Genomic DNA, 139,573 nt, shown 5'->3' with positions numbered 1-139,573 from the left:
GAAAGTTAAACAGCGTTATTATATGGCCCAGCAATTCCTCTCCCAAGTAGATAGCAAATCAAAGAGAATTTGAAACTTATGTTCATACAAAAGTTTTCCCACAAATGTTTATAGCAGGGTTATTATAATAGCTAAAGAAGTGGGAACAACCCAATGTCCAACTGACATTTGATAAACCAAACGCGGTCTATCTGTACAATAGAACATAATTCAGTCATAAAAGAGCTGAAGTGCTGTTAAATGCCACAATACGGATGATCCTTGAATACTTTATGCTAAGTGGAATAAGACGGACACAAAGGACAAACATGATTTCACTTATGTGAGATACCAAGAATAGGCAAATTCACAGAAACACCAGGGACTAGGGGAGGAAGGGATGGGAAGTTATTGTTCAGTGGGTGCAGAGCTACTGTTAGGGATGATGAAAAAGTTCTGGAAATGAATATTGGTGATGGTTGCACAACATGGTGAAATGCTAAAACCCACTTACTTGCACAGTTTAAAAGCATGCATGTTATGGTATGTAATATTTCAACTTAAAAAAGGAAAAATAAATTTATTTTAAAAGGAAACTTTCTATTACCACCATAAATAGAAACCCAGTGATTTTTCAAATACATGTTATATAAATACAGAAATATTAGAATTTAAAATGTCTGTCAGCAGGCCACCCAGCTTGAGGACCCCCGGCAGGACAATCACCTCTCAGTCACCCCCTTTTGTTTGCTGACAGATCCCAGTAGAGGGTCAGGCGGAACAAGGCCAGGACGCTCACAGTCGTTGGGAATTAGACAGGTGAGAGGAGCATGGAAAATGGAGTTAATCACGCGATAATATACGTATTGAAGATGACGTGCTACGTACTTGGACACCCCAAGAACAGTACCCACTCCACTCCAGGAGCGCACCGAATAAGCACAATGCTTACCTAACCCTCATCATATTCTTGGTAAATAATATGACAGTTTGGGGAAACTAAGGCAGGAAACTGGTCATGACAGAGGCGGGTCCAGTGTGAGAGCAGGTGATCAGATTCGGAAGCTTACAATTTTAGCCAAGATGCTGCATTACCTCTATTTGGCCCTAATATTGAAGTTCAGCATAATTTACTACACACACACACACACCTTACCATATGTTACCATCATCTGAATTTTTTTTCTTTTATGGGCAATAATTGTACTTCGGATAAACCTCATTGGCTACGACGCTTCCAATGTGCAAAGCTCATCTGAAATTTTAATCGAAAAACAGATCCAACCATGATACAGAATAACAGTTCTAAGAACGTCATAAATGTGCATAACTTGTATAAGAGAAGTCCTCAGTCTAAATTGCCTGATGAAAATCATCCTATCTTGAATGCACAGGGAGGCCAGTTTCTAAATGGGAAGTCTCAGTATTGTAGTATGTTTATACTGATAATGCAATTCCAATAAAAGCTATTTTATTATGAAGCTAAAATAATTCAAACATTGGGTTGGCCCACAGAAAGACAGGTCAGTGGAACAGACTAGAAAGCTCAGAAACAGAACTTAATAATGAAGTAGTGGCGTTTCAAATTGATAGAGAAAGAATTACTCAGTAAATGGTGCTGGGAACTGTGGTTGGCCATTTTGAAAGAACGGAATTAGATTCTTACCTCATACTGTACAGCAAATGAACTTCTAGACAGATTAAAGAGTTAAATGTCAAAGCTGAAACCACAAGGGAACCAGAAGAAAATAAGCATAATACCCAAGTATGAAACCATAGTAAGAAAATAGATTTGATTACAAAACCTAAAACCGTCAGCAAGATCCAACATGCAAATTTAAAAGGCAAACTTCAAACCTGAAAACTTTTTGTGGTATGTGAGGGGAGGCGTCCTCAACAGAGGTCCTGGGAAGTGGAAGTTTAAATGAAGCGCAAAGCAGATGGTCAGCTAACAAACACAAAATGTGAACACAGCCTCACACCATCAGACGTGCAAATGAAAACGCCGACACCCTGCTTTGCCTTCCAATCAGCAAAGATGAAAACAAACCGGCACGAGCAGGGCTGGGGGGCTGCTGCTGTGGTGGGCTGGGAGAGCCGAGCTGTGCCACCTTAGGGGGCACCTGGCAACCCGAGTCCAAAGCCTTCATGCTGGTCACACCCTGAGCCAGCGGCGTCACTGCTAAGGAATCCTCTTAAGGAAATAATCAATTCTTGCGCAGCAACGTCTTAGAAAACAGGAAAAGCATCCCATCCAATTTCAACAGGAGGTCAGATAAAAAGCATCACCAGAACGCAGAGCAGTGCTTGACGGAAACCAGCCCCGGGCGTGCCTTCTGAAGCGGGCTCGGGCCTGCCTTCTGTGCAGAAAAGGAATCACCGACGGAAAGGCTTGGCGGTCTGGCTCCCAGGCCCCTTCAGTTCTCCGCTGCTGCACCATGAGCCCAGGAAAGGGGGGGCGGGCTGACCCTGACTTGGCCCCTAACCAGAAGGCAGTCAGTGAGGGGACGAGCTAGCCCCACCTGGTAGCCCCCCAAGAACCACCGTGTCCCAGACAGGACAGGGTGTTCACGACGGCGGCCTCGAGAACCTGGAGCCAGCAGATCCTGGTCTGCGTGACCTCTGACACGGAGGAGGGCAGGCAATGCATCTGTCAGCAGTTCCAGAAGGCGTGCACAGGAGAGGCGGGTCAGGGTTGAGCAGGGGTCAGGCGCTGGGCGCCAGAACAGGCCTCTGTTCAGACATCCGGGCACACAGAACTTCCCACAACAGGAGTCAGCCACATGGCAGAGGATCAGCATGCAAACCCTGCTCATCAGTCACATCTCAATAAAACTGGGGGAAATGCAAGCATCCTAGAACAGGCCCAATCCATTCCCCAGCTGGGCAAACATGGCGGCATGGTGACAGGACAGTGTGTTCAGAAGCATTTCATCAGCAAGTCCACTGAACTGGACACTGCCAGTTCAACAGCAACAAGTAACTCTGAGGCTAGCGAAACCCAGAAAAGTCTTCTGTGACGGCGACGGTCACTAGGACAGGAGGCCCAGACACCGTAACGGACCAAGGCCACTGCCCACACCCTCCCATCAAGTGCAAAGCCAAGGCGATCATCCTTGAGTAAATGCAAAGACATACCTGATTCTTGCACAGGAAGACAGTAGCACGAAGACATCTTAAGGAGAAGTAAAATACCGAGGCATGGCTATGCGTACGTACCACATGCTGAAGCACAGAACCGCAGGATTTGAAACTGAAGCCGGCACAGGAACAGACAGATCAATGGTCACAGAGGTATTAGTCAGTAAACAGTGTGCAGACAACAGGCTAACCGTCCGTCCGTCACTCATTACACCAGATTCAGTCCAGACGATCCCAGATTCCGATTTTAAAACAGGATGAAACATGGGGTTTAACAAGAAGTAATCTTGAGAGATTAGCCTTTCTGAACTCATAAAATCCCGAAGCCATAAAAGAAAACATTGATTAGTATTTGTATATTTAAAATTCTGAACAGCAAAATTTTAGCATAACATTTAAAAGTCAAGACCAACAGGAAAGTATTTGACAGGGCTAATCTATTTAATATATAAAGAGCTCTTTAAAGTAAGGAAGTACACAATCCAACAGAAATGCAAAAAACGATGAAATGTATTTTCACTTCTCACACTGACAAACTGTCTAGTCCAAGAGCACGTGTCGGTGTCCGTAAGACGTAGGGAGATGTCAACGCCAACCACTTCCCTGAAGTGATGCAGCCTGGGCGACCCGCGTACTTAGGAAGGCACGGGGGCTGCGAATGCCGACAGGAAGCTGCCTCCCGCAGCTATGGTTGCCCCTGTACATGAAAACACATACCGACAGCCCTGGCCGGTTTGGCTCAGTGGATAGAGCATCAGCCTGGGGACTGAGGGGTCCTGGGTTCGAGTCCGGTCAGGGGCACATGCCCGGGTTGTGGGCCTGATCCCCAATATGGGTGTGCAGGAGGCAGCCAATCAATGATTCTCTCTTATCATTGATGTTTCTATCTCTTTCTCCCTCTCTGAAATCAATAAAAATATATTTTAAAAAACACACATACAAATACCCAGTAGAGCCTTATATACAGTAAAAATTGCTGGAAACAACCTAATTGCTCACCAAAAGAGAAATGGATAATTAAAACATGGGTTACAACACAAACGTGGAAAAGCCTAAGGCCAACCATAAATACAGATATGCTGTGAGCACCTAGATACGCGTTAACGGGGTAATTCAAAGTGCAAGACAGGGTATGTGGCATAGCGGAGCCACTATGGGTTTAAACATGCACACAGTTCTCTAGAGAGACTCCAGCAACAGCTGCCTCTGGGAAGGGGGTCCAGGGTGAGAGAGAGATGACCCTGTACCTCCACAGGCTTTGAATTTAACAGGTGTAGGTGTTCCTTTGAACACGTTCTACGCCTTTAAGTTAAATAAGTTGCACGAAAATCAGCCGAGCCTCTGCCCTGGGGTCAGCATGAGGCAGAGACAGGCCCTTGCTTTGACACAGACGGTGGGTCCCCAGTTGTCACACCGACAGAAGAGTAAGGGGACAGTACACCGAGCACCCAGAGGCTGAGGGGAGAGGACTTGGGGGCGGATCCTCGGCCCTGGCGTTAAGCTCCCGTGACCCTATGAGCTGAGTAAGAGACAGTGGGGCTCACACTGTGCCCGGCATTTGGTGGCCTCTGGGAGGAGGGAGCGGCACTGAAGGCAGAAAGCAGCCGGGCTGTGCTGAGAAGGGCAGGCAGGGGCAGACTGCGCCCCCCCCCCCCGCCCCCCATCCGCCGCCCCGCACGCTTCCACTCAGGACTAGACATGCTTACGCGGATACCGGGTGAGATTTCAACAGACCAAACACAAGATCTAATTATGGCACTTCGCTGCAAATGTTACAACCGCTTTCCTAGAATAGTTTGTTTTCCAACCTTCTTAGGGGAAGGAACACCAGGAAGTAGACTCTGAGGCTTGCTTTGTCCCGAGACTGAGCCCAAGACCCCAAGAGCACGAGGGAGGCGGGGAGGGAAGGAAGGAGGGCGGGCAGCTGAGGAGCAGGGACAGAGCAGGAGAGGATGCGGGCAGCTTCTCACTCCTCGCCAGGTGTTGCTTAATGACAATGACGAGGGGGACGCATTCTGCGAACGGAGCGGTGAGGGGACTTCCTGGTTGTGAGAACATCGGAGGGCATCACACAACCCAGACGGTCTAGCCTACTGCACAGCGAGGCTCCACGGCCTGGCCTGCTGCTCCCAGGCCCCAAACCTGTGCACGTTACGGTACTGAATCCTGTAGGCAACTGCAACACCGTGGTAAACATTTGTAGATGTAAACGTAGAAAAGATCCAGTAAATACGGCATAAAAGGTAAAAAACGGGGCGCCTCTACAGGGCTCTTACCGGGAAGGGAGCCTGCAGGACGAAGTTGCTCTGGGCGAGTCGGTGAGTGAGGGGGTGGATGTGAAGACCTAGGGCCTTCTGCCCACCACTGTGGACTTTACACACACTGCACACTCAGGCTACACTCAGTTTATAAAACAAGAGATTGAAAGCAGAGAACATGATGCAATCAAGAGATGTGGTAAACACAGATGTGTGAGGCTGCCGCTGGTATACCATGACATGCTCTTTTACAGCAAACTTAGTAAGTACAGAGTCACTCTAAAATAATGATAAAAGTATAGTACGTATACCATGTGCAAGATTAAGCATTCCGGAGCCAGGAAAATAATAAAGTAGTTGTATGGTTCCATTTTAGAGCAGATAATAACAGGGTACAGTGTAGTATGTCCATGGAGGAAAGACGTCTGAGGGAATATAAATTGTCATCAGCAGTTACCTTGGGAGAGAAAGTATAGAGGGACTTGCATCTTCTGCGCTGTGTCTTTCTGTAGTGCTTGACTTTTAAATACAAGACCAGTCATTTATAAAGGGATTAAAATAAATTATGCCACACACTCACCACATCCCCATCCATACAACAGTACACAATACGGTAACATTAGCCACGGCCTTACCTAAAACTGCAAAATTTTGGTCCCTTCAGAAGAGTTGCTGAAATGCAAAGATAAGCAGAGAACAGAGCCACAGTGTGACATGGACACGGAGTTAAGGTCGGGTGTCCTCAGCCTGACACGAGTAACTGAAAACATTACACTTCAAGAAAAGTATAGTGTCCTGGACCTGGTGACTCCCATCAGCATTTAGCCCACAAATGTTCAGCTCGCAGACGCCAAGAATCCATTGTACCCATTACAGTCTCCGAGTCACTGCGAATACATGACAAATCAAAGAAGGCAACTGGCAGAAATTGCGGTTTGCTCTACAGGGTGTTGAGCATATGAGCAGATAATCGCATACTCGGGTGTGGGAATTGGTACATTTCTCTGGAGGGCAGGACAGGGCAGAACAGTACACTGTCACCCACGTCCTAGGACCCAGGAATTCCACCTCCTCGTACCCGCCCTGAGAAGCACTCAAGCCTGTGCACTCGCGGGTGTGGATGGTGGTGACAGCACAGTATTGTTTGAAACATCAAGAGATTGAAAATGTCCGTCAGTATCAGAATGGCTAAATAACTCATAGTAGTCAATGTTAAAAAATACTACACAGCAGATCAAGTGAGTCTCCCTACTGTTAAATGGAAAAAATAAGTCAATAATTATATACAATACACAATATTTTCCCCACTTATATAAAAAAGAACACTATCTCATTTAGATGTGGATCGAAATGATTAAAGGTGTGGCAGAAAACACAGCCAATGGGTGACACTGGTCACTGTTGGGAGTGGGTAGTGCCTACCTTGTTGGTCAAGTTTTAATTCTGTATACAGCAACCACCTATCACTTGTATAATTGTGCTCAATGGAATCAGAGAAGCAATGGGAAAGTCAACAATTAACTGTGGTAGAGTCACATGATGGATTCTATCCAGCGAACAAACCGAATGAACTACATACACACAGGGCAAGGTATGAACCTTATATTAAATGGGAAAAAGTCCAGAAGATTATGTACAACATTAATACCTTTTCTATAAAGTTAAAAACAACTACAATTAAAATATGTACTTTACAAAACGCATTTAGATAAGAATTTTCTTAAAGTCAAGTGAAAAGAAGCAAGTAAAAGGAACCAGTATTGAGGAGGAGGATGGCCTTGGCCAGAGGGAGGCAGGGAGGAAGGTAGAGGAATTTACTGTCAAAAGTTCTAGTTTTTATATTGAATATTAGGCTCAGAAATGCTTACCACACTAGTACAAACATCAAGGAAGCAAATAAAAGAGAGCATGTTATATCATCAACCAAAAATTAACCCAGTTCTATGTACTCAAGTTCCAACAAGGAGAGAATATTCTTGCCTTGAGAAGAGTATCATAGCTTCAACTTACTAGATTTTAAAACATAATGGACAATGACCGTCATTAAAATTCACTGCATTTGATTGAAAATAACAAAAACTATAGACTAAAAATTCCAGAAATAGATTAAGGCAGATAATTTTGAAGACCTGGAGTAAAAGAGCAAAAAACAGTATTTACTCAGTAAAACTCTGATATTTCAACTTTATGAGTATAAATAACTTAGATCCACTCCTGGGTTAGATTCACATTACTCCTTAAATGGATGAGAGTATTGACTGTGGTAGTATATACATGCTTAGCTACTAAAGAAAGTAATCAAAACCCAACACATTTATTGTTATTAGATTAATTTCTTAAAAGTCCTTGTATAATAGATACCTTTTGCTCCAGCAATAAAAAGAAAAAATGAGAATAAGTTTGACAATCTCACTGGCAAACACCTTCCCAACTCTATGAAAAATATATGATCATTATAAAAAATCAATATGGAAATTTCATGTGGTAAGTGGTTAAAGAGGCAAAATCAAGTAGCAAAATCAAGATTGTAAATCAAGTAGTAAAATCAGACTAGCCAATAATTACAGAAATGCAAATTATGATTACTCAAGTACTTTTAAAAGTAGCAACAAATACTCATAACATCAAATTTGGCAAAGAGTTCTTGAACATGACACCAAAAGCATAGGTAACAAAAGTAAAAATAGATAAACTGGACATGAAAAGTAAAAACTTCTGGGCATCAAATCAACAGAGTGAAAAGGGAACATACAGAATGAGAGGAAATATTTGTAAATTGTGCATCTGATAAGAGGTTAACATCCAGAATATATAAAGAATTCCAATCAACAAAACACACAAATAACTCTATTTAAAACATGGTCAAAGGATTTGAAAAGACATTTCTCCAAAAATATACAAATGGCCAACAAGCATATGAAAAGATGCGTAAATCACAAATCATTAGGGAAATGCAAATAAAAACCACAATGAAATATCACCTCACTCCCTTTAGCATGGCTGATATTAAAAAAGCAACAGAAAATAACAAGTATTGGTGAGGATGTAGAGAATCAGAACCCCTGAAAACTGTTGGCAGTATACAATGGCGCAGTTGCTATGGAAAACAGTGTGACAAGTCCTCAAAACTTAAACATAGAACACCACGTGACCCAGCATTCCACTTCCGGGTACACATCCAGAATAACTGAGAGCAGAGTCTCAGTAAGGTGTTTGTAGACCCATGGCCATAGCAGCATTAGGCACAATAACCAAGAGGCGGAAGCAACCCAAGCATTCAATGACGAGTGAATCAAGTGATCAATGACAAACGAGTGGTATAGATACACAATGGATTAGTCAGCTCTTTTAAAAGTAAGAAATCTGACAGGCTACAACATAGATGAACATGAGGACATTATACTAAGATAAGCCAGTCACAAAGGGCAAACGCTGTATGATTTCACTTTAATGTGAGGTACCTGGAGAAGTCAAACTCAGAAACAAAGGAGAATGGTGTGCACCAGTGGCGGGGGGGTGAGGGGGTGGGCGAAGGGAATGGGGTTTAATGGGCACTGAATTTCAGTTTTACCAGGAAAAAGTTCTGGAGCTTGGTTATATCCACAACAATGAAAATATACTTGACACACTGAACTGTACACTTACAATAGTTAATGGTACATTTTACTGTCTTTTACCACAAACTTCCTGCTTACAGCCTAACACTGACAGACACTGTGCACAAGCTCAGTGGGATGGAGCGATGCAGCCATCCACGCAGGACCTCTCTCGGGGTCACGGGCCCTTCAGTGAGATTGCGCTTCCCACAGGAGAACATGGTTTCAGAGCATTCACAGGCCGCTAGAAACCAGCCATGGAATTCTCGTGTAAGACCTAACCCGGAGAAAAGGCCACTTGCGACGTGTTTGTGGACTCCGCTGCTACAGGGAAATGTTAATCGAAACAAAATTAAATCTAAAACCCTATGAATAGGCCAGAATGTGCACCCTGATTACCACTAAAGGCTCGGAGCAAGGCGGCGGGGGAGGACGGAAGAGGGAACCAGGAGGAGGGCCCAGATCTGAGGCTGGGCAATCACTGGGAGGGAGTCACTATAAGCCAGTGAGGAGTGGCTGTGCCCACGCACATTCATGACCCCACATTGCAGACCAGGAAAACAGGCTCGGAGAGGTAAGTACTTGCTCCATCTTAAAGCTGCAAGTGGCAATTAGGGAGTAGAACCAGTTCGTGTCTGTACCTGTTTTTGACACCTCCCATCCCAGTTGCCACAGGTCCAAACCAGTTAGGGGAGTAGGGAGCCATGGAGGAGAAACAACCAGGACCCCACTAGGAGAGAACACCCACCTGCCCAGAGGTCTCCAGTGAACTGTCCCGCTGTGACAGCCTCGTGGCTGCCGGGACTCTGCCACTCCATCTAGCCACAGGGAGGGAGACGTGGGAGGGAGAAGCTCTGGGGGCTCTGAGAGGGTGGCAGGCCTGCTGACCCCACACCCAACACACGAACAGACTTAACTCCAATTGGATCACACGTTCAAATGTAAACATGAAACCATGAGTGCCGCAGAAATTATAGTTCGGTTCCTAGGTGTTACGCCAAGTGAAGAAACCAGAAAGAATGACATATTAACCTCAGAAAAAACTAATTTTTGTGTCTGAGACACATTGAAAAGGCAATATACATACTAGGAAAAATATTTGCATCGATATAACAGGATTATTAATATTCTTAATGTAATTGCTTTTGCTGAACAATGAAGAAACGAGCGATGAAGAGGTGGAGTCACGTACACACACAATTGCCAATGGCCAATCGAAGCGCAGATGTTCAGCCTCATTGGCAGCAAAGCAGTGCTCACACCCACTCTATTGAAACCTAGACGCACAATGAGCAGAGGTTTTGTCTTTTTCAATATTTTCTTATTGATTTTTAGAGAAATGAAGGGAGAGGGATATAGAAACATTGACCAGCTGCCTCCAGGGCACGAGACTGAAACCTGGGCATATGCCCTGACGGGGATCAAACCAGTGATCTCTTGGTGCACAAGTCCACACTCAACCACGGAACTATACCGGCCAGGCAGAGTGAAGGGTTTAATATGATACATGTTCTGAGAAAAACAGGTACCTCACTGGTGAGATGACTAATTTAGAAAATCCCTCCCTAGATGGTGAACCAGCAACAGGAACCTAAAGCCTGACATGACACAGGCATTTCACAGGCAGGAATGCATTCATGTCACCCAAGGAAATAACATTGAATGTAGTTAAGTTTGAGCTACAGGGAAGGTCAATCACAGCATAACTCCCTGAGAAAAAAACTCTGAAAGATGCCATGCATGTCCTCCAAAGGAGAGTGTTTAAATTGATAGCCATACAATAGAACCTTCTGTCACCGTTACAAAAGATGCTTCAAAATGACCAAAGTCCACTTATATTACATGGCAAAGGCAGCAGAACAGAACTTACAGCATACCCTTCTGTAGGAAAATGAATATATTCTAGCATAGGAAAAACTAGAAGCAAATATGTCAATGCCAATTGTTAATGGAAGATTACTGCTTTTCAATCTTCTTACTTGTAAACCTTACAATAAACTATTTCTACCCACGAGAACTGAATTAAGAGTTACTTAAAAGAAAGTGAAGGCGGTGCAGAGCTGTGGAGTGGAGGCCCCGTAGGCAGCAGGGGAGAGGTAAGGGGGTGGGTCCAGGGCACCTTCCCCGTGCCTTTCCAGGCTGCAGCAGGGCATTCTTGTCATGAAATATAAACACTCAACACACACCGCACGTATCTGTAAGCCTGTCTGGCATTTCGTTTGCAATGACAAGCACTGCTCAAGCCAGGGGCCAGCACTCCCTCCAGAGACAGGTGCAGAGGTTCGCCGCCAGCACGAAGTCCCTTAACGGCGTGGTCAGTAAGAAAAACCAAGGGCGCCCCCAGGGTGGGTGGGGGCAGTGATGACCCGACGTCTTTCCTGTAACACATACCATTCCTGCGGTTTAGTGTCCAACCTGGGCACAGAGGAGCCTCAAACAACTTAGGCTGTTTCCCTTTTGAGAACTTCCAAGTTCAACTTTTGCTATGCTGAGGCCCCATTACTCCTAATCCGTTCCAGGTCACCATTTTCTTCTACCCACCGCCTCTGGGCGCTCAGAGGCAAGGCTGGAATCAGACCTATGCACAGGATGCAACACTGTCCACACCTGTGCCCCTCCCGCCTGAGCCGAGGGAAACCGAGGGCAAAACAGGTAGGAAGCTTGAGTCCAAACCCCCTGGGTTGGGGGGAGGCCAGAGGACATCAGCACAGCCGCCCCACTTCAAACCTCTCCCAAGGCCAAACATTTATACCCGATGGAGATATCAGCCCGCCAGTTGCTAAGTAACAGCACTATTTACACAGAGGTATTTATAGCAGTTACCCTTTAAGGTTGGAAGCAAGTTTTGTAATCATCCTATAAAATACAAGAGGACAAACGTATTCTGGAAAGAGGGCAGAGCAGGTGGAGGAGGGCTAGGGTAAAGGACAACAAAGGGGAGAGGGGGAAAGGAGGCCTAGACTGTCCTGGGGTAACAGGAATGGATGGGGTGGTGAGCAGGGAAAGGACCCTTGAACCTGCCCACTATGGGGTAACTCTTGACAGAGCGGAGCCTTGGATAGGTGGGCACAGTGGCATACCCAGGAGGGGTCACAAGGACAGAGGAGGCAGGCAAACACACACTGAGCGGGGACAGCAGCCAGTCCCATTGCTGCTCTGGAATCCCGCCACCTGTTTTGGTCACAGCACAGCAGTACAAGGAATTCGCTCCCAAGATGAAATGCTGCTGCCACTCCCCACCCAGGATCCACCATCAGCTTCTAACCACACCTTGTGTAGTCAGCTGTCAGTGACAGCACTTACACAACTCAGCCCAAACTCTTGTCATTCACCAAGAGAAAAAAATATAAGCCAAAGCCAAACTCTTCAGTAGAATGAGAAGAATGTATGTGCTTAGATCCAAATCCCAGATGCAATCCAGTCTCCCAAAGACCCAAATATGGAAAACACATAGTACACGTCCATTCTATTCTTAGACCGTTTCCCGTAAGCAAATGGAAAAATAGGCCCTCTTGCTGACCACAGCATTGGGAAATCCAACCAGGTAAAATGCCAGGGTATTACCAAGTACTCCCCCCGACCCTGACACTGACCTTCATTGAGTGGTTGGCACGTTTTTTCAAAACCATTCCATTACACACCCCCAAGTGAGCAGAGCCCCGCCCCGCCCCGCCCCGCCCACCAGGCTGCAGACCCACCCATCAGGACACAGTTCTATTGAGGTTACCATACTCTATCGAATGACCCCAATTACTTGGAGCTGTTGAAAAGTGAATTTAAGCCTAAATCTACAATATGAAGATACATTCAAATTTATTGTGAAGGCAACTTGATTTACAGAAAAGATAAAGGTAAAAAAATATATAGCAATACAACGATTCTAATGAGTTTAGAGCTCAAACCTTTATTTGTGCTGAAATGGGGAAGAAAAATGATTAGTCACATACATGAGGCAACAGTACTAGATCTTACCCAACTCATTTCCCCATACATGCATAATACTCTTTAAATTCCAAGGACAGTCAGTAACGGGGTCATGCCCAAGTCTCTGGTTAAGAACGCAACTATCATGCCAACATATTTTTAAACATTGTTTTAAATCCAGAAGACACAGAATCCCAAAGGCAAAAGTACTGGGGATTTAAAATTTCTAAGGTGAAATTTAAGGGGAAGAGAGACATAACAAAAAGCCACTGGTATACTTCACCAACAGATGCATCTCAAACAATGATGTACCACACCCAGCAAAGCCTCCCGCCTCCTTTTTGTTCTTGCTCCCCAAACTGATTTTCGCTGATCATTTCCCCGGTAGTACTGGGTCATTTAAAAAGCACCAACTTTCAAACTAAAGATATGATAACCTTGGTACATGAATTATTACCAAAAATTACAGTAATTTTACAGTGACCACAAAAGGTTATTTGGTTCTCATTACAATGACTATGTAAAGATAATAGTAAGCAAAAACTTTTTTTGTTTATAAGGTACAACGTTAACATACGAAATTCCTTTAGAAATCATTTTTCACTTTGCTCAGAATTTTCTATCAGAAAATTGAGTTACAAACCCAGAAGAGTAACCCCAAAAGCGTACATCTAATCTCAAGTGTACACCAAAATCTCAAGAATTTTTTTTCCAAATTTAAATACTTTAAAAAGCCCACAATCTGAGCACTGGAAGTCTTTTCTCAGACTCACTCTCACAGCTCCGGAGAAACCACTTAGTGACGGAGGTAATACCCCGCTGCAAGGTGCTGACACCCACCTTTGAGTGACTGACCCGGGTCTTGCCCACCTTGCAGCAATGCAAAACAATTTTGCTTTTTCCTCTGCACTGAGTTCTAAGTACTTTAGAAAGTTCCCAATGAACTTTTGTGCTTTCCAAGCAACAATTCAACCAACGTGAACAATTTACTAATATTAAGTAGTATTTTCTTTACCCATGAGCTATTAAGTTCTCCAGAGCCCTCCCCACTGATGTTTTCTCCAGAAAATCCCCCTCAACCCACATTCCCTACCACCCTCACCCTCTGCAATATACCCACCCCTCTCCCTTTTTTCCAGCCCACCCCTCGCAGTACCAAGCCTGCCCTCCCTTACCCCAGAGAATTCCCTTCCCCCATATTCCCTACAGCCAGCCCCACCCTCTGCCACAGAGCTAATAACCCCTCTTCCCTTTCTTCACCCCCCCCCCCCGCCCCCATACCAGTGTCAAGCTGTGCCCTTTCCCTTACAACCCTCTCCTCAGGCTCCTCCCATTTGAATACCAAGATTATTTTGAAATCCAATCAAGTAGAATTCAAGTTAAAAAACATCAAGATGAACCAAAAACCACCACCAGTACCCGCCCATTCCCCTTTGCACCCTGAGATGCAATGGAAATGCCCAAACTACACCTGCCAGTTCTAACAGAATTTGGGCATGACCAACTGTACCCCACCAGACGGCAGCACACTCCAATCATCCCCACCCCAACTTGCTTCATCCCAGCCTTTGCCTAAGGCACTTCAAACTTGAACATTTCCCACAGTTCCAGCATCACACTCAGAATTCCTCCGACCAAAGCACAGGCAGGCAGGCGGGTGGGTAGGTGAGAGGATCACTGGGCTCCATCTGCAAGTTCCATCTACAAGGCATCACTCTGCGTTGCGACATCAACGTTAAAATGTTCTACAGCTTAAGAATCTTCTGGAAGCAAGGTTCGTAGCACAGAACTAGCATGACAAGGAGGCTCAATATAGAAGATGCAGCATCTGAAAACCTCCACCCCCAAAAAAGGAGGGTGCCTGCTGGCATTCACGTGCCCGGAGATTGGTGCTCCAAGATCAAAATTCAAATAAACACATCTGCTGGTGGCCCGGATGCATCTGACTCGGACTTTAAGATTCCCCCCTCAGAAGCTCATCTGAAAACCTTTAAGGATGGGCTCCTGCACACGGGGCTTCCTGAGAGAGCCCTGGAAACACGCCACTGGAGAATTCCTCCTCCCAAGACTGGAAATTCAATCTGCAGCCATCAACTTAGGCGCGCTCTCTCCTCCAGGGTCTCCCTGCTGCTCTGCTACGCCTCACACTGGCCAGGGCTCCATGTCTGCTGGTGCCATCTGGTCGCCGTGACGAACACTATGGTAACAAACCACGGTCCATGAGGCCCTTTGGTGACCTTCAGCCGGCACCATCGCTGCGGGCCCAGCCAAGGGTGCCCGTTCAATCCCACCCTCTCCACCGGCAAGCAACGCCCCCCCGCCGCCCCCCGAGCCTCTCCGTCAAGGTTACCAGCAATACCGACTCCAACAGGGACGTGAGCGCCTTCCCGGGCTTACCAGGTTACCAGAAGCAAGGTTTAAGTGAAGGGATAACCTCGAGAGTTAAAGGGGGAGGAGGGGCAGAGTGAGCTCACAGGAGGCTAGCCCCGAACCTAGAGGGCAAGTCCAGAGGGGAGACTGCCACCTGGAAAACAAAGCGGGGTCAGTGTGGTCCGCACACCCTGCCTCTGCTCAGCAGCCCAGTAACCTGAGGGCGGCACCTTACCGCCTCCACCTCTCACTCCTCACGCCACCCTCACTGCCGACCAGGGGTCTGGGCTCTGCCAGCCGGGCCGGGCCCTCTCCCGGGCCGAGCCCCAATTACATACCACCCTGGGCCCGAGCCGTCAGCCCCGCGAAGCTAAGTTCAATTTCCACCAGACCAGGCCTCATCTCCTCCCCTGGCGAGTTCACACCCCTTGGTCTGGAAGAAAAGGGGCTGCTGGTGTGACGAGGTCAAGGTCAGCCCTCCCGGCCCGGCCCCCACTGCCTTCCTTCCTTCCTCATCACTCAGGGCCTCCACTACCCAACTGCCCCGGGCCTCCAGCGGGGTGGCAGCACCCCGTCTCCTCCACCCTCCGTCTGCCTCCTCCCAGCCAGGCCCTGCGGCTCTCAGCCCACGCGGGAGCATCTCCCTCCCGGAGGCCGGGCCCCTCCGCCCACAGGCAGCAGCGAGGCCTGGACGGGGCGCTGCCGGCCTCCTCGGTGGCTGCGGCTCCTTTCAACGAAGCTTTCCCCAAGATCTACTCTCCCCCTCAACCTTCCTCCTCCTGGGACCCCCAGGTCCCCAGCCTCGTCTAACTCTGCCATCGCCCTCATCTGCCCCCGAGGCTCCCCTGAGGCCCTAAGCTGGCCGCTCCGCCCGCACCACTAGCCCAGCGCGGCCCTGCCTGCGGCTACCTCCTGCCGGACAGGCCACAACTTTTGTGCTTTTATAGCCCGGCCGCGTCACCGAGCACCGCGCAGCGGGACGATTCCTCCACCGCCACCCGGAAAAAAGTCCGCCCCCGGCCCCCCCGCCCCGCCCTGCCCGCGTGCTCGGCCTCCGGGCGGCCACCGCCCTCTGCCGTGACCAGCAGATGTCAAGGTCACACCCGGGGGGCGGGTTCCATGGGGGTGAGTCCCCTTTTCCCCAGAGGTGGTGGGGGTCCCAGCCACCGTCCCCTGAGAGAGGAGGGGGGTGAGAGGCGCGGGGTGGGGGGTGTCTGCTCTCCCGGGTCGCCTCAGGTCACCCCGCCCCGAAGAAGCCCGAAAGAAGGGCCGGCAAAGCGTCTGGAAAATTCCAGGAGGCGGCGGAGGGATCTCTGCAGAGGACGCATCACTCGGAGGCGGCAGCGCGTGACTCCGCGGGCGGCGGCCGGGCCTCGTGAGCGCCGCTGACGTCAGCGCTGCGGCTGGGTGGGGGCGGGGCGGGGCCCTCCGGGAGAGGTGGGGGTGCTGGCAGCCAGCCACCCCTTGGAGAGCCGCACCCATAGCCGTGCTAACTGGTGTCCCCGGTTAAGAAACCCAGTTGTGATTTTATTTTTTAAATGGTTAGGCTACATTTAATTAAAAAAGAAACAAGGAAAAAGAAATGGTTGGGAGCAAGTAGGTCTGGAAGTTCAGCCCCGAGTTGCCGCAGGAGCTCGAGAGGCGTGCGTCATGGTTTTGCTATGCTGTTACCAGGGGCCTGGAAGTTTGGAGTGTTTCATAAGACAAGCTCTTCCTGCCTGGGTAGAATACTTATTATGTTTTAAGTGGAAAATGCCAGGTGCAAAGGAATAAAAAGTAAGATCTCGTTGGGGCACAAAGCAGTATCTGTAGTAATTGCGTGGCAACAAGACCAAAAGGTAATTCAACCCATTTTATTTCTGGATTGGGAGGTGGGAGAAAAGGAAAATTTAAAAAAACACAAAAATCCCTAATGTGTCCAGGGCAGTTTACAGCCTGTGGTGGACCTCAGGGAGCCGGTTTGGTGCCCACCTGGGACTGCCCGCTGGCCGCCCACATGGAGCAGGCCCCCAGCCTGGGTCTCCTAAAGCAGAGGCACAAAGAAAGGGGGTGAGCTCTGCCCCCTCCCCGAGGCTAGGCAGGTCCTGAGGGAGTGGTGAGGATTTTGGAAAGGGTAGTTGGCACCTCCTGAGCGCCAGCTACCCCTGTGGGGCCAAAGTGAGGAGGAGGAACCACAGCCTGGGACCCCCATGTGGCCCAGGTCTGGCCCCCTGAAGTATAGGGTGGAAAAAGGACAGCGATCAGAATAACCAGAACTGAGAATGTCCTCTGGGCCAACTGCCAGGAAGTTTCCTCCAGAGGAACCAGCCACACCCCAAACAAAACCGCCTCTGACAACAAGCCCCTTGGCAACCAGGAGGAATCTGGGGCAGATTCCCACCCCCACCCCCACCCCTTGTCTCTGCAAAATGGCATCTGCAGGCAGGGCTGGGCCCCGCTGCTGCGCCCGCCCAGTGGTTCTCGGAAAACTGATGACTATCCTGTGACCTCGGCCCAGAGGGTTGAGTGCAGCAAGCCCAGGCCTGCTCTCCCTGCTCTCAGCCAGGCTCTCTGCCAGGGAGATTCCGGCAGTTCACCCTTCGCCAAGGTCTTGTCCTGGCAGCATGTTCACGGGTGGGCTGGGGAGACGGGGCTTGAAAGAACAGTGTGGAAGGAGGGAATTGCCTGTCAGAATGTTCTGGAAAGCTGGGAGGTATGTGTAATGCCAAGCAAGTGCCTGCCTTCCCTGCTGTGTCACAGTCCCAGGCTGGGGAGTCAGCCCTTTATTTATCTACCAGGCGCCGGAGAGGCGGTAGTCACTGCTGTGGCAGCTGCCTGGGCCCCACCGGATGCCTCAGCTGTTCACCTCTGCTCTAAAAATCCCCCACTTCATTCCCAAGTCCCGGAAACCATCTTAGGTTTTATTTTTCAAAAGAGCAGGAGGAGCCCTAACCGGTTGGTCAAGGGCATGTACCTTGGTTGTGGGCACATCCCAGTAGGGAGTGTGCAGGAGGCAGCTGATCGATGTTTCTCTCTCATCGATGTTTCTCTCTCCCTCTCCCTTCCTCTCTGTAAAAAATCAATAAAATATATGTTTTTTAAAAAGAGCAGGAGGAGGTGGAATTAGCCTCACACAAAGCATTAGCATTCGACAGCTCTTAGAACTCCATCTTAAAGGGACAGGACCCTCCTTTGTGCCGGTGCTGGAGCCGCCCCGCCACCCGTTTCCAAGGACAAATCGGCGGCTTCAGAGGACCCTGTGGAGACGCTCCCCTGGCCGCCCAGTTGGGCAAGGCCGGCCTTCTTCCGGGAAAGGAATGTGTCTGAGACGAAATGAGGATGGAACCGCCCAGGGACTCTCTGTGCTGCCCTGGGGGGAGGGCGGCAGGCAGGCAGCTCCCAGGTGCTGGACACGCTTCAAACCTCGGCCCCTTTCTCTACAAATAAGGCCAAAGGTCCCTCCGCCCCTGGGGGGGGGGGGCAGGGCGGGAGTGTGTCAGCAGATTTCTCTAGATCAAAACAAGCTGTTCCCGGAAACCGCAGTAAACAGGCCTTGGGTGCGGTGGGGCTGGGGGGAGGTGCCCGCCCTAGCCATCAGGGCAAAGGCCGCGCCTTCCTGGCAACCCACTTAGGGGCTCAGGCTGGAAGGGAAAGAGCAGGGAGGGGCCCCTTGGGCAACGTCCGATTTCGGGGTCAGCGCTCAGGCTCCGTCCCCCCTCACGGCCACGGCCGCCTCCCCTCCCCATTTTGTTCTGAAATCAGCCCAGCGCTGTTGTTTCCAAGCACACACCAGCCCAGGAAAGGGCCCAGAGTTCCTAGGCGGCCCTGGAAAAGGAGAGGAGAGGGTGGGAGAGGGTGGTACTGCCGCTTCACACCAAGGGCAGGACAAGGACAGTGCAGAACCCTGCCCCGCCCCCCGTGGGTCCAGTCCCGGCGCTGTGGCCTAGCCCCTGGCGCTCTCCTCACAGGGACCCTCAGCTGGGCTGCCTCCTCTGAGCCGTGAGGCCCCTCTGAGCCGGAGGCCCCTCCGAGTCCCAGGCCCTGAGGGAGGAAACTGCACAGTCACCCCTGCTGGCTGCCGGCCGAGCCCTTCCTGCCTGCTTGCCTCACAGCAGCTCAGGCAGAACAGCCACCTGCGCCCCACACCAGCCCCCAGCGCCTCTCCTGCCCGACAGGGAGCTGGGCTCCGGCCAGTTGGCCCCCACCTCCCGGCAGCCTGACCCTGAGCACACCCTCCACCCCTGCTTTCCTCCCTCTTGCCCTCTTCCTCATCCTGAGTGTGTTCTGCCTGGAGGCTCTTCACTCGGGGCTTGGCCCAGCCCTCTCTCCGCTCCTTCAGGCCTCGGCCCGAGGTCACCTTCCGGGGCGCCCCCCCACCGGACCTGGGCTCCTTCAGGAAGGGTTTTTGTCCTCCTGGATCTCGGGGCCCCGGAGGCCCCGGTGTGTTCCCGGCACCAAGTGGACCTTGGTAACTGTGTTGAGCAAGCAGTCTGTTTTGTAAAGGCCACTCTGCCCCCCGTGAGGCTGTCAGTGAGCATTTGTGGTATTTGTGGCCTGACTGAGCATCAGCCCCACAAACGCCTGGGGTCTGTCCAGCACTGGGCTCCCAGGTCAGCAGACAAGGACACAGGGTGGGGCGCTCCCTGTGGGCCGGCCAGGAGCTCACAGGAATGCCTGGGGTGGGCAAGGGAACCGAAGCCGGGAGAAGCTTGAGGGAGAGGGTGTGGGGGGCTGACCTCCCCAGACCCTGGCTTACTAGGCAGAGGAGGAGGCAGCCAGCCCACCTGCATGCCATGCTTCCATTGTCTTGTCCCCCGTGGGCCAGACACGGGCAGGGGAGGCTGGGAGGGCATCCTCAGTGAGGAGAGGACTTCTCACACATTTGACCCATGTCTCCTCTGGGGGTCACAGGGCCTGTGGGGTCACTGCCGGGGCAGATCCAATCGGGGTCCACTCCCCTCCTAAGGCCAGGCCTCCAGGAAAAGGGATGGTGTCAGTCCCCCGCATCCAGATCTCCAGATTCCCTGCCACATACACCCCCCAACTCCTGTGCGTCGGCCTTCAGTGCCCCAGCCCTCCTGACCCTCCTCCCTCCACTTCCCTGAGCCCTGCCCACGCTGGCCACCTGCCTGGAGCCAGCTCTGCCCTTCCCCTGCCAGCTCCTCCACGGGCTCCGGGTCACCTCCCTGTGTCCTGCAGCCCTGCTCCTACCTGCTCACCAGACCCCCTGGCCCCAAGCCAAGCACCCGTGTCCTTGCTCCCCAGCCTCCAGCCGAGGGAAGGCGGTGGAAGAGGAAGCTGGTTCCCCAAGCCTGGCCTCCCTCCACCTCTGCGGTGTTCCTCCAGTGGCCCCCAGCCTCCTAGGTCCCCTGGTGCCAACTAAGCAAGGCCCAGCTTTGGGCCTGTGCCCACCTTGCCAGCCTCTCCCCAAGCCGTGCCCACCAGGACCCCTGGCGACAGCTCCTCTGGGCAGGGAGCTGCACGGGTGCTGACAACCCACCATCTTCCACCCCTAGGTCCGCACAGCCCCCAGAAGCCCCTGCCTTCTCCGGCGCCCGCCTGCAGCCCCCACTGCCAGGGCCTCCCGCCTCTGCTGGGCCGGTCTCAGGTCTGAGCCTTGGCTCACACTATCCTTGAACCTCGGAAGGAGGTTCTGCTCGGGTCCCCTTGGCCCACCTGAGGGGCATTGGTGGGTGAGGTGTGCGTGGTGCCAGGCCTTTCACGGGGAGAGCGAAACCCTCTGGAAGGTTCCCCTGAGGCTGCTGACCTTGACACGGAGGGAGCCCTGTGCTCTCACTGGCCCAGAAAATCAACAGTCACCACCACCCCCTCCGCCAAATGCCAAGGTCAAGTGGGCAGGAGACAGAAGTCCTAGGGAAGAGCTGGGACTCATTGCTTGTGACGAGTAGTTTAAAATAGCTCGAGGGTTCAGTATGGGTGGGGGAGGGCGGCGCTGAGAGCCCGTCCTGGACAGCTGGGAAGGGGGAGGACCTGGGTGGTCAGCTCCTGTGGGCACAGGGTGAAGCAGGAGGGAGATGAGTAGTCTCAGGGTGTGCCCACCCACACCCTGGACTCCCCCAAATAACCCTAGTTTTAAATAGGAAAATCTCGTAGGAAAATTTTAAAAATTCCAAAGCAGAGTCTGTTTTCAGGACATGGATCCTGATCTTTGAATAATGTGGGTCCCCTCACCAATGAGGAACCTAGGGGAACCCCCTGTATCTGGTACTCTTGGAGGTCAGGGGTCAGGGACTCCCCCATCATGGATGGGAAGAAGGTGGTGGCGTCAGGACCCAGGGCCCAGGGCGCCTGTTCAGCGAGGATGTGGGCAGCAAGCCGGGCCAGACCAAAGCCCCCCAGGTTCGGCCCCGGGTTTTTCCAGCTGCGTAGGTCCGGTAGACGGTGCCACCTCGCAGCCTCTGCAGCCGAACTGGAGGAAAGGACGGGCTCAGCTGCCCCCTGCTGGTCAAAGTGGGAGAAGCAACCTGCAGGCAAGGACTGTGGCGGACCCGCGGGGCCAGCCCCCACCCGGACCCGGTGCGGCTGGGTCAGGGCACCAAAAGCAGCCAACCATGGGGCACCAGACTTTTATTATTATTATTATTATTATTATTATTATTATTATTATTTTAAATATATATTTATTGATTTCAGAGAGGACGGACGAGGGAGAGATAGAAACATCAATGATGAGAATCATTGATTGGCTGCCTCCTGCACACCCCCTATTGGGGATTAAGCCCGCAACCCAGACATGTGCCCTTGACGGGAATTGAACCCGGGACTCTTCAGTTCGAAGGCCGACACTCTATCCACTGAGCCAAACTGGGTAGGGCGGGGCACTGGACTTTTATAAATTGAAGTTGTGACCCCGGCCTGCCCTGCCACCTGTTCAGGATGAGGCTGGGTAATCTGCCTGCCTCCTCTGGAACGTGGGGCTGGTTTGGACAGGGAGCAAGTGCCAGGCGGCTCCCAGGTGCTGTGAGTGGTGGAGAATGCCCCAGAAATGCCCGGCCTCAGGAGACAGTGGGGCTGCCTGTGTTGATTGTTCAGTGACCTGTTACCTGAGGAGCTAAGGGGTGTCTGGGAGCCACGAAGACCCTGTCCCCCTGCCCCGACCCCATCGGCAATCTCTAGGCGCCTCCTCTGCTCTAGGGGCCTCCAGAGCCAGGTGCTGGCCGAGCCAGGCCGAGCTGCCAGGCTAGTGGGGGTAACCACGCCTGCTTCTCCAGGCAACAAGGCAGCTGGTATTTTAAAACCACCTTAGATGCATTTTGCATTTACTTATTTTACTTTTTTAAAGATTTCTTTTTAATCCTCACCTGAGGATATGTTTTATTATTATTATTGATTTTAGAGAGAGAGGAAGGGAGAGGGAAGAGGAAGAGACAGAAGCACTGATGTGAGAAACATTGATTGGTTGCCTCCCACACAAGCCCCAACCAGGTATTGAACCCACAACCTAGGTCTGTGTCCTGACTGGGAACTGAACCTGGAACCTTTTGGTATATGGGACGATGTTCCAACCAACTGAGCCACCTGGCTGCCAGTTGATATTTTGTAAAAGCCCCAAGAAGACCAAAATAACAAACCATCAGGTGATATTATGGGTTGAACTGTGTGACCCCCAGTACAGCATGTTGAAGCCCTAACCCTCAGCATCAGAATGTGACCTTAGCGGGGAATAGGGTCATTGCAGGTGTAGTCAGGATGAAGCGGAGTGGGTCCCTCGTCCACTATGACTGGGTCCTCACGAGGATGTAGGACAGACACACGGGGGAGCCATGTGATGACAAGCACCATAGACTGCCAGCGGAACCCCAGAGGCTGGGAGAGGCAGGAGGGACCCCTGCGGCTGCCTCCGCCCTGCAGACTTCCAGCCTCCCGAACTGAGACAACACATTTCTGTTGTTTAAGCACCGCCCTCATCTGTAGAACCTGTAGAGGCAGCTCCCAGAACCGTGCAGGGGAACAAAGGGGCATGAAGTGAACTCCGGACCATCCAGTGGGATGAGTGAATGCATGAACCTGACATAACACAGACAGATGCCGCCGTTGCAGGCCGGAGATGCTTTTACATCTGTCACTCAGTGTCCCCACCTCACAGATGAAGAAACCGGGGCTCAGAGAGCCGATTTTTGATTCCACAATCAGGAGCACCTGCCAGCCACCTCCCACCTCTGCAAACAGTTACAGATGTGTGCGAACACGGCGCTCTGCCCCTGGGGCGTGGCGAGATTAGACAGGCATCCTCCTCCCCCAAACCCAAAGCAGCAGGTATTACGCCATCCCCATTTTATTTATGTATTTTTTTAAACTGTATTTTTATTTCAGAGAAGAAGGGGGAGATAGAAACATCAATGATGAGCCAAAACCGGTTTGGCTCAATGGATAGAGCGTCGGCCTGCGGACTGAAAGGTCCCAGGTTCGATTCCGGTCAAGGGCATGTACCTTGGTTGTGGGCACATCCCTGGTAGGGGGTGTGCAGGAGGCAGCTGGTCGATGATTCTCTCTCATCGATGTTTCTAGCTCTCTATCCCTCTCCCTTCCTCTCTGTAAAAAATCAATAAAATATATTTAAAAAAAAAATAACATCAATGATGAGAATCATTGATCTGCTGCCTCCTACAGGATCCGCCCCACACTGGGAATGGAGCCCACAACCCGCCCGACTGGGAATCGGACCGTGACCTCCTGGTTCACAGGCTGATGCTCAACCACTGAGCCACACCGGCCCGCAGGGGAGACCATCCTCCTTTTAGAGAAGAGGAGAGGGAAGCCAGGCAGGTGACAGGACTTGCTTAAGGCTACAGAGCAGAGAGGAAAGCTAAACAATGAGCAGGTCCTGGCCCTCCAGGAGAGGTGTGTTCCAGGAGAGACCAGTCTGTTCCCGGGACAGCCTGCCATGCGACAGGTGAAGGGATTGGGGACAGGTGCGACTTTGGGCAGGCAAGCCGGGGAGGGGGTTGAGGAGTGCCAGAGGTAAAGATTGCAGGGTGTGTTCCAGAAACAAGTGGAGCCAGTATGTTGTGGGCGAGGACTAATCCAGGACTTCAATAATGTTAGGGGTCCTCTGTAAGAAAGAATAATGTTTAAATCCTACTTTTGCAAATTCTACAAAACCACGGAACACAGTGCCAAGTCCTTCCAGCGCCTCGGCAGGGGCCCTGTGAAGGGGTGGGCCCTGCGGCTGGTCCTCTCATCCCAGGCGACTCAGTCTCTGAGCCAAGGGCTGGGGACAGGGCATCCTAGAGTTCACGTTGCCCAACACCTGCTGGGAGCCTGGATTTCAGCTGGTGCCGCCTTGTGGGGATTCGTAAACCAGGGCCCAACCTCGGGCGCCCACAATGCAGGCAGCACACTCGGTGTGAGAGCAGGTGGCACACTCGGTGTGAGAGCAGGCAGAGCACATCAGAGACCAGGAAGCGACTCCCAGGGGAGCCTTCGGCAGCTGCCTGACGGGAAGAGCCGGGCTCCCCACAGGGACTGTTCCCAGTTGGCTCCCTCTCCCTTTGGCCACCTCAAGGTGCCTGGAATTGGGATCCCAAACTGAGAGGCCTCCCCCAGCACCCAGCTCCCCCCCCTACCTGCTGGCTCCCTCTACAGGCCACACTGGGTGGTTTCCAGGGGTCAGCTGGCATGCGCAGACACCCTTTCTGAACTTATGCCCAAAAAAACAACTGGGTATCAGTGGAGACTGGGGTGGAGACTGGGCTGTGGTCCAGGGAGGAGGCCTGGGCAGAGTGAGCCACAGACAGAAAGGGTATGTCTGGAGCAGGAGCCCCTCCATGGTGCCGGGAGGGGGTCCCCCAGTCAGCCTGAGCCTTCACACAGACACGCAGCCACTCGGCTAACCTGGCCACCAGCGCAGGGGGTGCGAGGACCAAGATGCCTGGTCAGAGATGGGCGGAGAGGAGGTAAATGAGCACAAAGCAGGGAGGGCCGCAGTGAATGCGGTGTGTAGTAGGCAGAAGTAAGGCTCCCAAGATGCCTGTGTCCTAATCCCTGGAGCATGTGAATCAGAATTTACAGGCAAAGAGAAATTAAGGATCCTCTTGGGCCTTCTTACCCTGACCATCCATCAAGATGGGAAAACTTCACTCTGGCTGCTCCGTGGCATTCAGTACGGGAGCCCGAGCCTGAGGGCTGCATTCCTTGATGCATCTTCTCTCTATATAAAAGGCTAATATGCTAAGTGTCCGTCCGGGTAATGCTGTCACGAAGCAACACCCGGCTTCCTCTCCCTGGCGACCACTAGCCTCCTTGCAGTTTCTTCAGCCCAGGAACAGGACTTGCTTTATAGCCAGGTGGAAACACTTTACACTGTAACCAAATGTCTGTGGAGCATTTTCCCGTGCCTCATCTCATTTGGTCCTCACGGAAGTCCTGGAGTAGGAGACTCAATAGAATCCTATTTTCTTTTCATTAGCCGGAAAATGAAGATTTAGAAAGTTTAGAAACCTGACCTGACTGAAAAGAAGAAATGGGGGACCTTGAAAATACCTTCAGGCTTTCACACTGCGCAGAATATACTCAAACACTGCTGCAGTTACATATTTCACCCTTTGTTCTCCCTGCATGATCTACAATAATCTGCTTTGTGTTGATATTTACTGCTGTGTTGCTGACAATTACCTGAAAGAAAAGTTGGGGTGCTTCACTGGGCTGGAGAAAATTTAGCTACATCAGAAAGCAGGTCTAATTAAGCCAGTTTATTCTATATATATATATATAAAAAGCTAAGTTGACTCACACATGCACAATACATACAAAGCTCTCGCTGGCGCCAATCGCACACGTGTGTTTTGATCTGTCATTGTCGATTGTGAATTTGGTTGACACTTCTATTATAGGGAAAGGGCAAATAGCGATATTAAAATATTTCTTCTAATTAATTTCCCTTCAATGTGCACCAATCTGTGCACCAGGACCATAGTAGTTAATAAAAAGCCAACACACAGCTGCGAGCAGCTCCCAGGCTGTACGTTTCCCAGCAAAGAGGAATTAAGTGGCTAATCAGCTGACTGTAGGGAGAAGACGTGGACTCTCCACCTTGGCCCAGTGTAGTAATAATCACAAGGGTCCTTAAACCTGGACGTGGAAGGCAGAGGAGAGTCGGAGAAAGAGGTGTGAGGAGGGTCCTGGCCGGTTCGGCTCAGTGGATAGAGCGTCGGCCTGCGGACTGAAGGGTCCCGGGTTCGATTCTGGTCAGGGGCATGTACCTTAGTTGCGGGCACATCCCCAGTGGGGAGTGTGCGGGAGGCGGCTGATCGATGTTTCTCTCTCATCGATGTTTCTGACTCTCTGTCCTTCTCCCTTCCTCTCTGTAAAAAAAAAAAAAAATCAATAAAATTAAAAAAAAAAAAAAGAGGTGTGAGGAGGGACAGAGTGCGGGCTGAGGACCTCCGTCTCCTTCCCTGGCTTGAAGATGGAGGGAGGGGCCCCGAGCCAAGGAGCGCAGGCGGCCTCTGGGAGCTGGAACAGTAAACAGGTTCTTGCCAGAGCACGGAATGCAGCCCTGCCCACACCCTCATCTCAGCCCAGTGAGTTCCCTTCAGACTTCCGACCTCCAGAACTGGGATAGCGAGTGTGCTGTTTAAGCCACCAAGGTTGTGGTCATTGGTTACAGCAGCCACAGGAAACTAACCTGCGTGGAGAGGGCAGAGGGCCTGGGGAGAGGAAGGTGCTCCCTGAACCACCAAGATGGGTGTCTGTGCCATCGGCAGGCCCTGGCCTCAGGTGAGTCCCGTTCTCCTTCCCAGCTTTCTGGGCACAGGACTCCCCACCCTCCAGCCGATGCTCACCCACAGGAACAACGCCATGGCCATCACTGCTGCGCAGCTTCCTGTGGGGTCCACAGCGCTCCCAGGCCTGGCCTGACGCTGTCCTTGCCCAACAGGATCAGTGGGAAACCAACTGCCCCCTGCCCTGGCCCTGGGCATGGGGAGCCCACAGGGAGGGCTCGAGAATCGCCCAGACCTCCTGGGTTCTCTGCCGTCTCCCGAGACACTGCCCTGGGCCCCATCCCGTGTGAGGAGGCACCTGGTGACAGGTGGCTCAGGGTCACAGGACAGGGACAAAGGCCCAGCAGCCTTCTTTCACTTCCTGTTCCCCTGCCCCCCCGGAGAACTCCGGCCTTGGTTCCCACCATGAACCCCCAAACCTCTCTTGGACCTTCTTACTCTGACCAACCACCAAGATTGGAAAACTTCACTGGCTGCTCCGTGGGTTCAGCACGGGAGCCCGAGGGCTGCACCCCTTGGCGCACAGTGAATACAAAGCCGACACCCAGCTGTGACCGGCTCCCAGGCTGTGACCAGCTCCCATTACTCACCTCACAAACACCAGTTCTGGAAACAGATTTTATTATTAATAAGTCACATGGTACAAAACAGAATCTTCAAAGGACATTTAGCAAAAGGCTTTGTCCCAAAGGACAGGCAGAAAAGGTTAAGACACAATGGATGCTTAGAAAACAGGAGAAAGACAAGAGTAAAAACAAGTAATTTGTGTACACACACGCCCGCCACACCCACAGGCCCCCTGGGCCCATCAGATAAGAACTCACTTGGCATCAAAACAGTGAGTGGGACTAGAGGGCCAGAGGGCTGGGAGCCAGACGGGCCGGGCAGCCGGGGAGGCGGTGACTCCAGGCTGGGACACCTTTTATTATGACAAATAAGGAAGTCCCTGCTGCCCGAGGCAAGCCCACCTCAAACACCTGGAGAGTTCCAACGTCACCAAGGGAGGAGGTGGCTCTGCATCTGGAGACAGGCGGTTGGCATTTCCTCGCCCACGTCCCGCCAGGAAGGGGAGACAAAGCGAGCCCTGAGCTGGCTGAGCAGGCGCCTCTTCCCTGCGGAAAGTCCCAGGAAGCCAGGCCCCCCACCGAGGAGCCCCAGGGCCGGGGAGGAGCTCCTGGGCTGGCCATGCCCAGTGCCACATTCACCTCGGCCATTTGTTCCCAAGAAAGAGGAGACCGGCTGTTGGGGTGGGGCTTCCCGCATGGCCGGCCCCCTGGGCCAGGCCTGATGGGCAGCACACGCCACCGCTGAGGGGGAGCCACCGCTGAGGGGGAGCCGGGCTCTGAGGGTGTGGCGTTCTCTTGAGTTGCCCCAGAGTTTACTGGCTTCAAGGAACCAAAGCTGATGAGTAAAAACTAAAACAAACCTGAAGCCCCGGGGGTTGGGAGCTTCTCCGAGTGGGGCGTGGGGGTCTGGTGGGCCTGCTGGTCCCGGACAGCCCTCCAGCACAGTGACATCACCAAAACTAGCAAAGAGGCACTTTCCTTCTGGTCAGTGTCTCCTGCCCACAGAGGCCTGAGTGAAGGGCACAGGGTGCCCCCTGCTGAGCTGGGCCCTGCCCAGCTCCCTCCAGTTCCATCCATCCAGGGAGGGCGTGAGTGCGGGCCTCTCCTCCCGGTCCTGCCACCAGCCATGGTTCAGCTCTGGAGGCCCCGGCCCGCCCCGCCAGGGACGGCCCGCCTGGCAGCACGCGTGGAATGCCGGCCAACGAACTGCGGGGATGTGGTCACCAAAGTCCAGGGAATGGACCGAAGACACACACTGGACCTGCAGGTCCCAAGCCCTAGTCCTCGACCTCCTGCCGTGGGAGCCGCCAGTGGGGGCTTCAGAGCAGGAAACGCTGTCCATCTTGAGAGGGGCACACAGGAGAGTCCCTGGGTGAAAGGGGGAGACTGGGGCCTGATCAGATGGTCCTGAGATGGCAGCGGGGCCCACAGTGCGGAAGGGCAGGCTGCGAGAGGGACCGGGGGGGGGGGGGGGGATCCCTGAGCCAGCTGGGCACAGCCCGGCACCATCCCAAGCACAGAAGTCCCTGCTTCACGCGTCGAGGTAGCCTTCTTCCAACTCGAGGGCCACACCCGGCCCTGCCCTCCCTGCGCCCTCCTCCTGCCGGCACTGGCGCCACGGCCTCAGCTCTGCTCCGGGCGCTCGCTGGGCTGCACCACGGTGTAGCTCCCCTGGCCCAGGGAGAGCTGCCGGCTGAAGAAGGACGTGGTGCGCTTCGGTTTCACCGGTCTGATCTGCTCACCTGTCGGGGAGCGAGGACCGCACTGAGGACAGGGCTTCCCGGGGAGGCCCAGCCCCCAGGAGCCTGGTCTGGGCTGAGCTCCCCTCTCCACACCTGCCCACTTTCTGACCTCACTCTCCCACCCAACTCTCCCACAGTGACGGGTGGTGGGTGGGCGTGTCACCAGCCCCAACCAGAGGCAAATCAGTGTTTGAGTTTGATGCTGGGCCAGCCGTGGTGCCGAGGAGCTTTTGCTAAAACCTATTCCAGAACAGACCAAAGAAACAAAGTACCTGAACCTATAGGACGGCTGAAGGTGAGCTCAGCAAGGCAAAAGGACGCTTACAAGTTCCCAGTTTCAAGCAGGTGACCAAGGTCAACACCCACAGTCATAATCATGTTGCTGGGAACCTTTGATAGGATGCGGTGAAAGTGGCACTCCACCTCTGTGATCCTCCTCCCCCCAAGCCGGAAGCCCAGTCTAATCCTGAGAAAAACATCCAACTCCAGAGAAGGGAACCCTACAATGTCCCTGACCAGCCCCCCACCCAGCTGCCAAGGGCATCAACAGGAAAGTCAGAAACGGTCACAGCCCGAGGAGCCCAAGGACACGTGACAACTGAGCACTGTGGGGTCCAGATGGTTCATGGACTAAAGACATGAGGCTACACTAAGGACTTCAGTTAATAATACGAGAACCAGCCCTCGCTGGTGTGGCTCAGTGGATAGAGCGTCAGCCTGCGGACTGCAAGGTCCGGGTTCGATTCCAGTCAGGGCACATGCCTGGGTTGCAGGCTTGATCCCCAGTGTGGGGTGTGCAGGAGGCAGCCAATCAATGATTCTCTCTCATCATTGATGTTTCTATCTCTCTCTCCCTCTCCCTTCCTCTCTGAAATCAATAAAAAAAACCAAAAACGATATCAATATTGGTTCATTAATTACAATATATATGCCATGTTAATAGATGCTATTTTTAAAAATCAAGCAAAAAAAAAAAAACAGGCAACATAAGTGAACAGTAATTCATGAAGAAAACATAAATGATCATGCACATAAAAATGGTCCAACTTCACTAGAATTCAAACAGCAACCCGCGCATCTCCCCCTGGACAGTAACACTCACTGCCTCTCAGATGTGAGACTAGAAACTCCCAGTGTCCGCGTGCCCGGTGTGGGTGCAGAAACGACGGGCCTCCTCTGTGAGTGGCTTTACCAGTCCCTCCACAGCGTCCTCTGCTCCAGGACCTGCTCCAGGACCCACACCGCAGACACTGGGAGTTTCTAGTCTTCACGTCGGGACAGTCCCGAGTGGCCACGTCTGTGGACGCAGCAGTGAGAAGGGGCAGAGCAGGACTCTCACCGCCAGGACCCCAGAGGCCTCTGTTGGGATCACAGAGCGCAGCTGTGACGCTCACACCCAGCCCTCCTCTCAGCCAGAGGCTCTCAGCCCGCCCTCCCCTCGAGCTCCCCGTGGCCTGCATGTTTTACCATGAGGAGGTCACTCACCCTCCTCCACATAGTCGATGGTGGCGAGGTGCTGGATCCGGCTGCACACCACGCTGCCCTGTCTGCGTAGCTGGGGGCGCTGAGTGGGAGGTGGCAAGGAGCCGGGGGCGGAGGAGGGACCGGAGGCACCCTCCTGGGGGGCAGCGGGCTCTGAGGCCTGGCTCAGCTCGATGCAGTACTCGATGAGGCTGCTCATCAGTTCAGCCTGGGGAGGGGAGAGGCCAGCGTGAGGACTGGAGGGGGAGCCAGGGCCAGGCCCGGCCTTTCAGCCCCTGCAGAGCGAGAGGAACCAGATGGACGTCCCCTGCCCCTCTCTAGTGGGGGAGGCACATGAGGAAACAAATACCATTCACACAAGAAAGCAAGTGGGGGCAGGTGCTCTGCGGGCCAGCGGGCAGGGCAGGCGTCCCACCTGAGGTGATGTTAGGGGTCTGTCCTGGTGGGTGAGTAGGGGTCCCAGGTCTGGGAGGTGGGTGGGAAAGAGAACATTCTACTTCGGAGGCACAGGTTGGGAAGGCAGCGGGCCGCTGCTATGGAGAGGATGAGAGGTGGAGGAGAGGACGGGGCCAGGCAGGCCTTTGTGCTGAAGGAACTGCATGCGTGTTGCCGGAAAAAGCCTGCAGGCCCATGAGGGGAGGAAGGCGGCAGTGAGGTCATGGGGGAGGGGTGGGTGGCTCCCACTGAGCACATTCTTCTAAAGTGAAGCCTTCTCAACAAATGTGAAACAACACATCCGATATAATGAAAGCCTAATATGCAAATTGATTGAACGGTGGAATGATGATCGGCGGGGGGCGGGGCCAGTGAGCAGGCGGCGCCAGGCCAGCCAAGACGGGTGCCAGCAGGCAGAGGGAGGGGATGGCGACTGGGGGGCAGCAGCAACCGGCGGTGGCAGAGGGGCGACGGGGGGGGGGCGCGGTGGCTGCTCGCCCCCCAATCGGCCCACCAGTCACCTCCAGCTGAGGGAGGCCACTGGCGGTGGCAGCAATTAGCCTGCCAGTCACCTCCCACAGAGGGAGGCCAGACTGCGGCTAAGCTATCAGTGGGACATCCCCCAAGGGCTCCCAGACTGCACAGAGAGGGCGCAGGCTGGGCTGAGGGATCCCCCCCAGAGTGCATGAATTTTCGTGCACCAGGCCTCTAGTCTATATATATAAAAGGCCAATATGCTAGGTGTCCCTCCAACCATCCAACCAGTAGCTATGACGCACACTGACCACCAGGGAGGAGACACTCAACGCAGGAGCTGCCTTGACACACTGGCCATTTACAAAGAAACAGCACCGCGGACCTGACGCCAACAAAGCAACACTCAGCTTCCCCCAAGTGGGACACAGGCCCCGCCACCACCCTGGAACAACAGCCCACCAAATTGTAGCCAACGCTGCCAAGACCCCATGGCACAAAATGTGGCCCACAGCCCAGCCCAGCTCAGCCCAGAAATGGCCGCTGTGGGTGCCGGGTAATGATGTCACGTAGCAATGCCCGGCTTCCTCTCCCTAGCGACTAGCCTCCTTGGAGTTTCTTCAGCCCAGGAACATGACTTGCTTTATCGCCAGGTGCAAACACTTTACACTTTACCAAATGTCTGTGAAGCATTTTCCCGTGCCTCATCTCTTTTGATCCTCACAGAAGTCCTGGAGTAGGTAGATAGGAGACTCAGTGGAATCCTATTTTCTTTTCACTAGCCAAAAAATGAAGATTTATAAAGTTTAGAAACTTGACCTGACTGAAAAGAAGCAAGAAATGGTGGACCTTGAAAATACCTTCAGGTTTTCTCACTGCTCAGATTATAGTCAAACACTGCTGCAGGTAAATATTTCACCCTGTGTGATCTACAATAATAATGTGCTTTGTGTTGATATTTACTGCTGTGTTGCTGACAATTATCTGAAAGAGAAGTTGGGGTGCTTCACTGGGCTGGAAAAAATTTAGCTACATCAGAAAGCAGGTCTAATTAAGCAAGTTTATTCTATATCTATAAAAGGCTAAGTTGACTCGCACATGCGCGATACATATAAAGCTCTCGCTGGCGCCAATCGCACATGTGTGTTTCGATCTGTCACTGTTGATCGTGAATTTGGTTGACACTTCTATTATAAAGGGCAAATAGCGATATTAAAACATTTCTTCTAATTAATTTCCTTTCAATGTGCACAAATATGTGCACCAGGCCATTAGTGTTGATATAAAAGGAGAAGTGCTCAGATGTCAGTGAGCACAGTCTGAGCATAGGACAGGGATGTCAGGGGGCTGACAGATCCAGACAGAAAGCTGTCGGTGGGGGGTGTCCCTGTCAAGCAACACGTTTACTGGGGGCCCACCTTGTGCCAGGCACTGCTGTAGGCAGTGAGATACAGCAGGGACTCCTAAGAAGAGAACCCACTGTGGGGAGTGGGGTGGCCCCCTGGTGACAAATGTGGTCCGGACCTGCCTACCCACCCTGGGCCCAAACCCTGCATGGTCCAGAAGGAAGAGCCAGCGTCCTGTTCTCCAGACCTGCCTCCTTTTCCCCACCAAGGGAGAGTGGACAGTGGGCTGGGCTGGGCAGGCGGGACAGAGGGCCCTGAGCTGCAAGCACAAAGGAAAGCCCTCCAAGTTCCTCTAGCACAGCGTGACGCTCCTGAGCACAGCCATTACAACAGCCACATTCAACACAATTTAATACCCATTCACGATAAAACTCACCAAGCCAGGAACAGAAGGGCACTTCCTTCTCATCTATGAAAAACCCACAGCTAACATCACACGTATGGGAGCGGGACTGAACGCTCTTAAGATCAGCAGCAACTCAAGGACGTCTGCTCGCAGGGACTCAACTCTACTGGAGGCCCGAGTGACTGCCATCAGGCAAGACAAGAGGCATGCAGATTGGGAAGTCAGATACACCTGTCCCTATTCACAGATGACAAAACTGTCAACAGAGAAAATTTACAAAAAACTACTAGAACTAGTGAGTGAGTTTAACAAGCTTATAGGACATAAGGACGTGTGGATAACAGAAGCAACTGCATTTCTATATACCACAATGAACACCTGGAAATTGAAGTTATTGAAGCTTAAAACATACCACCTACTATGCAGTTTCAAAAGGCTGCATAGCACCAAAAAGAAAAAAGAGAAAAAAGAAATACTTAGGGATAAATCTAATAGAAGATGTACAAGATTTATATGCCAAAAACTATATTAGTGAAATAAATCAAAGACCAACAAATGGAGACAAGGCAAACAAATGAACTGGATGACTTAAAAATATTTCTGAAAAGACATTGTTAGGAAAACGAAAAGTCAAGACACAGACCGAAAGAACACTCTTGCAAACCCGCATCTGTTAAGGGACTGGTATGCAGACTATGTAACAAGCTCACTACTCAATAAGAAAACAAATAACTCAATAGACAAAGGACAAACCATTTGAACAGACACTCCATCAAAAGAGATGTATGGATAGAAAATAAATACATGAGAAGATGGTCACATCATTAGCCGTTAGGAAAATGCCAATTAAAACCACAATGCGTCTCTCTCACATCGATGTTTTTCTCTCTCACCCTCCCTTCCACTCTCTCTAAAAATCAATGGAAAAATATCCCTGGGTTAGGATTAACAAACACACACACACAAAACCCCACATACATGACATATTTACTATTACAAAGTAATGAGAATGGCAAACAAGCAAATGAAACTGACAGTACCAAGTGCTGACAAGGACGCAGAGGGACCAGAACCACCAGACACGGGTGCAAACGCAAATAGGACAGTCACTTAGGAAACAGTCTGATAGTGTCCAGTAAAGCCAGTCACATGTTTATCATATAACCCAGCAATCCACCCCCACGTGGCGACAGAAATAATGCCAATAAAAAATGGGCAAAAGATGTGAATGGCTGGTGCGGCCCAGTTGGTTTGAGTGTCATCCCACACACGGAAAGGTGGCGGGTTCAATTCCTGGTCAGGGCACATACCCAGGTTTCAGGTTCAATCCACAGTTGGGGCTTGTGCAGGAGGCAACCAATCAATGTTTCTCCCTCCCTCTCTCTCTCTCTCTCTCTCTCTCTTCCTTTCTCTTAAAAAAAAAAAATGTGAACAGGCATTTCACCTCAAGGAAGATACAAACAGCAAATAAGCTGCTCCACAGCTTGTCTGTGGTGGTGGTAGTTGTCAAAACTCACTCTTAAAATGGATGCCTTTATTGTAAATTATGCCTCAATGAAGTTGAATAAAAAACAAAAGAAAATAATTATAAGGAGATACCGCTACTCACCCACCAGAGTGGCTAAAATGAACACAAGACTGATAGCCTTGGCCCACATGGCTCAGTTGGGTGCTGCCCTGGGCACTGAAAGGTTGTTGGTTCAATTCCTGGCCAGGGCATATGCCCGGGTTGTGGTTCGATCCCCGGTTAAGGCGTGTGCAGGAGACAGGTGATCAATGTTTAGCTCTCACATCGTTTTTCTCTCTCTCTCTCTCCCGCTTCCTCACTCTAAAATCAATAAAAATTTAAAACAAAACGAAACAAACCCCCCCACAGACTGGTAACAGTAGGTGCTGGAGCTTGTTTTATCAACTCTCGTCTACCCCTGCAGCGTGCAGACTGGCACACCCGCTTCGGAAACTGGCAGTGTCCACAAAAGCTGAGCGCGGCCCGCTGTGACGCAGCCACTGCACTCCTGTGTGGACCAGAGAAGCAGCACTGCCCGCAACCGCCCCAAACTAGAAACCAGGGTCCATCAGCAACACAATGGAGGAGTCAAGGAGGAGCCCACGGGCTCAATGCTGAGCGAGAAACCAGCCACAGGAACACACTGGGGGAACCACTGCTAGAAGGTTCGAAGGCAGACAGAAGGACTCTGGCGTGATGTAAGTCGGGGCGGGGGGGGGGGGGGGGGAGGGGGATGGTTCTTCAGTGGGGAAAGGGCTGGAAGGGTGCTTGAGGGGTCTCCTAGGGTCCTGGCTCTACTTCCTAATCTGAAAGGCGGCACATGGGTTTGTTTTGGGAAAATCTACTGAGTTATACACTTAGGATTTGGGTACTTTTCTGTATATTATAATTCAATACAACATTTACGTAAAAAAGAGGTCTAAAGTAGTAATGTAAAATTTATAGTCATCAGCATGAAGTGGGGATAGCTGAGAGTCAAAGCCGCGAGAGCTCCTGGACATAAGCAGGGAGAGAAGTCCCTGGAGAGGCCCCAGAAAGGAGGGCCAGCAGGGGACAGAGAGGCCAGAGGTCGGGGAGCCGCAGCAGGAGACAGAGAGGGGTCTCCAGGAGCACAGAGTCAAGCTGAGACAGAGAAGGAAGACAGACACATGTGCACCACGCAGGCAAGGCAGTCTGCTGGGCTTAAGAGCAGGGGAGGGCAGGGGGAGGGCAGGGCGCAGGGGGAGGGCAGGGCGCAGGGGGAGGGCAGGGCGCAGGGGGAGGGCAGGGCGCAGGGGGAGGGCAGGGCGCAGGGGGAGGGCAGGGCGCAGGGGGAGGGCAGGGAGCAGGCTGGCTGCAAAGGGGTGAGGGACGGGAAGGGAGGCACAGAGTGGAAAGCCGTGGAATGTGTGCAAGGTCTAGGGCCCCAGGCGGGGCAGGAGGGCCGGGGATGTGTGCTCTCAGAGCCGAGTCCCTGGGGTGCTGTTACCTGCAGAGGGCTGAGAGGACAGGAGAGGAAGACCATGCTGACTGGCCCTGTGGGAGGGGCGGCTCTCCATGATGAGGGGAGAGGGGCAGGCTGGGGTGGGGTGGAAGACCTGGTGCTGAATGAACTGGACAGTCAATGGTGGCACAGGTGCAGAGGGGCCCTAACCCTTCTGTGCCTGCCCCTCGTCTCAGAGCAGCCAGCTCTCAGGGGGCCTCAAGGACAGAGGGAGCTGGTGTGGGTGGTCGCACAGCACTGGGAAGCCCTCAACACAGCCGCCACCGGTGTGCGTGACACTCCAGGCCAGGCCCAGCTAACTCGCGAGGGTGGCTCAGGCCGTAGAAGCCAGCGCCCCGGTCCCCTGGACCTCAACAGCCCTTTCACCTCCTTGCCAGCCTGGAGCCTCCAATAGGCTGGGCCCCCTTGAGCCTATCCTCCCCCAGCCCCACCCCCAGTGCAGGCCACCCCCACTACCTGCTTGGAGTAGATCTTGAGCAGCTTGTTGACGGGCGTGCCCTCATTGTTGCCATCGAACTCCAGCCACAGGACAGACTCCTCCTCCTCGGGGGACGTGTGGTCCCAGGACAGCTCCTGGAAACGCAGGCCCAGCAGGACGTGCTGGTCCGCGGGAGGCAGAGCTTGACCCCTGGGCAGAGGTCTGCTCCCCTGCCCCACCTGGCTCGGCGCCACCAGAAGGGGACTCCTGGCCGTTTAACTCCAAGGCTGAGTCTGAATTCGTGAGTTTCTCCAGGGAGAGGGGTCCCTGCTTCCATCAGACCCTGGGAGGGGGCGGGGTCCGGGGAGGATGAGACACCCTAACCACAGTGCGTCTCACCAGTGGGTCAAGCCCAACAGGGTAGTCACGTGGGGGAAGAGGCAAGAGGGGAGGGGAGACCCAGGAGTTGAGCAAACTGTTCTGCTGGCTGCGGAGGGGCGCCTGAGCAGGTGCAGAGACGCTGCCCACAGGGTGGCTGCCAACACCACCTTCACCACAGGCAGCCAATGCAGGTGAGAAGCAGGACGCAGACCGCCCAGGAGGGCTCCTGGTCCTGGGCATTTCTGGAAAACCAGCAGCTGGTCTCCTGCCATCGGAGGGCAGAACAGCCAGGCCTGTCAGGGTCCCTCTAGTCAGAGGCCTCCTCCCAGCTGCAGCCTCCCTGCCCGGGCAGCCACTGCCCAGCACACTGGGCTGACCCAGAGCAGACCCAGAAAAGCCCGCAGGATGACAGTGAAGCCCAGGGACATCCGAGGGAGGGAGGGGTCCTCTCGGACAGGCCACCCACCCTGCCCCAAGGCCAACCGCAGGCCCAGGGAAACCCGGAAGGCCTGGTAAGGACCCCACTCCCCTCCTCTCCACTGAGACCCCCAGGTCCCATCATGGAGGAGCTGGAGGTACCTTCTCCCTGTTGTCGATGACATGCACACCCTCCAGACTGATGGCGACCGTCACCGGCTTCCGTCCGCCCCGGTGCAGAAAGCTCTGGGCTGGCTTGTCAACCTCGCCGTGGAAGAAGGCACACCTGGGCAGGGGGAGCTGGGGTCAGCCGGTCCCTCTGCACCAGGCAGACGGCTCAGCATTGTGGTTCATCCTCCAGCGAGTGCTCTGCCAGGCCCTTCGGGTGACTGGAGGCTAAAGGGAAACGCGCCCCAGGGGAGGGAGAAGGCTTGGAGGTGGTGGCATCGGGGCTGGTGTGCAGGACAGGAGTGTTTGCACAGGCAGGAGGTGGAACTGAGTGGCACACAGAGGGGGCACCACAGACAGAGGGAAGAGCATGAATCCAGGTGTGGACAGAGCCACCAGGAGCCCGAGGACTAGGGCTGAGCTGCTGGAGGTGGCCAGGCCGTGTCGGGGCCGGGAGAGCCCCTGCCTTCAGCAGCAGAGAGGGGGTCAAGGCCGCACCTGCTTGGGGCCCAGGAGGGGCAGGAACTGCCCAGGGAAGCAGCTTCAGGGCTTGGCACAGAGAAGGGGAAAGGGTGAGTGGCCTTGGGATGCCACCCACTGAGCTGCCAGCCTCTCCCTCCTGCCCGGCCGTGTCCTCTCCACTCCTGTGGCTGCCCTGGCCCCCCTTGCCCTTGGCTAAGCCAGAGTCCTAGGCAGTCCCACCTCTGTGACTGCCTGCACTGGCGCAGTGGGCAGGACTGAAGACAAGCGCTCACCACCTGCAACTACTGAGCGCAGCCTCCATCACCGCCCGCAGTGCCACACCGGGGAGATGTCACAGGTTTGGCCGAGGGCTGGGGAAACTGAAGCAACCAGAAGGGCCACTCGCCACCCTCATCTCAAGCTGTCACTCTACTGGGCCACCCCGATCAGCACACACTGTGCCTGTCACTGAATTAAAAACCTTCTGTCCCCACCGCACCCACACGCTGCTCATTCCGCAGCACGGCTCCTTGGGAAAGCTGGCTACACTCTGCCTCCAAGTTCTTCTCTCTCCTCCACCCGCTGCCTCCTCCACGATGCTGGAGCCAGGACAACCGTCAGCCACACAGGACAGGTCGAACTTGACCGTGAAGCAGCAGCATGGGATGCTTGGTCACTCCCTCCCTGACACCTCCCTTTGCTTGGCTGGTAGAGACCCTCCCGCCTTGCTGGCTGGGGTCCTCTTTCCGTCCACACGCACCTCCTTGACCGTCCCTTTGGGTCCCTGCTTTCAAACACCATCCACGTGCTGATGACTCACCAGTTACCACCGAACTCTAGACCCAGAAACCAAAACGCCTACTCGGAACAGCCACCTGGGTATCTAGCGAGCGCCTCAGGACAGAGGAGCCCCCAGGGCCGCGGCTGCCTGGGACGGTGCTCACCCATAGTAGGGAAGCTCGTGGCACTTGGTGAGGTAGGCCTGGTAGTGGGGCCTCAGGGATGCCTCAGGCTCGCTGTTGCTGCTGACCACTTCCTTCACCTTGCGGTAGGCGCTGAGCAGGCCCTGCTCGCTGGTCCCAGCCTTGGCCCCACGGCCCCGGAGGGCAGCAAAGAGCCCGTGGCCTCGCTTACACAGGTGGGCAGGGAGGAAGGAGTCCAGTTTTTCCCTGTGGAGGGCGGAAGATGAGGCTCAGCATGAGGCTCCGTGGCTGACATGCCAAGGTCCTTAGGTGCGGACACGCTCACGGGGCGGGGGGGGGGGGGGGGGGGGCAGACATGAGCTGCCAAGGGATCCCACTGCTGCCATCTCAACAGCACACCTGACGGGAGAGAGGCCTGAAGGAAAAGTCGGGAGATGGAGAGAAGAGCCCAAGCCAGGCCCGCCCCGGGACCAGGCTGTGGCTGGAGAGTTCCACAGCCACATCTGGGTGGTGAATAAGGGAGATGTGGATCCCTGAACTAGTGGGACTTTCACAACCAAAAATGGTACGAGTGGCCCAGAGCTACCAATGTTTTATTCTGCCCAATAGGGCGTAAGAAAACACCAACCTACAGTCCATGGGTGCAGGTTCGTGCAAGAGGGCATTTTCACTCACACAGAGGAGGAAGGAACCTGGGCGTGACTGTCCCGCCCACCGGGCAGCCCAGTGACTCCAGGCCGCACACCGGCGGTTCTGCATAAGCCACAGCGGGCCTCGGTCTTAGAGCGCTGAGCGCCCTCGCCAAGCCTCGGCCTCCCACGTGTAACCTAAGGACACTGGTGTCTACACCCACGGAAGGGCACAGCGTGTGTCCAACAAGTAGCCCTGCAGCTGTTTCTGACGAAGAGGGGCGGGTCCCTGCTGGGCTCCGGAGGACCACACAGCCCGGCCATGGGGAAGGGAGGGCGAGGAGAGGCCCAGCAGCAGGGCGGCGTGAGGGGGGTCTCCGTGGGCATTGTCATCATGGGTGCCCCCACACAGTCCCTAACTGTGACCACAATAAGCAAGCCCAGCCCCCTCCCGACCTCAGATGGAGGCTGGCTCCTCCTCAGGCACACCTAGGGCTCCTCGGGCTGGGGGCGCCCACAGACGTACTTCACCCGCCTCCCCAACGGGCCCCTCAGCCCAGGGCAGATGAGGAAAAGGAGGCTCAGAGAGGGGATGCCTCACCCACAGTCACAGTGTCAGGGCCAGCCCTCGGGCTGAGGCCTCCTGACGCCGGGACCCTGCAAGACCTAAGACCAATTGTAAGGAGGATTCTGGGGCAACCCTCCCACCCCGCACCCCTGCCTCAGGCCACGCTGGCCTTCACCTCAAGGTGCAGGCCGTGGGCTGGCCCGGCTGGAAGGGCCCGAGCTGCACGCGGCACACCAGGGCGCCCAGGGCCTCGCAGTCCTCCACGTCGCAGGGGTACCGCGCCGCCAGCACGTTGCCCTTGGCCTCCTCGTAGAGCAGCCGCAGGACCTCCGCGTCATGGAGCTGTGTGGCAGGGAGGGGCTGCTCAGCTAGGTCAGGGCACCAGTGGCCAGGGATCTAGGGACAAGGGGAGGCTAAACACAGGGCACCAGACCTGCCTGGGGTTCGCGGCCTCACCTGGAGCTCCCTCCGCTTTGGGAAAAACACGTTCCTTCGGAACTGCAGGGAAGGCTCATCTGGGGGGAGAGGCTGGGGTCACTGCCCAGCCCTCTCCCGACTGGCCAGTCCCCGACCCCCAGGCTCACCAACCATGACTGAGAAAGCCTGAGGGCTGTGCAGACTGTGGGGTGTGGCTTATCTCGACAAGCTCGCTGACCTCCCAGCCCACCCTCTCCTGGGCTGCCCTCAGGTCCCCGGCTCCCCTGCCAGGAGAGGCTGACGGGGCCTGGGAGCCAGTGCTCCAGCCCAGGTGGCCCCGAGATGGGGCCGCAGGAGCACCTCACCTGTGGCCACGTCATCGTCCGGGGCGTCGGTGAAGCGCAGCAGCAGTTCTGGCCACTGGCGGCCCAGCTTGTAGGGCTGGTGCTTGGGCTTCAGCTGCACCTCTGCAGGCGAGAGGGAAGCGGCCATGCAGCCTCTGCCAGGGCGGCGGGAGGAACAGCGGGTGCACGGCCCGAGGCACACGCAAGCGCAACTGCCACCCGCCCCTCCGCAACATGACGGAGTCATGGTCAACGTCAACCCAGCAGGCACCAAAAGTCCAGAAGCATTTAGGGGTACACCCTGCAATGCCCCATCCTCATTGCATCCAGAGAGAAAATGAGGCGCAGAGAGGTTAGGTTGCTTGTTCCAAGTCATACAGCAGAGGCAGCCTTTGACTGTTCCCTACTGCGCCGGGGTAGGCCGGAGCCGAGGCTGCGCGGAGGGCGGGTGTGGGGTGGCGGCACAGGTGCAGCCGGCACTGCCATTAGGAAGCAGAGCCCGAAGCTGGTAACTGAGAATCAGGGGCTGCCCTCCCCTGGCCCTGGCAAAGCCTGGGTCTCCCCCTCACCAGCCCCCACCTCCAGCCTCTCCCCGGGGAGCTCCAGCTGACCTTCCGCCCTGCGCACTCCTGGCCTCCATGCCCACAGATGCCAGGCCACCCACTCCCCCACCTCCTCCTCTTCTCTTGCTCCCTCTCCCACTCAGGCCTCCTTCAATCACTTGAACGTTCCCAGCTCATTTGAGGCCTTTGCACTTGCTGTTCCTCCTGCCTCGTACCCTTCCCCCAGGTCCTCACATGGCTAGTTGGCTTGGGTCTCAGTTCAAGTGTCACCTCCCTGGGCCCTCAACTAAGGCAGCCCCTCCGTCACCTATCACACCAACTGCACCCCACGTGGTTGGCTTTACAGTGTTAGCCAGCTGACATCACCGCACTGTGGGTGCTCCCCGAGCCTGAGGGCCCTGAGGGCAGGAGCGCCCTGTCCGGTCACTGCTGTACCCCTGGCCCACCAGGGGCCCTCACCACACGCCCCTCAACCCCAACTGTCAGCTGGCCCAGGACTCAACAGCTCAGCCAGGAATGACACAGCAGTTTCATCTGTACACGCACCGCGCAGCCCACAGCCTGGGAGAAGTCTGACCATCTGGTAATGACTGAGGATGACTGAGGATGACTGCCAGGGGGCGGGGGGATGGCAATATGCACTCCATCAACTAGCTACCCCTGCCTCCTGACCCTTATCTTCCTCCTTCGCCCCTCCCACCACAGGGCCGGGCGCCTTGTCCTGCCAGCCTGTTGACAAGGGTCCTTGTCTCTGTTCCCTGGACTTCCATCTGGATCCTCATCGTAACGCAAAACAGTAGCCACAGCCTCGAAAGTGGCCTCCCTCCCTGCCTACAGCCTTCTACCCAACCCCTACACTTAGCTTCTTTTTTATTTTATAATTGCCACTTTAATTTTTTAAAATTGATTTTGAGAGAGAGAGAGGGAGAGGGAGAAGGAAAAGGCGACAGAGAGGGAGAGGGAGAGAGAAAAACAACAATCGCCTGCCCCCTGCAAGCCCCCTACTGGGGATTGAGCCGGCAACCTGGCATGTGCCGTGACCTCTTGGTTCACAGGTCAACGCTCAACCACTGAGCCACACCAGCCAGGCTGCACTCAGCTTCTTGACATCCCTTTCTTCGTCCATGATTTCTCTGATCCAGATTTCCTGGTGCTCCAGGCCCTCGTTTCCAACCTAGATCCTTGGCTACACCCACGTGTAACCCCCCGTGCCCCACCACTCCCCAGGGGAACATGCCATGTGCAGCAGCACCCCCTCCCTCCAGGAAGGGCTCCCTCAACCCCACGCGCTCGGCCGGACCCTCTGAGCACACTCACTGAAGCCCAGAGGGACAGGGCCTGCCCAAGGCTATCAGAGTTAGTGGCTGAACAAGAACAGAGCTCTGCCCACTGAGCCTCCTGCTCCACATTTTTATTTATTTATTTAAATATATTTTTATTGATTTCAGAGAGGAAGGGAGAGGGAAGAGATAGAAACATCAATGATGAGAGAGAATCACTGATCAACTGCCTCCTGCATGCCCCCTACTGGGGATCAAGCCCACAACCCGGGCATGTGCCCTTGAACGGAATAGAACCTGGGACCCTTCAGTCCGCAGGCTGATGCTCTATCCACTGAGCCAAACTGGCTAGCTGTCCCACACTTCAGATTGCAGGTTCCCTGGGAGCAGGCACACCTCTGACCCTGTTCCCCACTGTAATCCCAGCCTCTAGATGGCTGTCCAGACGAGGGGTGGGCTCTGCACGCACCTGTGAGGTGAATGAGGTAACTGACCAGCTGCGCCCCCTGGACACACTGGAGGCGTGGACCTGAGGCAAGGGTGCTTCCTTCCGCCTATGGCCCCGCCCCGCCCAGCCTTAAACCCCAGGCCCAGCAGCTCAGAGAACGTCCATTCTAGAACAGGACTACGCTGACCCGTGGTCTGACCCACTTCCAGACGGGGCCTTTCTGCCTGGAAACTGTCACCCAGACAGACAGACTGTCCCTGGAGCCCTGTTCCCTGGAGAGTGACAATGGCATTGAGAAGGCCAAACCCTTCCAAACATCCAGCTCAAAGGAAGAGCAGCTTTGGCAGACGGCACCCCCTCCCTGCCTCACAGCCCTGGGCATCCGTGAGTGCTCACCCACTCTGGGGGTGGGGGTGGGGCAAAGTTCTGAGGGGCCGAGTCAAAGCTGAAGTGGCCTTTCAGCCTCCCTGAGCCCAGCGAGGGAACAAAGTGGCACTGACTTCGTGCTGGGGCCTCTAGCCGCCTCCTCCTGGAGGAGGCAGGTCCCCAGGGCAACCAGGCCGTAGGGCCACACAGGCGGCCATTCACTTCCATGAGTGGGAGCAGGAATGTGATGGGGAGGGAGGGGGCGGAGGAAGTGGGAGGAGGGAACAAGCCGTGTCCAGCTGTAGGGACAGCTTTTCAAAGACACAAGCCCAGGGGCCCACAGTCCTGCCCAGCAGCCTGGAGGGCGAAGGAGGGGCAGCTGAGCCGGGTGGGGAGCAGCCGGAGGAGAATGGTCAGCAGGAAGAGGGTGGGCGAGAGCAGCAGCTGGGCAGGAAGCTCCAACTGCTGGGCAGGGTGTGGGAGGGACAGGCACCCACTCTCCCACCAAGCTAGCTGACAACCCCCGCCAGGGTAGAGGCACAAACCCCAACTACTAGGGGCCCCTGGGACCAGTCACCCCCCTTTTTGTTTTAACTGATTAAGGTATTACATATGTGTCCCCCCACCCACCCCCACCAGTCACCCCCTTCTTGTCTCTATTCCTCTACAAGGAAAGAGAAAGTTTAAGCTCAGAAAACATGCCTGGCCCTGGCTCCAGGTGGGCAGCTTCCTTCCCCGGGCCCTCCCCCTGTCCAAGCCAGGAGGCTGGAGGCCTATTCAGAGGCCCAGGGAACCCCAGCCCTCCCCTTAATCCCGCACCATCCCCGCCTTGGGAACCTCAGCCTGAAAGGGCAGGACACTGTGGTCACAGGCCAGAACCCAGGCCGGCCGGAGGCCTGGCGGCAGGGAAGTCAGTCCCCACTCGTCCTGCCTTCCCCGCCTCAGGAAAAGTCTCGTCAGCGGTGGCAGCCTCCCGGGCTGATTACCACCCTGCTTCCTGCCCTCTAGAGCAGATGCAGTTCAAAGAGGTCAGCTGGGGGCCACCCAGGCTTCTGCTCTGACCTTGTCCTACCTCTCGCTGGTCCCACCACCCCAAACCTCAATTTCATCATCTGCAAGTCAGGGCTGGGCCATGAGGATAAGGTGAAACTCTGCTCACGAAATGCCAGCTCAGGTGGCGGCACAGACCACGTGCTCGGCGCATGCAGACCCTTCCCTCCCTGTCTCCGGTCTCCTGCCCCAGGCTCCAGACTGCTGAGGCTGCGGGCAGCTCGGCCCCGCCTCTGCCACCCGCAGAAAGGAGATGGGGCAGAGGAGCCAGGCATGCCCTCAGGGCTCTGGGTCCTCAAAAGGGTGGACAGACAGCTCCAGGATCCACACACGTCCCGCCTTTCCCTGACGTACAGTGGCCACAGGTTCTGGAAGCTGATCAGCAACCTTCCAACCCTCCCGCCTGGGCTTCTCGCTGCCAAGCCTTACCCAGCAGAGGGGAGACCAGCCAGAGGGCGAAGACCTCCAGAGCAATGTCCGGGAGCTGCAGGACCTCGCGGATGGCGCGGTGCAGCTCGTGGGCACTGAGGGACGGCAGGCTCTCCACGGCCAGGGGCACCACGGTGTCATCCGCCAGATACACCAGCACATCAGCTGCTGCAACGGAAGCCAGGCAGGGTCAGCTGGGCCAGCGCGCAGGCACAGGCACGTCCCGCTGGGGCTGGAGCCCCCACTCCACACCCATGGGGGGCCTAGGCTACATTCGAGAGACAGAGTCTCTGAAGGACCCTGTGAAGAATGCTGTCTGTTAGGACTTACTCAAGATGCTCAAACCACCCAGAAATCCAGCAACTCCGCCCCAGGGACTGGTCCCTAACCCCCAAAGGTTCAAATTAGGGCTGGTCACACACACCCCTGGCAGCCCCAAGGACTGTTCTGTGCTTCTTCCATGAAGGAGAACATTCCATCGGTGGGGATGGAGGCAGATAGGCTCAATCCATCAGGTTACAGCAGTTGGTGTATCAGGTTGGGAGGGGGAGAACTGGGGACCCACTATTATCCTAGGGCCGTGGTCAGCAAACTGCGGCTCGCAAGCCACATGCGGCTCTTCCACAAAATACCACGGCCTGGGCGAGTCTATTTTGAAGAAGTGGCGTTAGAAGTAGTTTAAGTTTAAAAAATTTGGCTCTCAAAAGAAATTTCAATCGTTGTACTGTTGATATTTGGCTCTGTTGACTAATGAGTTTGCCAACCACTATCCTAGGGCAAGTTGCTGTCTCTCTCTCTAGCCCAGGCTAAGATGACAACTGAGGATTCAAGGACACCCCAGGGCAAAGCAAGACCCAGGGCTCAGCTTCCTTTGAACTCTTCAAGCCTCAGAACGCAATACCATGGTTTCAGGGTAGGCCAGGGGAAGAACAAGTTGAGCCTTCCCTTGTGACAGCCTCTGGGATTCCTATTTGGAGCCCAGAGCCACAGGGAGACCCTTGGAAGAGCAGCCAGATTCAAACCTCCATCCCTGGAACCGCAGCTACCCTGAAGGAGCACTGAGCGTGGAGGCCAGTATATCCCGGTTCCAGTCCTCGGCCCGCTCCTGGCTAGCTGGCTGACTTCAGCAGGTCAGTGTGAGTTAGGCTGCCTCACCGGTAAAGCAGGGCTAACACCCCTCCCTCACAGAGCGGCTGTGAATCAAATGAGGGGAAGCCTGTGAAAGGCGAGGGCGTAGTTTATCATTAATACAAGGGAAGGTGCTTTTTAGATACCCAGTCTGTTCCCATACAGCTACTTTCTTTTTCTAAAAATGTATTTTTATTGATTTCAGAGGAAGGGAGAGGGAGAGAGAGAAACATCGATCATGAGAGAGAATCATTGATTGGCTGCCTCCTGCACCCCCTCTACTGGGGATCAAGCCCGAAACCCGGGCATGTGCCCTGACCAGGAATCGAACTCTGACCTCCTGGTTCATAGGTCAACGCTCAACCACCGAGCCTCGCTGGAGGCAGCAGCTACTTTCTTGGGAGATCATAAAATAATCCCCAGGAGGCCGAGATTCAGAGCCACTTTTCAGGCAGGGAAAACAAGGCACTGAAGGTCTGGTATCCTGTGACACAACCTCTCCAGGGCCCAATTTCCTTCCTATGAGATGAAAATAATGATCCCTTTCAAAAGGGTGTTTGTGTAAAAGAAATCCAACAAAGAAAGTGAATGTGTCACTTTTCATTCATAAGACTTTTGAATTGCACAGCTACGTGTGACAAGCTCATTTTACAAATGAGGGAAGGGAGATTCAAGAAGAGTACTGGCCAGGGCCGAGGAGCACGGCTGGTTAGAGTGGCATCCTGATATGCCATGGTTGTGGGTTTGATCCGGGTCAGGGCACATACAATGAATGCATCAATAAGTGGAACAACGAATCAATGTCTCTCTCTCTCACTAACTCTAAAAATCAATTAAAACTTTTTTAAAAAGAGTACCCAACTTGTAGCCTAGTAACAGTACCCAGGACCTCTGATAGCCTTGGGTCGCTCTTCCACACCTCAACACATCTTATTTGTTAATTAACACAGATTCTCTTTAATGGAACAGATGAGGAGCCAGGGCCACTCCCTGGGGCTGGGGCCCTAGAAAGGTATAGCGGGGAGATGGGGACAGGAACCCACCTCGGGCTCCCACGGAGGACACACTGCTTCGGTGGGACCGCTCAGCGGGGCCGGGCTGCCCCGCACTGCCTTCGGTCCCGTCCATCTGCGGAGGGAAAGAGAAAGAGCGGTTACTGGGGGTCGAGGGTTGGGGGCCTCTCACTGAGGAAGGAAGGGGTCCGGGGCTGATGTGCGAAAGCGAATGGTGGCGGAGGCACTGGTGTGCAGCGAGGGGTGGCGATGGGATGGGGGTCCTCAGCTAGCTCCAGGTCAGGGCTGGTGGGAGGGGTCAGGCCTGACGGTCAGGAGCGGGTGGAAGCTCGGCTCGCCGCCAGCCCAGGCAGGGAGGGCACCGCGCAACCTCGGAGGGGGCCGGCGCAGACGTCGCCGCGCTCTCACCTCGCAGGGACGCAGTGCCAGCCGCCTCAGCCCCGGCTGCTGCCTGGACTCTGACCCCCGGCTCCGGTTCGGGTCGGCCGCCCGCCAGGACTCCGACTCCCCGCCTCGGGCTCCAGCTCCCGGGCTGCGACGCGGAAGCCCGGGCAGAGGAAGCGCAGCGCCGCAAGCCCCGCCTCCCCGGCCCGCGGGAGCCAATTGGAGTTCGGGACCGCCACGCACGCGCCCTGACCAGTGCCCGCGCGTTCACGGCCGCCCGCGGTCCTGCGCATGCGCAGTTCCGGCCCGCCTGGGTCACACACTTGGTCAGGCTCGTCACCCCCTGGGCTGGCCGCGCTGCGAACCCCTGTGACCAAGGGCGAGTGGCCCCCACACCGATGGCCTCTAACAAGGTGTGGAAGGTTCTAGGCAATCGGGGATCTGGGCGTAGTGACTTTGAGCCCGTTCCCCTCACCTGTGAAAAGGAGACGCCTCCTGGGGGCGTCAGGGGTTCCCACTGTGCTGGGTGCTGGGTGCTGGGGAAAGGTGACCCAGGCAGCCGCCTTACTGCAGCACCCGGGAGGGGTGACGGGCCCTTCGCTGTGGTCAGGAGACTGCGTCCCTGTCCTGACTCATCCCGGACAAGCCCCTTCCCCTCGGGCCTGTTTCCTCATCTGCGAAAGGAGGGTGCCCTCCAAGGACCTTCCCGGCCGGCACACTTGTCTTTCCAGGAGCAGCCACGAGCCCCGGCCATCTTACACACACAGCCTCAGAGCCCGCGGCCTTCCCAAGGCTGGGAAAGGCATTGGGGCTGGAAGAGCAGGTGTGAAACCGCCTGTCCCCGGGGCCACGTCACCAACATGCCCTGGCAACGCCAGCTTTGTGCCCGAGGTGTGGATCTCAGGGAGAAAAACAGGTCCATGGGGCGCCTTCCGGAACTAGAGGAACAAGAGGTTGTTCCAGGTGACCGCAGTGAACTTGGTGATCAGCAGAACCAAGAGGGGTTTGCGGGAGGGCGGGGGAGGACTGGGTCACCAGGCCCTGCTTCCCTGGCATCGGAAGGTAGCCCCAGCTCCTAGCTCGGACCTCATTTCCTTGGTGTTTGAAACAGCTCTTAGCCTGCTCTCAGGACCCACACTGCCCCACAATGGAGCCCATTACAATGTCCTCCTCACCAGAATGACCCGAGGACTCAGGCAGCTCAGATGTGAGCTGGAGAAGAGGACGCAGTGGCAACAGGCATCTCCGTCCAGGTCCTCAGCTCTGACCCTCAGACCAGGACACTGGCTCGGGGGCCTCCCTACACCTGTTGGAGCAAAGTGGAGCAACAGTTCAGTGCAGCTGAGTGCTCGCTGCGTGCGGGGCCCGGGCTAGGGCAGGGGAGGGAGGCCTGGGTGAGACTTGGAAGCTTATGGTTTATTTATTTTTTAAAGTGTTAAAATTTTTTAAAATATGTATTTTATTGATTTTAGAGAGAGAGGGGAGAGGGAGAAGCATCAATGTGAAATTTGAAACACGTTTGAAACTACGTAAGATGACAAGATTGCCTTAAAAAATGTAAAATGCTACAAGCAGGAAGGGAACGCACCTCAATTCCTGAGCATCTCCTGTGCGGGAGGCCCCCTCCGTGCTTCCTCATGGCCCTGGGAGTGGAAATCAGAGTAAGAGTAGCTGCCATCTGTGGAGCATATACACCATGCCAGACCCAGCCTAACAAACTGAATATATATCTCCATTTTATGATGATAACACAGAATCAGAAAGGTTAAGTAACAAAGCTAAGGCCTGGCGTAGGTGTGGTGGTGAGGAAGCTGAAACCCAGGCCCAGGGAGGAGGAGCAGAGATCCTGAAGGCATTTCGGGGAGTGGAAGCTGCGGGGGAAGGTTAGGACACCAGGGAAGCGCTGGGCAATCAAAGCACAGCAGGTGAGGCTGGGAAGTGGGTGGCACCCTATGGGGGGCAGATACCAGGGTGGGGGAGTGTGGTGGGTTTGACAGTGACGAGATCACAGCTCTGCTCTGCCAGGCAGGCGGTTGACCTGGTGGGACCTGCAGGACTGGAGAAGACCTAGTCAGGGAGGCTGTCCTGCAAGGCACTGGGGAGCGCTGACCTTTAGAGCCAAGGCCTTAGACTCAGCCATCAGCGGGCTGGTCCCCTACTTTTGCAAGCGTTAAGGACTCTGAGGCCCACAGAAGGGGTTTTCCACCATCACTCAAGAGAGAACCATCAGAAGGAGCATGGCAGCCCAGCCCAGTGAGAGGCCAGTGCTCGGGAAGATCTTGGGGCGGCCCAAGGAGCCCCGGGCAGCTCCAGGGGGAGGATGTCAGAGATGAAACCCTGCTTCCTAGAACCTATCCCCGCACGAGAAAGTAGTGGGTGGAGGGGATCAGCTTTGGCAGAGGGAGAGAAGGGCGAGCAGGACTGGTCCTTGGACATCTGATGGGAAACTAAGAGCTGCAACCAGATCTGGAGGGGCAGGAGGGTCTTGGGCCTTCACATTCTTGGCGGCCCTTTGGAGACGGGGGAGAGAACTGGGACTGAGGTCTGGTGCAGGGCTGTCCGCTGATGCTGCCCCTGACTCGTCCACTCATTCGTTCTTTCATGAATATTTATTGAGTGTCTACTTCGTGCCACACATTGTTTAAGCCTTCAAGATAACTAACATTAGCCCGGCCGGTGTGGCTCAGTGGTTGAGCATCGAGGAGGTCATGGTTCGATCCCCCTCAGGGTACATGCCTGGGCGTGATGTGCAGGAGGCAGCCAATCAATGATTCTCTCTCACCATGGGTGTTTCTCTCTCTCTCTCCCTCTCCCTTCTTCTCTGAAATCAATACAAATATATTTTTTTTAAAAAAAAGAAGAGCCCCCTCCTCTCCATCCCCTCTTCTCCCTCATCCTGCAGGAGAGGGATTCGGGTCCCTGCCCTGTCAGTTTGGGCTGTAGTTGTTCAAGGAGAAGTGGCAGGCAAAGCCTCACACTCCAAAGCAGAGAGGAGCCCCACCCTTCACGCACTCAGCCCCCCACCCCCGTGAGGCTCAGGAAGAGGAGCCGGGAGGCTGTGGATGACTCAGCGGGTGGTAAACCCTGGGCGGAGGCCTGGCTCCAGGCCCCGGTGAGTCACTCCAGGGGGCGATTCCCACCCTGCCGGCTCCTTGTTTCTTCAAGGCCCAGGCGGACCCCGGGCCCAGGCCTGCCCCTGGTGGCCGTGCTCGCTCTCCTCAGCCGGCGGCCTGCTGTCTGTGCTGGGGACCAATGGGAGTGTGGCCAGGCAGGACCCTGTCCCCAGTAGACTCATTAAACCACTGCTGGCCGAGGCAGCCCCGAGGGGCCCCGTCCTGGTCACACTTCAAGGCCGTCGTTGGCTGGCAGGTCAGCGTGGGCCATCTTCGGCCCCTGATATTTCACACTGCACACCTCCCAGGCCGTCAGGGCCACCCCGCTGGCTTGCTCCCCTCTCCGGGTGCCCAGGGCTGGGTTAAACATTAGTGGGAGGTTATCAGTCGGGTTCGGGGAGGGAGAGGGTAGTTACACTTTCACCACGTCTGCTCTGCGGGAGCCACCGGCCCCTGGCTGGACAATGCCTGTGGAGGAGTTTGTGGCCGGCTGGATCTCCGGTGAGATATCTTCCTTCCTTCTGTCACGTCCCCCCAATGGTGGGTCACTTCCTGGGGAAGGGAGGTGACAGGAGCAGCTGAGGCCAAAGTCCTGGTTCCCCGGGGGGTCCCGGGCCAGCGGTCCCAGAGCCTGCTGGGAGTGGTCCGAGGGACGAGGACAGGGAGGTACAGGTGGCAGGTGCTGTCCCAAGGCCATGCTGCCTGCCGCCTGCCAAGAGGGGGAGCCAAGGTGAGCGTCTCCCGGAGACACCCACAGCACCTGCACCTCGAACCCCACTCTCCGAGTGTGGGGCTCAGAAAGAAGTTCACCTTTGACCTCACCTGCTGTCCCGTGTTCCCCTTTCGGCCTGTGCCCTACCTGGCAATGAACTGAGGCCTGGACCCTGAGCCTGCTGTGCTGCAGGCCCAACTCAGCTTCTGGGGACACTTCTCTTAGGAGAAATAGAGGGACTTTCTGAGCCTGCCTCCGAGGACGCGACCTCTCCCAAGGCTCCAGGACCAGCTCTGCTGCCGAGAGCAAGACCAGGCGGCGGGGAGGTGGCGGGGGCTGGACCCTCTGCCCCTGGGGCCAGCGAGACTCCCCTAAGTACGCCGGCTCTGCACTGCAGGCGGACAGGGCAGAGCGCCAGTGGGGCAGGGCCTGGACTGGACCAAAGCCCCAGACTGGACGGCGGTTGTGAGTTGATGGAAGGAAGGAAGGGAGGAAGGAAGGAAGGAAGGGAGGAAGGAAGGAAAGGAGGGAGGCAGGGGCGATGGAGACCCCTCCAGAGTCATGGCTAGAGAAGCCAGCACACACTGGGGTGTGGGCACCCAGGGAGGACCCCATGTCTGTGGTTGGCTTCTCCCTTCTGCAAGTGTGCCCGCAGGCAAGGTTGGGGCTCCCTCCTGTTGTCCCTGGTCCCGTCCTTTCCCAGCCCAGCGCCTGGTGCGGAGGGCCCACGGGGCCAGCGGGTGTCTGGGGAGCCCGTGGAAGGCCCTGCCCTCTCTCCTGCCTGAACCCCTCTTTCCGCTCAGCGCAGACTTGCTCCCTCGGCCTGGCGCTTGGGCCTCACTGATCGCACCTTCTTGTCACCACAGGAGCGCTGGGCTTGGTGCTGGGACACCCCTTCGACACCGTGAAGGTGAGTGTGGGGAGGCGCCCGAGGAAGGAAAGATGTCACCTGAACCAAAGGGCAGGACGCCCGAGGGCAGGGCCCGGCTGACAGGCTCCTTCCTGCCTCTGGTGCGCCGAGGGCGTCCTGCCCCCAGGGGCAGAGGCCTGAGCTGGGCTGCCAGGCCCGCCCGCCCGCCTGCTCTGTCCGTCCTTCCGTCCAGGTGCGGCTGCAGACCCAGAGCACATACCGAGGCATCATCGACTGCATGGTCAAGACCTACCGCCATGAGTCGGTGGGTGGCCTGCTTCTGTGGGGCTTGGGGTGGGAGGCAGCTGAGCGTCAGTACCAGCTTCCTCCTCCCAGCAGGGCTCTGCCCTTGGGAGGGAGCAGACCCGAGTCTGGGGCTGGGCAGTAGCTTAGAGCCTCCGCGGGCTCAGTGTGGTTTCCAGCCGGAGGAGGCCGGGCCGGGGCTGGGAAGGGCAAAGGGGAGGCCCAGGCCCCCCACCCACCCACGTGCGTCCTCCCCCTGCAGATCCTGGGCTTCTTCAAGGGGATGAGCTTCCCCATCGCCAGCATAGCCGTGGTCAACTCGGTCCTGTTCGGGGTCTACAGCAACGCCCTGCTGGTGCTCACGGCCACCTCCCACCACGAGCGGCGCCTCCAGCCGCCCAGCTACACACACGTCTTCATAGCCGGCTGCACCGGGGGCTTCCTCCAGGTCAGGGCGGCAGGGGGCACGTGCACATGCACACGCACACGCACACACGCACACGCACACTCACACGCACACGCGGGGGCAGAGGTGGCCAGTTCGGTCTTTCCCCTCCAGCCCCATCTGGTGACCACAGCTGCAGACCACGGCTGTCCCCCTCGGAATGTGAGAGGCTGAGGGGAAGCGGGCAGCGCCTGCTGCTCCCAACCGCCCGGCCTGGCTGAGCGGCCTCCCCCCCCCCCCCCCCCCCCCCCCCGCCCCGCAGGCCTGGAGGGTGGAGAACAGCGGGGCCAGCAGCAGAGAGAGCTCAGTGGGGAGGGAGGGGATGGTGCCGAGAGGACACCATAGAGTAGCCGATGCCCCGCTCGGAGGTGGACAGGGCTTGCCGGCCTGCGGAGGGGTCTGCCAGCCTCAGGGCTGTGGGGAGCCCTCCACGGTGAGCCCCATCCTGATGTGGTCCTGGCTCTCCCAGCCCTGCCCTGCTCAGCCCGTGCCTGCAGCCTGGGTGGTTGGGAGCCTCAGCCTCGCCCCACAGGTCTCACGGGGAGGGGTCCCGGGTATTAACCATTAAGGAACCCCAACCATTTGTTTTTGGTCTTTGTTCTCAGCACTTAAGTACCTGGGCCTTTGCGGGGTGGGGTGGAGGGAAGAGGGGCCTCCAGGCACCCAGGGGAACCCCAGCTGAATGGGGTTCTGCGCACAGAGGCAGAGGGATGTGTGCCTGCCTCCGCCCCACCCCGCCAGGCGCCTCAGGTCACCCTCCCGTTGGCCTCGGCCCTGAGGCTCCTGACAGACTCACCGCAGAGCAAGTAAAAGAACAGTCAGCTGGCTCCCTGAGGTGATTAATATTCATGAGACCCCAGAAGGGCCTGCTTTTCTCCTGCCCCTTCTTTGCAGGGCGCATGCCTGCATATTCCCACGCCCTGAGACCTGGCACCCCCAGAAACAAGTAAGGGAACTGAGGCTCCAGGCCCAGCAGCCTGATGCAGGCCCCGCCAGGCCCAGCTCCTGAGCCAGCCTCCCCCAGCTCTTTGGAAGTAGAACAGAGAACAGCCCTGGGGACTGGGTCGCGATGGGGACTGGGTCCAGGGGCCGACTGGAGCCGGCTTGCTGTGGGGCCTCTGACTTCCGTCTTGGAGCAGAAAGTGTGTCTTGTGTGGGGGTGGGCGGGAGGGTGGGCGGGACGCTGGTTAGCACAGGGCAGACTGACAACCTCCGCTGGGCACAGTTGCTCTGGGCTGGCGAAGGCTGACCCGTCACCCAGGGCAGCAGAGCCTGATGTCCCCGCTGTCCCCGTCGGCGGCATGGGTTGGGGAGGGTGGCCCCTACCTGCCACCCTACCTTCGGCCCAGCCATCTCCTCAGCTCCGGAGCCTGCCCCCTGCAGAGGCGCTCAGCTGGCACTGCCAGTAACTCGGGGTGGGGGGAGGGTGGCATCAGGGCCCCCCTACAGGGAGGATCCCCAGCCCCTGCCCTCTCTCAGGGGAGGAAGCCGGCCATCTTGGCCTCCACCCTCTAAAGGTCACTGCCAGAGCCTACACCAGTCTCCTCTGCCGCCAGCCATCTCCAGGCTGAGAGCCTGAGCTCTCACACCTTCCACAACACCCCCCCCCCCCCCCACACACACACATCTTATGGAGCCCCCAAATGCTGCGCTAACCTCCTCCGCTGTGACCTCAGTTCTCTCCCTGCTGATCTCTACCTGGTTGACTCCCTGACACATACCCCAGCCCCTCCCCCCAACCACCCTCCATGCCCCCCCAGCACCGCCCTAGGTGCCAATACCACCCCGAATCGGAGTCCCGGGTGCCTGAGCCAGCGGTAAGCGCTCTAGGACCTGCAGATCTCACAGCCACCCGTTCCGTTGGGTACCAGTAGCTGAGGGTGTGAGAGGCCCAGCGCCTGCCCCCCTGAGAGGTGTCCTCAGGAGGTGGGGGAGGGAGGCTCTCTGAAGCTGAGACCCCAACACTAACGCGGTGACCTACTTACCCTGGTGCGTGGGCGCAGACTGCACCCCTTCTTCAGGCCCAGTCACTGCTCAGTCCTGGGTTTGGGGAGGATTCCCTAGCCCACCCCCAGCTTGGAGTGTGAGAAGCTGAGTTTTGGCAGCAGGAGGTGCTGTAGGAAGATGCCTTCCTCTTCCTCCTCAGCACAGGCCGGCCCCGCCCAGACCCCGCCTGGGCCTTCACACTTCTTTCCCTACAGGCCTACTGCTTGGCCCCTTTTGACCTCATCAAAGTTCGGCTACAAAACCAGACAGAGCCAAGGGCACGGCAGGGGAGCCCCCCACCCCGGTACCGGGGGCCCGTGCACTGTGCGGCCTCCATCTTCCAGGAGGAGGGGCCGCGGGGGCTGTTCCGGGGAGCCTGGGCTCTGACGCTTAGGGACACCCCCACACTGGGAATCTACTTCGTCACCTACGAATGGCTCTGTCGCCAATCCACACCAGATGGCCAGAACCCCAGTGAGTGAGGTGGTGTGAGAGGGTGGGGGGCAGAGAGGAGTGAGGTGGGGAGCTGGTCCAGCGAGGAGGACGGGGGAGGCAAGGGCAGGGGAGGGTGTTCCTCTGTCTGACCCTCCCCCCCCCCTCCCCGCTCCCTCAACCCCAGGCTCAACCACAGTGCTGGTGGCAGGGGGCTTCGCAGGCATCACCTCCTGGGTGACAGCCACCCCCTTGGACGTGATCAAGTCCCGGATGCAGATGGCCGGGCTGGAGCAGCGGGAGTACCAGGGGCTGCTGGACTGCATGGTGAGCAGCGCCCGGCAGGAAGGCCTGGGGGTCTTCTTCCGGGGGCTGACCATCAACAGCGCCCGCGCCTTTCCTGTCAACGCCGTCACCTTCCTCAGCTATGAGTACCTCCTCCACGCGTGGGGATGAGGCTGCGCAGGCGCTGCCCGCAGCTCCCGGTGGGACGGAGCGCCACCCACCTGCCCAGGCTGGAGGCCGAGTTGAAGCACCAGGTTGAGATTTCAATACGAGAGTCTCAGCCTTCCTGTGGAGGCACCTCCGGGCCTGGAAGGTGCAGAGGGGGCTGGGGAGGTGGGGAGGGCAGGCCCCGCCCCCGGCCCTAATTCCTTCCTAGACAACTGAGCAGTGGTGCTGGGCCCGGCCACCTGTGACTCTCCCCTCCAAGAGCTCTTAGCCCCCCCCCGCCCCCCCCCCCCGCTGCCTGCCTGCTAACTCTCCCCTGGACGCCAGGGCGGTGCCTCAGCTGCCTCCCACCCCATCTCCTTTCCAACCTCAACCTCTCCCCCCTGACTCCCCAAATCCCTTACATCCCCAGGCAGTCCACATCCTTCAGTGACTCCCATGCCCTCCAGGTAACAGCCCAAACTCCACCCCCACTTGATGGGGCACCTCCCTCCACCGGCTTTCCTCTCCCTCAGCAGCCTAGCCCTGCCCCAGAACAAGCTGTGCCCTCATCACCCCCAGCCTGAAGGCTTAGTCCCTCCCGGCCAACACGGCATCGCCAAGGGGTGACTCCATCATCCTCTGGCTGGGCCGCTCCCAGACCCGGGCTGAGCTCGGTCTCCTGGTCCCCCCTCGGCTCCCCAGGCTGACTTTGGGGTCTGCAGATCCCCTGCCCCCCTTGACCACAGCCCTACCTTTGTCCTGGTGGCTGGTTGACTCCTCAGCTGCCCCATTAAACTGGGAGCTCCTCGAGGCAGGGGTCGCAATCTGGTCATTTCCCAGCTGAGCCCGGTGCTCAGAGCAGCCGGGTAAATGGCCGCTGAAGGGAGTGGCATTGCGCTCCCGGCCTCTCGCCAACTCCAACCACCCCACTTGCTCCCTTGGTCCTGCCCCTGCCCCGCCGGCCCCCTCACTCAGAGCTTGCCTCCTGGGGTCAGCCCAGGGGAGGGTGCCAGCAGCAGGGTGTCTGCCTCGCCCGTTCCCACCCATGGCACAGCCATTTCCTGCAAAGTGGGCGTGAAAACCGACTGAGGGTTCATGTAACTGGCAATAAAGCTGAGCAGAGTTTGTACCCACTAATGTCCTGATCTGTCTGAGATCAACCTGGTCAACCTGGGCCCACCTTGTGGTGACCTGAACGCCTGAATCCCTGCCCTTTCCAGTTCGCTGCCTAGAAAAACAAGCAAGCGCTCTAATCACCGTGACAGGTGGCCTCGCTCAGACAGCAGGTAACTCATCCGGGGCGACACAGCTGGTACGTCGCATCACACAACTTGCCTGGATGCATCTGAGCCCCCGACTCCAGAGCAGAGCTCGGTTACTCTGCTACCTGCTCTCCCTGGGCACTGACAGTCTCCCATGAGTCACCTAAGTTCAAGTTCACCTGGTGGACCTGCCAGCATCAGCCCTGCCAGGTGCTTATCGGAGCTGTCCTTCACCAGATGGTGGGTCACAGACTGCAAGTCATTCTCCCTCCTTCCTTCGCCATAGCATGGCCACAGGGCGCGTGGCCACTGAGCCGGGCTGGGTCCCAGCCTCCCTTGCAGCTCGGGGGGGCCTGTGCGTGGTTCTTGCTGGAGAAGTGGTGACGCATGCACATTGCCCCTCACTTGCTTACAAGGCAGTTCCTCCCTGTCGGCGGCCCTGGAAGGACTGCTGAGGGTGCAGTAGGCGCCCCACTGGCCCGGAACCAGGGGGACTGCTTAGCCCTCACGCCGCCTCACACAGTGGGTGAGGGCCTGCAGTTCTGTGGTCGGTGGTCCCAGTGTGGTCCGGGACCTCCGGGAGCCGGTTAGAAGGACTCCCAGCCCCACCCAGCTGCCGAATCAGAAGCTGAGGCTGGGCTCAGCAGTCTGTGTTGGGAGAAGCTCTCCCGTGACTTCACACACGTAACGGTGTCTGGCTGCTCCTCACAGCAGAAACGGGCTGCCCTTCCCAGTAAGGCAGCTGGGAGGGGGTGGGAGGGACCTTCCTTGTGCCGGCGGCCTCCACCCCACAGCCTCAGGAAGCCTCTCCCGGGATGGAAAGGGGGTCTGCCTGAGCCAGCACTGTCTTTCCCGGGCCTGTTTCCCCCAAATCCCCCCAAACCCCTTCCGACGGGTCAGCCTGTGGGGCCAGCGGCCGTGCAGCACCGCCGCAGTGCCAGGGGTCTGGGGCTGGACACGACAGTCATGGGAACTCCTCAGGGCAGCCTGAGGCTGGGAGAGAGCCAAGAGCATGTGACAGAGGAGGTGGCTCTTCTAACCCGGCAAGAAGGGGCAGGAGCTCCTGGCCGGTAGCGCAGTTGGTTAGAGCATCATCCCGTTACACCAGGGTGGCGAGTTTGATCCCTGGTCAGGGCACATACAAGAGTCAACCAGTGAACGCATAAATAAGTGGAACAACAAAAGTTGATGCTTCTCTCTCTCCCTCCCTAAAAAATCAATAAGTACATTTTTAAAAATTAAAAACAATAAAAAAAGAAGAAACAGGAGGTCAGGGTAGTCCTCTGAAGTTTGCCCTCTCTCACCACATTACCAGTTAGCAAGAGAATAAATACTAAAATCCTTGTATGATCTTGTTAAAATGAAATCCTCTTTGGGGTGTTAATTTCACCCATGAGCCTGCCTTTGCACTTCTGTTTCCTTCTCTGGTTCTCTCCAGAGGTGTCTTGTGGGGGAGGGGCTGGAGCGCCCTTGCTCTGAGCTCCTCGTTAGAACCAGAGTGGCAGGCCTCATGTGGGAGCTGCAGCCGGGCTGCAGAACAGAGCTGCAGTGAGTAGGTTAAGCGTAGCTGCAGGGAGGGAGGGTAAACAGGGAGGGAGGTTAAGCGTAGCTGCAGGGAGGGAGGGTAAACGTAGCATGAGCAGTGAGAAAACTTACCACAGTATTGGAAAGGAGGGTGGAAAGACAAACAGAGTCAGGCAGGAAATGGCTGGAGATATTTTTAAAAGTTAGGTGTTTTTACATCAGCAGGGTCTCATAATATGCACATTAAATTCCTTCAGGAATTAACTGATGTTATTAGAGATCATCATTATTCCTTTTTAGATTAATATGTTTTTATTGATTTCAGAGAGAGGAAGGAAGAGAGATAGAAACATCAGTGATGAGAGAGAATCACCGATTGGCTGCCTCCTCACACCCACCTCCGGGGATCGAGTCCCAGGGACCTCCTGGTTCATGGGTCAATGGTCAACCACTGAGCCACACCAGCTGGGCGGTCATCATTATTCTTGAGACTCATTTAGGTAGAAGGAATCCCTAAGAACTATGACATAGTCAATGAACTGCTCTGAGGCTGAAAATGGGGGTGGTGTCTGAGGGACGCATGTAAAGGGCTTATAACTTGGGCAAACACGTAGAAGAAATTACAGGAGACTAACTTATGTGTATCGTGACAATAAGGCTACATGTGCAGGTAAAGGGGGAATGACAAGGTGAGGATGGTTCTGGTATAAATCACTATTGCCAGACTCACTGAACAGCAGAGTTTAGCTTTAGTTTCTTTAAGGGGAGTCACTCTTAGCCTGGCCGACATGGCTCAGTGGTTGAGTGTCGACCTCTGAATGGTTTGATTCCGTCAGGGCACATGTCCGGGTTGTGGGCTTGGTCCCCAGTAGGGGGCGTGCAGGAGGCAGCCAATCAATGATCCTCTTTCATCATTGATGTTTCTCTCTCTCCCTTTCCCTTCCTCTCTGAAATCAATAAAAATATATTTTTTTAAAAAAGAGGAGTCACTCTTAATTGGTGTCTCCAGTCTGACCACTGCCCTGAGCTCCAGGCACACACTGCCACCTCTGGTCACAGATCCTTGAGCATCCATCCCAAAGGCACCTGCTCCTGCTGCTGTGCTCCGTGGCAGAGGTAAGCCTTCAGGCCACACATCTCAAAGAAGCTCCCCCTCCCCTCTCCTCCTGCTTCAAAGGAGTCTCTTGTTAACCTGAAGTTTCCTAGGACTCACTCCCTTCCTTCCAATCCGAACACAGGCATGTTTCAGGAATACTGTGGGCTTGGTTCCAGACCTTTGAAATACAGTGAATATTGCAATAAAGCAAGTCACATGAGGTTTTTGGTTTCCCAGTGCATACAAAAGTTATTTTTGCATAATACTGTAGTCTGTTGTGTGCAATAGCATTATGCCTAAAAAACCAATGCACATACCCTAATTTAAAAACACCTTATTGATCCCACCACTGCCACCAAAAAACCCCCCAAAAAACCTTATTGCTAAAAAAATGCTATCATCTGAGCCTTCAGCAAGTCATAATCTTTTTGCTGGTGGAGGGTCTTACCTTCAATTTGTAAGAAGTGCAACATCTGTGAAGGGCAATGAAGCGAGGTGTGCCTGTCCTGCAGCCCTGGTCCTGTCCTGAATCTGGACAATAACTCAACTTTTCAAACACCGTTCTGATCAAGTTACCCTACTCCGTGTGTCCCCCTGGATAGCTTCCTGTTATTCTGAGGAGTCAGAGCAAGCTCCTTCCACAGTCTACCAGGCTCGCTCTGAGCATTCGCCTTCTCTTGGTTGCTTAGCTGACAAGGATCTTTAGGTTTTCCGGAGATGAAGTGCAACCAATTAAAAAAATTCCCACAGCAAAAATTACCAGACCCACAGGGGAAAAATTCCCACAACAAAAATGCCCAGACCCACAGGGAAGAAAGCCACCATCGAATTAAAGCATCAGTACAAAATACACACAACAGATTTAGCTGTCTGTCCTTCCATTCTGTAATTATATACTTCCATTTGTGTGACTCTTTGATTATAACTGTCTCTTCTCTAAACTACGAGCTCCATGAAGCAGTGACTTTGACTCTAGGTGGCATACAGGGTGCTCAATAAATAATTTTGAACAAGTGATTGAATGAATGAAAGAAAACTATTCTTCCCGACTTCCCTTCTGTCAGGCCAGTGCTCTAGACTTTATGTGGATCCCGCCTACCATTAAGCAGCTAGACTCCAGACCCAATAAACAAACGTAGTTTAAGAACCATTACTAACTTTGCCAATAGTGAGGGAACTTCCCAAGGACCCCTGCAAACAACAGAGTGAGTGTAAACCAGGTTGTCTCCAAAGCTGCCCTTGGGGCAATCGCTAATACCGTGACCTTGAAGATTAAGGAACCACACAGAAGACTACATAGACCGTGAGTCCCAGCTGAACCCAAGTCTCATAAATTAAGTCAAGATCTGGAAGGGGCTACACTTTTAGCAAAAGCAGAGACCAGAAAACTTCCACCCACCAGTAAAGGGAACCTACAAAGAAATATGCCTCTCTGTGTGTGGTGGGGAAAAATTAAGAATAAGATCGGCTCCCCTCTGAACCAGGAACCAACCACACGCCTGTTCGTTCACTTTGTGTTACTTCAGGTCTGGGACATCTTCCTCCCAGAAATTAATTTGTGGTGTTAGCGCCCCCTTGTGCCTGGTGGGAGAAACTACAATTTTTTTTCGAAAGGCGAGCAGCCTAAATCAGGATCTTGAGGTTTTCCCGAGATAAAGTGCAACCAATGAAAAAAATTCCCACAATAAAAATTACCAGACCCACAGGGAAAAAGCCACCATGAATTAAAGCACCAGTACAAAAAACCCACAACAGATTTAGCCCCCCAAGCATTTCAGATATTAGGTTTATCAGATACAGAATGTAAAGTAACCATGCATAAAATATTTAAATGCATAAAAAGAATTAAAAGAAAGACAGTATAAAAATTATTATGGATATTTGAAAAAAACAAAACACCAAAAAACTGTCACAGCTGAAGAGAACTGAAGGCAGATGGGAAGGAATTTGAGCACAATGCAGAGATGTAAGAAGACGGGGACCCATCTTTCTGCCTCTGGGCTCTGCATCCAGTCCATCGTCTTCTCAAGACTGATGATGACAATGCAGAGTGTTTAAAATAGTGCCTGGTATACTCCCAACAATATAGATAAATAAAATAAAATAGTGCCTGGCAAGTAGAAAACACTTTATAAATATCAATTAGCTTAAGCCACATGACTGACCTGTATAGTCGGTCACTTGCTATCTCTCCCTCTAGTGAGCACCTGGAACAGGGGCTGTGCCTTATTCACCTTTGCCCTGGAGCCTTGTATGCCTTCTGAACACAGAGGGTGTCCATTACAGGCTTGTAAAGGAACTGAAATAATGTACGTAATATTTTTTTGCCACCCCTTACTTTGCATGTGGCAGTACCTGCAAAACTGAATAGGACTGCCTTGACCTTGATTTTAAAAAACTTGATCTGTTGGAAATAGTCCTCTTCGGCTCCTCTCACCCCTTCATACCTAATTAAAGCATGTGAAAGAGGAGGTGGCTCTTCTAACATGTGAGCATGTGAAAGAGCTCTATCCATGAAGTCCCACCAACTCAGCAGCTTCCTGACTCGGTTTTCTGGTTTCCACTTTTGCTCCCCACCTTCCCATGTTTTTCACACCGCCACTAGAATTAGATTTTTTAAAATATAAAATACATCATGGTCTTCCTTTGTCTCAATCTCCCTCCACCCCAAACTAACATCTCCTGTCTATTTAGAATAAAATGTAAATACTGTTGGCTCAAAGGCCCTGCCCACCTCTCCACCCTCCTCCTATTGGCCCTTTCTCACTTGCAGCCACCGAGCTGTCTTCCTGCTTCTTAAACCTGTGGAGCTGTTTCTGGCCTTCGCTGTGCGAGGTGCGTACCTACATTCCCTTGGCAGAGGACACTCTTCCTTCGGAGCGATGAGTGTTTCCTTGGTGTCTTTTACGACATGGCCCAAACGTCATTTCCCTGACTCACCCCTCACAGCCACTCTGTGGCATCATTATCTTCACTGGCACACATCCCTACTTAAAGTCACTGCGCTTATTCGTTTGCCTGCATCTTTGTCTCCCTCCATCGGAAAGTAAGGGGGTCCTCTCTGTCTTGTTCAGCACGAGCTTATGGTCCTAGAACAGGGCCTGCCCCACAAGCAAGGCATTCCATAAGCACTGCTTGAATGAGCCACCAACGTTGCCTACAGATAGGCAAGGCGTGATATGTGATCTCAGTGCCAGAAAGGGAGAGGTGACTTGTGGCTTTAAAAAAAAGCTCTGGGAAGAAGTCAGCAACAAAACGCTGTGACATGATGCTGCTCATGTAAGAGGAAAATGACACCCAAGAACAGAGAGCTAATCTATCTGTCGCTTTGGTCGGGCCTTTAGAGGCTGTATAATTTTGGTTTTAACATTTAAAACGGTATGTCAGAACTGGGATGATTTCAGAAAAAGGACCATTTAAATGAATACAGGGTAGAAAAAAACAGAATCTGTGAGGAAAGGCTAAATGATTTGAGAACTTAGGCTAGAGAAGGAAGGCCAGCAGGCGGCTTCGGAACTGTTTAAAAGTGAGTCTCGTCATTGTCCAGCTGCCAGGTGTTGTGGCCAATTAGGAAGAGTCACACGGGAAGAATCAATCAGCCTTTATTCACTTCCTGTGACAGGGCAAGCGAGAGGCAGAGGCGCCACCTCCCCAGTGTTCCATGTCCCCCAGTGCAACCACACCAGGCGAGGGCCAATGAGATGCCAGGCAGACCAGGACTGTCTCACTGTCAGGAGCCCCCTGAATAAAAGGCTCCTGCCTCTTGCCGAAACCAGTTTGGCTCAGTGGATAGAGCGTCGGTCTGCGGACTGGAAGGTCCCAGGTTCGATTCTGGTCAAGGGCATGTACATTGGTTGCGGGCACATCCCCCGGTGGGGGGTGTGCAGGAGGCAGCTGGTCGATGTCTCTCTCTCATCGATGTTTCTAGCTCTCTATCCCTCTCCCTTCCTCTCTGTGAAAAATCAATAAAATATATTTAAAAAAAGAAAAGAAAAAAAGGCTCCTGCCTCTTTATGGACCATGGACGGGGAAGGGAGAGAAGGGCTGGGAATGAAAGGTACTGGGCCAAAGCAGAGGCCCCTGGGAAGTACGTGGGCTGCGGCCTCTGAGGAGGAGCCTGGGCTATGAATGCAGGTATAAGCGGGGCTGCCCTGGGTGGCCTGAGTCCTGACTGCAAGACCCTCCACAAAATTGCACGCACAGTTGTGACTGCCTGTGGTCAGCCTCAACACGTAGGATTGTGGCCTGGAGCGGGACTTCTCACCAGTCAGAGTCTGTCTGCGTTCAAAGCCCACATCCTTTCCAGTTAAAAGCATCCTCTTGCCAGCTTACTCTCACCATCTGGCTCAGGCTTCACCATCTGGACCAGTCAGTCTCTCTGCCTCTGGGTCTCACATCTTTGACCCACCTTCCATGTCTGTTTTCTAGAACCCCACAAATGACCTGTCCATTTCTAACTGAAACCATTTGGGGTGCCCCACCATTAAGTCTGGTGGGCTAATTGCCCCTCCTGCTCTCGGGGTCTCCCTGTGGGTGGGAATGCCTGACTCCGTGCCCCCGCCCCTTGGCCTGGAATATCCTTCCCATTCCTGTCTGCCCTTCCAGCTACAGCTCAGCACTCACCTCCTCCAGGAGTCTCCCAGGCTCTACAGGGCCACAGCACTTTGCATATAATCACACTCCACTGTCATTGTCTGCAAGGTCCTGCCCAGCTGGGACATCATCTTTGCAACCTGGTCCGTCACACAGGTCTTGCTGAAGAGATGTTGTGAAATGATCAAATGAATGAGAGAAAAAGAAAAAAGAACCGACGACTATTCCAAGTTCTGGCTCCATTCTGTATCCCTAGGAAGTCCCTAGCCTGCCTCCCTCCTTCCTCACATCACCTCCCCTCCCGCAATCTGAGAGTGAAGGTAGCAGAGCAGCAGAATGTGCGGGGCAATTCTTGGGATCTGTCTGCTGGCTGAGGAGGAGTCCCCATGCCCAGGGGGTCCTTCCTGCTGGAAGAAGAGGACCCCATGGTCAGCCGCAGACAGCTCCAGAGCTGTGTGGTGGCAACCCTCAGCAATCAAGCTAAAAATCAGAGTTGAGCCCTGGCCAAGTGGCTCAGTTGGTTGGAACATCGTCCTGTCCATACATCAAAAGGTTTTGAGTTCGATTCCCCATCAGGGCACATACCTAGGTTGCAAGTTTGATCCCCAGTCAGGGCGAGTACAGAAGGCAACGGATCGATGTTCCTCCCTCACATCAATGTTACTCTCTCTCAAATCAATAAACTTACCCTCAGGTGAGGGTTAAAATAAAAATCCGAGTTCAAAGTTTCCATCCTTCTCCCCTGAAAATTACACCCTGGCCTCTTTCCTCATTAAAAACTTTATTTTCAGAAGCAGAACTGTTTTTAACACAGAGAGTTCAAGGCATCGGCCTGTCTGTAAAGCCCCGATTCCACCTTCCCTAGTCCCAGCCTCCCTAGAGGTTCAGAAACTACCTAGCCTAGCTTCACGCCCCTAACACGCCCCCTGGGTCCCTCTTCCCTGGGCTTGGATAACTTGTTCAGAGCTTAGACTTGGTCTCCCAACTTGTCTTCCTTGTACACCTCTCACAAAAGCTCCATTTCCATGGGAAACAGACCAGCCTCCAATCTGCCTTCTGTGAGGGCGTTTCCATGGGAAACAGGAGAGGAAGGGGCTCTGGAGAGCAGCAGGCCCTTTACAGGCAGCAGAGCCGCTCCACCTCCTCCTCGCAGGCATAGAATTTTTCAAAGAGCTCCGGGGAGGTGCCATTGCACTCGAACCACCGCCTCAGCGTGCCCAGGGCCCGGAGAGCGTCGGCTTTGGTGGGCAGGGGCTCGAAGCTGTCCTCACCAGGCCCCTCATCGTTAGTGTCCACCTCCTCTTTGCACGCTCCAGATATGGGCTCCTCACCCTCCAGGTCCACAAAGCGGGAGAACTCCTCGAGGCTCAGGCCGCACGGGACTGGTGGCATCTCAGAGGCTTTGTCCAGGGACAGGGGCATTCTGCAGGGAGCCAGCCCTTCCTGAATGAAGCTGCTTACAATGGACTGGGGAGGCACCTTGGCCCAGGCAGCCGCCACCATGTGCAGAGTGTCCAGCACTGTGATGCCTGCCCCAGCCTCAGCCAGCGATGTGCCAGCCCTCTCGCTCTGGGCAGCTGCCAGCTTGCCCAACAGACGGTGCCGGTAATGGGCCTTAAAGGCCCGGACCACGGAGGTGGGCAGGGAACGTGTGGTGCTAGCGGTAGAAAGAGGCAGGAGCCTCACATGGCAGAGCCCAGACAGGCCTGCCAACCGCTCCGCCATTTGGGCAGCCAGCAGCAAGGCTACCTGTCGGCCCTGCCTCCCCACGTCCCGGTCAAACTGTGCCAACCACTCTGACCAGGGGATGCCCGGGTCAGGGTGGTAGGAGGCAGGAAGAGCCTCACTGCTGACCCCAAAGAAGCACCTTGGCGCAGCCTGGAGCCCACTGACCAGTACCCGTCGCTTCTCTGTGCCCCTGGTGTTGGCACACAGCAGCACCTGTACCCGATCACCTGTACCCACGCTGCCAGGCACTGCCCGATACAGCAAGGGCACTTCAGCATAGCCAAAAACATCCTCTGGGGAGAAGTCTTTCAGGGAAAGAGGCAGCTGGGTCTGGGACGTGAGGCCTGAAGGAGGTGGCTCAGGGGGAAACGGAGGTGCGAGGACATGGCGGGCCCCAAAGCCCACGTTGTTTCGGCGTTTCCAGCGGACCAGCCAGCCGATGCTGGGCACGAAGTCCTGGCCCATGATGTCGGCCAGCTCCTTGGCCTTGTGGAGCAGCATGGGCCCCGTCACGTCCCAGGCCTTGGCCCGGGCAATGTGGTACCAGCAGAGCAGAGCCTCGTCGATGCTGCTGTACTTGGACTCCCGCTTGCGCTTGCGCTCCCTGTTGGCGGTGCCGCTGCACCAGTCTGCCAGCAGCTTCTCCTTATTCTTGCAGATGCGTGAGATCTGGGGCTGGGAGACCTGGAAGCGCCGGGCCACCTCCGACTGGGACATCTTGGACTCATCCAGGAGTTCCAGCACCTGGATCTTCTCAGCCAGGGACAGGGCGTGTAGCTTCTTCTTGCTGCTCAACTCCATGGCTTCTCCAGGGCACCTGTGGGGAGGAAATTGGGCCATCTGGGAAAGGGTGAGAGGGTACACTGGGCAGGAGGTGTGAGGGCTGGGCTGAGTGAGCGGTGGGCTGGACACTGATCCGGAGGAATGCCAGAACACAGCTGGGGGGCGGGGGGGTGGCTCAATGGTCAGGAGAGGGGAGTCTGGGCTGGGGTTTGATATAATTGGGGGAGAAAGATGAATAGGGCCAAGGGAACAGCTGCAGAGACAACAAAGGAGTTTGGATGGAGAGAACATGGGGCTAGGGCTGAGGGGGGCAGTGGTAGGTCAGACAATCAGGGCGGGGGGAGGAATCCGGAGGAGGAAAAGGGGGGTGACGGCCTGGGCTGGATCTAGGTAAGATCTTGGAAGACGGGGTGGTGGAGTGGATGAACAGAGTTGAGGTGACAGGTGTACAGATGACAAAGAGAGAGATGGATGGGGCTGAAGAAGCAAATCTAATTTGGTGCTGGGTCCCGAGGAGCTAGGCGGGGCGGGGGTCCGGTCTGGAGAGTAAATGGGAGCACAAGGCCTAGAGGGCAGGTGCACAGACGACAAAGGGCAAGAGGGGTGATGAGGCCACGGGCAGCTCGAGGGGGCGGGGTGTCACTAATGGGGGAGGTGGGACTGGGAAGGGTATCTGGGCGCGGGCTCGAGCGTCCGAGACCTAGGCAGGCCGGGAGCAGGCTCCGCAACCTGGCCGGCCTCTTCCCGCCTCGATGCCAGGTCCGTCCTCCGGCCAGACCCGGGAGTTCCCCCTGGGCCTCCCCGCCTCCCGCTCCGCACCCACCTCAGGCGCTCGTCCCGCGGCTCCCGCCCTGCCCCTGCCCGTATCCCGAGTCCCGGTCCGGGCGGCGACGGGAGAGTAGGGGAGGGACGGGTGCCACGACCCGGAGGGCGAAGAGGGCCGAGGGGCTGCGCGGCCAGCGAGCGGCGGGCGCGCGCACAGCAGGACCTCAAGCGCGCCTCCCGCGCCGGGCTCTCCCGGCGGAGAAGACAGCTGTGCGGCCGCTCCGCTCCCACCCGCCGCAGCCCCGCCCCTGGCCAATTAGATTGGCCCTCAGCGACAGCCGGTCCCGCCTCCGGCTAAGTCTCATTGGACGTCGCGGAAGTGGCGGTTCGTCGAGCCGTCGGGGGGCGGGGCTTCAGCGCGCGGTTGACAAGGCCGGATCCGCCGAGAGCCTTCGAGGCTCCTCCAGCAGCTGGGACCCGGCCCGCCGCTGGGACCCGGCCCTCGGTGCCTGACGACCTCGGGTAGCGTGGGGGCCGGAGAGCAGACTTGGTGCCCCAAGGCCTCCCTGGCCTCAGCTTCCTCATCTACCAAACTGGGCTGATGCCCCTCACGAAGTGGTTTGAGAAAATGGAAGCAAGCGTTTCACTAAAAGCCGTTACCATGGACAGCGCTAGACTAAGTCCCAACCCGGCTATGGAGACACTATTTGCCTAGGCCCTAGGGCCAATTCTGATTTAGGGCGTGTAAAGACTCATTTTTACTAGTTTTGGTACCTGTTGGCAAGATTCAAGTTTCTAAACCCAAGATGTAATGATCATTCCCTTCCTTAGTAACCTTCAGTTCTGCCTGGGCCTGTTCTATGCAATTAAATGTCGGTGTCTTAACCTGGGGGCCAAGGCCCCATGCTCTCAATTTCACCTGCTTTCCAGCGTCTCTTCCCTCACGCAGTGATGGCGAACCTATGACACGCATGTCACCACTGACACGTGTAGCCATTTCTGACACGCGGCCGGTGAGGCGGCCGCATGCCGAGGATGAAACATTTGCGACTAGAGTCTTGGAGTTAGTTTTTTCCTCAGTGACACACTACCCGAGTTATGCTCAGTTTTTTGGCGAAGTTTGACACACCAAGCTCAAAAAGGTTGCCCATCACTGCCTCACAGCTTTGGCTGAAAGGCTGGGGCCACAGACCTGAGTCCCCATCTCTCCGCCTTTCTCATAGGCTTCCCTCCCCACCTCAATCCTGCCCCTATCCTTCCATGTCCCATCCTAAATATAAAAGAGAATGACACAGGAAACCCATCTCCTGCAAACACTTTCCAAATTTCCTCATAGTATGCCTGCTATACTAAGGTTCCCATTTTTTTTTTTCTTTTCCTATTTCTTTTCTCCCCCTAGGCTGCTCAGCCACCAAGAATCATTGCTTTAGTCCCTCTACTCCTGGCCTACTTCCGTGTGAAAGCGTGATGACAGAGGCTGCATTCTTGTCCTAACACAATTCCCAGCCCAGAGCACCCTGCTTGCTTACTTACGGCAATGGCCCAGGCCACTGTATTAGGTAACAGGGGCTTTCAGACTGTTCCAGAAAACCCTAAAGATGCTTTGAGGGTTCATAACAGATTGATTCAAATCTTTAATTTTAATAAGATCCACTACGGAAACTGTCTACATGCTGGCTTCAGGGAAAGAAAACTGCACATAACCATGTCCAGGGGAAGGCTGCAGTCCTGCACTCCCAGCCGAGTTCATGCACACTGCACTCACATGAACAAACAGGCTCGTGTGGCTGAGGTGCCTCCGCTCATGCTCATTACTCTTATGAAAAGCTTTCATGTGTCCCATCGCGAGGTCAATAGGTTTCCTGTGTCATTCTCTTTTATAGTTACATCATAAGCTTCTGGACCCCGTTTTAAGTATCTCAAATTGCAAGGTCAACTGTTACAAACCTGTCACCACTTGTGTATACAAGTTTAGCTGAATTTCCTCCAAATCAACCAAAATACAGAAGTAAATAGGATGCTAAAGTTGATTTAAACCCAAATTTTGTATTATTATTTTTTTAATCCTCACCCAAGAATATGTGCCCTGACCAGGAATTGAACCTGCAATCTTTTTGGTGTATGGAACTATGCTCCAATTGACTGAGCCACCCAGCCAGGGCTACAAATTTTGTATTAATCAAAACAACTTCATTTTTTTAAGTCCTCATAGATGCTACATATAACATGGATGAATCTTGAGAACTTTTTTTTAAAACATATTTATTGATTTCAGAGAGGAAGGGAGAGGGAGATAGAAACATCAATGATAAGAGAGAATCATTGATTGGCTGCCTCCTGCATGCCCCCTATTGGCAATCGAGCCCACAACCAGGGCATGTGCCCTTGACCGGAATCGAACTTGGGACTCTTCAGTCTGCAGGCTGAGGCTCTATCCACTGAGCCAAACCGGCTAGGGCAATTCATTGTTCTTTATAACAAGGAACTGTTATAACCTGACTTTACATAAGAAATTAAAGTACCCAATTTTCTATCTGCTTTACAGAGTGGAATTCATCAAAAACTTTAATTTGGGAGAAAAAGCTGTATTTTAAAACATTAAAAACCAGTCCTGCCCTGGGTGGTATGGTTCAGTTAGAGTGTCCTGTGCACCGAAGGGTTGTAGGTTCAATTCCCAGGCAGGGTACATACCTAGGTTGTGGGTTCAATCCCCGGTCAGGGTGCATACAGGAGACAACTCATCAATGTTTCTCTCTCATGTCGATGTTTCTTTCTCTTGTCCTTCCTTTCTAAAATCAATAAAGTAAAAAAAACTTAAAAAAAAACTCACAGTCCTAAGAAAGTTTTAGAATAAAGTGGCCTTCATAACCAGGAAAGGGATTCAGGAGATAAACCATTCAGCAGAAGGCTCTGTGTAAAAATGTTTATTTGTACTAATGTTTAGAATACGGGAACTAAAGAAAGAAAAAAGACACAACTCCAAAGCAACAGTGAATTAGGGCCTGCCCATGGCCAAGGGGAAGGCCACACCAGGGTGTCCTAGCATGGAGTATCCCTCCCACTACTGAAGTGTTACCAGGCAGAAAAGTGAGTGATCAGGGTGTGAAGACCTTACCAGCTGCTAGTGAGTGTGCAAGGGAAGAAAGGGATGTCTATGTGGCTTCCCTGTGACCCAGGACCCAGGATCCACAGAACAGGAGGCAGAGACTCTCAATTCAGTTAAGGGCAGGAGCTGAATACCCAGGTCCAGGAAGAACAAAAAGGAAATTACGGAGGTAGGCTTTTTTATCGAGTTAAAAAACAGGCACATTGTCCAACATCTCCCTGTGACCCCCAAGTGGCTGGCCTGGACCCCTGATGCTTCCTCTCCCCACAAAACCAAAGGGAATAAGGAAGGGAAGCAGAAGATAGGAAATTCCAATAGTGGGGAATGCTGCAGTCATCTGTGAGAGTAAGCCAGGTAAGCACAAGAATCAGGGTGAAGCTGCTACTCCCCCTGGGATGGGACAGGGCAGAACCCAGAGGGTGACCAAGAACCTACTGGCTTGGGCAAAGGATCCTCAGTAGCAGGAACAGAAGGCTGCAGAGAGCCACTCTGAGGGAAGAGGGTGGTGAGGCTAAGCAGCAGGAAGGGCATGAAAAGCTCCTTGCAAGTTCTTCCTCAATTTACTAGTTGCTCACTACCAGCTACTCCTGGTAAAGAGGTCCCAGCTTGACTCACCCCTGGGGGAAGGGAAAACCCTGGGGACCAGTGTGGAGGCAAAGCTGAGAGAGAAGTGAGCTGTTCCCCCCACTCTTTCTCAGTGGACACTGTGTGAACCCTGTGATCATCAGGGCCAGGGCCCAAGGCAGGCAAAGTGAATGCACTTCATGGAGAGCCATGAGAAGCTGGGCCCACAGGTACTCCTTGGGGCATGTGTTGCTCCGTTCTCCCTGAGGGCCTGGGGCCAGAAGCAGTCAGAGCTGCCACTTTAGCTTGCTGCTGCCAAAGGCAGGTTGGCACAACCACCCCCAGGTTCTCTGGACTTTTGAGAGAGAGGAGGAAGGGAAAATGGGTTATGGAAAACAAGAGAGGAGGAAACAGCCCTAGATGTTGGGGGGACAGGGGGACTGGCCACATCAAGAGGAGTTCTGGTTCTGGTAGATGGAAGCTTTCTCCTTCAGCAGGTCCAGACACAAGTGGCAGCTCCAACTTCCTACAGAGAAGCATAATGAATGGGGTTAGGATGGCTCCCACACAATCTTAACCTGCTGTCCTTCCAATCCCCACACATCATCTCTGGTATCAGGATCGGCTACAGCAGGATGGGAAAAGTTCTGCATAACAAAATTTCTTAGTTATCCTGAACTGGGAGAAACTGCTAGGTCTTCAAATACCATGAAAAATAATTCTCAATGGAGATGAAAGAATCACCTGGAGGCCCGGCTGGCGTGGCTCAGTAGTTGAGCATTAACCTATGAACCAGGAGGTCACGGTTGATTCTCAGTCAAGGCACATGCCCGGGATCCCCAGTAGGAGGTGTGCAGGAAACAGCTAATCAATGATTCTCTCATCACTGATGTTTCTGTCTCCCCCTTCCTCTCTCTGGAGCACACCCACGCTTTCTTCCCTCTTGAGTGTGCATCTTTTCTCTCCTAAACTACAAAGGTCCACATGAGACTTGCTCATGAATTTCTATAAAGGAGGGGTTTAGCACAGAAATTTGGTCGGAAGGGGCCTTGTGGAGAGGTAGCCACTTTTTACCAGGGGGCCAACAGGCAGGGGCAGCTCATCTGGGCTAACCCTCTCACTCTGTCTCCAAGGCCCCTTTTCTCTGACTTTTCAGTGAGTTCTGGCAGAGCCAAGGCAGAGCACCTGGGCTCGCTCTATTGCCTCTTCTATTCTACGCACTTCCTTTGTTTCACTGTCTCCAGTTTTAATAAACATACTCTCAAAAGAAAAAAACCGAAAATCTTTCTTAGCTTGAGAGCTAATTAAACTAGGTGCAGCTAGATTTGGCTGTGGAGTAGTCTGCCAACCCCTGACCTAGAGCCTATGCCACCTGATGGCTTCTGGGCCCTCTACCCCTAGCTGCCTGCAGCTCTCCACTACTTTAGTGTCTGACAGTACTTCCAAAGGAAAGCCTTCTACAGTTAATGTAGAATTTTATCAGTAAATTGATACTTTATGGTTAAAAAAGTAAAACACAGAACTCATTACTTCTCCCCAAAGTAGATTTCGAAACTCAGCATGACAGATGACAAGAACAGCTGCTAAAAGACTCGGACTTAGTTAGTGGCCTGCTTCTCTTGGGGGAAGGGGAGGATCACTATTTGACCTTACAAGTTAGCTTACATCACACAGTGAGTCACTCTCTTGCCTGGAATGCTGGCCCACATCCTCTGTGCATAGTAACAGCTTCTGGGCATTCACATCCTCCTGAGTAAGCTCATGAATTTCCATAAAGGAGGGGTTTAGCACAGAAATTTGGCCGGAAGGGGCCTTGTGGAGAGGTAGACACTTTTTGGTGCCATCACCGGTTTCTTCAAAGAGCTTCCATAAACGCGGAGCATTATTAAATAAACTACTGAAGGCCCAGAGTGACCCGTTCAGGCTCCAGGTTCAAGTCCCTTCCAGACTGGGTGGAAATGAACACCAATTTGTCAGGTTCAAAGAGCTGATACCAAAACATCACTTCAGACAAGCTATGAAGTGAGTTTCCTGGACTAACTAGAGGAAAACAAATCACTCCTTCTGGCAATTGTTCTCTGCTCGGTATCTGCTCTCTCTCGGACTGTTGATCTTGCGTTTTCAAATTTATCTGGGTATAATGTGCAAACATGATACATTTGAAGTTGAAATCCTAGGAAAGCATTCTAAACTGAGTGAAGGCAAAGTGCCTACTCCCCAATTTGGAAGGATGTATCACTGGTAAGAGAACTCATTTATTATACAGGTGATGGTCCAAGTTACTAATAATTGTTCTGAGTAAAAGATCCAGGCAACCTACCTTCAGGAGGCTCAGACATGGACGGGGTAAGACAGTACATGTGGTAGCCACGATCACAGTCGTCACAGAAGAGCAGCTGGTCCTAGAGAAGGCACGACGGAGGAGGAAGGGAGGAGGTGAATGATAATGGGTCTCAGGTAGGCCACTGGGACAGGTAGGAAGGAGAGCTATGTAGACACTGCTACTACCTCCAAGAAAGGTGAGATAAGTGCAGGTAAGGACAGACATGGGCATCTCTACATAGAAAACCACTGGTGTCCATCTCTACCCTACCAGCTGCCTAACTGATTTCATGGTCCCCAGTGTCCCCTACAATCTATTTTCCAGAGAGCAGCAAAGTTATCTTTTAAAAATTTCCGACATGCCACATCACTGCCCTAACTAAACCCTCCGACCTGGTGATCCTGCTTCCAATCTCTTCTACCCGCTCTCCCAATGCAAGGCTCCACCCAGCTACACTGGCTTGTCCGCCTGAGGTCTTTGCACTCGCTGCTCCTTTCCTGGAAATGCTCCACCTCAAATCTTCTTGGACTGGCTCCTTGGTATCATCCAAACCTCAAAACCAACATCACCCCCTCAGAAAAGCCATCTCTGACTATCCAAGCCGGCCAGTTTCTCTCTGCCACATTACTGCTTTCATTTTCTTCATGGCACATCATAAAAATGTCCTTTCCTTGCTTATTCCCACAAGAATTAAGTTCCATAAAAACAGGGACCTTGTCTGTCTCGTTTGGTGTGCTTAGTGTCTAGAATGGTACCTGACACCACGTAGATCATCAGTAAACCCCTGCCAAACGAAGTTCCACCCAGGGTGCTGGGGAGGGGCAAGCAGGAGGGAGTTTGCTCCCTCTTACTAGAAAGCTCACTTTAGAGGGAGCTGGGGAAATACAGTGAGAGCTGAGGAGTGCGCTGGGAGGGGCAGGGACACGCACGTCATTCTCGGAGGTGCCACAGATGTTGCAGCATTTGCACTCGATGCACTGCCAGCGGTAGGTCTTCACTGCTGCCATCATCACGGGGGTGAACTGCAGGCAAGACGGATGCCCTGTGGAAGGGGGGGGGCGGGGAGCAAGTAAAATAGGAGCTGGAAATGGGGGAGAAGCGGGGTGACCTGGTTGACTGTGACAGCCACTGGACAATGACAAGTCAAGAACCTCCTGGGGACGGGGTGCTGGCTGGGGCAGCCCTCGCCCTTGGAAGTACCTGAGCGGCCGCAGTCAGAACAGGACACCAGCTCCTCGGGTTGTCCTGTCTTCTTGTTGATTTTTGAGTCCCCCAGGCAGAAGTCGCAGTAGTTGTTGGGCAGGGCCAGTCCATCGGGACCCTTCTTGGCTACAGTGAGAAAGAAAGAACTCTGATACCCCTGGGGGCCTTGAGGTCTCCCAACATCTCCGAAAGGAGGGTTTTTCATAACCAGGCCGACTCCTGCTTGCCCCACTTCTGACACCTCAGCTTACATTTCTGCTCCTCGGACCTCTGGGAAACGGGGGTGGGTGGCTGAGAGTCTTCCTTGTCCTCGCCCTCCTCCTCAGCCAAGTGGGAGTGGGCATAGTGGTAACTGAGGCCTGGTCGGTTCTTGTAACGTTTTCCACAGACTGAGTGGGGAGAAGATTGCAGAGAAAGGTGTTAGGATCCAAGAGTGCCACCTCCCTCTCCCGCTAAGCTGTGGGCTCCACCTGAGGCAGAGACAACCACCCCCACCCCATCAGCTCTGTTCTGGGACAGGCCTTTAGTGGCGGCTGCTTCTCCTTGGTCAGGAGCATCGGGCCCTGGGGCTCTCCAGCTTCCATGGCTCTTCTCCCTGCTAAACCCCAATCCCTGGCCACCTCTACTCTTCACATTGGCTGTCTGTGAGACTGAGCCCTGGCCCCATCAACACTTGCCCTGGGAATAGTCTGGGGAGCTCCAGGCCAGGAAGGAAAGGGAATTTCTATAGTCTTGCGATATGACAGGAAGGAGAGGAAAGGTAAGAAAGATAATCCAAACTTTCCCCCGCCTCTTAGTAAATGTGGGAGGCTCATATATATACCCCATATACAACACGGAGCCCATCTCAGCCCAAAGTGGATCAAGGTTTAGGGCCTGGGTCTCTTGGGGATAACCTGTCAACTGAGTCTGCAAGGTAGCTGGCCCCCAAAGAAATTCAAAGACACTCCCAACCAATCAGTGCCCTGCCCAACCCCACCAACCAGCAAGGAAAGCAGATCTCCACGAGGCACCTTGTACTTTTGAGCAGTGATACCAAGAAGAGCCAGGGAGCCAGCAGGAAAGGAGTGGGAAGAGGATGGGAGGAGGAGATGGCAGGGTGATGGGAACATTAGCTCACCACCAAGTGGCTGTTTGGGGAAAGGGGAGCAGAGGGATCTGTTTGTCACGGGTTTCTTATAATGCTTTAGAAGCCACCCCATGCAGTGGGCCTGAGCAGCCCTCGCAGCACGTTTGTGGGAGACAAGCAGTGGGAAAGGCAGCTTCCAGGACTGTGAGGACTGGAGCACAACAGAAGGCCCATTGCTCCCATCCCCAAGCCATTCCAGAGATTTAAACCAGCATCACAGGAGATGAGAACGGCAGGAGGAACAAGGGAGGAGGGAAAAAGGGATAGGAAAACCAAAAGTCTGAAAAGTTGAGAGAGCTACCTCTCTGGGGCGCTTTCGAGGTATGCTTTTGTTTGAAACTATCTGAAAGACAGAAAGAAAAGTCATGAGAAGAAGGCCTTGATATACTTGAGACAGGAGCAGCAGCAGCGGGAAAGCGGAGCAAACGAGAGAGAAACCTCAGCGGCGATGGTGCTCCCAGGGTGGAGGGACAGAAGTGGGAAGTCAGAGCAAAGGGGGAGAGAGAACAGACATTGAAAAACTTGGTGTTGGACTTCTGGGGCCCTGGCTTGACTGGGGCCAGCAGACCTGGATGCCATCTATCAAGAGGCCGATTCTGCCTGCTGTGTATGCCCCCTTCACCAGCCCCCAACCCCAGGGGACAGCAGAAGTCTCTCCCAGAGCATGCAGGTCCCACCCACCTGGTAGCAGAATGCAAGGCCTCCCTGAGGTCCCAGAGGGAATCGGTCAGCAGGCAGGACAAGAGTCCAGGCTTGTTTTACCGCGCTGAGCAAGAACACAGCCCTCCCTCCTCACATCCTGAGCAGGAGCTGGGTCCAAGGCAAGGACTACCCACCCACTCAGGAGGCACTCACTGTCACAGGCATAGGGCTTGTCTCGGTCCTCTAGGATGGAAGCGTCCAGTTTCTTACGGGCACTGCTAACACCTTTACCCTGCCAAAAAGAGCAAAAAGATGCTCTTACTAAGGTGTCTAGGCCTAAGGAGTTTAAACTCTCCTGGAAGTGGCTGCTAATCTCACTTGAACCCACAGGCTCCCCTGCCCCAGGCTGTAGGCAGCACCCTGGCCCCTCACCTTCGATTTCCCTTTGCCCCGACGCTTGGGAGTGTCTTCTTCATAGTCCTCATCATCGAGGTCATCCAGGAAGTCATCGGGTTCTAGGATCCGCTGAGTAGATAGGATGATCAGGATTAGGATGGGCAGAAATAAAGTTCCCCCACAATGGCAGTGGCAAGGCTACCAGAACCTCCTTTGTGACCTGGTCTCTCCACTCTAGCCTCATTTCTCACTGTTACCCTTCAACACCCTATAACCCTGCCCCCTTCTCCCTGCAGTTTTCGGCTCTCCCTCCTCTGTGCCACTCATGTTGTTCCCCTAGCCTGGAATGCCTTTCCCACCATGTTTCCATACAGCTTTCCCCGATACCCAAGTAACCATGCCCCCTCCTGCCTCTGATCTGCTGCCCCGGAAGCATGTTTATCAGTGGTCCCCTTCCAGCACCTCACTTACTAGATTTAGAGCCTTCCTGATTAATTGTGTGGACTTATGGGAAATTTTTGTTAACTGCTGTTTCAGCCTCTCTATATGTGAAATGGGGACCACAGTACCTACTTCATAAGGTTGTATAAACAGGAGAAAATGATGGAAAAGCACTTAGTACCGTGCCTGGAGTAGTTTTAGCTCTTACTATTTTTATGTACAGTTTTATGTGCCTGTTGGCAGGGACCAGGTCTATTTCACTTATGTAACCCCAGGCACCCAAAAACTTTTGTGACAGATGAATGAGGGAGAGCCTGAACTTAGAAGGAAAGGAGTGGGCAAGGCTGGATGGTAACAGTGAAGCTGGTCAGCACCCAGCACTAATTAGGGGAACAGCAGAACTCCGGGGCCCTGGCTCCTGGCCCACAGCTTGCCTCCGTTCTGATTTTGCCTCTCCTGAGGAGAAGGCTAGTTACCATCAGAGCTCCCTTAGCCAAAGTATTCATCTTGTACCTTCCGTGCTCGACTGTTGGTCACAGGAAACTCGCCCAGGCTGTCATCATCAACTCGGGGATCTGGGGCACCTCGCTTCTCCAGGGGGTCAGTGCGCAACAGAGCCTCTAAACTGCTGCCATCCTGAGAGATCAGCCCCTCCTTCTTCAGGGTCTGGTCTGTGTCTGCAGCAAGGTCAGGATGAGGCACTCAGAAGGGCTGAGAGCAGACCGCTCTGGCCTATAGAGTGCTAGGCCAGCCACAGGCCAGTCACTGTCTTCTGGTCTCTGGCTGCCCAGGAACCAAGACACCCTAATTCACTTGGCACCTTAAATTATCTGTCTCTTCTATTAGACCGAGTTCTTTAAAGAAAGGATCACATCTTATTCATTTCAGTATCCTCACAATCTAGCATTAGGACTGGTACATAACAGATTAGCAGGCCTATCATGCAGCAGGCCATGACCCTGCTCAGGAAGGAGTGGGCTTACCTGGTTTAATAGATGGGAAAGAAAGCCTTGGGTCCTCAGGAGGGTGGGCTCGCCGCTTTTTCCGCCAGCGCCGGGCAGGGTATGAGTACAGCTGCCCAGAGGCCAATCCTGTGGAAGGAAGAGAGAGAAGTCAAGCCCTAACCCAGTTCTAGAAAATAATATCAAACCCTTTCTAGATGAGTAGGCCCCACGAGTTCTAGAGCAAAGGAGGAATAATGGCAATGCCGGGGCGGGGGTGGGTAGGGTAACTTATAGAAAAGAAAAATAGATGTGAACTCAGGGGCCTTGGCTAACACATAACTCTGCAGAAGCCCAACAATAGCCTCAGTCCTGCAGAAAACCAAGATGCTGGTATAAAGCTGTCTGCCTCTTCCTCCCTGGGCTTCTGATCATGGGAAGACCATATTCATCCATGGTGGAAAGCAGTAGGGAAAACCCTCTCAGCTGGCTCACCCCTAAAATGAGGAAGCTTCTTCTTCCTTGTGCTCCTGAGTCTGAACCCTCACCTGGACCCCGGTGTCGCTTTTCCATCCAGATGTAACAGTTGCTCTGGGCCACTCCGGTCTGTGAGTCCAAGAAAGGCAGGCGCACGCTGCGCTCAGCACAGAGACGGGCATTGTAATTGTGGCATTGCTCCATGGCATCTTTGTAGTACTGCTCCCCAAGGCTGCAGTAAAGACAACAATCAGGTGTGTGTCTATGTGTTGGGGGTGAGGGGCAGGGCACAAGGTGCTGAACTATCCCTCACCCTTCCCATCTGCTTCTCCAGAAGGCTCAAGGGTCTGGGAGACTGCTGCTTTGGTGCTATCTGCCTCCATTTCTGCCTCATGGGACACCAAGCCCCTTCACTAAGCCATTAGGAGAAAAGGCACTTGACAAATAAATTACTATTGGGAACGCATGATTTCTTCATGTGTCTAATCAGACTTAAGTGTAATTCACAAAGAGAACTAATGTTTATTTTGGGCCTTTCATGAGTCCGTGCCACTCAAGATGCTATTTCTAAAGGGAATCAAGAAAGAAATAAGAAAAAAAATGCTATTTCTCTTGACCCTCATCCTCTGAGAAGCAGTGGTTAGTTCCTTTTTATAAAAGGAAATGAGTTCAACAAGGTCTGGGAGACCGACTAAAACATAGTTAGCAAACTACAGTATATCTATATAATGAAATTCTATTTAGCCATAAAGAAGGAAGAAAGCTCTTCATGTACTGATATTGAATAATCTCCAAGACAACTAGGAAAAAAAAACAACAAGGTAAGGTGTTGAGGAAGTGTTATAGGATGCTACCATTTATGGAACAAAGAGGAGGAAAAGAAACTGTAGGCCTCCAGGGAGAAAAACCAGGTGACTTTCTCCTATTTGCTCTTTTATATCTTTTGAATTTTGAACTAGGTATTTATAGGTATTTACTTAGCTAACTAATTAATTCTGTATACTAAGTTTAGAGTCAATGAAAAAAACCTGAACTTCCTTGAAAACTACTCTTTTTTTTTTTTTAAGGTTATTATTTTAATTTACCAACATCCAACATGTACTTTGTTTTTGAACATATAATTGCAGAAAGTAATGATCAACTTTACTTTTGCAGGGAACATTCAGTTGTCTCAAATTATATATTGCAAAATTATAAAGGAATTATTAAACCCACATTAATTCATATTGATATAAATGTAGAAGATATGCACATAACCAATTTTTAAAAAATGGGTACAATAAATTAAAAGTAAATAGTAATGGTGTTTCTGTTCCTAAAATATGATACATTGGGACATGTTCCTTAAAAATGTGCTTAGAGCCCTAGCTGGTTTGGCTCAGTGGATAGAGAGTTGGTCTGCGGACTAAAGGGTCCTGGGTTCGATTCCAGTCAAGGGCATATGCCACGTTGCAGGCTCAATCCCCAGCAGGGGGTGTGCAGGAGGCAACTGACCAGTGATCCTCTCTCATCATTGATGTTTTTATCTCTCTCCCTCTCCCTTCCTCTCTGAAATCAATAAAAATATTAAAAATAAAATAAAATATATTTGATTGGCTGCCTCCTGCACGCCCCCCACAGGGGATGGAGCCCACAACCTGGGCATGTGCCCTGACCAGGAATCAAACCTTGATCTCTTGTGTCATAGCTCGATACACAACCACTGAGCCACACTGGTTGGGCTCAATTTGAAATTGTAATCAAGGGTAAACCTTTAAGTGGTCTAAAAAGCTGGAAAACTGCACAGTGCCAGTTATCTGGTTCTAAGCATGTATATGGAAAGAATCTTGTTCTCATCCTTTAGGGCTTAATAAACACTTTAGCACTGCAGCTTAAACTATAACAATTCATATTTACATATCTTATCAATCTTAAACAGAGGGCAGAGATGATTTCTTTCTCACAGTAACTCCAGTACCAATGAAGGTGTCTGGGCATCTTGATTTGACTTGGGAGTAAAAAGACCTGACTTGGCTAAAAGTCATCAAATGTGAACATTGAGTCAAACCATGGGATCTCCAGTTCCTCTGCTATAGACAGGGGAGGTTGGACTAGATAAGTTCCAACATATTCCACGAGAGGAGACTCATGAAAAGCTGGACAGAGTAAGTCTGTGTTGCTTACGTCCGTATCTTGAGCTACATCAACAAATCCTTCTGGAATCTGGGGGGGGGGGGGGGGGGGGGGGCGGTTCCCTGAGCAGCTGCAATCAACCACTTAGGCACAGCTTAGCATGTTCCCAGCAACTGAAAAAGTCACACCACACACAAGGCAGTGACACCACAAGACAGCCTGCGTGCTTCAACAAGCCGAAATGACTGTAATTTGAGGTAGGCATAAATCTTGTGTTGGAGTGGAGAGAATGGAACGGACTCACATTTGCGCGCCTTTAGGAGGCAGCCTCGTCCTCATAACACAGAGGAAAATTGGATAAACAAGGCTGAGTGCAGCAGCTCCTTTGTTTCTGCTGATGGGAATTGATACTGACACTGGAAGTCAAATGGAAGGAAGGGCCAGACTGGCTGAGAGCTGCCAAGTCAAAGCAAGGAGGCTGGACACAGTCTGAGGGGAATGGATGAGAGATGTTTTATCCAAGTTCTTATGAGTTAAGGGAAATCTCAGAAGGTGGGACAAACTGTCTTGTGAGTAAGAGAGGTGGGAATAAAACAAGTTGGGGGGAGAGAGGACCTGATGAGGACAGAGCAAGAGAGAATGAGAGAGCTCTTAAAAACTTAAGAGTCCTAGCGTGAGAAATTTCAAGCTAACTTCATTCTCTATATCTTGTTACCTAACAGGTTTCAAAACTAGTCAGCAGCCACAGATATTTACTACCATTATTTTACCCTAGTAAATACCTTAAAGATTGTTTCAATTTTGACACCACATTTGGAGGCACAAGAATTTATAAATAGGAAAATTCTTCCCCAGAACAAGATGTAAGTCAGAGCCAGCTGGTGTGGCTCAGTTGGTTGGGCATCGCTCTGTGCATCCAATGGTCTCAGGTTCGATTTGCCTGGGTTTTCTGGCTCAGTCCCCAATGGGGGGCATGAAGGAGGTGGCCAACTGATGTTTCTATCTCTCCCACTCCCTTCCTCTCTCTCTAAAAATCAAATTTAAGTTTTTTTTAAAAAGATGTAAGCCCTAACCAGTTTGGCTCAGTGGATAGAGCGTCGGCCTGCAGACTGAAGGGTCCCAGGTTTGATTCCGGTCAGGGGCATGTACCTTGGTTGTGGGCACATCCCCAGTGGGGAGTGTGCAGGAGACAGCTGATCGATGTTTCTAACTCTCTATCCCTCTCCCTTCCTCTTTGTAAAAAAATCAATAAAATATATTAAAAAATAAAAATAAAAAGATGTAAGTTAGAAAAGATGAGCTAGTAGTCCTGACCTCGATGTATAACTCAGCTGTCAGAAGACTAGGCACACCATGATCAAGAAAAGCAATGGGCCAAAACCGGTTTGGCTCAGTGGATAGAGCGTCGGCCTGCGGACTGAAAGGTCCCAGGTTCGATTCCGGTCAAGGGCACGTACCTTGGTTGCGGGCACATCACCAGTAGGGGGTGTGCAAGAGGCAGCTGATCGATGTTTCTCTCTCATCAATGTTTCTAACTCTCTATCCCTCTCTCTTCCTCTCTGTAAAAAAATCAATAAAATATATTTTTAAAAAAAAGAAAAGAAAAAAGCAATGGAAAAGCATTTTTTCCCCAGGTGGGAATGGTACTGAAAGAATGGAAGCCCCTTTTTAAAGGGAAAGTTCTGTAGGGAAATGTATTGTGATCCACAGGCCTCTGCAACTAGAACCAAGGAAGACAGTGTTGGTTTCTCATTACTAGTACTCAGGAACCAGTGCCTGGTGACCCTCACCATCTCTACAGCTCTTGAGAGAAATAAGATGTCATGCTCTATTTAAATGGGCAACCCCTTATGTCTAACACTACACAAAAGGGTTGGCAACCCTATTTCCCTGAAGAAAGTCTTTCAACATAAAAAATCTCACTACAGCCCGGCCAGCATGGCTCAGTGGACCTATGAACCAGGAGGTCAGGGTTCGATTCCTAGTCAGGGCACAAGCCCAGGTTGCTCCCCAAAGGGGAGGCAGCCAATCAATGATTTTCTCTCTCATCACTGATGTTTCTCTCTCTTTCCCTCTCCCTTCCTCTGAAATAAAAAGATATTTTTAAAAAATCTCACTACATATAACTCTCAAAATCTAGGCAAGTCTGACATTCCCCCAGTATAGTAATATTTCCAATATTTTTTCGGGAAGCACGAAACCTGTATAAAACCTCCCCTTACCATGGGATGGGGGAGTCAACAAAGAGAAAGGCAGACAAAGAAAGAACATCTGAATCAGGAAAAATAAGTATACAAGTGGTAGATCAACAGCATCATTTCTAAATTGAGGGAAATGTCAGTGTGCAGAGAGCTGGGGAAACTGGAGTGGGCAGATCAGAGAGAAAGATAATAATGTTGGGAGGATGGGTGGCTGAAAGCAGGAGGATCCAGCTAAAAGCAAGTAAAATAAAACACACACACACACACAAAAACACAAAACCACAGGGAGGAGAAGGCACTTAGCTTAATGGAAGTGGAAAAGCTTCTCAAAGAGGCTCCAGGCAGGGAGGGAGAGGCAGTGTCCTCTTATTAAAAGGTTCCGGGGAAGAGGGAGGCTCAGCCCACCACAAAGACAGCCAGAGGCTGTGAGTCCCTAAGACCAGTTCCCAAGCCTTTACCTTGTCATCCAATCAAAATCCAAAAGCCCCAACTAGACAACTAGACACCTCTGTTTTCCGACCGGCACCCAGCCCAACGGAAAAGGAGCCGCTCTATTCGCCCGGGGCATGAACCCATTTCAGTCCTCATTCCGATTCCTCTTCAGGGAGGAGGCTGGGTTGAAGCAACTCCCAAAGCATCTCTCCCTCGTAGCTACCAGGCCTCTCTCCATTTCCCCGACAACGATTAACTTTAACCTGGCTCGAAATCTGCCAGCACAGGGATTGCCCACCGCGAAGACAGCCGGCCTATCGCTCTCCAGGCTGCAAAGGCGGCCAGGGCGGCTTCGGCCAGCTCCCGGGCGGTGATGGCTGGGATGCGCCGACGCAAGGCCCTTTCCCCTGAAGTTCTTCCCCTTGTATACCTGCTCTTCAACGAATTCTTCCCGAGAATATTTTTGGTGTTGGGTACCTGATACCCAAGACCCCCACCCCCCACGCCACGCAGCTGTTTAGGAAAAAAGGAAAAAGAAAAAAACAGTCCCGCGATGCCTAATCGCGCAGAGCTGCCGAGCCGGTTGCTTCAGGGCCAGCTGCGGGCAGCCAACGGGGGAGATCGGTGACCGGCTTCGCGGGGACCCGGGTCGGTCCCGGACCGCCGTCGGCCAGGCTCCTCCGGACTGCGGCGTCTCGGGAGCGACCCCGGGACAGTGTCTCTCGGACGCAACAAGGGCGCCACACTCTGGAAACCGTCGACCGAAGGAATGCTCAGAGCGCACAGCCCCGCCGAGCCCAGGGAGGCTGCCCGCGAGGGGCTCCCGTGTGCCCCTCAGGGCCTCCACAAGTTTCCAAAGAGGCGCAACGTCTTCTCTGGACTCTCCTGTTGCCCTCCCCAGGAGGAGTCCCAACATGGCCTTCCCGGGCACGTCCCTCTCTTCGCCTCGTCCCTTCCCGCACCACCCTCTCCTCCCAGGCCCTTTACAGGACCTCCCGGCCCAGGAGAGAAAGAAACGACCACTCACAGCTTCACTACATTTTCCACCACAGCCGCCATCTTCCCTGCTCCTCTCCCTCAGGCCGGGAGGCCCGGAGCCCAAACGCGCAGGCGCGGGGACCTAACGGGGGACCCAGTTTCCTAGTCCCTCTGCGCAGGCGCCGCCCGAGCGCGCGCGCCCTCGAGAGCGAGCGACGGAGGACAGGCTTGGAGCCGGCTCGCGGGGCCGAGGAGCCCGACGCGCAGGCGCAACGGACAAGGCGCGCGCGCCGAGGCGCCCGCTCCGGCCCCGCCTTCTCCGTTTGGAGGAGCTGGAGGAGGGGAGGAGGCTCTGGCCGCGTCAGAAAGGAGAGAGCGTGGTTGGTGAAAACTGGCAGGCCCGGAGGTGGGCTAGGTGTGCCCTCGCTGACCTTTAACCTTGTGGTTAACCCTTTGCTGTCATCACCGGCGGGGCGGGGGTGGGTAGCGGAAGATAATGGCGCACAGTCCACTTGGGATGCCAAACGTGGCCTTAGGGAGAGGAAAATTAACGCCCAGAACTGGGTAATTCTCTGGCCTACATATGGGGGTCTGCTCAGTAACCCCGCCTTCCTGCCACCCGCTTCCCTGGTACCTACCTCTTCTCCCTCGCCTCCTGCTCCTGCCTGAGCTGTCCCCTCCACCGAGGTTCTGAGCTTCCCTCCTGCTGATCATCTCAGGTAGAAACTGCAGTTTTAACTTTAACTTCAACCCTGCTGTTTTGGGTTCTGTACTTACTTGCTTGCTAAAACAATAGAAAAGTTATTTTGATTTTCTGAACTTATGTATGCTATCCCAATCGATTGAATACTCCATGGATGGTGGTTTGAACATCCCATTGATTGTGATCTTACTGGTTATCGAAGCACATTCTTCTGTACCTGGGAACCAGGACAGCACAATTACCCTAAATTGTCTCAGTAGCTACAGATAATGCGTTCCGGTTGACCCAGTGGTCCCGAGACCAGGACAACACAATTACCCTAAATTGCCTCAGTGGCTCCAGATAATGTGTTTCTGTTGATTCAGTGATCCGTAGACCCAAAACTATACTTAATCTTTATAGATAACTAACTTGCTCAATTTCGCTTCTGTAACTGCTTTGTGCAAACCAGGTTCCTCATTCCAAACCCAAAGATGTAATCGATACCTTTGTGATATTCTGCATATAAGCCAGGTGTGGCGAGCATTTCAGGGCTGCGAGATTTGGAGTGCTGATTGCCCCCGCGTAAGCCGCCGGCCTTTAATAAATGACTCCATAATTCGACTTCTTGATTGAGGCGTCCTTTGTGAGATTCGGGGTACACTACAACACTGCACCTACCCCTCTTTCTGTACCACTCATTTCTCCTTCACTGTCGAAGCATGCAAATGTGTGTACAAACATGGCTTAGTGTCCTTTAAAAAGAAGCCCTTCCTTGAACCCATGTCTGCCTTCGATTATCACCCCATTTCTTTCACCTTTTCATAGCCAATGTTCTGTTTGTACTTCCTATCTCTGTTGACTTATTTCCAAGTCTTTGCACCTGATTTAAAGGGGGTTTTGTGCCCACCAAGTCACTTGAAACAGCTCCTAACAAAGTCACCATGACGTTCATTTCAGTAATTTAGAGATCTCTTCTCTGTCCTCAACAGCCTGTCAACTCCCATGGCACCAGTGACCAGTCCCTCCTTTTTCCAACTTCGCTCCAGGTTTCTGAAACATGCACCTGGCTGTCCCATCACACTGTCAGTCCAGCGGCCTATTTTCTTGACTCTCTGTCCTCTGTTCCACCTATAACTATCAGAGCTTGGTTTTTGGTCCTTGTCATATACCTATCTCATCAATTCCAAGATGCACATATCTCCTTCCCTCTCGCCCATTTTTAATATTTCAGAATCCTGACACGTCTTACCATCAGAATTGTTTGGCAGATGAGAGTTGTGAGATATTTGTCATCATCTGCCCCTTGTACCAAACTTGCAGACTAGGTGTCAGCAGCTTGGAGGACCCCAGAGATACTCTGGGAACCAAATGATTGTGGGGACAAAGGGTATCAGAGTTAATTCCAGCCAAGGAATCAGAAGTATGTGATATGGCCTAAATGTTTGTGTCGTCCCCCCCCCAAACCCCGCATTCACGTTGAAGCCCTAACCCCGATGCGATGGTGTTTGGATGTGGAGCCTTTGGGAGGTAATTAGGTGGAGATAAGGTCATGAGGGTAGAACCCTCATTATAGGGATTAGTGCCCCTTTAAGAAGACAGAGCCCCAGCCGGTTTGGCTCAGTGGATAGAGAGTCAGCCTGCAGACTAAAGGGTCCCTGGTTCCATTCCAGTCACAGGTATGGACCTCGGTTGCAGGCTCTATCCCTGGCCCCCTGTGGGAGACAACCAATCGATCTGTCTCTCTCACATCGATGTTTCTCTGTCTCTCCCCCTTCCTTCCACTCTCTCTAAAAATCAATAGGAAAGTATCCTCAGGTGAGGATTAACAAGAGGAGAAAAAAAAAAAAAGATGTTGTTGTATTAAATACATAGTTCCTATTAAAAGAAGAAGAAGAAGACAGCCGAAACCGGTTTGGCTCAGTGGATAGAGCGTCGGCCTGTGGACTCAAGGGTCCCAGGTTCGATTCCGGTCAAGGGCATGTACCTTGGTTGCGGGCACATCCCCAGTTAGGGGTTATGCAAGAGGCAGCTGGTCGATGTTTCTCTCTCATCGATGTTTCTAACTCTCTATCCCTCTCTCTTCCTCTCTGTAAAAAATCAATAAAATATATTTTTAAAAAAATAAAAGAAGAAGAAGACAGAGATGTCTCTCTCCATGAAGACACAACAAGAAGGCAGATGTTGACAAGGCAGGAAGTGGGCTCTCACCAGGAACCAAATCTGCTGGCACCATGATCTTGGACTCCCCAGCCTCTAGAAGTATGAGAAATAAATGTCTGTGGTGGAAGCCATCCAGTCCATGGTATTTTGTTACAACGGTCTGAGCTGACTGACAGAGTAAGCTATCAATAAAGCTGAACGCTCACATAGGCTGTGATTCACCATTTCCAATTGTGAATCTACACACCAAAAAGAAAGGACAAGAATGTGCACAACAGCATTCATTGGAATAGCCCTAAACTCGAAACCTCTCAAGTGCCCACAACAGCAGAATGGATTAAACAAGAATGAAAAGCGCAAACTATTGCTATACAGCAACATGAATCAATCTCAAAAACTTAATACTGAGTAGGAGAAAACAATTTTAAAAGGACATCATGTTTGATTCCATTTATATAAAGTTACACAGACAGACACTATGGGGCTACAAGTCAGGAGAGTGTTACCTTTACAGGACAGTGACAAGGAGGGGGCATGAGTTGTCTCCTGGGGTGCTAGTAATGTTCCTTTTCTTCACCTTGGTAGTAGTTACATAGGTTTGTTCACTTTGCACAAATTAATTGAACTACACAAGATTTGTGCACTTCTCTGTATTTATAATTCAATAAAAATTTTTAAATGAAAAGCATTAGCACTAATAAGTAGGCTGGTTCTGTCTCATTGGGAAGGCAGTTTATGAGCCCAGCATCAATGGCTTTCCGTCCTTGCAGGCTCCTTTTAAGAAATGCTGTATCACTGAATAATAGGTACTCTATATGTTCAGAACCAGCGACCAGTCAGTCATACAGCGTTTCTCTTCAGACAGAAACCGAGGAGTGGACGTAGGGGGTGCAGCCACTTGCCATCTGAACTAAAGACTTTTGCAAAATGTTTCCTGTGCCTGCCAGTCGCTTCTGGCTCTGGCTGGTCTAGAGCCTTTAAGGACCAAAGGGAGTTATGTTTCCACCAGGGGGCACAATATGATTTCTCTAAATCAGGAGCTGAGCTTGCCAACGGGTCATTTTGCATTCTACATCCACTGGGCAAAAAAGTAAAAAGAGGGTACTACTATCAGCTGGGGTGATTGATACTAATTGATAAGGGGGTAACAGGACTGCTATTACCCAGTGGGGAAAGAAATATAAATGAAGCCCAGGGGGTTTTCTTAATATTACATTCAGTTAATTGGAGACAGGCTCCTGGTTAGTTATTTAATTCCAACATTCCCACTGAAGACAAATGAAAAATCAGAGAACGTGAACAAAAAAATCTGAAAAGCATTGCAAAGCTAATAATATAGTGAAGAATCACTGGGCCAACATTTAGGAGGCTCAAACCCAGAGAGGTAAGCCCAGAATTCAAAGCAATTTTTATTCTGGAGACATTTACCGATCTGGAAGATACAACAGTGAAACTGAGCTGTTGTTTGGCAGTCTTTGGTGGGGAGGGCCAAAAATCAAAACCCAGAGCCTGCCCAAGGTAGGAAGTCCGATACCCCACCAACACACACACACTTTAAGATGGGACCCCTACTTGTATGAACATGTAGCCCAGAATCATATTACCTGGGTGGTCCAGGGACGCTCAAGCCTTGAACTTGGATTCAGCTGGACCCATCCTTATTGTGCCCCTAGTCACCTGGCAGAAGCAAGCATATTTAGTAGCAAGCAATGTCCTTTCCGAAGGAATGTACTGTCATCCAAGGCTTCAAATTATTTCTAAACACCATTTTTCAGATATGATATTCAGTCCACAGTCAAAGGTAATCAGGCACACAAAGAAATAAGAAACCCTGCACAAGAACTGACACAAACAACAGAAAACATAAACTGACCCACAAAGATTTAAGATTCCGAACTTATCTGATAATGGCCGTAAACTAACACTGCTTACTGTGTTTAAAGGTAAAGACAAGCATATAAATATCTGCCGGGAAAAAGCACCGATTAATAAGTGCCCTAGGTTTGGCTCAGAATCACACGTGATCATCCTAATGTGCCCCGACACCACCGTACCCCTTGCCCCAGGCATTTCCGGTCAAACAGTTTTTTCACAGTGTTCAACACTATAGGGAATCAGCTTCCTTGCTTACAAACTTAGTATCTTTCTCCTCCTAGAACATTAGCTTCAAGAGGGCAGGGATCATGTCTGTCTGGTGTCCCCAGCACCTGGAGCACGCCAAGTACACTGCAGGTGCTCAATAAACAGCATTGATAGTACTGTCAGGTCCCTCCCAGTCCCAGGCCCTCAGAATCAGGGAAAATCTCCCGAAGCCAGGAGCTGGGGTCCCCCCCAGGGTCAGCCCGGGTTGCAGACGGGCCTGTCTTCGGGGACAGGGGTACAGGAAGCACAACTATGAGCAGCAGCAAGTTTTATTGCGACCAGAACCCTTGGTCATGTGGAAGGGGATGGGGTGGAGGGGCATTCGGTCATTGATGCCATGCTTCCCGTCCAGGACATGACACCAAAGGTCTGTGCCCTGCCTCTTCCCTGCCCCCCAGTCAGGGCATCCGAGGGGGCTGAGGCAGAAGGGAGGTGAAAGGGGAGTCCATTTCAGCAGAGCCGTCACCCAAGCGGTCTGAGGGAAGGAGGAGCAGTTGGTAGTGGGTGCCCAGGCGGCCCAACATGCTCAGGGCCCTTTGGGCTGAGTTCTGCACGTGTCCTCGTGGGTTTCATGGGAAAGCAGTGAGATGTACTCTGCCCATGGGGAGAGGGGGGAGGGAGGCCAACAAAGGCTCAGAGTGAGAGATCTCTGGCCAGTGACCACACAAGCAGGACTTGGGATCCCGACTTGTAGGCCAGGGCCATGTCCCCTGCGCTTCCCGGCATTCACCCCAGCCTAGGCTTCCAGCCTGGCTCGCCCCGGTCCTATGTGGGGACCTGCAGGTCCTGGTCCATGATCTGGAGCACGTCGTCCAGGATGGACGGCCCCAGGTCCACGTGCAAGGAGAGCAGGGAGCTGGCGTGGGACAGGAAGGGCTCCTCAGCCCCCGACTCAGGGGTCAGCCCATTTTGGGCTGAGCCCGCCTCCGGAATTCTCCACATGTCCACACTCCCTGCCTCCTGCGGGGAAGGCTGTGGGGAGTGCTGAGGGGTCTCCAGGTGCAGGCGAGGGGGTTTGGGTGGGGCCTGGGTTGTGGGCAGCGTGAGGGCCTGGGGCCCACCGATGACCGGGAGGGAGATGGCGTTCTTGAGCAGAGGGGACGGCCCTTCGGGGAGCTCCTGCCCGCACAGGGCGGCGGGGGTGAACTGGAAGGGGAGGTTAAAGGTGCCATCCTCCTCGGGTCCCTCGACTGCCGTCCCAGGGAGGAGGTGGAACTTGCCCTGCAGGAAGGAGATGTCACCGAACATGTCACTGCCCCCGCCACTGCCGATGTGAATGGTGTGGCGGAAGTCCCCCAGCGGCGGGCTGATCATGTCTGAGGACAGCAGGTCCCGAAGCTTCTCCTTCTTGCCCTTGCGGCTGCCACGCTTCAGATAGATGGGCGCCTTGGTGGACATAGTGACCTCCCCACCCGGGCCTGGCTGCCGGGGCTAGAGGCCGTCCGCTCGCCGAGACCACAGGCTCCTGCTGCCTCCTCTCGCCACTCGACCGGACACACCCGGAGGGTGGTTTTCAGGCACCAAAACCCTGCAAAGGGCAGGGAGCAGGGTGTGGTCACAGAGTTGGCCCAAGGAATTAGAAAAAGAAAGACGAACTATTGCTGAAGTCAGGGGGTGGAGATAACGCAAGTCACACTCTCCCGAAAGCGTGGAGAACTTCTGGAACTGGCAGCAGAAAGGTGATGTGTAGGCAGCTGTGCTCCCTGGTGTCGCCCTTGTGCGTGTCTCCCTGGTCCCGGCTGAGGAGCTGAAAGAAACACCAAGGGTACAAGTCAGGGACAGGACAGAAGGCAGAGGCCGCAGTGCCAGCCCTGGCAGCCCAAGTGCAGGGGCCCCGCTGGAAGGAGCGCGTGCTCAGTCCTAGGCCCGCTGCACCGGAGGCCTGGATCACCAGCGCCAAGCCGCTCTCTTACAAGAGGGGAAACTGAGGCCCGGGAACCTGAATGACAGGCCCAAAGTCCCATAAAAACTGGCCCTGGCCAGTTTTGCTCAGTGGTTAGAGTGTCGGCCCGCAGACTGAAGGGTCTCAGGTTCAATTCCTGGTCAAGGGCATGTACCTCGGTTGTCTGTGCGGGAAGCAACCAATTAATGTGTCCCTCTCACATCGATGTTTCTCTCTCTCCCCCTCCTCCCTCCCTTCTATTCTCTCTAAAAATCAATGGGAAAAATATCCTCGGGTGAGGATTAAAAAAAAAAGTCCTGGCTCTGGTCTTTTGCCCTGGGTCCCTGGCTCTGCTCATCACCATGGCCCAGGCACTCACTCGCTATTGCACATCAATGGCGCCCCAAGAAATGGCAGGCAGGTGCCAAATTGCCTGGGGCTCTCATAGACTGGTCTCAGTTCCCTACCTGGCAGAGGACAGAGATCTTGTAACCTCTGTCTCACCCACCCAGACCTGGCACAGGACTGGACACACTGTAGGTGATCAGCTGGCAGAGCCATGTTACTGAGACACCCCCCCCCCCCCCCGCCGGCCCTCCATTTGGCCCAATCACATCCCACCTGGAAGTGAGGTCACCTCACAATTTCTCTTTTCTCCTCCTCCTGGTTAGGAGTTCCTTAGGGCAGGGGCTGAGTCTAATGTAGTTTCTGCCCCCCTCCCTGCCCTAGCACCTAAGGGGAAGATGGATGGGGGGACCAGTTGGGGGGGTCTCTGTTCTTTGTCTGGCATTTTGCTGAGTTCTTTGCAAATACATCTCATTTATCACAACCACCCTCCCATCATCCCCATTTAAGAACTGGAGCTATGCCCTAGCTGGTTTGGCTCAGTGGATAGTGCCGGCTTGTGGACCAAAGGGTCCTGGGTTCGATTCCGGTCAAGGGCATGTACCTTGGTTGTAGGCTCCGGCCCGGGCCCTGGTCAGGGCACATGCAAGAGGCAACCAATTGATATGTTTCTCTCACATCGATGTTTCTCTCTGTCTTTCCCTCTCCCACTCTCTCTAAAAGATCAATGGAAAAATATCCTCGGGTGAGGATAAAACAAAACAAACTGGAGCTATAAGACATTGGAGGAATGCCCACAAGGCACTGCCGAGGGAGAGAAGCAAAATGCAAAAATGTAGTCTAGAAGATTCCATTTATTGGAAGCCTTGACCAACTCCCCTCCCACTCCCCATATACACATGTATATGTACCTACATACAATCCGCGTAGAATTTTATTCTATGTGTGAACAGAGAATATGGGAGACCAGCACTAGATGTCATATGTGCTACCGAGACTGGAGTGGGGGGCAGGGATGGAATGTGAGGTCAGTGATGTGAGAGGAAAGGTGTCCTCAATAAAAATTATCTAATATTTAGCCCTGTTACTATAAAATAAAATATGTAAATATGAAAGGATGGCGGTCAAAATATTGATGGTACTTCTCTAAGGTGGTAATATTTCTGGTGACTCTGCTTTACTTGTTCATACTTTTATAAAGTCAGATTCTTTTTTTTATATATATACATATATTTTATTGATTTTTTACAGAGAGAAAGGGAGAGGGATAGAGAGTTAGAAACATCGATGAGAGAGAAACATCCATCAGCCCCCTCTGCACACCTCCCACTGGGGATGTCATCGCAGCCAAGGTACATGCCCTTGACCGGAATCGAACCCGAGACCATTCAGTCCGCAGGCCAACCCTCTATTCACTAAGCCAAACCGGTTAGGGCAAACTCAGATTCTTAATAAGCTTATATTATTTATGTGCACATTGTTTATAAAATCAGAAAAATAAAGCATTTTTTAATGTGGAAAAAATAAACACCCTCTGAAGGGGCGTCACACTGGGTTAACAGGAGGCCTTCCTTCCGAGCACTCGCTCTAGTTCTCACAGTGAGGGAGAGGCCCTGATACGTGGATACAGATGTCAGAGCACAAAAGGCAAAGGAAGGACCGTGTCCAAGGTCATCCAGCGGGCACCCACACGACCTCACCATCTCCCTCTGCCCCGTCCCCGCCCGGGCCGGCAGGGGTTGAGCAAGTGGGAATCAGCCAGGGAGGGCTGAGCAGGGCAGCCCTGCGGCTCTGCCCCAGTATCCTGGGCGGGTGAGGGGAGGGTGAGGGGCTGGCAGGAGGAGGCAGGAAGGAGGCAGGAGGATGCAGACGTGGCAGAATCACCCCTCAGCCCAGGCTCTCACTGAGGAAACCCCACCCAGCACCGGACACCCAGGGTCAGCACGCTGAGCCTCAGAGACCGGACATCTTGCCCCTCCCCGAGCACCTGCAGCTTAACAGGAAACAAAGGTCTAAGTCTCCAGTGTCGGAATTCCAGCTAAGCTTGGAAGGAGCTGGGGGGAGGAGGGGGCGGCAATGGGTGCCTCAAGGTCTTAGAGTCCCCTCATTCATCTAACAGATGCCCACCATGCCAGGCCTGGGGGGCGCGTGCTGACACACACTCTATCTGTCTCCTTGGCAGGCGAGAAGTCCTGGGGTGGCTTTTCCTTCCTTTTTGCTCATGGACAGAGGGGCTGACTGGTGGATTGCTCAGAGCCTGGGCCAGCCCTCCCCCCCCCCCCCATTACACAGGGGTGCCAAGACAGCCTGAGTGTTTCCACAACAAACTGGGCGTCCCTGACAGCTGGCTCCCTCAGAGCCAGATGTACCGCCCAATTCCAGATGTGGGAGAACAGGCTATCGAGGAAGGGCTGGGCCAGCAGCAGCCACCCAGGGGAGAGCTGAGAATTGCAACCATCAAGCCGCAAGAATTCACATTTGGCAACCACAAGACCCCTCATCCAGCCGCCCTGCACAGCTTCCATTTGAATGCTCCCAGACACAGCACGGCGGGTGTCACCACGGCCTTTTAGAGAAGCAGAAGCTGAATCTCGGACCCAGCCACTCTGTGCCTCCTTCGGAGAAAATGACCTCCCATCACAAGGAATACTAGACCACTCCCTACCCCTACCAGGGGTGTTCTAAGAGCAGCCTGACCTCAAAATCAGGAGACCGACCTTAAATCCATCTCCACTTAGGATTCACTCTGATTTGGGGAAAGACACCTTTCCTCTCTGGTCCTCACCTTCCCCATCCATAAAATGGGCTGGCAATAAAGCCATCACCAGAGGGCTACTGGAGACCCTACTGCTATGCTGCAATGGAGAGCAGCGATGTCACCGTCAGCCAGGCCTTTTATTCCGCAAACAGCTGTAGGGCCTCCCCGAGCACTTTTGTGATCTGGACACAGCGCTCCCAACAAGACAAAAAAAACAAGGGTCCCTGACCCCGGGCGTCCACCTCCTGGCCCGCCCAGCACAGCCAGCGAAGAATACCCCTCGCAGGCCTGGGGAGGCGGGGAGCTGGGAGGGGCGGGGGTGGGGGCTGTCTCTCGAGATCCCGGGCGGCGCTGGAAACCGAGGTCGCTAGGTGGCGCGCGCGCTCGCTCTAGAGTCTCTGGCTCCGAGTCCTGGAGGAGTCCGGGCGCGCGCTGGGGTCTCCGGCGCGCCTCCGGCTCCAGGCAGGCGCCCCCAAGGAGCCTCACGTTCGCGCACCAGATGCGGATGGTCTGCGGGATCTTCTTTGCTTGGGAGTGTGAAGGGGGGGTTCTGTCTCACAACCAGACAATCACGGGGAAAGGGGCGATCCGGGACCCTGCGCGGGTCTCCAAGCTCTGGGAGGAGCCCCCCTCCGTGCTTTCCGGCCTGGGCGATGTCCGAGTGTCCATTCGGCGCAGGGCCAGAGCTCGGCGTGCGGGCCCCCGCCCCTGGCTCCCGCGGGCCCCGCTCCTCAGCCCCAGCTCGGGTTCCTGCGCCGATCCCTCCCCGCCCTCTCCCGGAGCGCAGCCCAGCCCAGCCCGGATCCGTTTCAGGACGCTCGCGGCCGTGGCTAAAGATAGGAGGACACCTCACCATCCGCTAAAAATACGACCCCTAGCCCTGGGCACAGTGCTCCCAGCAAGAGCGGGTGGGGACACCGGGCGGCAGGAAGGCGCTCCCGGGCCCCGGGGGGGGGGGGGGGCGCGGGTAGCTCAGGCGCAGGGTGGAGGGCGGATCGGGAGTTCGGGTTCGGGATGCACGGCGCCCCGCAGGCAGAGAGGGCTCGGGTGTGGCCGCTGGGACCGAGGCACAGGCGGGAAACACCGTGGAGCCCGCGGCTCCGGGGAAAGGACCTGCGCGGAGGTGAGATGGGAGCGGGAGTGACGGAGCGCCACAGGGTGGGCCTCTCGGGCGACCCCTCGGAGCCGCGGTCAGGCTGCAGAAGCCCGGCGGGAACTCACCTTTAGCGCGCAGGCGGCGGGCTCGCGGGCGGCAGCGGCTCCGGAGCTGGACCCTGCGGCCGATTCCGGCTGGGAACTTGCTGTGCAGACCTGGTCCCTGAAGCCCCGCCCCGGGCCCGCGGAGCCAATGCCCGGCCTCCCCGGGCAGGCCCCGCCCACTCCCCGCCCCGCGCCTGCGGCCCCGCCTGGGCTCCCTCCGCAGCTCCGCGCCAGCGAGCAGAAGCGGTCCTGGGGGTCCAGTCCCACCGAGCGCCTGGCTGAGCTCCGTGGACTCCGGCTGTGCCCGTCGGAACCTAAATGCTCAGCTCTAGGAGGGCCGAGGGGGCGGCAGTTGGAAGAGTGAATTCTGCAGAATCAAAGAGCGTCTTCGGACCGGTTCCTTCCCTGGAGGGCTGGGTCTGGGAGGCGTCTGCACAAGTGAATTCAGTGTCTACTATGGAAACGAATGAGGCCTTGCAGGTGCCTGCATTATAATATTACAAACGTTCGAGAGCTTTCAGGAGCTTACTGCCCCCTATAAAAAGAGGGCATTGCGGTGGGCAGGTGGAGTGGCCTGGGCCCATATTTGCGGTCAGGCTGGGTGGCTTCTTCGGAGGGAGGCAGGGATGGGATCCATACTTAGACTTGGTACAGCTGGTTCTTCATTCATTCGCTCACTCTTTCATTCATACAGTACCAGGAACATTTACTGAAGGGCAGGCCTGCACAGGGTGCTGGAACTAGATGGAAAGGAACTGTACCCTTGCTCCATTTAGTCAACAAATACTTGTTGCCTGCGGAGATGCTCCGTGATTGAGCGCCCACCTATGAACCAGGAGGTCATGGCCCTGTTCCCAGTGGCGGGGCTGGCGTGCAGGAGGCAGCCAATCAATTATTCTCTATCATCATTGATGTTTCTATCTCTCTCTTCCTCTCCTTCCTTTCTGAAATAAAACACACACACACACACACACACACAAAACAAATACTTGTTGAGCTTCTACCAAGTTCCATGTGCTGTTTTTGTTGCTGGGAATTTAGCGCCCTCTGCATGGGGACCTCCAGTCCAATGAAGTGAGATGGAGGAAATCCATGTCCCCAGGTACACCATGATCCCTTCCAGTTGGGCAAGTGCTAAGAAGAGTGAGGCAAAGGAAGACTGGACAGTAATGGGGTGCGGGGACCTTGCTTTCTGGAGGGTGACAGTTGTGACAGTACAGTGTGACCACGATGGTGAAAGTTTCCATACCGTAAATGTGGGAGGGTCCATGTCCTAGTCTCCGGGACCTGTGAATATGTTCTATTACAGGGCAAATAATAATTAAGGTTGCCGATGAAATTATAGTTGCTAACCAACTGACTAAAATAGGCAGATTAGTGTGGTTCCAAGTACCAAGTTGCTGGTTTGATCCTTGGTCAGGGCACATGTCCGGGGTTGTGGGCTCCATCCCCAGTGCAGGGGCGTGCAGCCGGCAGCTGTTTTCCCATAGATGTTTCTCTTTCTTTCTCCTTCTCCCTTCCTGCCTCTCTCTCAAAATCAATAAAAATACTTTTTTCAAAAATAGGCAGATTATCCTGAGTTATCTAGGTGAGCTCTGTGTAACATCTGAGTTCTTAAAGGAGAAGAGGGAGAGAGAAAAGGAGGGTCCAAGGAAGGCCTATGGCGATGGATGATTGGCCAGCGAAATGCTCTGCTGCTGCCTTTGAAGGTGGATGGGGGAGGGGGCTACAAACAAAAGAATGTTGGCAGCCTCTAGTCACAAGCATGTCAAACTCGCAGCTGGTGGGCCACATGCCTCGGCCCGCCGGCCGCGAGTTTGACATGTTTGCAAAAAGCTGGAAAAGGCGAGTGAACACTCCCCCGGGGCCTCCAGAGGCCCATGGACCTGCTGACACCCCGATCTTAGCCCCGTGGGACCCATATTGGACTTCTAGCTGCAGAGCTGCACCTTAACAAATCTGTGTCCCTTTAAGCCTCCAAGTTGGTTACAGCAACAATAGAAAACTAATAAAGGGAAGTTTCAGGGTTTAACCTTGAGCCTTCCCGGCTCCCCCCTCAATTCTCCAGGAAGCGTTAATTAGGTAGATTCTGCCAGAATTGGCCTGGTGGTTCAGAGGAAAACTGGCCTGGGCAATGGAGAGAGGGGACATGGTGACCCTGGGCCACACTGTGATGCAGGTGGGTAAGAGTTTTACCTCTTCCCACTCTTGCAAACCAGGCTCAGCAGGCAGCCACCCACCCAGGCCTGCCTGTGCCCTTACCTAGAGCTTCCTGTCCCTGAGGGCCCAGCCAGGTGGGCAGAGCCAGCATCACCATCCCCCTCTACAGACATGGAAACCAAAGCCAGGGGCACTGACCGTAACCTGCTTGGCCTGAAAGTGTCAAGACATGCAGACTCGGCCTTCCTCCCCCCTCAGGATGCTCACCTCGCCGTTGTCACCCCTGCCTGCCCCTCCCTCCCACAGCACAGTCCTGGGGTGGGGCCGCTCTGCCCAGCCCTGAGCTCTGCCCCTGAGCCCTGGGCCCAGGGTGGGCAGGGAGCCCTGGCCCTGCTGCTGACTTGTTCTGTGGCTGCAGATAAGACAGTCCCTCCCCAGCCGGTGTGGCTCTGTGCTTGAGCGGCCCATGAACCAAGAAGTCCTGGGTTCGATTCCTAGTCAGGGCACATGCCCGCGTTGCAGGCTTGATCCCTAGTAAGGTGTGTGCAGAAGGCAGCTGATCGATGTCTCTCTCTCATTGATGTTTCTATCTCTCTATACCTCCCCTTCCTCTCTCTCTCTCTCAAATTAATAAAAACATATTTTTTATTTTTTATTTTTTTTATTTTATTTTTTTAAATATATTTTATTGATTTTTTACAGAGAGGAAGAGAGAGGGATAGAGAGTTAGAAACATCAATGAGAGAGAAACATCAATCAGCTGCCTCTTGCACACCCTCTACTGGGGTTGTGCCCGCAACCAAGGTACATGCCCTTGACCGGAATCGAACCTGGGACCTTTCAGTCCGCAGGCCGATGCTCTATCCACTGAGCCAAACCGGTTTCGGCAAAACATATTTTTTAAAAAGACAGTCCCACCCTCGCTGGTTTGGCTCAATGGATAGACTGTTGGCCTGCGGACTGAAGGGTCCCAGGTTTGATTCCGGTCAAGGGCACATGCCCTGGTTGTGGGCTCGATCCCCAGTGTGGGGCGTGCAGGAGGCAGCCAATCAATGATTCTCTCTCATCATTGATATTTCTCTCTCTCTCCCTTCCTCTCTGAAATCAATAAAAAATATTTTTTAAAAAGACAGTCCCTTTCTGAACCTCTTTGCCTGTAAAATGGAGTTAAGTGAGCCCCGAACAAGATAAGGATTGTGTGTGTTTTGCTGATGGAAACACATGGCCTTGGCAGGAGAGTTTCGTGGACGCCATGTAACAGGAGCTTCGGGGGAAGCGGGCTGGCCTTGCCACCTGCCCCGGAATGAGAATGACTCTAACCATGAAGCCCCTGAACCTGCAGGAATGTGCCTGAGGTGCAGCCCCCAGCCCCTGCTCATTCGCTGAGAGTCCGCCATTGGGGGGAAGGGGGTCAGGAAGAGTCAGAAGCTCCATTCAGAGTTAATGACAAAACAAAGGTGCAGGGATGGAAGCTTAGAGCAGCAAAGACACTCACTCAAGGCCACAGAAAGCCGGAAACCAACTCCAGAGGTTCAGGGGGTCGGATGGGGGGGGCAGTGGGGGATGGGTGGAGAGCAGCCTATTTGGCCACACCAGCCTGGCCCAAGCCCTTGCTCCCCTTGCTCAGGGACTGGTGAGCAGTCCAGCCTGGCTGCCAGGCCAGGGTTCGCTCTCCCTGTTCACAGGTGAAGTTCTATCCCTCGGCTGGGGCCAGGGGAGCCCGGGAGCCTGCTGCCAGTCCTCCTGGATCTGCTGAATGGACAGACCTTTGTGCACACGCCCAGCTGCCAAGGAAGCCCTGCAATTAAGGAGCATTTATAAACCAGAATCTCATTTACTAAAATTGGTGTTTTTACGTAACCTCTCAGGCTGTGTGCAGGGCCCGAGTGTGGGCAGGGAGGCTGGGATCCGGGGCCAGGGGATGGCTGGGTGTCCTGCTGTTCTGACCCAACAGACACAGGCCGATTGCCCCACCCGCTGCCCCCCACCCCAGCCTGCACCCCATGCTCAGGGTCTGATGCCTGAGCCAGGGCCTGCACTGTTCTTGCTGGAAGGGTTCCTGGACACCCTGGTGGCTGAGGGGCAGGACCCTGCAGGATGTTTGGGAGAGTTTAGAGGCAAGGAAGGCTGCCATGGCGAAATGCCCTGAACGGGGTATTCAACTTCCTGCTCCTCAGGGTGAGCCCCGCCCTGGCCCTGGGATGGGCCCAGTCCATTCTGCTCCCCGCAACCCCACGGCCAATCCCCCCACACAGGACCCTGTAATCACCACCCGGGGACTGACTCAGCCCTTCCTTCCCCTCCCAGACTCTTCTTCCTGGAAATCATTTGCGTCAGCAGCCCAACCCCCCAGTGGGTCCAGGGGGAAACAGTGAAAAGCCCCTTCTCCAAGGTTGGCTGGGGGTGGTGAAGGGGCTGGCAGGGAAGGAGCCCCAGGCTGGAGCCAGCTCTCTGTGGTCCCACTTACCTGGGAACCTAGGGCCCTGGGAAGCAGGTGGGACAATGGGGACCAGGAGTCTGGGGCAGGCGTGGGAGCGGAGGGTCACAGGGAAGGGTGGTGATAATCTTGGGGGCATCTAGGAGGTCAGTGAGAGATGAGGTCTGTAGAGCGCCTTCAGCTCCCTCCTCCCCACACTGCTCCCCTCCCCCCATACCCCCAAGAAGCCTCCTCCATCCCAGCCTGAGCTCAGCCTGCAAGGCTCCGTGACCTGAGCCAACCCCAGGCCTGGGTTAAATTTTTCCTTGATTGTTTCTTGTTTCCTTCCTCCGCTGCGCTCCTGCCAACTCCAGCCCTGCCCTCCTTGCTCCCCGCCCCCCTCCCCAAAGAGCTCTGATCCATCAGAGGCCCGGCTTTGCGATGAGTGTCCCCTTGGAGCTACCTTTGCCCTGCCTTGCACCCCTCCTTGGGAGCTGGGCGGCATTGCTGGGGGACTTTCCTTTGGGTCTGGATTTTGGCCCCAGGCTAAGGCCATGGGGTTTTCCAGAGTGGTGACAGCTCTGTGCTAGCAGGGACCAGCCCAGACACTTCCTCCCAGAGGCCCTGGGACACCCCAGCCGCACTGCTGTCGCTGGGCCTGGGGAGCAGAGTCCACAGGGGTCCTCCTCAGCACTCCCACCCCTTCAGTGCACCTGGTCGTTATTCATCGTGAAAACTCTTATTTGCGTCCACCTTGTGCCTAGGGCTGTGCTGGACTAGAGAAGACACAGGGGGCCAAGGCTGGGCCCCAGCTCTCAGGGAGCAGGTAGCTCCGAGTGAAGCAACCAGCTCTCAGCAGCATATTCTGTACACTAATGGGGGCCATGCGGGTACAGGCTGGCCCTGACTCCCTCTGGCTACCCCGGGCCGGCATGGATGAGGTTGTCAGTGACTGTGGATTGAATGAAAACCAAAAAGAACAGCAGTGAGAAGGATTTGTTCTGCTAGCGTTGGAAGCAGGTGGGAGAGTTAGGAAGCCTTCAGGAGGAGGTGATATTTGAGTAGGGTATTAGTGGGTGAGTAGGAGTTTGCCAGGCAGATAAAGGGAAGGCTATTCCAGGGGGAGCAGGCAGAGGCAGAGGCAGAGGCCAAGAGGAGTACAAGTAGATGCCTGGCGTGATCAGGAAACAAGAGATGTCCAGTAGACCATGGCCTAGGAGGGGGAAGTCCAGGAGGGCGGTTAGTGAGCGCTGTTTTCCTTGCCCAGCCTCCATTCCTCTTATTGTGGTGACGCCCCTCAATTTTCCAGAATCTCCAGTCTGACTGAGCCCACCCCCAGGCTCTCAAAGTGGGCCTGAGACCCAGGCCTAGCCAACCTGAGTCATAGGGTTGGTTCAGGGATGGGCATATGACACCAATGAGTTTCAGCCTGGGAATTGCTGGGACTCTTAGGGTTACAAATGTCAAGATGCAAACCCAGGACTGCCAGTAACTAGATCTGCCACCACAAGGAAAGATTGTGTCTGAGAATAAAAAGCCTGAACAGAGAAAAGCAGAGCCAAGAGAATGGATCTCAATAACATTGCCTGTGATCCTAGATCCAGCCATACCTGAAGCAGAATCTGCTATATGGACCAACAAATTATAATTGTTTTCTAATCCAGTTGGAATTGGGCTTCTGTCACTTGCCACTGAGAATCTTGCCCCTTAAAGAATAATTTATTTTTATTTATTTATTTTAAAATATATTTTATTGATTTTTTACAGAGAGGAAGGGAGAGGGAGAGAGAGTTAGAAACATCGATCAGCTGCCTCTTGCACACCTCCTACTGGGGATGTGCCCGCAACCCAGGTACATGCCCCGACCAGAATCGAACCTGGGACCTTTCAGTCCACAGGCCGATGCTCTATCCACCGAGCCAAACCAGTCAGGGCATTAAAGAATAATTTAAAGGCAAGCAATAGCTCATGAAAATCACTGAATGCCATGGGAAGGGAATTAAGGATCTGTGTGGAGGTGAAACATAACAATTGCATGTTTTCCATTTAAATTTTTTTTTGACATGACAATGATTTCACATGGTTCAAAATTCAGAAGCCGTAAGAGGCAAAAAGTCTTTCTCTTACCTCTGTCCCCACGCACCCGTTCTCTGCCCATAGACAAGCAGCATTATCAGTTTCTTGTAAACACTTCTAGAGATAGTCTGCATGTGTAGGCAAAGCCCCTCCCAGATGTTTTACACACATGGCAATGTTTAGACAAGTAGAGCCCCCAAGTCCTGCAGGCCCTGGTAGGATGGCGGGAAGCAGGCTCCATTGTCGGGGGCAGTGGGACTCACTCCTAGGGACGTGGAAACCACGTTTCATTGAGCCTCTGCTATTCACAAGTCCTGCACCTTGCTTTTTTCAGTTAATTTTTATTTATGGCCACTCCCTGTCAGTATACAGAGTATGTCCTGGGTTTAACTTTTTAAAATAAATATATTTTTATTGATTTCAGAGAGGAAGGGAGAGATAGAAACATCAATGATGAGAGGAAATCATTGATCGGCTGTCTCCTTCACTCCCCACACTGGGGATGGAGCCCACTACCCAGGCATGTGCACTGACCAGGAATCGAACCGGGACCTCCTGGTTCATAGGTCGATGCTCAACCACTGAGCCACCCTGGCCGGCCTGGGTTTCACTTTTTGCTGGCTGCATAGTATTCCAGTGCACTGCAATTTACATAAGCAGTTCTCAGCTGGTGGACATTTAGGTTGTTCCCAGCCTTTTCCGATGACAAGCTGGCCACAGTGAGTCTTCTTGCACAAATGCTGTTTCACACACGTGTGAGCATAGCTGTGGAGTAAGTTCGGAGAGGCTTGGGGGTCAAAGGGCACATTCAGTTGTCATCCGGTCAGCTGTCTGTCTGTCCTTCTTGTGGGATGTGCCAAGTACCAGGCCCCCAGCAGGCACCACAGGGCCGTTTCCCCTCAGTCTCCGCAGCCCCTGGCTCTCTGCCTTTTTGATTCCTGTCAGTCTGAAAGGTAAACACTCAACAGAGCCGGGGAACCTCGGCGAACTTTCAGCTTGTCAGAGGCTTCTTGGCCATCTTGGCAGGGCTTCAGGGCCATTTGAATTTCCTTTCCATGTTGGTCGCTTTGGAGAGGGCGGCCTGGCGGGAGGCCCAGTTGGAGGCAGGGGACACTTTGGGGACAGTTGGTTCAGTAGAGAGACAGGACTTGCCTCTGGATTGTGGTGTAAAGCCAGGGTTGGAGATAATAAGATCAAAATATTAGAATTTGTTGACAGACCAGAACCATGGAGGGAGAAGGAGGGTCAGACCCAGTCCAGGGTGATGACTTGGGTGATGAGGGTGGGCAGGGAGGAAAGGAGGACGATGAGGCACCAAGGGAGATAGAGGATTCTGGGGGTGAAGATAATGTGCCTCCTGCCCGTTCCCCAATTGTGATGGATGCATAACACCCACTGCCGGCCACGCCCCTGCTTCGGTGCCACACACCCTGGACGGGGTCCTGCTGGCCTCTGCGGCCTCAGGCCTCAAGCCACCTCTCCACTCCCTCTGCTCCAGACAGCGGCCTTCCGGCCCACCAGCCCGCCAGCCCCCTTGGCAGTCCCCTTGCACGCACTCTTCCCTTCAGCTCACCTGGCCACCACCTGCACATCCTGCAGCTCTCGGCTGTGCGTCCTCCCACTCCAGGAAGCCTTCCAGACCCCAAGTCCCCTGCCGTATACCCTTGGAGAAACTCTGGACCACCGTCTTCTCTCTGCCATTGTCACTTGATACAGGTCCACCCGCCACTGGACCGTAACCACCAGTTTCCCCATGAATGAATGAATGAATGGCAGGATGCTGGGGACAGCAAGAAGGGGTTCTGGGAGACAAAGGTTCAGGAAGTAGAAGAGCCTGGAACCAGTGACCGGTGACCTCGCTGTGAGGCACAAACAACAGGTCTTGTGAGCCGGACTCCCAGGCAGCGCGTTACAAACGTGACAGGATGTGGAGAACTGGAGGGCGGGAGTTGTATATATACATAGTTTTTTCTTTCTTTTAAAGTCATCCATGCTTATGGCAAAAGATTTCAAGCAGGACACGAGAATGGACATGACAAAGAATTTTCTAAACTCCTGACCCCTAGCCTTTTGACACCATCCCCCTCCGCCCCCAGAGGTAGCCAGTGTTACTAGAAATATTCTAAGGGGCAGGGTGTTTGAAGGGGACTTGCACCCTCATGGGGGGAGAGGGCTTCAGGAGAAGGCTGTCGGGATCAGGAACAGACCTGCCTTCTAGTCCCTGGCCCAGTGCGTGCCTGCTGCCGCCTGCTTTGTCGTGGGACCCCACAGCCTCTGCGGGGTGCGGGGCCTGGAGCCCACCTTGGCCACCCTGCTTCTCCCCTTTCCCACTCCTCTGGGGTGGGGCCTGCTGACGGGGCCCTGTAAGACCTGGGAGCAGGCAGAGACAGGCTTGGCTGGGACCTGAAGGCTGGGGGCTGACGCCTGGGCTCTCAGGGAGCAGCGTGCAGGGATCAGAGGTCAGCAGGGTCACGGGGCAGCAGCTGTCCCTGAGACCTCGGAGAGGCCCCTGGGCCGGGGCAGCTGCAGGGTTCTCAGCTGTCAGGCAGGCTCTGGGCAGGGAGGAGCCGGAGGAGAAGGGAGGGTCTGGGTAGAAAAATCTGGAGCTGGCCGTGGGCCCAGTTGTGTACAAGGACAGACTGGCCCCTAGGCACCTGGGGCCCTGTTATGTCCAGGACAGTCCCAGAGGGAGCAGAGGTAGGTGTGGCCACTCAGCGACAGAAGACCACGTGTGGTGTCATTCCATGTACGTGATATGCCCCGAATAGGCAAGGCCATAGAGACAGAACGTGGAATCGTGGTTGCCAAGGGCTGGGACTGGGGAGATGGCAAGTGACTGCTAATGGGCATGGGGTTTCTTTTTGGGGTGATAAAAATATTCTGCAATTAGATAGTGGTGATGTTTGCACTCTGTTGAGAATATACTAAAAACCTTTGAACTGTACACATTAAAACGGTGAAGTTTGTGTTCTTTTTATATATCAGTAACAATTCTTAAAGTGTTAAAAAGTAATCTGCCCAGCTGGTGTGGCTCAGTGGTTGAGTATTGATCCAGGAACCAAAGGTCACCGGATCAATTCCAGGTCGGGGCACATGCCCAGGTTGCTGGCTCATCTCCAGGAGGGGGCGTGCAGGAGGCAGCCGAGCGATGATGTTTCTCTCTCATCAAGTTTCTATCTCTCTCCCTCTCTCTCTAAAAATCAATTAAAAATTGAAAAGCTCTAACTACCTTCATCAGTGGAGGGCTTTCGCAGTCAGAGCGCTTGCAGTCTGGAGGGCGACCATCCAGGACTGTCCACCCAGGAGTGGCTCTCAGGTGGCTCAGCCAGGAGCCCCAGGGTCAGAGGAAAGGAAATGTGTCCCAAACAGAGAAGTGAAAAACCAGCGAACATGGCTACTCCCAGCACCAGGGGAAGCGACAGGGCCCAGCTGAGCCGGACGGGTGACCCGAGGTCAGGGAAAGGAAACGCCAAGTCCGAAGAGGCTGCAGAAGGCAGAGCAGAATGGAGGGCCTGAGGGGCGGTCATGGCCCTGCCCCTGCCCTCACCCCCGGAGGCCCCCCCCCCCCAATTCCCCAGCTTTGTTCTGGGCACCCACTTAGGTTTCTATGCAGCTGTCAGCTCTCCCTGCCCTCAGCCCCCCGCCCCGCCACCAGAGTGAGGAAGAGGCAGAGGGCAGGGCTGCGCAGGGCTGGAGCTTAGAGGCACGGAAGGAGAAACTTGGTGAGAGCTTCACCTCTGGGCTTGTGTCTCAAGGACACAGGCACAACCAGGACCAGGGAGATTCTACCAAGAACCTGAAGCAGGTGGGCCCCAGGAGTCCAGGCCCAGCCCAGGCTCCTCGCTTCCTCCACCCTCCCAACCTCAGCCAGAGGCCCTGTGCCCGGCGCAGGTGGGAGCAAGAGCCCCCACGAGCAAGAGGGATGACGCTAGGACACCAGGGACTCAGCTGAAGAGGGGCCTGGCAGCTGCCGGGCACGACTTCCTGACAAGGGAAGCATCTGGTGGCAGAGGCGCACCTCCGCCAGACCTGGCTGTCCTCTGCTTCACACCCTGCTTTCTTGCTTGCTTTTTATTTACGTTTTAAATGCCTACTCTGACCTTCCCGGATCGTTTCCAAGTCACACGACTTGTATCCAGGCAACGGCTCTCAATCTCATTCATTCCAGGCGGCTCCAGCTTTCTTCCCGGGAGGCCCTGCACACGCCTCCCCCCAGGATGCAGCTCTCTCCTTCCCCTCTGCCGTCTGCCCCCATCCCACTGGTCCTCTGGGTCCTCCTGAGCTGGTCAAGGAGATGGGACCTCTCTGGACCTTGCCAAGTGGGGACCAAGATGTTACCCTGCCAAGGCTTCTTCAGCAGCAGCATGAATAACTGCCAGGAGCCGGGCTCCCCAGGAGCCACACGGCTCACGTGACAGGGCTTGTTTATCATGGCCGAGGGCCTGTTGCTTATCTTCCCAAGCAAGGGTTTCCCAAGGAGGGGGGCGTTTTGAGCAGACACTGGGCTTGGCGGAAATAAAGGTGACATTCTCGAACCGGGCAACTGTATCATGTTGTGGAAGAGGGGCCCGAGCTCCAAAACGCCACATCCGGAGCCCAAGTCACGCTGCCCTTCGGACCACAGCTGGGAGCTTCAGGCGTGGGGAATTCTGGGAGGGAGATCAGCTCCCCAAGCTGGGGCTTGTCTCCGATTCTTGTCTGCAGGGGAGGCGCCTAGAAAACGAATGAGGCACAGCAGCAGCTGCTCGTTCTCAAAGGGAGACCAGCTTTACTCGAGTCCCGTCACATCTGTCATCGATTCCGCCGGAGGCGGGAGGCAAAGGTTGGGTGCTGCTGGGTTACCTATTTATCTCTGACTCAAGGCACAGGCATCAGCCCCGCTGCTCCCTCGGCCCGGCAGCTGGGGGTGTCCTGTCTTGGCTTTGGCATGTGAGGCAGGACCGTCTGCCAGTTTAGGGCAGAAACCCACTCCACGTTTAGCCAGAGACAGCCTTTCCTCGGTGCCAGAACCACGGGCACGAGGACGTGTTGGGGATCCTGGAAGGCCTGGCCTGCCGTGTTCTGGGCTGTAGGTGGACGCAGCGCTGCTGTGCAGCGTGGCGGAGCCAGCGCCGGGGAATCCAGCATTGGCACAGCTCCGTGAGGCCGCCCCCTCCAGATGGAGGTCAGGCTGGGACCACATCTGCATGGGAGAGCGGGGGGAGGGCCAGGCACGCAGCCAGCTGCTCGCTCTGCAGCCCAGCTCCGTGGCCCGGGCCTGGCACACCTCCTCACAAGAGGCCGTGGGGGCCTTGGGAGCAGCTCAGGAGGACCCAGGCCGGGGCTGGCCAGAAAGCCAGTGTGACAGCCACTCTGCCTTCTCTGGACAGAGGTCAAGGCGGCAACCTTCCTTAGTCACCACCGGGAAAAAGGAAGAGTGGGAGAGATGAGACCCTGAAGTTACACTCAGAATTTACTTTTATTTCTCCAAAAGTTGTTTCTGTGTCTGATTCACGTAGAAAATCACAAAGCCGTCTTGCTTTTTCTGAGCTCGCTGCGGCCCCAGCCAGTTCGCGCTGGACTTCGTGTGTCAGAAACAAAAGCGTTCTCCCAGAGCCGCTCAGAGCCTGGGCAGCCGCACACGCCTTCCCTGCCGGGCCCTCTCCCCGCAGCCTCTCCCCTGCAGTTGGCTGCCTCTGCTCCTTCACCTTCCAACAGTTGGGATCTTGTCAGAGGGCCACTCCTGGGCTCTTGGCGGCTACGGCTACACGAGGGCCTCCACAGTGGGGGACGGTAGAGCACCCCAGGCCTCAGATCCTCACCACCTGGGCGGCAACACACGGACTCCGCCTCCCCTCCCCGTCCATGGTCTGCCTCCTGATGTAGAGTCGGCCATAGGTGCCCCCGACCTGCCCTTTGGTGAGGCGCCCAGGGTTCACACAGACACAGCCAAGGACATCCTGGGAAAGGAGAGGAGGAGACTGGGTTTGGAAAGGCCAAACTAGGACTGCTGTGACAAAGTTGGAATTATCTAACAGATGTCAAACAGTTTTCTAAAATGGAAAGAAATGCAACCAAACACATCTTAAGTCAAATATGGGAACTTATTACTGGAAAACTGAGTTCCTTTGGAGTCTCTGAAACAGAATGGAGGTCCCTGGGCAGATGTCAATCAGCTCCCAAAGTTGGAGACACACGTGACCTGGCTGTTTTCCAACCTCTTGCCAACCCAGAGCCAGTTCAACGTGAGGTTGGCAAGAGGGGGATTGGCTGGGGGAGTCCCAAATCCCAGGAACCCAACTCCAGGTGGGCGGGGCCTCGGTGGCAGAGATGAGCAACCTCCAAGTTCTCAGGGCTGAGGCCACTTGGAGGTGAAATCAGGATTCAGGGGTGGAGCAGGCAAGCGCATGTGTGAACCGTTCCCAGGTCACCCCGGCAGGGCCCCCTGAGAACTATTGTTTGAGGGCCATACTTCTTGCCTACGGGGCTCCCAGGCTGGTCTGACTGAGCACCAAGCTCTGGGGGGAGAAGGGAGCAAGAGGATGTCATTTACTTAAGTGTTTGATTAAGAGATTTGTTTTCTAGTCCTACCACCGCTCCCAAGAAACGAGGCCACCATCCCCGTCAGCAGACCCATGAAAAGTGGGTGCGGTGGGTGGTCTAGAAGGGAAAGCCAGAGACTGCTTCTGGCCTGTCTGGGGAAAAGCAGAGTCCAGTCTTACCTTGACAAAGTATCTGAGCTCTGAGGGGACTATGAGGACATCTGGGGTGACAGGCAGCTGTGCATAGGCATAGAAATTCTCATAGTCAATGGCCATGTCTTCCTGGGGAGGGTACAGTGGGTAGTAGCTAGAGATGGAGAGAAACAGTCAGAGCAGCTGATTCATGCAGGACCCCCTTCCCACATGGAGGCCCTCTATGTCGCGGGTTCCCATGCCGTCACAGACTCTCTTCCTTTCCCCTCTGTGTTTGGGGGCAGAACACAAGCTTGTCATCACAGGGTGGAGCTCCCTGATGGTGGCCTGGGAAAGGCTCTCATGATCAAAGCTACCAGAGCTGCATGAGCCCAAAGCAATCTCCCCACGGCCAGTCATTGTTCCAGGAAGCGAGCTCACCTCCTCTGCGTCAGGATGTGCTTGAGTATTCGGCTGAATCTGTCTGAAGTTCCAGAAGCACTGGGGAAGGCAGATAAGAAATGGAATGCAGAACCTTGTTTTTCAGTTTCTGTTTCTCTTCGGGAGGACTCAAGGATTTGATAAACTAGAGACTACATGGCCAAGGCAAGAGCGTCCCTCTGGGGAAGTTTAAAGACCCACCCACAAGTAGCTCGGTCTTTTCCCACATGAGGAGGGGCAGGATGCTGGGTTAAGAAGGGAAAGAGCAGGAATCCCCTGTGATCAAAACCATGACAGCCAGCACTGGATTGTGCAAGAGCACGCAGCGTCTGCACCAGTGAGGGAGCGTGTAGCTGGGGTGACCCTCACAATTCAAATCTCCGCCAACAAGCAGACGCCCATGTTCACAGACTGCAGAACCTACGCGCACAGATCTGGCTGCGGCTGACTCTCTGCAGAGCTACTCACTGCTCTGGTGGGGAGAACAGCTTCAAAAGCTCACAGGCCAGTGGGACCCCACCCTTATTTAGGTCAAACGTGGGAGGAGAAAGGCAGATGAACTTCCATCGCCATAAATTAAATGCAGGCAGCAGACGTGGTTCTTTGGGGTCTCAAAGACGCAGAGACAAGTGCCAATAGAAACAATGGCTCCAGCGGCTCCCCTCCAGGGCCCAAGGGTGTGGCGGAGGGAGGGCCAGCCGTCCTGCCTGCGGGCTGGACTGTGTGCCTCACCTGCTGATCTCCTCGGCCCCCATGTGGAAGAGCAGGTCCGTGGACGTCAAGCCAAAGACCAGGCCATTTATAGAGAGGCTGCAGGGCTCGGACACAAACTGCACTCGCTAAAACGAGAAGGGGTTGAGACGCACATTTGCACTCCAAGCTCAAAACTTCTTCCTTATGAAAGTTGGGGGTCTCCAAGGGCTTAGGGAGCCCACTGAAAGGGAGCCCAAACCAGCGTACAGTAATTTATGAGCACATGTGCTTGTTAACAATAGCTTAAGCCTGGCCGGCGTGGCTCAGTGGTTGAGCGTTGACCTGTGAACCAGGTCATGGTTCGATTCCAGGTCAGGGCACAAGCCTGGGTTGTGGCCTTGATCCCCAGTGGGGGGCTTGCAGGAGGCAGTCAATTAATGATTCTTTCATCATTAATGTCTCTATCTCTCTCTCCCTCTCCCTTTCTCTCTGAAATCAATAAAAAAATATATTTTTTCAAAAAAAGAGTAGTAGCTTAAGATTCAGGCCCTGTGCATGCCCCAAAATGGCATCTTCACCTCCACTTCGGGGACAGAGCTGGGTCACCTGCGGCACAATCGATTCTGGCTGCCTGCTGGCCAAGGAGGGGACGCTGGTACCTTTTTGTCCTCATGAGGCAGATCGGAGTAGCTGAAAGGCGGCTGTGGGTACACAGGCTCATGGTGCACATCTCTCAACGATGGGACAAAGACGAGGTGGGAACCGGAGCTACTCCGTCACAAAATCATCCGAAGAGGGAGGAAAATGAACGCAGGTGAGTAAGGACAGCTGGACGACAGCGCTGGTCCAAGACCCTGCTTCCAGGGAAGAATTTCAGAACCGAACTCTCCTATGGAGAGAGGTGCCACCTCCTATGGGACAATTTGGGCTCATTCACACATCCACCTTGACCTGGAGCAGTCACCCAGGATGTATTCTCTTGGCTCTGCGTGATGAGAAGATGGGACTACTGTTTGGTAGAGAAGTTAGGATCTAGAAAATCTAAGAAGACAGGATTTGACCAAAGGATCAGAGCCTCAGAGCCAGAGCTGAAACCAAGATGTGGCTTAAAGGCGTTAAGTCTCGTGACAGGGCTCTTGCCTGGGGAGGGACCAGCATATGTATCAGACCTGGAGACCACAGCCTCCTACTGGATCAAGCACTGGGCCACAGAGCGGCATCCAGGACAGAGAGGTCTTCAGAGCGATGGGAAACCTGACTGGCTTCTCCCAGAGCCAGCCCCTCCCCTCTCCCCTGGGGAAGCGATGCGCTCAGTTCTTATTTCTCAGCAGACAGCCTCGGAAGAATGAAAGACATTTAACAGCAACAGTAAAAGCAGAGCTGACAGATGTTTCCTTTGATGGAGGCAGAAGGAGAATCCCTAGGTCACAACGCTTAAGTGATATAAAAACCTTTAACTCTGGGGGCCAACTGTTATCCTCCCCAGCCACACAGACAGGAAAAAAGCCCCATTTCCTTGGTTCCCTCAGCTGTGCTTGCAGAGGGGCCATTATAAACCTTATTTAAAAGGACTCTTATCTAAAACCCACCAGGAACTCTCACTGCCATCTCCTTCTCGTGCTTACAGGGTGGCCTTCCCCAATGTAGCTAACGGCCAGAGCTGCCTCATACAGGATAAAGGTGTTGGTGACTGTTGTCACTTGTATGTCACCCCTGCTCATGTGAACTGAGACTTCTTAACAGAAAATCAGAATCTCGAGACCAAAGGAACTTCACATATTAGTTACAGTCCCCTTGACATTGAAAAATTCACTGTAATTATCCCAGTCTACCAATTTGGTGCCGGAGTCTAGCAAGTAGGCCGGGGGAACCTGAGTGGACAGCCTGTGCTCCAGGCCCCAGGGGCTCAGTCTGGATGGACACGAAGGTACAGCTGGGCTTTAAGAAGGAACTGCTGTTCAGTGTAGGCGCTGGAAGAGCAATAGTTAAGGAGGAAACGCTCTTGCTCATGGTTATAGACCGGCTGCAGGGGGAGGGCTCCGAAAGAAAATTCCAACTATGCTGAGGATTGCACAACCTCATACATCACGGTGGGAGGGCCCTCACACAGGCTCGGCTCCTGTGAGGGAGGAGGTGCTTTCTCACTGGTTCTGGTTTTTATTGATAAATCAGCTTAATGCTCTGCATTTCCGACCTCTCAGGAATAAAAAGGAACTCCCCAAATGAGGACTGTTTATATACTGTTTGGGGGGAGGTGGGGCAGCCTCCCCACCCGCGGGCACACCCTGGCCGCAGATGAAAGTGCCTGGTGGTGCTGGGTGCTGCCCCAGGGTAACAAAGCCTGGTCTGTTCTTTGTTTGTGCCACTGCTGTCAATACCACACGGGGTGAGGAACCCAAACAGAACCCAATCTCACACTGAGAGCACCCGGGCGCGCGGGCGCAGTGCTACGCAGCCCTGCCTATCCCCAAGGGGACCTCGGGCTGACAGCACAGGGGCAGCAGCCCGGCTCCTGCTTGTGGGGGGTTATCTCCCGAGCTCTCCAGGTCCACAGCAAACCTGGGAGGCGACAGGGAAGCAGAGCCACCTTCACGGGAGGAAGAGGCAGTTCCCGCCGCAGCCGGTCACTGCACCATTCAAGTCCCCTGACTCGGGGTCATTTAGGGGCTGTTTCCCCCAGTCCACGAGGCCTACCATACCGGCCATGGTGCTGCCGGTCCAGGAAGGTAGTGTTCAGGCTAATCGACTCTGGGATCAGTTCACTCGGTCAAGGGGTGGAAGATTATACATCTTGTTTTAAAATCTACCTTTGTTACAGACTTGTTTTTAAAAGCTTATCCTCAGGAATGTTGGTTTTTTATGAGCTCAGCTACAGGCCAGCAAATCCCCAGAGAAGATCTATCACCCACACCAATCTCTCCCAAACCCAGCACCGCAGGAAAAGGGACAGGAAGTGACTGTTCCTGAAACAGCACCTTTTCTCTCAAGTTAGAACTGCACATTCTTCTCGTCCCCCTGTGACCTGCCACGGCTCCTTCCCGCGGGTCTATGGCAGGGATTCAAGATCCCCACCCTGAGTTTCTACCACGGCTGCTTTGGCCACCGGCGATGCCCACAAAATGTGGGCAAGCAGTGACTCAGGGGAAGGACTCGGGCCCACCCCAAACACTCGCTCACACAATAAGATGTCCAGGCCTCTTGGGGTTTTGCTGTGTAAGTCATCACACACTTCCAGGAACATCCTGGGAAGATTCCGTGGAACATGAGTGTATACGAACAGGAGTGAGAAAAGGAAGGAAGTACAGAGCGAGCAAGGGAAGAGCAACGTCAAGTGTGTTTATCTTTGTGGTTTACAAAGATGCCTCAACGCAGCGCCTGTGCACTTGAAGTTCAAGAGTTCTATCTGATGCCTAGTTCAAAAGATGAAAGGATAGGAACTACCCCTCCTTTTGAACAATTTCAGTTTTTTAACGGGAAGGAAGCCCAGGAGAAGCCTAGGCAGCATTTCTAAATTCTGACCTTCGTGTCCCTTCAATAATCGTGCGTAGACACTGCTTGAAAACATCTTCAAATGGACTCGTCAGGAGACAGTTCTGCAAGAAAAGATTTAGAGGGCGGACATTTGGCGATGATTCATTTGTTTAACATTAGATGACCCGATGTACCAGCTGTTGAACTAAGAGCTGAAGGGGGTGCAAAGGAGGACAGCTCTCTGTCCGTAAGGAGCTGGGTCCCACGTGGACAGGAAAGGAGACCGGGAAATAATTAATCCTCTTGAATATAAGCTGAAACACTAAAAGGATGAGTGTTTGGGTAGACGTCCGGGAAGGGCCATTTGTGTTAGTGCATCAAACGACAGCAGGACTGGGCCACGGAGCTGAGGGGAGCAGTGGTAAGGGACTTCCCAGTGCAGCCCGTGACGCCCGGACACCTGCATCTGTGCCGACGCTCTCCGGCCTTGGCGTCAGGCGTCACAGAGGAACACCGGGACTCAAGTATTTGTATTTCCCTCCCCCAGCTCCCAAATGGCCTTGGATTCTGGTGAAATGAAGCCCTCAAATTCCATATCTTTATTTAAAATGCCCCACTACAATGTCTTTCTGACTAGTTATAGGGATTAGATGCAGGGTAACTCCAAGAGATGAAAATAGCCCAGCCAGTGTGGCTCAGTGGTTGAACCTCGAGTCAGGAACCAAGAGATCGCGGTTCAATTCACGGTCAGGGCACATGCCCAACTCTATCCCCAATAGGGGGTGGGCAGGAGGCAGCTGATCTATGATATTTCTCTCTCATCAATGTTTCTATCTCTCTCTCCTTCTCCCATCCTCTCTGAAATCAATAAAAATATATTTTAAAAAATGAAACAAAATAAAAAATAGCCTCGGGTGAGAATTAACAATAAAAACAAAAACATAAAATAAAATGAGATGAAAATAACACCGAGGGCTCAACTGAATGCAAGTATCCACCACCCTCCCCCTCATCCCAGTCACTTACCTCAACCTGCTCATGCTTAGCATCCAGGAAAGGGCCAAACTACAAACAAGGACAAGGAGAGAAACAAAAGCATCAAATCAGAACCACGTGCGTCCGTGAGCGCCTTCACGTAACCCCTCCTAGCAATTCTTTCTCAGCGTCCATCTGTCCTGCCAAGGCTGCGTGTAGAGCCTGGGACAGTTAGCAAATGGGGTGGGGGCACCCAGCCAAGATCAGACAGAGGCCGTGAACCCTGGAAGCGGGGAGTCCACCATGGCCCCATAACCAGTTGTACAGCCTCCTACAATACTGGGCTTTTTCTAACCGTCTAAACCCAGCAAGGGAAATCCACCACGCTGCTAACAGTGCTTTGCACTTAAAAAGAGAACAGGTCAGGACTTGGAGTAATGTAAAGACAAGGAAGGATGGAAAAACGTTGGGCTTTTAGATTAAATTAAGGCCTGTAGACATGTACACCTCTCCAAAGATGTAGATGAAGAACTAAAAAATATTTTTTAAAAGGAGGAGAATCCGAAACCCTTCCCAAGAATTTAGATCGGCACTGGATCTTTTCTAAAGCCAACTGCCTGGTTTTCCCGCTGGTGCCTCCCTGAGCGAAGCTGTCCCGGGAGGGCCCCCTACCAGGATGCAGACGTCCGGCCGGTCATGGTTGATGATGGCAATCAGGTCAAGCAGGGGGTCATACGTGATGCTGTCAGATGTGGTGTATGGTCCACAAGCCACCAGGACCATATTTTGCTCACAATCTAAGAGAGAAAGGATGGTAAGGTGTTGATTAGAAGATCCTGGGATGGCGGGAGAAAGGACAATTAGGGAGAAATGCCACAGGATTCAATTAATTGAGTCTCCTTGTGTGTGCAACTCGGAAACCCAAGATGAATAAGACCACATCCCTATCCTCACAGAATCCTCCACCAGCAGGTGCACAGATGGGTATGCAAATAACTGGACCACATGACAGGCACACTCCTAGCAGCACATGGGAATGGCGGGAGGAATGTGGCAGTTAGGAGAGTACTGATCAAAGTGAGATTTTCTTATATTTCCCCCCCTAACTTTTCTTTTTAATCTTCACCCGAGAATGTTTGTTTGGTGTGTTGTTGTTTTTTAAATTTATTTTTAGAGAGAGAGGAAGGGAGAAAGACAGAAACACTGATATGAGAAAGAAACATAGATTGGTTGCCTCTCGTACGTTGCCCCAAATGGGGATCGAACCTGCAACCTTTTGGTGTATGGGACGATGCTCCAACCAATTGAGCCACCTGGCAAGGGCTCCCCCTAATTTTTTATTGTGGTAAAATACATATAACATAAAGTTTACCATCTTAACCGTCTTAACATTTCAGTGGTATTAAATAAATTCATAATGTTGTGTAACCATCACTACCACCCGCCTCCATAACTCTTCATCTTGTAAAACTGAAACTGTCCCCAAACAGGCTGCGGTGCAAGGCTGGGAATGAGCAGCTGCTGCCGGGTGGGGTGCAGGGGTGCTGTGCTCTGGCCACTCCTGTGTTGCCCTTTTCCTCACAGCATCTGCTTTCCTTTGGAGAACCAGCTGCCTCCTCCATAAAGCAGTCTTGGGAGGGAGGGGCTGTAAATTAGGTGCACTGTCCTCCCCTGGCCACAGGACAGGCATGTGACCCAGTGTTAGCCCTTCTTCCTCTCCTCCCAGGTTCTGGAATCTCAAGGTGAACTATTCAAGGACAGAAAAAAGGCTGGAGCTGACCTATTCCAGCAGAGGTGACCGGACGAGACAGCGGGGAATTCCTGCTACCTGGACACCTGGAGTTGCTAGCTCCTATTCTGGTTCTAGCCGCCTGTCTAGTCTGTGAGCTACCTGGACTTCCTCTAACAAATTCTCTTTTTCTTAAGGTGGTCTGAACCAGTTTCTGTAGCTTGCAACAAAACAACAAAATCCAAAGATCCCGGACTTCTTAACATGCAGCTGCAACAAATAACCACAATTAGTGACTTAAAACAACCCGCATCTATTTTAGTTCTAGAGGCCAGAAGTCCTAAAATCAAGGTGTTGGCAGGGCTGTGTTCCCTCTGGAAGTTTGAATCTGTTTCCTTGACTTTTTCGCTTCCAGGGCCACCCACATTCCTTGGTTCGTGGCCCCTCCTCCATCCTCAAAGCCAGCAGCCTAACATTTCTAGTCTCTCCGAAGCTGATCCTCTTGTCCTCCCTCTTAGGGACCCTGTCACTACACAGGGCCTCCCTGGATAATCCAGGATAACCACCAGCTCAAGAGCCTGCATTTATTCACATCTGTAAAGTCCCTTTTGCCGTAGAAAGTAACACATTCACAGGTAATAATACCATGAACTGAGACAGAGAATCAACGGGAAGAGTAAGTTTCATACAGAGCAGGGGGCAAAGTTAAATTTGGTTCTGCGGTGCCTCTAGGAGATGTAAACCCAGGGCAACTAGCAAGCACCAGGAGGGCAAGGCCCACATCTTACTCTGTCCAGGAGTGCCTCCCTCCTACCCTCTCACAACACACTCAGCTGCTTCCAAAGGCTTCCCTGGCAGCTCAGGCTCTGGGCATCTCAGCCACACTCCCCTCCCTCCCTCCCTCCCTCCCTCCCTCCCTCCCTCCCTCCCTCCCTCCCTCCCTTCGTTGTTGTTAATCCTCACCCGAGAATATTTTTCCATTAATTTTTAGGGAGAATAGAAGAGAGAGGGAAAGACGAGAAAAATATCAATGTGAGAGAAAACACACCAATTGCTGCCTCCTGCACAAGCTCCGACCAGGGCCTGGGCCGGGGAGGAGCCTGCAACTGAGGTACATCCCTTATCAGAACTGAATCCAGGACCCTTTGGTCCACAGGCGAACACTCCATCCACTAAGCCAAACCGGTTAGGGCAACCATGTTCATTTCTTTTCATTCTCTGAAACTGATCTAACACCACCATGCTACTCATACTGCCATAAACACGTTTTCTGATAAAATGCACAGTATCATCAATTCCTAAATTTCATTCCTCGTTCTACATCGTCGCCAAGAATGACCTCATACACTATTAATGTGTATGGGCGGTGGCCATCTCACTGTGAATCCTTAATAGTCTTCTTTCCTTACAAAAATGCTTTAAGCCCTTGCCGGTTTGGCTCAGTGGATAGAGCATCAGCCTGCGGACTAAAGGGTCCCGGGTTCGATTCAGTCTAGGGCACATGACTGGGTTGCGGGCTCGATCCCCAGTAGGGGGCTTGCAGGAAGCAGCCGATCAATGATTCTCTCTTATTGATGTTTCTATCTCTCCCTCTCCCTTCTTCTCTGAAATCAATAAAAAATATATTTTTAAAAAATGCTTTAAAATATTTTGAAGCAAAGTTTGTTAAAATTTATTTTTGTCTTTCCCCATCTGGTTTAGTTACCAAACAACTCTGGGCTTTCTTAGAAAGTCATCTAATTTTTTAAATAAACTTTTTATTTTGGAATAACCTTAAACTGGTAGCGAAGACAGTACAGAGTTGCTGTATGTATACTTTTCACCCAGTGGTCCTGATGGCGGCATCTTTCCTACGTTTGTCAAAATGAAGGAATTAGCGCTGACACATCACTGTTAACGATTCCTGACTTGATGTGGATGTCACTAGTATTTCCAGGATCCACTCTAGGGTACCACATTGCATTGAAAGAAATTCTTTTTTAAATAGCTCCTAGTTTTCCTTTTTTCAAAGCAACCTTCAAATACCTGTTAACATTAGCATTGAACGACACGCCTCAGTACGCAGAACCCAGGTGGTCAGACCCCTGGCCGCCCCCGGGCCCCATCGCTGCGGCTTCCTCGGGCCTGAGGCACTGCACTCCTGGACCCTTGCCCACCCTGTCATTGTTGGCACAACAATGCTTGAACCCAAACTTACCTCCATCCTCTTCGGTGGGCTGATAAAATGGAAGTGGCACACCCTGAGAAACAGGAGAGAAATGAAACTGAGGTCTGGCTCCAGGCATCGCCGTGGTAAGGAAAAGGGTGGGCACCGAACAGGGGCGTGTTTGTAGCTGTCTTGCTCCATGGAGCTAAAAGCTCACAGAGCTGATGGTATCTGCCGTTTTTCTATATTTGCTCAGAGCAACAAAGAAACCCAGAAAATGGGAGGTCACAGCAAAACTCAGAAACACCCAGCAAAAAGTGGGAGCAAAGTGTGAGTCCTAGAGAAGGAGGGGAGAGCAGATGTCTGCCACTCTCCCCTGCATTCTATGAAAGTCTGCGGACGATTATTGCCTAGAGCAGGGACAGGTAAACTACGGCCTGTGGGCCAAATCTGGCTACACCTATTTTGTAAACAAAGTTTTCCTGGCACACAGGCACTCATGGTTTACAGGTTGTCTCCGGCTGTGGTTATTAAAATATTTACTCTCTGGCCCTTTACAGAAACAGTTTCCTAACCCCTGGCCTAGAGGTAGGTTCCCACTCCAGAGAGAGAATTGAGAAGCAAGTAAATAGGCTCTTTAAAAGGACAAACTGCACATCTGTGCCCATGGCAAACCTGGAGGGAGGGCAGGGGACCACTGTGGTACCTCGTAGAGTTTAGTGGCAACAAGCTGTCTGCCAGTGGTGTTGATCCCTTCCATAACTACAACCTGAAAGACAAGAAGCAAAACAGGGCAGATAAACGAGAGGTCAGGAATAAATTATTTTGATGTAATTAAAAAAATATTGTCCAGCTACTCTCATTTTGTAATTGTAAACTTGGCAGTATTTTTTCTAGAAACCAAATTAAGGGGGTTGTATTAGTAATAATAATTATGCTTTGCACGGATGACCTAACTTTTACAACAACCCTATGAGGTAAGAATTATTATTCCTATTTCACAGGTGAAGACACTCTGGCTAACTAAGATGGCCACAGTCACACACCTCATGGGGTGGAGCCGGGATCTGAACCTGGGCCTCGGATTCCAGAGCCAAGATCAGAGATACGAGGGCAAATCAGTATCCCCTCACCAGGGTCCGCTGCTGGGCCTGTGCTCCAGTCACATCTCATGGCAGCAGAGGTTGGAAGCCAGGAGCAGCAGGCCAGTGAGGAAATGCTTATTCCTGCAGCCACAGCCCAGCGCACAGACTGCAGAAGAAAGAGCAGGCCGCATCCTGTCTCACCTGTCCGGGAAACAGAGAGTATTCTTTGAGCTCAGATAAATCCACTGGAACTCGAGCGCCAGAGGAATGTTCTCGGTCTCCCTCCAGAATCACCGACTTGTTGTTCAGCTTCCCATTGCTATCACAGCCAATCTGGCCCAGCAGCGTGACAGGCTCCTGCGGAAGGAAGGTTGCAACAAAAGAACAGAAGCTCAAATTCTGAAGTCAACAGGTTGAATAGCAAAGCAAACCCCAAATAACAACACTCATTATTTTGGCGGGTATCATTTTAACCCTGAGGTGACGAGTATCATCACCGACTCTCAGGGGTATTAGAACTCTTAAAGGGGTCCAGTCTGCCCACCTAATGCTTGAGACCCCCTAAGTGGCACCATTAAGCTTGAGCATCTCGATGAAGGGGAACTTGCCCCCACACCCCGAGAGCAGCCCCCCCCTGCATCTCTGGATAGCTATAGCTGTTAATAATAATAGCTCACATGTATTGAGCTTACCAAATACCAGGCACTGTTCTAAAGGCTTACATGTATTAACTCATTTAGTCCTCACAACAAATGTGAGGGGGATACTATTACTGTACCCATTTTACGGACGAGAAAACTGAGCAACAGAGACACTAGATTATTTGGTCAAGGTTGAACAGTGAGTGAAGCCTGGCTTTGAAGCCTAGGAGTTTGGCTCTATTCAGGGGAGGAGAACATCCGGCCCACGGGCTGTATGAGGCCCGCAAAATCATTTGGTCTGGCCCTGCCAAGGCATTAGGGGTGAGTTAATTAAATGTTTGACCAAGTATAGCAGACTAATTTTTTTGGGGGGGGATGGGGGGACTAATTTTTCAGTTAATAATTTTGTGTAGCTTGTGCATGATGTTATAAATATCCAAATGGCCCTTGGCAGAAAAAAGGTTCCCCATCCCTGCTCTACAGCCATATCCTTAACTACACACTATACTTACTGCCTCTTAACCGGAAGTTCTTCGTTAAATTGAGCTGAAATTTCTCTTCCTGTGGCTTTTTCTGTCCTGTTCCCATTCCTTGGGGCAAACTGAGGAAGTCTAATCTTTTCCCACAAGATCATGCATCCTTGTCCCCCCTCCACTACTTCCTCCCAAGCTTCCTCATATCACATGGTTTCACATTATCTTCCCCAACTGGTCATTCTCTGAATGAAAATGTATGACCGAGGTACCTTAAAGACTCTTCTAGAACACATCTCCCTCTAAAGAATGCACTGGCACTTATGCCAGATTAAACCACGATGTAAAGACACTATTGGCAGCAGCTAGTTCATAACAACAGAGACCAAACAAGGAAGAGACTGTGAAACCCGTCTCTGGAACTCCTGTCCTTGCTGTTGTGCTCACAGTCTGACACGGAATGCTAAGGCCTTCTATCTGTGCCATGTGCAGGATCCAAACCCAAGTGCAAAGACAATGACTGTGTCTGGTCATAAAACCAGAAAGCATTTGTAAGTCTTTCTTCAAAAGGACCCATTTTACCAAATCGAACCAGGGAGGATGTTCTAACTAGCTTAGCATGTAGACAAGAAGTGAAAAGGGACACAAGAGGATGCTTTTCACCAGGGATTAAAAAATATAGTATTAAAAAAAATATATATATATATATATAGTATTAATTAGGAAGGACTATGGGAACAATTCTTACTTGTGCTGGAACTAGAACAGGAGTAAAAGCCTCAATCTTGTAATGTTCCTTGAGTTCACTGCCAAGTTCTTCTATCTTACAGGTCAGAACTGAAATCCCAAGGGGAAAAAATATTGTGTTTAAGACATTGCACTTGCCAAAAAGAGAAAATACAGCACATTGTCAAACATTAACGCCAGTCATTTGACAGAAGCAGGAAGGGTGCTTAGGAGAGCTGGCCAGTTTATACTTTCTAAAGCCCTTGCCAATTGCCTGATACTTGCTGCTGAAGCTGGCCTTCCATCTGGCCACAGGGGATCCCGTGGCACAATCCCAGGGGCAGCATGGATCCCCACTCCACAGCCTTCCTGTTACTCAGCTCATCAGTGAGAACTAGGGCAAGTCAAGGCCAACCTGGACAGTCTCCCATTCTTTACCAGGAAGAAGCCATAAATGTTTTTCTGCTTTAATACTTTAATTGGCTTCCTTTACATAGCTCAAGTAGTTGTTACTGGGAAATGGTTATGTGCTTTTCCTTTAGCACTTTTCTTTAGCAAACGGAAGTCACGGGGGAGAATTACTGAGAGTGTCATCTCATGTCCCTGCACTAACAGGAGCCCCAGAGGACACCTACGAACTTATGTATTCAAAGGCAACCCTGGAACTTGCTCTGCAGCCTAGCTGACGCTTTGCTACTTACTCTAACCCTTCCAGGTGGTTTTATATCCGCCAGAATTTCAAAGGGAAAATCAATCACCTTCTCGAATATCTGGGAGCTTCTGGAACATGAATTTGTAGCTCCCAGTTAGTGATTCTGGACACCCCAAGACCTTCAGGCTGATGACACCGGCTCCTCCTCTCCCGGACCAGGACATGCCCTGTGCTGAGCCAAAGGAGGTAACCACTTCTCCTCGGTTATTTCTCGAGTTATATTTCTGAGAGGGAGTAGCACTAATTGGAAGCAAAAGAGATGAACATTACTGTGTTCATCTGTAAAGAGAGAGGAACAAAATGAGGCTACCTTTTGGAAATGGGGACTGGAGAGATGTCAAGCTGGGGTTTGTAAATCTAATCGGCTTAATGGGGTCAGACATACCCAGACCTTTAAGGAATTTCAGGAATGAGGGGCTGCGGAAGACCAGGTTGAGCAATCCCAACCGTGTTAGAGAAGTTTAGAGACAGAAAGATATTTTATAGGGTCGTTCTTTTGGCTTAAAACTAAACAAAGGAAAATGAAACCCAAACTCTGAACTGATTAGAAAGCAAACTTCAAGTACCATTTTCTTTCCTTCTTGTGAATATTTGGCATTTATTAGAACATCGTCAGAGCCTGGAACTTTGGACGAGCCAAAGGTTGCTGTGCATGTACTAGTATATATCACCTCCCATATAGTTCCAGGTGGAAACAACAACAAAATGAAGTGAAATGAACCAACTTTCCAGTGTCCGTGGCGGGGAGATGTAATGAATCTGGTCAGCTGGTGAACAAACATTCCCATTCTCCAAGGCTCAACTGACATGTTCTCACATTTCCACTCCCCCCCCAGGGGTAAATTACACCTCCAAGGACACTGACTTTGCTACGTGCTTAGATGACAGTGAGGCCTTCTAACCCTTGGCTGTGAACATAACTTAGAGAGGCCTATTCAGAACAGGCTTACTAGTATTTAATGCACCGAAACTCTGCAGGAACCAGCTGTATGTGGGCCCACAGCAAGCGGGGCCATCGTTCCGTCTTTCCACAGAGGCTACAGAAAATGACTCAGTTAATTATCTCCATCTCCAGGGCTGCCTCCACCTGAATAATTTAGAAGTTACTTTCATAAATTACAAAACCAGTTTCTGATGTCGGCTTTATTAGCGTGCATTTAAAAATGACTAGGCAGCGTATCCCTGACTTCTCCAAGCCCGTCCCTGCCAAGCTTGTGGGATGTCTGTGACCGCCGGCCCTTTAAGGCACCGAAACACTCACACGAGGTCAGCTGTACAAAGATCTACAGGTTTCAAAGGACTGCTTCTTCAGAGAATACGGCCACTGCAGTAGTGCTGGCCCGCCTACGAGAACCATCTCTATACACAAGTTTCACAGGCGCCTTTGTCAGTCTAGAAAGTTCGCTTCTAAAAAATCTGAGAACTCCCCAAAGCAGCAGTGGACCACATGAAAGTCAAATTGTCCTTTAGAACCCAATGACAGCTCGTCTTGACCGACTGCTATCCCCTCCTTTCTAAAGCAGCAGAAATCTTAAGCAGCGCTTGCCTAGAAATGATGCAAAGTTGAGGTGGTGGCCCTGGCAGCCAGTGTTTCCCTAGACCAGGGGTGGGGAACGTCTGGCCCGAGGACCACGGCCCGCAAAATCATTTGTCCCTGCCAAGTCATGAGAGGTGAGTTAATTAAATGTCTGACCAAATATAGCAGGCTCATTTTTAAGCTGGTAATTTTGTATGGCCCCTGAAAGGGCCCTTGACAGAGAAAAGGTTCCCCACCCCTGCCCTAGACGGTCAGCAGTTCTGTTCCTCAGCCTCATCCTGGCGTGGCAGCGCCTACAAACCTTGCTTCCATGCAGCACAGCCCTCACCTATGGAATTCTCTAATATGAGACATGTCATTTATGGATTTCAAAAAATCACGTATGATCTCTGTGGATTCGCGTGCAGAAGTGGCTGCAGGGACAAAACACCAATTAAGTCAGTGCAGATCCATAGTGACAAGAAAACTCGCAGAAACCAGCTGTAACCTGAGGTGGCACAATAACAGGTTATGCAACATTATGAACAAAGATACGTGCTTTTCTTTTTTAAAAACAAATAACTACTTCAGATGGGGAAAAAGAAAAAGAAACCCAACGACACGAACTGACAGAGAAGCAGGTGAAAGGCTCGGCGCCTCCGCTGGCAGGACTGGGAGGACTCAGACTCCTGAATAGACAGGTTGTTTCCAGTCAAGATATCAGTTCCCGATCTAGGAAACGCGCCCCAGAAAAGTGGGTGGAAAGTGATTTCCTTAATTACTGTAAGAAACAGTAATTTTCCACACAGGAAGAGAGCGCAGGGAGGGCACAGGGCAACAGGCTCTCCACCAGTTGACGGCGCGGGTGTCCGTCCACCCCCTCAATAAGTTACCCCCAGTCTAATTTGATGGTGGGTTAGCCTCCCCCGGATAACCAGAGAAAGGGGAGGGCAGAGAGGCTTTCGGCAGCTGAATTAATTCCTACCTTGGAGAGAAACTCGATGGCGAGAGGAGCACATGGGGGCTGCGGGTAGACACCCTCCTTTTTGTTAAGGGGGTTTCTGGGGTGGTGACAGCTCGCTTCTGAGAACCCTAGAAATAAAATAGAAAACAAAATCCCAGTCCCTAGACTCAGTTACTAATTAAGTGTATAGTTCCTTAGGACTGGGTCTTAAAAGTCCCATCTGCCAAGCCCAATCCCATATAGAAAACATCAGCAACTGTAACCCAGCTTTTATCAGAATACTGGCCCCATATTGAAGGCAATTATGAAAAAATGCCAACCTTTCCCAAAAGGACTGCCAAGCAGGCATCTGTCCTGTCAAACCATGCATGTGGTTACCTTCTTCCCCATCTCTAACTGCTTTAGAGCAGGTGTGAGTTCAACAATGCATGGGTTTGACCTGCATGGACAGATTTTCCTGAGAAGGGATGGGACCATGTTGCTATTTATTTTGGCAAAGTCTACCACACATTTGTAAAATTAGAGAAGGGAATGACTAAGGCAGAAAACATGGTTGAGCTCATACTTGGAGAGTATTTAGCAAACACCTCATTGATAGTCATTTTTTGGTTTTTGCTCATCAGCAAGAATCCCAGGATATGCCCAGAATGGAGATGAAACCCGCAGTCCAGAGACCTATTGCTCCCCAAAGTCTAGGATAACTGACCAACAGAGCTAAGGCAAAACCCTTGCCTGGACTGCAACCAGGAGGCCAACTAGTCTGCCCTTGGGCTCCTCCTGGCTGTGTATCTGAGTCATGCACCAAAGCTGCTTACTGTGGTGACTCTGAGATGAACACTATACAACAAGCATTTTTTAATATTCCTTTCTAGTATTTTACTATTTTTCCAATTAAAAATACAATTCTAATAGGTACAATTTTAGTTTAAATATAAACCTTTGTTTAAGTACTATGTATACTGATCTTTTTTGCTCTATATTAATTACCAGCATTTTTCCACAATGCCACAATCTTTTTGTAATCTCCACCAGAGGATATTATTTTTCCTTTGATTTCTAGAGAGTAGAAGGGAGGAAGGAAGAGGAGAGAAAAAAACATCGACATGAGAGAGACATCAATTGGTTGTCTCCTGCACATGCTCCTCTCAGAGCCGGGGAACCTACAACCAAGGTACGTGCACGCCTTGACAGGGGAATCTAATCCGTGACCCTTTGGTACAAGGGCCATCGCTCTGACCACCAAGCCAAACTGGCCAGGGCCATTGCTACAATCTTTATCCTTTTTAGTAGCTGTATTGATTGAATTGAACTTATCCTATCCTATATAAAAGGCTAATATGCAAATTGACCAAACAACAGAATGTCAGGTTGCTATGACGTGCACTGACCACCAGGGGGCAGATGCTTAACGCAGGAGCTGCCCCCAGCCCGCAGGCCCCAGGCCAGCCAAAGCGGGTGCCAGCCGGCCCTCCCCGCCTCGCCCCCCCCCCCCCCGCCATCATCCTGCCAGTCACCCCACAGAGGGAGGCAATGCCTGGCGGCTGCAGTGGCAGCAGGGGGCAGGGCTGACGAGCGGGCAGCCAAGGTGGGTTGCCCCACAGATCGGCCCTGATCGCCAGCCCTACCCATGCACGAATTTCGTGCGTTGGGCCTCTAGTACATAATAATTTACAGAATGACTTCTCTATTGCTGGATGTGTCAGCTGCTTATAATTTGGGGTAAATATAAATTATGCTGAGATTCGTATTGTCACACATATAGATTTTTCTCATAATCTGGTTTATTTCCTTAGGAGAATCTTACTAGGAAGAATTATTGGGTCAAAGATAGAAAAGACTTTATAGTTTTGATATACACTGAGTGGCCAGATTATTATGATCTCTGAACACATAATAATCTGGCCACTCAGTGTGTGTCTGTGTGTGTGTGAGTATGTATATAAGTGTGTGTGTGTGTGTGTGTGTGTGTGTGTGTATATATATATTAGAGGCCTAGTGCATGAATTCATGCATGGGTGGGGTCCGGCCAGCCTGGCCAGGGGGAGGGATATACACTGAGTGGCCAGATTATTATGCGTTCAGAGATCATAATAATCTGGCCACTCGGTATATATATTTTCTCAAACTATTTTCCCAAAAGATATTTCTAATATACAATGCTCTGTAGGACTCTAGGGCCAATGTTGTACAGGGATTATTTCAAGAGACAGTTTGCCTCCCAGAACATGGCAAGAGGATGGTACTCTGGGAAAAGCAGTCTCATTTCTCTCATCCTCAGCCCTTGTCATGAAATCTGATTGTCAACAAGTCAACTGCCCTTACACTCCTCAGGGATGCGCTCACTCTGCCCACGCTCATGAGCTTCACTATTACCACTACACGCCAGTTATTCACTTGTAATGAGAAGTCAGTGGGTACCCTATCCTCATATAAGCACATTCTCACACCACACAGGAACCCAAATTATAGCCAAAGATGCCAGTTTATTAATTTACTAGAAATTTTATGCCAATGGTATGGGAACTTCATATTCTTAGGCTAATACACCCTTTCCTGTCAGGCAGGACATGTGGAAACCCAAATTATAATCAGAAGATTTCTGGTGAGCATGAAGGCAAAAGAATAGCTGCCAAGTGCACAAGTCAAATATTCAATGGCAATAAGCAAGCCCACTGACATTCACCACTGTAACAGGAATACACCTGCCCCAAGCCCTGACAAGGGTCAGGCAACTCACCGGGCACTGACTGTGTGGAAAGGCCGGCGTTTGGCACTATTGATGCCCGGTGTACAATGATTGAGCAGTTTCCACGAGATGGGTACTGTTCTCAGCATATGACATATCTCTAGCCCAGACCCATATCTGCATCTCCTCTGAGCTTCAGACATGTATTTCAAATTGTTTGCTCATTTTAATCCACTGACTGAGCTCTGATTCCATGGTCACAAATTCTGATTTATAATTGAGTCTCCCAGGTACCTCTATAGTAGAAATGGGTGTCCCCATGTGGCACCTCAGTCTTGGAGAGGGAACATACTTCAACAGTAAATTTGCATCTGACTTACACATCGGAATACTGAGAGCTGGGTTACCACGAGTCAATTCCCAAGAATGTGATTAACTCTGGATATACAGGCAAGTCAGATACATTCTGGAGCTGCGAAGTTGTCAATCAGATGGTGGCCCCAACAGGTATTACAATCTGCTTGATACTACCTGGAGAGCCACCCAATTGTCCTCTTTCAGACAGTCTGTACTTCAACAATTACTGCTGGGCAAGGCACTGGGAGAAGAGCAGTGACTAAAGCAAAATCTCTGTCCTCAAGGAGCTAATACTCTAATGGAGGGAGACAGACTAAATCAAAGAGCAAATATATAACACGTCGCATGGTAGTAAGTTCTATAGAGAAAAATAAAGCAATAAAATAAAGGAGAGGCCCGAGCCAGTGTGGCTCAGTTGGTTGAGCATCATCCTGTGCACCAAAAGGTCACCCGGTTCAATTCCTGGTCAGGGTGCGTAATTGGAGGCAACCAATCGATATTTCTCTTTCGCATCAATGTTTCTCTCTCTCTAAAGCCATCATATGTAATAAATTAACCCTAAAGGTATGATGCTGACATGGCGCATTGACCCCCAGGGGGCAGACGCTCAATGCAGTTGTTGCCCCCTGGTGGTCAGTGCGCTCCCACAGGGGAAGCTCCACTCAGCCACAAGCCGGGCTGACAGCTGCGAGCTCAGTGGCGGTGGGAGCCTCTCCCGCCTCCTCGGCAGCACTAAGAATGTCAGACTGTGGGCATAAGCTGGCAGGTGGACATCCCCCGAGGGGTCCCAGACTGTGAGAGGGAGCAGGCCAGGCTGAGGGACCCCCCCGCCCCCCACCCGGGGCGCGAATTGCACTGGGCCTCTAGTAAAAATACATTAAAATAAAAAGAAAGAAGAAAAAAGAGGGTGTTACAATTTTAGCCAAGTTTGTTCCCTCTGACAAAGGGACATAGGAGGTGGACCTGTTTGGTGTGTTTGAAGAGCGAGGAGGGGCATGGAAGGAAACCAGAGGGAATAGGGCAGGCTCAGACAGAACCTCACACTCTCAGACTCTGAATTTACAAGGTGACTAAGTTACCAGGGAAGATGGAGAACTGCTGGAGAGCTGTGAACAAGAGAAACCTGGCCTGACTTTCATCTGAAAGGAGCACTCTCTGTTTGTTTGTTTGTTTTTGTTAATCCTCATCCAAGGATATTTTTCATTGATTTTTGGAGAGTGGAAGAGAGAAAGACAAAGAGAAATATCGATGTGAGAGACACATCAACTGGTTGCCTCCTGCACAAGCCCTGACCAGGGCCCAGGCCGGAGAGGAGCCTGCAACCAAAATTGAACCCGGGACCCTTTGGTCCACAGGCTGAGGCTCTATCCACTGAGCCAAACCGGCTGGGGCTGAAAGGAGCACTCTGGCTGCTGTGTAGAGAATTGGTTAGAAATGGACAAGGCAGAAAGATGCCAGGGGACCGGTTGGTTTCTGTCCTACTCATTCAGAAGGAGACGGTGAAGCCAGGGACCTGGTAGTGGCAGTGGAGGTTGTGAGAGGGGCCCAGATCCTGGAAGGAGGGCTGATGTGACTGACGGGTAAGTTGCATGGGGGTATGAGAGGAAAGAACAACTCAAGGAGGTCTCCAAAGTTCCTGGCCTGAGCGAATGAAGAATGGAGGTACCTTTTGCTGAGATGTGGACTCTAGGAGAGGACCACCTTTAAGGAAAGATCAAGTATTGCTTTTATAATCTCTAAGGGAAATCTCATTACTCCATTTAATATTATATGCACTTGGTTTTGTGTTAGCAACTTTAAAAAAAAATATTTGTATTGATTTCAGAGAGGAAGGAAGAGGGAGAGATATATAAACATCAATGATGATGAGAGAGAATCATTGATCAGCTGCCTCCCACTCACCCCCTACTGGGGATCAAGCCTGAAACTCCAGCATGTGCCCTTGACCAGAATCAAACCTGGGACCCTTCAGTCCGCAGGCTGACGCTCTAACCACTGAGAAAAACTGGCCAGGGCTGTGTTTAGCAACTTTACAAAGTACATTTTTAACTTTCTTGCTCTCCACGGACACACTTAACCTTTTGCACTCGGATATCGAGTGTGACTCGACACGGTTAGCATTAAAATAAAGGAATTGAGAAAAAAGCAAGCGAGTGCAAAGGGTTAAACTATTTACTTCCTTTCTTACAATCTAATTTACTTTGAAAAATTAAGGCTTACTCCATGTTTATGTATTTTCATAAATTTATTTATTCCCCCCTTTTGAATTTATTGGGGTGACACTGGTTAACAAAATTATACAAGTTTCAGAGGCACAATTCTATAATATAAATTTATTTTGTATAAATAGTAACTACTATTATTAAATACCTTGCTATGGGCCTGGCACTTTACATATTCATTTCATCTTCAAGCCCTCTGAGATAGATTATTTTATTTTATTTTTTGTCTAAAGTTTTACATATGTCTCCTTTTTCCCCGCTTGACACCCACCCCCGCCCGAGACAGATTATTATCCCCTGGCTGTGAGCTTCTGGAGGGCAGAGCCCCTGCATGCCCGTTTCATTCATTGTACAGCGCTTGGCACATAGTAGCTGCTCAGTAAATGAATAATGAACCCTAAGTGTATACGTAAGGAAACTGCAGCTCAGAGAGCTAAAACCACTTACCCAAGGTCACCTAGGTCTTTTGACTCAGGCTTTGAGGGCAATGCTTTTCCACTACCCTACTCTCTGTCGTGCTTGAATCCAACACAGGAATAAGATTATTTAATTATAGTATCTCCACTTGATACGAAACTATACAACCATTAAAAAGAATAGTTACGGAGAAATGGTATTTATAAAAATTCTATGATATGCTAACTGAGAAAAGCAGGATAATTAAATGTTCACAAGAACTGCCACTATGTAAAAAACACATATGCATAAGGGAAGGAAGATGCATTAGAGGAAATATGGTAGGAAATACATGGAAACTATATGAGTGGTTAATTTTTCTCTCCGAAGTTCAAATGTCATGATGTTTTTAGAATAAAGAAAAAAACACTATTTGCAGAATGCAATTCCAACACTGTAAACTCACCTTAGAGGGTGTGGTATAAGAGTTCAAGAGGGTCTCCTCTTCTTCCTCCACTTCAATTCTAAAAATATTGGTTAAGAGAAACAATAAACTTCTCAAAATCTAAGGCAAGGATTGATTAAATAGAAATCTGAATAGAAGGTACTTTTTATTTTTGTTTGTAAATTACACATGCGACTGTAAATAAATTATAAAATATAGACTATGGCTTGAGGCAAAGACCTTCCACAGAAAGGATACAGCTCTTGTATGGAAACAATGTCTCTGGCTCCCGCATGCCCACTGTCCTTGGAGGCACTGTGACGGGCTTTGGACAATCTTTTGCTCAGAAACTGAGGAATAAAAGATGTTGAATATATTACCCCAAAGTCAAGTACTAGAAAAGGTAGATAACAGCCATTAGAAATATAATTAAAGATATAAAATTCCTCAAAGTAAGAATTAAGAAGACACAGATGTTCAACTAAAAATAAAGACTTATTCTGTGACAATTTCTCTACAACAATAATAACTTGTTAAAGACCTACCACCTGCTGGGCATAGTCCTAAGTGATTTACATCCATTTTCATGTAATTCTGACAATAATCCTAAAAAATATGCATTACTAGAACCACTGGTAACCAAGTGGGAACCAAGGCTCAGAGACATTAAATAGTCTGTCCAAGCTCACATTGGGACTGGAAGCCAGGTTGATCAGAAAGCCCACGCTCTTCTCAATATGTCATCCTGCCTCCCCTGGAGAGCAGAAATGGAGAATTACCCGATGAGTTCCCTTACATGGTGCCCTTACCTCATGCTCAAAAGAGCTCAGGGTCTCTGAGGTAAGGCAGTCTTTCTGTGTGCTGGTGTAGAAGGCTATGAACTCGCGTACCATTTCCTCCTCACTCTGTTCATACCGAGCACACAGCTCTGCCACTGTGGAGGGAACATTGGACAAGTAAAAACTTAGTTTACTTCTTGCAGCTTTCACCTTGAAAAGAGAAAATGATCCTCTATTTACTCAATCCACATTTATTTAGCACCTACTAATCAGGCACTGTCCTAGGCATGAGAATACAGCAATGAGCAAAACAGAAGAATCTTTGTCTTCATGAAGCTTACTATTGGTGGGAGACAGAAAACGAACAGATAAGTAAAACACGTAGTGTATCAGAGGGTTAAATGTGCTATGTAGAAAAGTACAGCCAGGAGAGGGATCAGGGAGATGGGGAAGGGCTTGGCACTTTTATTTCTTTTTAATATATTTTTTTATTGATTTCAGAGAGGAAGGGAGAGGGAGAGAAACATCAATGATGAGAGATAATCATTGATCAGCTGCCTCCTGCACATCCCATACTGGGGCTCGAGCCCACAACCCAGGCATGTGCCCTGACCGGGAATCAAACCCGTGACCTCTTGGTTCCTGGGCCAACCACTGAGCCACACCTGGCTGGGCTCAACAGAGTATTTTAAAGGCAGTAGTAAGAACCACATCTCTATGCTATTAAGGAAACAATCTTAAATAGAAAAAAATACAAAATATGTAAGAGGGGAGAATTACTGGATGATGTCCCTAAGAAGGTGAGAAGGAATGGGATTTAGGACTCAAGTGGAAGGTGCGGCTTTTGCCAGGAATATGGGGAATACATGCACTGTAACAGGAAAGAAGGCAGGGTAGACAGCACAGACACAGGTAGGCAGGAAGATGCAATAGTAGTAACTTACTGAAGTTCTATTGGAAACCAGTCACCGAGAAGACTCAGAGTGAACACAGCAGGGAAAGATGGTGTCACTGTCAGGCAACATCAGAGTCCCATTGAGGTTAGGGACTGTGAATTCAGAGTCTAGGATTCCAACGCCACTGCCAATGTAGTCCCACACGAGATGGAAGCCACAAGCACCTGGGCTGAAGCCTTTACAATTTGGTTCACACAACTAATTTTTCTTTTCTTTCTTTTTTTTAAATATATTTTACTGATTTTTTTACAGAGAGGAAAGGAGAGGAATAGAGTTAGAAACATCGATGAGAGAAAAACATAAATCAGCTGCCTCCTGCACGCCCCCTACTGGGGATGTGCCCACATCCAAGGTACATGCCCCTGACCGGAATCGAACCTGGGACCTTTTAGTCCGCAGGCTGACGCTCTATCCACTGAGCAAAACCAGTTAGGGCACAACTAATTTTTCTTGTTTTGACTTCAAGCTCACATTATAGCCCTAGTGGGTGTCAAGGGCACAAGTTTGGGGTGCGGGCTCGACCCCCCAGTAGGGAGGCAGCCAATCAATGATTCCCTCTCATCATTGATGTTTCCATCTCTCTCTCTCTCCCTTCCTCTCTGAAATCAATCTATCTATCTATCTATCTTATTTATTTATTTATTTATTTATAAAAAGCTCACGTAATAAATGAATGACCGGCATTGGGTTTCTCACTTAAGTCTCCTGTTAGGAAGAGAATGCACCGGGCATAAGAGTATTGTGGTCTCTCATAAGAGATTAACACGTTAATATTTTAAAAGTTCAGCCCTAGCTGGTTTGGCCTAGTGGACAGAGCGTTGGCCTGCGGACTGAAGGGTCCCTGGTTCGATTCCGGTCAAGGGCACATGCCCGGGTTGTGGGCTTGATCCCCAGTACGGGGTGTGCAGGAGGCAGCCGATCCATGATTCTCTCTCATCATTGATGTTTCTATCCTCTCTCCCTCTCCTGTCCTCTCTCTGAAATCAATAAAAACATATATTAAAATTTTTTTAAAAAATTAAAAATAAAAAGTTCAAAGTGTTGATGAATGGTTAGGGCAGGTGCACACTCATCCCATTTCTAAAACCGAGAACCCTACATACCCCAGAGGTGCTTCAATGGAGTCCTTACCCTGCCCCGCGCCTGACCACACATCGGCCCACAGGATGGAGCTCTAGGCTCGGGGACAGGAGGCTGGAGTCACAGACCGACTCCGGCGGCCGGCTCTCCTGTCTGTTCCTGCATGTGTCCCCGCTGACAGCTCCCCGAGTCCCCTCCAAAGCTAGAACTCCGTTTCAGGAACCCGCCTCACGGGACTCCCGTCTGCACGGACAGCCAGCAGCTTTGATGGGAAGTGGCGGGTGGGCAGGAGTGTAAGGGGCAGGCCGGGGAGAGGGGCCGGGGACAAGCAGCTTCCTTTCACAGCCCCCACACCTCCGGCTTAAACACTTTCCAAACCTGGAGGTGCCCCGGAGCCTGGTGGGATCCCGGCCCGTCCCCATTCCACCTCGGAAACCGCAAGGACTTAGAACCGTACTTCATGTTCTCACTTCTGAGGCGGGGGTCCAAGCAGTACTCGGTGAGCATTTCCAAATCCCCAAACTCGGTTCGATTCGTCTCTCGCGCACCGAGACGCCTCATCGAGGGCAGGGGACACCGGAAGCGCTCCCTTTGGGTCCTAGGGCCTAGACTAGGCGGCTGGGAACCCCGAGCCGGCCGAGCGTGGACCCCGGCTGGGGTCCGGGGCGGGGGGAGGGACTCACGTTTCTCAGTCAGAGACTCCTCGCAGTCCACGCCGAAGATCTCCAGCTCCTTTGTCAGCTGCTGGACGGACACGGTCATGGTGACCCAGGAGCGGGGACGGGTCCACCCAGCTCCCACCGAGTCCAAGAAACCCACGGGCGATCGAGGCGCAGGACGAGGTCCCTCTGCTCCTTCGCCCTCTAGGGGGCTGAGACGGAAGGTGACCAAATAGCCCCAAACCTCAGGCGTCAGTCACGGAGAAACTATTTTTTTTTTAATGTGGAGGAAGCCCCCGAAGCCCGAAGGAATGGCGCAGAAATCTCGAGAAGTCGCTCTCCTGAGGAGAACGGCCTCCTACTTCCTAAAAGCTACCGCTGAGCATCTCAGTAACCGCAACACAACAGAGACAGAGCGGCCAGGAAAAACCCGCCAAACTGTTTGTGCAGCGCACGCATGCGCGAGACCAGGGTTTAACCCCACCCCTTCCCCTCCGCTTCCTCTGGTTCCCGGGCTCCGCGCGCGGCCGAGGGCGCGTGCGCACACACTCCAGCCCGTCTGCGCGCGCACGGACCTGGCGGCGGGAGGGTCCGACAGCGGCTGCGCAGTGTCTCTCCCAAGCCGCGGAAGCCGGGACCCCGCTCTCGGCACCGAAACCGCGTCTCCGTGCCAGCCTGGGCGAAGGCTCATGACGCACGATCACCACCCTGTAGTCCTGTGCCTTGATGCGCAGGTGCTGTGTGTATGTTCCTTCAGATGTCCCATTCTGTGTCCCATCCCGGCGAGGAAGGCATGTCTTTCCTTCTCTGTCCTCCTAACCTCATTCATCTTAAAAGGGCGGCTTCATTAGAGAATGGTTGTCCTGGTTGTCATCATAGTTGCCACTTTGGTCCCAGCCATAGTGATAGGTCTGTTTTCTGGATCTGGAGCATTTTGGTGGAAAAGGAGTGGAAAGGTGACAAATGACTTAGTTTTGGAAGTTCGGTTTGGGTGCCTTTGGGATTTCCAGGTAGAGGTACCCAGAGGGTGACAGTTTGGGAGTGAAGAGAGTTTAGAGGTGAAATGAAAAGAGGGACTTCCCCCAGAAATAGCTCTTAATTCCTTTTTTATAACTTAAAACAATTGTTTTTAATTGCCCAGCCAGTATGCTCAGTGGTTGAGCCTCGACCTATGAAACTGGAGGCCATGGTTTGATTCTTGGTAAGGGCACATGCCTGGGTTGCAGGCTTGGTCCCCAGTAGGGGGCGTGCAGGAGGCAGCCAATCAATGATTGTCTCTCATCACTGATGTTTCTCTCTCTCCCTCTGCCTCTCTGAAATCAACAAAAAATATATTTTTAAAAATTTATGGATTTGAGAGAGAAATATCCATTTATTATTTCATTTATTTATGCATTCATTGGTTGCTCCTTGTATGTGCCCTCACTGGGGATCAAACCTGGAATGTTGGATAATCGGGAGGACACTTTAACAATTGAGCTACCTGGCCAGTTGTGTTAGGATTAACCCTAACCCTAACCCTAACATCTTCTAATTCTTTGAGCCAAAATCTCCATTGGCTTACCTTAGATCAAATAACCTTAGGCATTACACTCTGCCAATGGGATAGTAGATTAGTGGAAAACAGTTTGGCAACATATATTAGGAGCCTTAAAAATGTTTATTCCTCCTTGACTCAGCATTTCTTATCCCAAGAATAGCAGCCAAAGTCCAAAGTTTTATGTACAATGATATTTGTCGGCCTTATTTACAATATTAAATTTTTTAAAACATTTTTTATTGATTTCAAAGAGGGAGAGAGAGGGGGGAGAAACATCAATGATGAGAGGGAATCATTGATCGGCTGCCTCCTGCACTCCCCCTACTGGGGATCGAGCCCACAACCCAGGCATGTGCCCTTGACTGGAATCGAACCCGGGACCCTTCAGTCTGCGGGCTGATGCTCTATCCACTGAGCCAAACCAGCCAGGGCTAATTTTCTTTTTAAAGGAAACTTCCTGAACATCCAAAGGTAGGGGCTAGCTAGTTGAGCAAAGTATGGGGTTTTACCAAAGCAGTGAGTCTCAAGACTGTGCCAAAGAAGCCAGACTCCTGGGGACACCTGAGGGCGTGAGATGAGAGAGAGGGCCAGGCAGAGTGAGAGCACCCTGTCTTGGCCTCAGTGGGGCAGTGTGGAGCTGGTTGTCGTCTGCATATTAACCACAGTAGGGAGTGGGGGGAAGACTTGTGGAGAGAGAAAACCCCTTACACCTCCTTAAAATCTCTTCCTGGCGGGGACCAAGGGCGGAGGTGGGAGTGGTCCACCTGGGTATAGGCAGTAAAGAGTGTAATAGCTTTCTATTGCCATGTAACAATTTATCACAAACTTAGTGCTTAAAACATCACCCGTTCATTAGTCCACAGTTCTGCCGGTCAGATGTCTGAGCACAGCATGTCTGGGTTCTCCACTCAGCAAGGCTGAAGTCAAGGTATTGGCCAAGCCGCTTTCCTTTCTAGGGGCTTGTTCCACAGCCAGAGAAACTTGGTCTTTAAAGGGCCCATGCTTTAGGTCAGGTCCACTCAGATAATGTCCCTTTTCTTCTTTTATTTTCTTTTTAAATATATATATATATATTATTGATTTCAGAGAGGAAGGGAGAGGAAGAGAGATAGAAATATCAATGATAAGGGATGCCTCCTGCATGACCCGTACTGGGGATCAATCCTCAACCACTGAGTCACACCGGCCAGGCTTGCTTTCTTTTGACTGATGTAATTAATCAGTTTATTAGTTTTATCTTCTTTCCTAATCAGGAAAAAAAAAATCATAGGTATCCCTTATGTTCTAAAGTCACTTTGTTGCTGTTTAAACATCAGAAATGTATTGCATGTGGTATGGCTTTCTGATAAAGAAAATACCTTGTTTGATGTATTGAATGAAAATGTATAATTATGAGTTTGCTGATTGGGTTTACTTCCAAACATTGAAATTTCTGCTGCAAATGGACATTGAGGCGTCTTTCAGGTCTTAGTTTTTACCCCTTTACCTCAAGTTAGGCACCAGTTTGGGAAGAGAATAAACTGTCAACGTTACGGTAAAGCAAAGTGAGTACACAGAAACCTTTGCTATGTGTCAGCAGTTTCTCGGAATAATGACGGATCTGCAACAGGCAAGCGCTTACCCCGTAAATACCTGAGCGCCCGGGCCCTGAGGCTGGGCTCTTCCCACTCACTCTATGCAGACCTCAGCTTCCTAATGGGAGAGACCAGTGCGAAATGAACATGCAGGGCTCCCTGTTCAAAATGATTACGATTTTCAGGATGACAGCAGGGCACCGAACCAAATGGGGGGCCCTTCCGAGCGTGGGGTTCGGTGCAGCTGCACCAGTTGCACACCCATGAAGCCAGCTGTGTTCACGGTGGTTCCTGGCTAATGGCAGAGGGGCCTCTGGCTGGAAGCCAGTACTGGGCCAGGACCACGTGGGCCAGCTGCCCTCCACTTCACTTGGGCCTCTCAGCTGCTCTATTTCTGCTCCATGGGTCTAGATTAAAACCTCACCCAGTCCTGAGACCGGACGCTGGCCTAGGGGAGGGGAGGGGTGTGCTAGGAAACGCCCTGCTGAGGAACCAGGAAGCTTGGCTGGGTTCTCTCTCAGGTAGGGCTGGGTGTGGGCTATGACAACTGACCTTGGGCTGCCCTTCCGTGCTTGCTGAAGAGAGAAGTGGCAAGCACAGGACCTGCCAGCCGGTGAAAGCCTGTCCTGCAGCGATAACAATGGTAGCATTATTAAAGCTGTGGTTTTGGTGGTTTACTTTTTTAAAAATTTTGTGTAGTCATCATCATTTCTTGCACAGAACTGCCCTTGTCTTTCTCAGCTTATCTTTTAAAGTCCATCTTTTAGTGGCACCTGCTGCCTGGCAGCCCCGGGGTCCGATCAGCGTGTTGATTCCACGGATGTTGCCTGTGGATCACGAATGGGGGTTTGCGGGCCTCGTGCAGTCTCCCAGTCCTCCCCACCAGGCCCCAGGCCACACTGCTCAGGGGCCAGTGAAAATGGAGGCAGGTGCACCTGGGGCTGCTCGCCAGGTGGGCTCCACAGCCCGCCTCTGCCCAGTAAGCAGAGTGCTCTGTTCCATGCACAGCTGGGAGCAGAGGCACGTGGCACCATCAGCCTTCCCAGTTACCTGCTTAGCACAGTGGTCGGCAAACTGTGGCTCGCGAGCCACGGTTTGCCGCTCTGTTGACTAATGAGTTTGCCGACCACTGACTTAGGGAAAAACACTTAAAAAACATTTTAATAATGTACTAATGTCTTTAACCTGAAGTCAAAACTTCTGGGTAAGGGTAATGCCTTACGCAGTGGTCGGCAAACTCATTAGTCAACAGAGCGGCAAACTGCGGCTCGTGAGCCACAGTTTGCCGACCACTGCCTTAGCGGCTCTTACCTGGACCGGGCAATCTTTGAGAAATGGAAGCCCCAGGCCCTTGGCAGCCATCTCCCTGCAGCCACAGGCTCATTGATACTTAATGAGAAACGTAGAGATGCCTGGAAGATTGTTGACAAAGACTCTTGAAAACAAAGGACACATATGTAATACCTTAATCAATAAAGAAATTAAAAAAACACACACACACATAACATGCCAGCTGGTCAGTGCCTTAGGATATAAAGGCAAAGAAGTCTGGAGGTCATTTGCCAGTAACCGGGAAGATTATTATAAGGAGCGTCAGACAAGTGGAGTCCGGTGTAGACAGTGCAGTCTATGCATCATCATCATGAACTTGTCTTCATGTAACAGTTTCTGGCCAGTGTTTTTTGTTTTTGTTTTAATATACTTTTATTTATTTCAGGGAGGAAGGGAGAGAGAGAAAGAAACATCGATGAAGAGAGAGAATCATTGATCAGCTGCCTCCTTCATGCTCCACCCTGGGGATCGAGCCCACAACTCAGGAATGTGCCCTGACCGGGAATCAAACCGTGACCTCCTGAGTCATAGGTCACACTCCACCTCTGAGCCAGTCCAGCCAGGCGGGCTAGTGTTTTTTGCTAAGGACAAGGGTAGTCAAGGCTTCGTGGTTTTACCCCAAGGACTGTGACCTGTAACCTCAAGATTACTTACACTTGTTGTAGGAAACTTCATTGTCAGAATGTTTGTTATAGAAAATCAGGTTTGT

General features: G+C 52.6%; 6 protein-coding genes across 7 annotated transcripts; 1 reads left to right on the top strand and 5 right to left on the bottom strand.

The window, feature by feature from the left end:
* Positions 1 to 27,426: 27,426 nt before the first annotated feature.
* On the bottom strand, positions 27,427 to 47,992 carry FRMD8 (FERM domain containing 8). Of its 2 annotated transcripts, none has more exons than XM_079788103.1 (11): positions 47,845 to 47,992; positions 47,467 to 47,551; positions 45,296 to 45,460; positions 41,181 to 41,282; positions 40,855 to 40,913; positions 40,574 to 40,740; positions 39,223 to 39,447; positions 37,811 to 37,934; positions 36,889 to 37,032; positions 30,785 to 30,989; positions 27,427 to 29,299 (listed from the first exon to the last, which is right to left on the bottom strand). In XM_079788103.1, the coding sequence occupies exons 2-11, from the start codon at positions 47,549 to 47,551 to the stop codon at positions 29,181 to 29,183; spliced, it is 1,395 nt and encodes a 464-aa protein (XP_079644229.1). In that variant the 5' UTR covers positions 47,845 to 47,992; the 3' UTR covers positions 27,427 to 29,180. The 2 variants fall into 2 exon arrangements, with proteins under 2 accessions (XP_079644229.1, XP_079644228.1); XM_079788102.1 differs by having other exon boundaries at positions 27,428 to 29,299; positions 45,296 to 45,463.
* Positions 47,993 to 51,118: 3,126 nt separating this feature from the next.
* On the top strand, positions 51,119 to 57,146 carry SLC25A45 (solute carrier family 25 member 45). The gene is made up of 6 exons (XM_079787952.1): positions 51,119 to 51,434; positions 52,512 to 52,555; positions 52,749 to 52,820; positions 53,061 to 53,246; positions 55,445 to 55,703; positions 55,849 to 57,146. The coding sequence occupies exons 1-6, from the start codon at positions 51,398 to 51,400 to the stop codon at positions 56,115 to 56,117; spliced, it is 867 nt and encodes a 288-aa protein (XP_079644078.1). The 5' UTR covers positions 51,119 to 51,397; the 3' UTR covers positions 56,118 to 57,146.
* An 8,480-nt stretch (positions 57,147 to 65,626) lies between these two features.
* Positions 65,627 to 68,138, bottom strand: TIGD3 (tigger transposable element derived 3). The gene is made up of 2 exons (XM_079786984.1): positions 67,903 to 68,138; positions 65,627 to 67,113 (listed from the first exon to the last, which is right to left on the bottom strand). The coding sequence occupies exon 2, from the start codon at positions 67,095 to 67,097 to the stop codon at positions 65,685 to 65,687; it is 1,413 nt and encodes a 470-aa protein (XP_079643110.1). The 5' UTR covers positions 67,098 to 67,113; positions 67,903 to 68,138; the 3' UTR covers positions 65,627 to 65,684.
* A 2,615-nt stretch (positions 68,139 to 70,753) lies between these two features.
* On the bottom strand, positions 70,754 to 84,986 carry DPF2 (double PHD fingers 2). Its single transcript, XM_079787921.1, has 11 exons — positions 84,839 to 84,986; positions 79,138 to 79,298; positions 78,632 to 78,739; positions 78,162 to 78,325; positions 77,244 to 77,336; positions 77,025 to 77,103; positions 75,292 to 75,429; positions 75,038 to 75,166; positions 74,767 to 74,879; positions 73,835 to 73,916; positions 70,754 to 72,040 (listed from the first exon to the last, which is right to left on the bottom strand). The coding sequence occupies exons 1-11, from the start codon at positions 84,868 to 84,870 to the stop codon at positions 71,964 to 71,966; spliced, it is 1,176 nt and encodes a 391-aa protein (XP_079644047.1). The 5' UTR covers positions 84,871 to 84,986; the 3' UTR covers positions 70,754 to 71,963.
* Positions 84,987 to 85,085: 99 nt separating this feature from the next.
* On the bottom strand, positions 85,086 to 96,095 carry CDC42EP2 (CDC42 effector protein 2). Its single transcript, XM_079787922.1, has 3 exons — positions 95,983 to 96,095; positions 86,584 to 91,523; positions 85,086 to 86,316 (listed from the first exon to the last, which is right to left on the bottom strand). The coding sequence occupies exon 2, from the start codon at positions 91,172 to 91,174 to the stop codon at positions 90,542 to 90,544; it is 633 nt and encodes a 210-aa protein (XP_079644048.1). The 5' UTR covers positions 91,175 to 91,523; positions 95,983 to 96,095; the 3' UTR covers positions 85,086 to 86,316; positions 86,584 to 90,541.
* A 10,967-nt stretch (positions 96,096 to 107,062) lies between these two features.
* POLA2 (DNA polymerase alpha 2, accessory subunit) lies at positions 107,063 to 134,878 on the bottom strand. Its single transcript, XM_079787059.1, has 18 exons — positions 134,443 to 134,878; positions 131,754 to 131,878; positions 131,203 to 131,294; positions 130,966 to 131,023; positions 124,860 to 124,966; positions 122,405 to 122,598; positions 121,669 to 121,757; positions 120,008 to 120,163; positions 119,428 to 119,490; positions 118,773 to 118,815; positions 115,519 to 115,643; positions 114,898 to 114,936; positions 113,920 to 113,993; positions 111,060 to 111,168; positions 110,440 to 110,546; positions 109,708 to 109,767; positions 109,315 to 109,441; positions 107,063 to 108,552 (listed from the first exon to the last, which is right to left on the bottom strand). Exons 1-18 carry the CDS (start codon positions 134,519 to 134,521, stop codon positions 108,403 to 108,405), a joined length of 1,797 nt encoding a protein of 598 aa, XP_079643185.1. The 5' UTR covers positions 134,522 to 134,878; the 3' UTR covers positions 107,063 to 108,402.
* Positions 134,879 to 139,573: the final 4,695 nt, after the last annotated feature.

Source organism: Cnephaeus nilssonii, assembly GCF_951640355.1.
Source record: "Cnephaeus nilssonii genome assembly, chromosome: 13".
In the NCBI taxonomy this organism is placed as follows: domain Eukaryota; kingdom Metazoa; phylum Chordata; class Mammalia; order Chiroptera; family Vespertilionidae; genus Cnephaeus; species Cnephaeus nilssonii.
The sequence above is the reverse complement of the archived record's forward strand: the minus strand, read 5'-3'. Positions and strand labels throughout refer to the sequence as shown.

What these genes read in the sequence shown, in the direction of transcription:
- FRMD8 (XM_079788102.1), bottom strand. Translation starts at nt 47,551, where the DNA reads ATGGACGGGACCGAAGGCAGTGCGGGGCAGCCCGGCCCCGCTGAGCGG. An exon ending in TCAAGATCTACTCCAAGCAG is followed by an intron (nt 30,990 to 36,888) that starts GTAGTGGGGGTG and finishes TCCCCTCCCCAG; the next exon opens with GCTGAACTGATGAGCAGCCT. An exon ending in CATCGACTATGTGGAGGAGG is followed by an intron (nt 29,300 to 30,784) that starts GTGAGTGACCTC and finishes GCTCCCCGACAG; the next exon opens with GTGAGCAGATCAGACCGGTG.
- SLC25A45 (XM_079787952.1), top strand. Translation starts at nt 51,398, where the DNA reads ATGCCTGTGGAGGAGTTTGTGGCCGGCTGGATCTCCG. An exon ending in AGACCTACCGCCATGAGTCG is followed by an intron (nt 52,821 to 53,060) that starts GTGGGTGGCCTG and finishes CTCCCCCTGCAG; the next exon opens with ATCCTGGGCTTCTTCAAGGG. An exon ending in ACCAGATGGCCAGAACCCCA is followed by an intron (nt 55,704 to 55,848) that starts GTGAGTGAGGTG and finishes CCTCAACCCCAG; the next exon opens with GCTCAACCACAGTGCTGGTG.
- TIGD3 (XM_079786984.1), bottom strand. Translation starts at nt 67,097, where the DNA reads ATGGAGTTGAGCAGCAAGAAGAAGCTACACGCCCTGTCCCTGGCTGAG.
- DPF2 (XM_079787921.1), bottom strand. Translation starts at nt 84,870, where the DNA reads ATGGCGGCTGTGGTGGAAAATGTAGTGAAGCT. An exon ending in AAAGCGACACCGGGGTCCAG is followed by an intron (nt 78,740 to 79,137) that starts GTGAGGGTTCAG and finishes TTCCTTCCACAG; the next exon opens with GATTGGCCTCTGGGCAGCTG. An exon ending in GGGGCAAAGGGAAATCGAAG is followed by an intron (nt 77,104 to 77,243) that starts GTGAGGGGCCAG and finishes TCTTTTTGGCAG; the next exon opens with GGTAAAGGTGTTAGCAGTGC.
- CDC42EP2 (XM_079787922.1), bottom strand. Translation starts at nt 91,174, where the DNA reads ATGTCCACCAAGGCGCCCATCTATCTGAAGCGTGGCAGCCGCAAGGGC.
- POLA2 (XM_079787059.1), bottom strand. Translation starts at nt 134,521, where the DNA reads ATGACCGTGTCCGTCCAGCAGCTGACAAAGGAGCTGGAGATCTTCGGC. An exon ending in CCATCGAGTTTCTCTCCAAG is followed by an intron (nt 122,599 to 124,859) that starts GTAGGAATTAAT and finishes GCTTCCAATTAG; the next exon opens with TGCTACTCCCTCTCAGAAAT. An exon ending in CTAAGCATGAGCAGGTTGAG is followed by an intron (nt 113,994 to 114,897) that starts GTAAGTGACTGG and finishes CTTTTCTTGCAG; the next exon opens with AACTGTCTCCTGACGAGTCC.